The sequence below is a fragment of the Esox lucius genome, chromosome 17 (genome assembly GCF_011004845.1).
Source record: "Esox lucius isolate fEsoLuc1 chromosome 17, fEsoLuc1.pri, whole genome shotgun sequence".
NCBI classification, from domain to species: domain Eukaryota; kingdom Metazoa; phylum Chordata; class Actinopteri; order Esociformes; family Esocidae; genus Esox; species Esox lucius.
The window spans coordinates 14,775,634-14,877,880 of record NC_047585.1 but is presented as its reverse complement, the minus strand read 5'-3'; the positions used below and the strand labels follow the sequence as shown (position 1 = coordinate 14,877,880).

Genomic DNA, 102,247 nt, shown 5'->3' with positions numbered 1-102,247 from the left:
GCCAATAATTGTGGCACGCATGGTTTTGTTAAAAAATAATTATTTATTGATGACAGATTTGTTTTTCAGAATAAATGTACTCCGATTTAAGGTTGGATGTATCAAATATTTTTCAGCTTGACATTACGCTAATTCACCAAAAGGTGAATTTTTTATATCTCTTTTTTACTCATTTTTATTAGGGCACTGTACATGACTTCAATGTACATTTTAACACTTCTCTTTATGGTGAAACAACATGTATGTGACTGTGACTATGTGCAGTCGATCACTCTGGTAATTTCTATCAGCACCACACTAATTGAAATCCCTGTGCAATTTATAGTCACTCTGTAAAGAACACATTTTATGTATTATCTGTCTGACAAGTGCATCTGTAAGATGGTCATAGAAAATTCAACATGGAACATATTTACTTTTTTGGCTTAGGGATTAAAAACAGAGACATTTCAGTTGCTGGTGCAATGATGTTGCCCATCTGCTGTCCTGGCCAGCATGATCTTTTTTTCAGTAGATTATATAGTGCAAATATTTATATATACTGTATATTGTATCATTATTATTGCACAACACATACAGTAATGTGCAGAGGCATTGTGTCTATAGGGGGCATCTGCTCCCTCAGATTTCAACAGTTCGACACAGTTGGAACACTGTGTAAAATGTAAATAAAAATAGAATGCAATGATGTGCATCATTTAAACCCTATATTCAACAGAAAATAGTACAAAGAAAAAATATTAAATGTTGAAACTGAAAATGTTTATTGTTCCTTGAAAAATATATGCCCACTTTGTATTCGATGCCAGCAACATATTTCAAAAAAGCTGAGACAGGGGCAACAAGACTGTTGTGTAATGCTAAAAGAATCTGGTGGAACATCTCACAACTAATTAGGTTAATTGGCAACAGGTCAGTAACATGCTTAGGTATAAAAAGATCATCCAAGAGAGGATGAGTCTTTCTAAAGTAAAGATGGGGAGGGGTTCACCACTCTGTAAAGGACCGCACAGGCATATAGTGAAACAATTCAATAATAACGTTTCTCAACGTAAAATTGTAAAGAGTTTGGAGATCTCATCATCTATGTGCAACAATAGTGCAACAATTTAAAGATTATACCATAGGGTCTGTCCCTAATCTCTTTTTATTTAACTTGCACGAGTTTCTCTTCACATTTTGCTTGACTCGTGGGGTGGGTTGTTGGGGGGGGGGGGGCGTACTAATTTATTCAAAAATCATCATCATCAATTTCTCTCCAAACAAGTGGATGAATAATCTTAAGGCTTCCCTACATCTATATATAAAATGTTTTTATTTTACTTAATTTATTTAACTTAATTTTCGGAACAGAACATGGGGCATTTTATCCCATGTTACCCTCAATGTGGCAGCTGAACTCTGGTTATTTTGGTGTTTTACGCCCCTGATAGTCTGCATTGGAGGACTTGAGTGAAGTGTCCTGCTGCACAAAGACGCCCTCTACTTCTTCAACCACTCAGAAGTAAAAGGAAACGAACACTTGTCAACTACCTATATCATTTCAGCACGGTTTCAGTATGGAGTTTTTCTGAAGATCTTTAAAAGTCCACTGTTGTTAAGTCAATCGTTATACTGAGGACTCTAAGTTACATTCGTACGTTAAAGATTCATCTTGCGATCATGGTGCAGCCTTATAAAAACAAGGTAAGTGTTCAGCGGAATATAAAGGAGCGAATGCACTATAATAGAACTTCTTTGGCCATCAACCCAAGAACGTGGGTGCTAACATTACGTGGTGATTCCCTAAAGTTGATCCTGCCCTACGTTTCTTGGTTGTCATATTGTTGTTTTCTTTGCTTTCGTTGTTTGGCCTCAAGATCAAGAGCCAACAATGCATGATTGCGTGGTTTACATCTTGTGTCAAGGCGACATACGACGATTTAAAACTTGAAATTGACTGAATGCTTTTTAGACCCCCCCCTCACACTGCACGAGAAACGAACGTATCAGAAATTGTCACCGACCTTCACTAGGATTAAGGGCACGAGGGGAATAAACGTTGCGAAATATTGAAGTGTACAGTATGTCCAGCATAAAGAATGTTAACAGGTGTAGCAAGTTCAACAATCTGGCACTTTTTAAGCAGTAGATAATCTTTGTAATATTGTAAATTAAGTAAGTATGCTGTAAAAAACCCAATCATTTTGTATTTGTGAAATTCATATGCTCAATTTGAAGGAGTTTAATATAAAAGTGAATAAAAGGAGGGATCTAAATAAAAAAGTCACGGTCCACCTTTTTTGAATGTTGCAGTGATAGTACAGTAAGCAATTGCGTAATTTGAATCAGACTGGCTTCAGAACCACGCGCAGGCACTTTGCTATGATGTATTTGCTGGATAGGTCTGGTTACCATAGTAGAGTAGAGACTACCGTTGCAACTGTGATCTCTGGCTCTTGAAAGTTTGGTAACCTACAGTGGCTGATATTACCTCTAACTAATTACCTCCTGTAACGTATGAAATATGGTAAATATTTATCTTATTAGAGTGTTTTTCTAAAAGCGGTAAGGTGTAGTTACGGTAGATGTCCACTAGGCAATGTAGCTAGGCGAAATTTTCGCCTCTAATTTTCAATTGAGTCACAGGACCATGTGCACAGAGCAGTGTGGGATACCGAGTGGCGCGAAGCAAGCGTAGGAGGCGATGAAAAATAGAGCCACGGGGCAACAGCCCCGTTTCCTTTTACAATACTTTCTATCGTACAGTCTTTCCTATAGCAAAATGGACAAAATATTAATCGTTCGTATCATTGGATGGAAATACTACAAATAAGCGGGAAGACATTTAATTTGGTATTATATAAAGCTATGTCGTCAATACACAAACATTAGCTACAGCAGCTGCTATATCTCCTATATAGTTATTTTGATTTTCATTAACCTAATTATCGGATATCCTACATGTGTGGATTAACATACTATTACAACTACTACATAGCTGTACTAAATAGCTAGCTGCACAAGAGCTAGTCAACGTGAACTCTCTGCATTAACAAGAAACAATGTGTACACGCCCACAAGTGGCTAGCGATGAGCGAATCAAGCGATAAGCCAAGAAGCAGGTATACATCCCCCGTCAGGCTAATGTTATATATGAATGATAGTTGCGAAATATATTAGCTTGCTAGTTAGCAAACAGTCTACACTAGGTTCACCCAAGCGTGCCGCACAAGCCCTGAAAAGTGAAGCCAAAACGTCTCGATCGCCCCCTGGTGAGTGGTCCCAGTATAGGTCATAAATCCCGCCCTCCCCATGTTATTCAATGGGACGCGAGACCAACTAAAAAATTAAATTACCCTTCAAATATATTTTTTCCAAAGCTGGTTTCTGTCATTTACTGTAGTTTGTATCACGCTAATGTAAATTCAAGAGTTTGTTTTTAAAATAAGTTTGTTTTTAGTTAGTTATTTAATGCTCTAAAAACGGTGGTGTGACGTATTCACAGCTGTGATTGACAGCTATCTGAGCCGAGGAGCCACTGAATCTTCGGAGGACTGAGGAGATTGGAACTTTACATTTAATCTCTAAATTTCTATAATTGATATAATTTCACACGGACATAATGGGTTGTTCTGCAGTACATTGTGCTAACCGATCTGGCATTTCCAATCGATCTTTGAATTTTTTTCGGTAAGTTAAATTTATAAGCTATTTAATTAGTAAATAAATGTAATGGGCTAGCTAACGTTAGCTAAAAGACAACAAGCCTCGTTAATAGCCATGTTAATAGCAAGCAGGTGATCGTTAGCTAGAAGTTACCAATTATTTTTGTATTAGGCCTATTCTAAATTAAGGTTAAACATGATGTAAGTTAGGCTATAACATATCGTCTAGGTTTAACAAGCAAAGGTTGTACTCTACTTGGACTTGCGATTGATTACGGTATGCGCATTCTGCGAGGGAGAGTGAGGGCGGGGCACAGGGGTGGGGCCGTTGATTTCGCGGCTTTACGGCTTTACTTCCTTCTCGCTACTGCGCATAACTACTGCGCAGAACTGGTCCCAAGATCGCTATCTGCGCAGACGCAAGTCCAAGATGTCAGCGCCGTATCAGGACACTGGTGGCTTCATTTTTCACCAATGGAAAAGAGCGAAAGGGCGTCGTCCATTATTTATACAGTCTATGGGTTCACCTCACTCACAGCTACCACCATATGACATCAGCCAAGAAAATACTTTTTATGCAAAGTAGGAGTGGTACAGCTAGCTAGCTATGAAACATTAGAACAGGGGTGTCCAAATAAGTCCACTGGGAGACGTGTTTCTGCAGGTTTTCGGGTTTTCCTATAAATTGGTTCCCAGTTCACAACTATGTGAGGGTAGAAACTAACCAATTAGTAACGTAATTAGTCAATCAAGTAAAAGGAGAAAGCGAAAACCTGCAGACACACGGCCCTCCGTGGAATAGTTTGGACACCCTTGCATTAGAAGATCTAGCTAACTAACTAGCTTAATACTGTAGTTGATCTCTTGAAAAGTTGGCTAAAGTTGTAGTTCCCTACATAAGTATCTGCATTTTACATTTCAACCTTTATAGATCGAACATTGCCATTAGGTTATGCAGGCGTCAATGGAGATCAAGTTGTTGTCATGTCATAAGAACTGCATTTTGGCAGGATCAGATGGTGACCGTGAGAAGGTCCTTGTCATAGTAGAATCAGACCGCCAGGAAGAAAAGGTCAACCGTGGAGCTTTGGTGAAATGTTGTTTTTAAAGGTGGATTACTTAAATAAAGTTAGTTATGTTATGTGTAGCCCATATCTTGTATATTCATATTTATTAGCAGAACCAGAAGGATGTTGAGTCAACCAGTGAAGTCATGCAAGAGAGTGGTGGAGCTTGGGAGGTGAGGTTGTACAGTACTGGCTAAATGTAAATTACATATCAGGCACACATTGAAATACAGAGGTCTGTAGTAGCTCTTCACTAAGAGCACACATCATAGACAATATGTAAACCAAGTAATATTAAATGAAATGGCTGAAGGCTGTTTTTTGTGTGTTTCAATGAGATGTTGTGTCCATCAGTGCACATACAGGTTATGGCCCAGAAGTATGTGAACACCCGACGGTCACACCTATCTGAGCTTGATGACCATCCCATTCCAAAACATGGGCATTTGCAAAAACATATTTGTCCCCACTGGCGTAGCCATCCGGGGTGCGGTTGCACCAGGGCCCGCAGTGGGTGGGGGGCCGTGCTTGAACTCTATAATTTGTTTTTTTGTAATAACATTTTTTATTGTGTGTTTCTATGTGGTTATCACAGTCAGACTTGAGGATCGTCTTTCCATGTGTATATACTGTTTCGCAATTTTTCATCCCAGGGTGGTCCGTGTACATCTTGTACAACTTGCACCCCGGCCCGGCGTCACCACGCTACGCCTGTTTTTGTCCCGCTCTCATTTGAAATCAAACCTACGCCCCTGGCTGATCCTCTGACTCAATGCTAATGTGCCTTGGTCCAAATATGAGGCCATCCACCCACGCTATGCAGTGTTGTGACTGATGGTTCATGCTGTGGAAAAGTTAATGAAGTTGGTGTTTGTTACGCATGTTGGTTGAGAGGTACTTTGACATAAATCGTCTACGTGCCACAGTTACAACTACTACCCTAAGGTACACTACCATTCAAAAGTTTGGGATCACTTAGAAATATTGTTCCAAGGTGTTACGCTGCTATATTATTGTGCTGGGGGATATGAGGAATGCACTTCTAACTTTTCTCAGTCTCCTCCAGTTTTGGGGGCCCGTTGCTGTCCCTGTCCTTGTCCACCTGGTCATACTTTTGACCTAGTCTAGAGTCAAATAGACTCTGGATTTAGCCCAGAGAAATGTATTTGTTATTCTAATTGGACTCTTAATATCTCACCCGGCACAGCCAGAAGAGGACTGGTCACCCCTCTGAGCCTGGGTCTTCTCTAGGTTTCTTCCTAAAATTCGGCCTTCTTAGGGAGTTTTTCCTAGCCACTGAAATCCAAAACTACTGTTGTTTGCTCCTTGGGGATTAAGGACGGGTGTCTCTGTAAAGCACTTTGTGACAACTGCTGTTGTAAAAAGGGCTTTATAAATACATTTGATTGATTGATTGATCATTGTTTTCAAAAGAATGCAAATTCTTTGTCCATTAAAAAAACATTAAATTTACCAGAAATACATTGTAGACATTGTTAATGTTGTAAATGACTATTGTAGCAGGAAACGGCAGATTTTATATGGAATATCTACATAGGCAAACAGAGGCCCATTATCAACAACCATCAGTCCTATGTACCAATGGCATGTTGTATTTGCTAATCCAAGATAAGCAGAGATGTTGTGTTAGCTTATCATTTTAAAAGGCTATGTGATCATTAGGAAACCCTTTTGCAATTATTTTAGCCTAGCTGAAAACTGTTGTCCTGGTTAAAGAAGAAGTGAAACTGGCCTTCTTTCGGCTAGTTGAGTATCATTATCATGAGCAATTTTGGGTTCGATTACAGGCTCAAAATGTCCAGAAACAAAGAACTGTCTTTTGAAACTCATCAGTTCATTCTTGTTCTGAGACATTCCATGCGAGATTGCCAAGAAACTGAATATCTCAAGGTTGTATACTACTCCCTTCACAGAACAGCACAAACTGTAACCAGAATAGAAAGAGGAGTGGGAGGCCTTGTTGCACAACTGAGCAAGAGGACAAATACATTAGTGTCTAGTTTAAAAAAACAGACACCTCACAGGTCTTCATCTGGCATCTACATTAAATAGTACCCGCAAAACACCAGTTTCAGTGTCAACAGTGAAGAGGCAATTCCAGGATGCTGATTATCAATTTGATGTTATTTGAATGGACAACAATTGGATTTTCTTTCCAAACATTTGAATGGTAGTGTATAAACTAAGAGCATATGGTTGGGACAAAACGCTTGGGCCAAATCAAGTGTGTATTGCATATGTTTAGATGTTTTCAGGGCATGTACAATCTATTCATAATCACAGCATATGGGTCATTCTACGAAAATGGTGGCTTTCCTGTCCCTGCCTACCAGGAAAAACACTTAAGTGTCTGATAATATCACAAGATGTTTTTTGTTTTAATTGAAGTGTTTTATTCTTAATAGAACACATGTAAGACATTATATTGCAAGCAACGTTTTGTATATATTGTTAACATGGTTCAGTACCATGACAGTGACTGTTCCTTCATGTCCCTCTGGTTAGGCGTCATGATATAGTGACATATTTTAAGTTCAAAGATATTCTTGTCATAATACCAAGGAAAGAATTATAGTTATTTAATGGAATACTTAAAAAAAGTAAGCAAAAAGCATTCTATAGAAGTTAGAGATAAGTAATATCATACAAAGAGCTTAGGAAAAGTTTACAAAATAAGTCTTTGGATATCCCTCTTAGCACAGTTGGATCAGTGACCAGGAACTGCCAAGAAATGTCTGCCCCTTACAACTCAGTGCTCAAACATGGAGACTCATGAGAGAAGCCACAGAGGTCAATGATCGCTTTCAACAAAGTTCAATGACTGGGAGTGGACCAATAGGGAAATACTGCAAGAGAACAAGCTTCGGTTTATCTAACTTTCAGCAGGACAACGATACCAATACAATATTGAAGTGAAACCAGAACAAAATGAGAATGTCCTACATATGCCAAGGGTTGAGCTCAATCCCTGTGAGAATCTATTTGAAAGCTTGTGGTCCACAAGCATCAAGTATTTGATACATTGCTGATTTTGCAGGTTTTCCCACTTAAAAAGCATGTAGAAGTGTGTAATTTATATCACAGGTACTCTTCAACAGTGATGGAATCTAAAACAAAAATCCAGAAAATCACATTGTAAGATTTGTATGTAATTAATTAGCATTTTATTGCATGACATAAGTATTTGATTCATCAGAAAAGCAGAACTTAATATTTACAGAAACCTTTGTTTGCAATTACAGAGATCATACGTTTCCTGTAGTTCTTGACCAGGTTTGCACACACTGCAGCAGGAATTTAGTCCCACTCCTCCATACAGACCTTCTCCAGATCCTTCAGGTTTCGGGGCTGTCGCTGGGCAATACGGACTTTCAGCTCCCTCCAAAGATTTTCTATTGGGTTCAGTTCTGGAGACTGGCTAGGCCACTCCAGGACCTTGAGATGCTTCTTACGGAGCCACTCCTTAGTTGCCATGGCTGTGTGTTTCGGGTTGTTGTCATGCTGGAAGACCCAGCCACGACCCATCTTCAATGCTCTTACTGAGGGAAGGAGGTTGTTGGTCAAGATCTTGCGATACACGGCCCCATCCATCCTCCCCTCAATATGGTGCAGTCGTCCTGTCCCCTTTGCAGAAAAGCATCCCCAAAGAAAGATGTTTCCACCTCCATGCTTCATGGTTGGGATGGTGTTCTTGGGGTTGTACTCATTCTTCTTCCTCCTCTAATCACGGCAAGTGGAGTTTAGACCAAAAAGCTCTATTTTTGTCTCATCAGACCACATGACCTTCTCTTATTCCTCCTCTGGTCATTGGCAAACTTCAGATGGGCCTGGAAATGCGCTGGATTGAGCAGGGGGACCTTGTGGGCTGCAGGATTTTAATCCATGACGGCATAGTGTGTTACTAATGGCTCTCTTTGAGACTGTGGTCCCAGCTCTTTTCAGGTCATTGACCAGGTCCTGCTGTGTAGTTCTCACCTTCCTCATGATCATTGATGCCCCACAAGGTGAGATCTTGCATGGAGCCCCAGGCCGAGGGAGATTGAGCGTCATATTGAACTTCTTCCATTTTCTAATAATTGCGCCAATAGTTGTTGCTTTCTCACCAAGCTGCTTGCCTATTGTCTTGTAGCCCATCCCAGCCTTGTGCAGGTCTACAATTGTATCCCTGATGTCCTTACACAGCTCTCTGGTCTTGGCCATTGTGGAGAGTTTGGAGTCTGTTTGATGGAGTGTGTGGACAGGTGTCTTTTATACAGGTAACAAGTTCTAACATGTGCAGTTAATACAGGTAATGAGTGGAGAACAGGAGGGCTTCTTAAAGAAAAACTAACAGGTCAGTGAGAGCCAGAATTCTTACTGGTTGGTAGGTGATCAAATACTTATGTCATGCAATAAAATGCAAATTAATTATAAAGAAATCATACAATGGGATTTTCTGGATTTTTGTTTTAGATTCTGTCTCTCACAGTTGAAGTGTACCTATGATAAAAATTACAGACCACTACATGCTTTGTAAGTAGAAAAATCTGCAAAATCGGTAGTGTATCAAATACTTGTTCTCCCCACTGTATATTTGCACCAGAGGAAGCAGATTAAACCACTTTGGCAACACTAGGCCACAAAAAGACCTTTTCTTGTTATTGTAGACTTTTCATTCTGAAGTAGCGGTTAGAATAGTAAATCACTCCTAGGTTTGGGGTTGTTGGAAAAGCATTGTCCATTGGAAGGGAGAGTGTGCACTCCATGCACTCTTTGAGCCGTAGATCACTGTTTAAGCACTGTTTTGTTGAAAAACATTTTCAGAAAGTAAATTTTTCTTAGTTGCATCTAGACTCTTGGTCATTTTTGTTGTTTTTGTGTGTCTGTGCGTGAGTGAGAAAGAGGAAGAGAGAGTGTTGAGTAGTCCTGGATATATACAAAATCCTTGATAGAGAAACTAGTCTTATTATTTGAGCACCAGATTTGGCCTGGAATGAAGAAAATTCAAGATGCTTCAGAAGGCATTCACGCAAATGTATAATAAAATTTGGCAAAGAGGAGACAAATTTGGCATAGCATCAGATGCAATGAACTTTAATAGCTTGTCAACACCAAACTGTTGTAAGATATTACTGTACATGCAAATGATAGGCTATGTGTATAATTATTTTAGTGCTTTCACTTCCTCCAACATTGAAAGGAAATAAGTCTTGGTTAAAGGATGACCAAGGGTATCCTTTATACTCATCCTGTTGCAAAACTTTTCATGTGTTGCAGAAACTATTTACCAGAGGAAGTAGCCAAGTGAGAAATGTTCAGTGGGAGAATTTGGTTATCATAAAACTGAGTAGGCTACACCAAAATATGCCAACTAGAAAGCTTCAGGAGCAGGTGGACTACGTTACAGTTTGCTAAAAAGTGCCTTAAAATACCTGTAGAGTTCTGGAACGAAGTCTCATGGTAGATTAACTTGTGCTTGATAGAAAAAAAGTGTGTTTGAATAAGAGGAACTGCACATGACCCAAAGTATACTGTGGTGTTACAGCTTGGGCATAAATGTCAGGAACTGGAACATGTCTCCTTTGATGATATACCGTAATTGCTAAGGGGAGCATCACAATAAATTCTTGCTGGGTGTGGCTTAACATGGTTACTGGCAGTCACTCTAATGTAAATGTTAATTTCATTCATGTTTCGTTGTTTGACTTTAATGTTTTATATTGTTTTAGTAACCAAAACTTAAGTATTACTCAGATAAATTAGTGATACTCATGTATCACTCAGATTAATATGTTACCTGCTAAACAACACCAAGGCGGCCAAAGCACTGGAACTTCTCCAAATCTGGAACCAGTGTAGTTTTACTTTTCCAGTCTATTTGTGATATTATGACATGTTTGTTATCCGATTTTAAGCTAATAATAAAACAATACAATCTCTGGTAATGCAGTGTAATACAACTTCAAATAACATTGCTGCCAGAACATAACCTAATGTTGCAGACACTATGGAAGCCTGGATAAAACACAATTCATGTCTTTATTTGTCATCAAGGCTACATGTAGCTAGTTGCCATTGGTGAAGTTTTCTGTTTGATCTTTGCTTTTACTCAAGCAAGTGCGCTTGTGTTACAGCCATAAATACTAAAGCCAAATCACTAATCAAACCATGATTTACCGATAAGTTGGTATTCTTCAGATCATGAGAAGTTCCTTTTTTTAACTACAGTTTCCTCTTTCTATCATCCTGGAAGGTATACTTTCCAGCTATGTCAACCCTATCGCATGTTTGTTAAACCTCCTATTACTACAGCTGTAATCCCACAGAATTGGAAAGCTGCTGCTGTCATTCCTCTTTTCAAAGGGGATGGTAAGCTCAAACCTGACAGTTATCCTGCCCTGCCTACTTAAAGTTTTTAAATGCCAGGTCAACAAAAGTTAACCCGCCGTCGTGAGTTCCACAGCATTATCTCTGCGGCTCAGTTGACTCTCAGAGCGGGTGATGGGTCTGTCAGAGCGGGTGATGGGTCTGTCAACAGCGGGGGATGGGTCTGTCAAGAGCGGGGGATGGGTCTGTCAAGAGCGGGGGATGGGTCTGTCAAGAGCGGGTGATGGGTCTGTCAAGAGCGGGGGATGGGTCTGTCAAGAGCGGGGGATGGGTCTGTCAAGAGCGGGGGATGGGTCTGTCAAGAGCGGGGGATGGGTCTGTCAAGAGCGGGGGATGGGTCTGTCAAGAGCGGGGGATGGGTCTGTCAAGAGCGGGGGATGGGTCTGTCAAGAGCGGGGGATGGGTCTGTCAAGAGCGGGGGATGGGTCTGTCAAGAGCGGGGGATGGGTCTGTCAAGAGCGGGGGATGGGTCTGTCAAGAGCGGGGGATGGGTCTGTCCGAGCATGACAATAGACAATGTCTGTTAAGGAGTAAATATCAATACATCCAAATGTGTATAAAAAAGACAACTTTCCAGGGGGTGTACTTACTTTTTTTTAAATGACTATAACCATAGGATGCTCAGATTTATCCTCACGAATAGCCTATGTTCTGTATGATAGGGTTGCAGATTTAATATTTAGTTTTAGTTATAATGCATCATGGCTATCATTTGAAATAAAGATGAATTCCACAGAATACAGTGTATGTAATGAATTCTCAATTTCACCATAAATGGAAATACAGATGTTTTTCAAAGATCCATTTCAGACTTAACTTGCATATTCATCAAAAGCAAAAATGTATCAAACCAGAAAACTTCTGCATTAGACTGTATATTATTTGGGGTGGTTACTATTAAGGAAAAGGAAATGCCTGTTCTCTGTGTTACATCTACAAAGAGATGGAGAATGATAGTGTGAAATCCTGGCAGTGGTGCGTCTTTGTTGTTGAGGCTGCATAGTCTGTCCCTCGCAGCTTATCTGAAGTTTGCTCTTGTTTCGTTTGCTTGCACTTGCTATCTCTCATCTCCTGTTCATCTCCTACCACTTCCTGTCATACACGAGAAAACAGACAGGGGCTTTTTAATTGGTTTTACCGACCGAACATTGTACCTTTTCATGCGCGTGTCCTGGAAAACTTCAATATGTGACTTCACCACATATTTCCGTATTTGTTCTTCAAAGAGAATAGAACAGGTCTTGTTTTTTGCTGACACATTTCCCCCCAGCTCTTGGGTGGGTATTCCACCCATCACCGGTCTTCTTGATCTAATACACCTCACGTGTTCCTTCTCCCTACAGGTGTACACTCTGCCCTACAGGCCGGACACAGGCGAATTGTGCACCAATGGCACAACTGAATACTACTGCAAAAATGTCCATATGTGCTGCAGTCTGTGCAGTCCTGGTAAGGTTCACTCCTTCCTCCAGGACAATAATGTGCAGTCCTGGTAAGGTTCACTCCTTCCTCCAGGACAATAATGTGCAGTCCTGGTAAGGTTCACTCCTTCTTCCAAGACAATAATTAAACTTGGAATTCTTTACAATCTCTGTGCTAAATGTGACCGCTATTATGATATTTTAGGCTTATGTTTTTATTACTAAGACATATTACAATATTACTACTGCAACACTTGAAATACACAACCATTCAATAGTTATAGGTCACTTAGAAATGTCCTTGTTTTCAAAATAAGAGCAATTTTTTTGTCCATTAAAATAACTGCAAATTGATCTGAAATACAGTGTAGACATAGTTAATGTAGTAAATGACTACTGTAGCTGGAAACTGATTTTTGTTGTTGGAATATCTACATAGGCATACAGAGGCCCATTATCAGCAACCATTAGTCCGGTGTTCCAATGGCATGTTAGGTTTGCTAATCTAACTTTAACATATTAAAAGGCAAATGTATCATTATAAAACCCATTTGCGGTTATGTTAGTACAGCTGAAAACTGTTTAAAGAAGCAATAAAAATTGTCATCTTTAGACTAGACGAGTATCTGGAACATTAACTATAATGTGGGTTCGATTATATGCTCAAAATGTCCAGAAACAAAGAACTTTCTTCTGAAACTTGTCAGTTTATTCCTGTTCTGAGAAATGAAAACTACACTCAAAATGTACCTAATTTGGGTCGTTTCTGCCACCCAGTGCTGGGTTTCCATAGTGCATATCCAGCACTGGGTTATTTTGACCCAGTGGGGTTGGGTTATCTAAATGACCCAACATGTTGGGTTACTTGATTTAACCAGACATGGTTATTTTGACCCAGTGGTGTTGGGTTTTCTACTCTTTGGTTGGGTTATGGTTATTCATAGATTTTTCTACCCAGCTTTGGGTAATTTCTTAGTTGCTTGCTGGGTTAATGTTGTTTTAAATCCTAATTTTTATTTAACAAAATGCATTTTATCCTCCTAAGGCGTGAGCTTTGACAATGTATGGATTTTTTATTAATCTTAGCTGTTTGGGATTAGTAGGACCTTAATATCTAAGCCTTGTCTTTGAACAGGAAGTACTTTTTGGGAAAATAATTATGATGACATTGGGTTTATTTTACTACATAACACAATAAAGTCACCAACGTGTTGAAGTAGAAAACTGTTAATTTCAACTGTTTTTATCAAAACAGAACATGAACAAATTTGCAAACAGTGTGAGTGAGTATATGTATGTGAATGCGCACTAAGTGTGTGGGCATTTCAATGCCTGAACATGGCAACATATAAGGCTAATGACATATACAGTCAGTGTTTTATTTATATACTGTACATCATAATATATACTGCATTTGTCAGTACCAGAGGGGTATTCAAAGTTCAAGAAGTAATGTATGTTACATGCACCAACACAGGTGAATGGTGTAGGAACCCTAAAACATAGTGTCATAATAAGAGGACACACTGTCACAGGAGGTTAAAGACTATTGTCAATATTACGTATATGGTCAATCAATGAAGACAAATCGTCAGTAAATGAATAAGCATTTATTGATGTAATTCTTACACAAAATCACAATTACATTTAAAACATCCCTATCCCCTTAAAAGCACAATGAATAATTTCTAAATAAATATATGGATAATTCTATGCCAGTTCCAATGTTACTAACACTGGAAGTTGCCTCATCACTGTTGACTTTGAGACTGGTGTTTTGCGGGTACTATTTAATGAAGCTGCCAGTTGAGGACCTGTGAGGCATCTGTTTCTCAAACTAGACACTCAAATATATTTGTCCTCTTGCTAAGTTGTGCACCTCAGCCTCCCACTGCTCTCTCTATTCTGGTTAGAGCCAGTTTGTGTTGTTCTGTGAAGGGAGTAGTACATAGCGTTGTACGAAATCTTCAGTTTCTTGGCAATTTCTCATGTAATGGCCTTCATTTCTCAGAACAAGAATAGCCTGAAGAGTTTCAGAAAAAAGGTTATTTGTTTCTGGCCCTTTTGAGCTTGTAATCAAACCCACAAACACTAATACTGAAGATATTGAACCAGCCTAAAGAAGGCCAGTTTTATTGCTTATTTAAAAAAAAATAAAAGAGGGCTTTGTAATGCTCGATTGGCCTTTTAAAGTGATGAACTTGGATGAGCAAACGCAACGTGCCGTTGGAACACAGGAGTGATGGCTGCTGATAACGGACCTCTGTGTCCCTGTGTAGATGTTCCATAGAAAAGTCAGCTGTTTAATGGACTCGAAATGTGCCTTTCTTTCAAAAACAAGGACATTTCTAAGTGACCCCTTTTGAGCGGTGCTGTATGTACTGAGACATTTCTGTCATGACAGGGACTCGCAGAAAGGTTGAATGCAGCTCTACTTCAGACACTGTGTGTGAACCATGCCATGCAGGCCAGTATATTGCCAACTTTAATTACACTCCTAATTGCTTCAGATGTCCCAAGTGTTCAGAAGGTGGGTGGATTATATAATTTCAAGAGATGTGTAATTTCATAGTCGCAGATGGTTGACCTGTGTCGTCTTTCATGAGCTTTTGTTTCTCTTCCCATGCCAAGACAAAGGCCTGCAGTATGTTCAGCGGTGCACCAGCAGCACTAAGGCCATTTGTGAGTGTAAGTCTGGGATGTACTGCATACTGGGCAAAAGCCCCGACTGCATGGAGTGTGCCAGTTATTCATACTGCAAGCCCGGCGAAGGGGTCTCCACAAAAGGTAATACTGCTGGACACAACTTCCACGCGCTTATGTCCTTGTCAAATACAACCCTGTTTCCATAAATGTTGGGACGCTGTGTCAAATGTTAATTAAAACCGAATGCAATTATGTGCAAGTCATTTAAACCCTATATTCAATAGAAAATAGTACAAAGACAACATATCAAAAGTTGAAACTGAGAAATGTTAATGTTTCTTGAAAGATATATGCCCACTTTGAATTTGATGCCAGCAACACATTTCAAAAAAGCTGGGACAGGGGCAACAAAAGACTGGAAAAGTTATATATCTCACAACTAATTAGATTATTTGGCAACCGGTCAGTAACATGCTTAGGTATAAAAAGAGCATCCCAGAGAGGTTGAGTTTCCTCTGTAAAGGACTGCACAGGCATATATTGAAACAATTCAATAATAACATTTCTCACCATAAAACGTTTGGGGATCTGATCATCTTTGGTACATAATATCATTCAAAGATTCAGAAAATCCGGAGAAATCTCTATACGCATAGGACAAGGCCAAAAACCAATATTGGATGGCTGTGAACAATATGTTTTGGAGCAAGATATTGCTGCCATCCAGACAATGCCTTTTTCAGGGAAGGCCTTGGTTATTTCAGCAAGATAATGCTAAATCACATATGGCGCATATTACAACAGCATTGCTCTGTAAAATATCCATAAAAGGTGCTAAACTGGCCTGCCTGCAGCCCAGACCTGTCACCTATTGAAAACATTTGGCATGTTATGAAATGAAAAATACAACAAGCTGTTGAGCAGCTAAAATGCTATATCAAGCAATAATGGGAATACATTGCACTTCAAAAACAATCACTTCAGACAGAAAACCCCACGAATGAGTTTAACCATTTATTAGACAACTTGTGTACAGCCCTGTACTTGCAAGTCTTGGCATTAGGTTCTGCTCCTTTAGTGTACCTCATGGCCATTATGTGATCGTGTACACGATACCACCACAATAACATATCTTGTTATTATTTATACAATTCCCATGGCAATGAGCAAGGTGTGCAGTACCGATCCCCCCCACAAGGAACACAGAGACGAACAGGTGAGGCAGGGGTGGTGGGTGGGCGCGCCCCCGCATGCTGTACGAGCTCGACACCGACTGACTAAGTAACCTGATGTTTATATACAGGTATGTGATCTGACGTGGTGAGGGCGATTATGCATCAGTTGATGCATGCTCCCAATTACCACTCAGGTTTCCTGGCTGAACTGGCTATGCTAATATTTCTCAGTTTCAACATGTGATATGTTGTATTTCAATGAAATGAAGGGATAATAAAATGCTAATAAAAACATCATTGCCTTCTGTGTTAGCATCTTTCCATGTTAACATGTGTACTGTATTTTCATAACCAACAAGTAAAGCTTATATTATCGTGAAAAGGTGAATGTTACAATTGACTCTGAGAATTTACATGATGATGTCTTGTGGTGTTTCAGGGACAGCAGATTCAGATGTGAAATGTGAAACCTGCCCCAACGGAACCTTCTCAGACCAACACTCCTACACCCAGGCATGTCAGCCCTACACAGAGTGAGTCAATCACATTCGTGCAGACCCACACAAACACATACATTTCTCTTTCTATTGTATTGTGGACCTTCTCAGGGCCGATTTGTCAAGTTTTACTATCTTTGCGGGTACGTTTGGACCTCACCTTTACACATAAACCTGGATCTCTCTCTCAGACACACAAACACACACAGTTCTTGTTTTTTGTAACAATTAGACTGACACTGTCTCCACAGCTGCAAGTCTCAGGGAAGGCCCATACTGACTTACGGTAATGCCAGCTCAAATGTGATATGTGGACTGAAGATAAATGAATCACCGAAAACCACCACACCTTCACGGCCACAGTTGACAACGCTGCCGTCTGGTAGGGGGCACACCCAGCCAAGTCTGCAGAGCCTGTCTACTCTACCAACCAAACTAGTCCCAAAGCTGGCATCCACTGACTGGCTGGTCGTCGCTTCGACAGAAGGCAAATCACCAGGCTTTGACCCATGGATGGGTAAATCCAGAGAGCTACTAGATGTGGTCCATGAGTCACACTCCTGTTTTGAATGTTCCTCTGCTTCAGTCTCCCTACTAACATGTCTATGTTGTTGTCCCCCCACCAGTTGCTGGAGTAATGACAGGTTTTTTCTTGCTGGTCTTAGGCATGGTCCTTTGCAAGAAAGGTAAAGCTGTACGGATCAGATCTTGATTGTAAAAACCCAGATTTTATTGCAGATCTGGGCATGAATTGTTTATTGTTCTCTTATAGCCATCATCCAGTTCAGACGAGCTACAGAAGAGAATTCTGAGAAGGCAGTAATTAAAGTGAGTTATGTTTTGACATCTAAGAACAAGAACATTTTGATTCCTTGAACTTGAACAAATTATTTCTCTCTCTGTCTCTCTCGCTCTCTCTCAGTTTGATAGTGATGGGCCATTAGTTGTTTGCAACAGTTCAATCAAAACCATCTGTCAGGAAAAGACGTTTCTTCTGGGAGGCAGCAACGAGGCCAGTCAGCCAGAGACCCTGCAGGGCACTACAATGGGATCAGGGTGCTTCAACAGCCTGGAGGGCCTGTCAGTAGACCCCCTGTCTCCACTTCAACAGCCCAGCATCTTCCAGTCCACCCTCCAACAGCCTAGCACCCTCCAGTCCAGCCTCCAACAACCTAGCACCCTCCAGTCCACCTTCCAACAGCCTGGCACCCCGGTCAACACCCCCCAGCCTAGCACCCTCCAGTCCACCTTCCAACAGCCTGGCACTCTGGTCAACACCCCCCAGCCTAGCACCCTCCAGTCCACCTTCCAACAGCCTGGCACTCTGGTCAACACCCCCCAGCCTAGCACCCTCCAGTCCACCTTCCAACAGCCTGGCACCCTGGTCAGCACCCCCCAGCCTAGCACCCTCCAGTCCAGCCTCCAACAACCTAGCACCCTCCAGTCCACCTTCCAACAGCCTGGCACCCCGGTCAACACCCCCCAGCCTAGCACCCTCCAGTCCACCTTCCAACAGCCTGGCACCCCGGTCAACACCCCCCAGCCTAGCACCCTCCAGTCCAGCCTCCAACAACCTAGCACCCTCCAGTCCAGCCTCCAACAGCCTAGCACCCTCCAGTCCAGCCTCCAACAGCCCAGCACCCTGGTCAGCACCCCCCAGCCCAGCAACTGCCAATCAAACAGCTCCCTGCCATCCAGCCCCCTGGTTAATGTCAACATCACCGTTAACTATCCTGTGAACATTGGAAACGGGCTGTGCTCCACCCCTACGAGCAGCACCCCCACAGGTTCCTCACAGGCTGATTCTGAGGCTCCTCTTTCCAGGGAGGAGGAGTACGTGAACATGCCACTGCAAGAGGGTGGCAAGGAGGCACTTACAGCAACACAGGAAAGTGGGCATTATATATAAAGACTGGGGAATCAGATAATAGATTGGGTTTTAATGCTGTTTTATATACAGTAGTACAAGTATGTACAATGCCAACTCTAGCCTTTTGGGGGCCCATAGAAATGTTTTATTTTGGGCCCCTTCCCCTTACGTTTGGGGGCTCCCTAGCAGTTGGAGGACCCCTAGTGGTTGGGGGCCCTAAGTGACCGCTTCTGTCGCATATGTCTGGAGCCGACCCGAGTATTTACACAGTCAAGTGGATGTGTTCAAACTTTTGACTGGTACTGTGTATGTATAATATATGTATCATCACAGTATGATTGCTATTGAAGCACTGTTGCTGACTTTGAATATTGAAAGAAGATGGCACCAAATGACTTCTTATGCAGGGCCTTAGCTGAACACCGGAATACATTTTTAACAGTTGTTTAAAGAATTACGATTGAAGTGAATGATGTAAACTGTAAATGTGGCATAGCTCAAAGTATGTGTAATGATTTTAGCATAGGTAGGCAGTAACATTTTAGTATGTACCATCATATTTTTTTATTCACCATTATTCACTATGGCCTATATGAGATGTTGTATTCTTGTGAGATGAATACATTATTAAACTTTCCAGTGTAAGTTTTTGCTCTTTTGCGAAACTGCAATCGCATACTAAACAAACCTGCTTTGTTTATAGCCTTTCCCCTGTACATGTTGAAGAGTCTGCATATGTTTTGTAAATTTGAAGCAATTGACTAGTAACAAGTTAATGAGTCATTTCACACATTGCATAATGGTTTTAAAATCTTATATTGCAGTGTACAAAAACAAGACAAACTATATACATAGGGTATACACATTTAAACACAAAAATTATTTGAGGGTTTGCTTTGCATGACCATTCATAAGCCATTTGCAATTATGTTTACACTTATTACAATAAAGAGATTCATGCAGTATATGCTGTTCTGATTTTAAATAAAAGTAAAACATATCAAGCTGAACATCTTTGAAATGTCAGCTCATCTAGAACCCACAAATGAGGGATGATATGACATTTTTGTACACTGAACAAACCAATTTGTGCACAACATTTGAGGGATATTTTCTGTGTTATGGAATATTTCGTTATATTCTTTCTCAGCTTATAAATAATATGACCAAAAATATACGTGTTGCATTTAGATTTTTGTTCAGTATATATTTTGTGAATGGATTGGTCAAAGATTTGTATAACTCGCCATGGCTTTGCTTTTAAATTAAACTATGTATCACCACCTACTGGTGGAATCAAACATTATTAAACTGTGTAGGTCATAATGTATGTATGTATTATTTTCCTCAACGTTTTCGGTTCTAATAACCAGTAAGTATATTTTGTTAAACGGAATTATAATCGCCTGCAATAACATAAAAGGTTCATGGATACATAAAATATAAACTAGATATACGTAGATTGACGCACCAATCCAGCAGAATTCTCAGAATTAAATTCTTCCTCTGTCTATTTACGTTCTACCATCAATATTGTTTCCTGTTAAAATGGTCAAAGTCAAAGATTTTTATAAGACTATTACTGTGTTACAATAACATCACAATGTAGTCAGGTAGCTAACAGCATAGTAAAACAAACATTTTAAACGTCTACTTGGAATATCAATCTATGTTTATTGTTTTTCTACTCTTACAAAAACGATTTAATCGTTTGTATGTGTATACTTTTATTTTGAAAATAAGTTTCATGTTAGTGCTGCTGGTGCCACTGAACTTTGTCTCAACCCTATGGTCTTAACCATGTTCTCCGACGAACGTGAGAAAGTTGCGCGATTCCATTCGTTTACAGGGGGAAACATTTCTCTCTCCTAAATTAGCCTATATTTTTCCTTCGTCTATGTACTTTCACATATATGCTCACATGCACTTTCTAGACATAAATTGAAACTTAAATAAATATCAAGTGTATGTGAATAAGCAACCACATATTGAACGAATACTTTTGATGTGGCAGTATGACCCCCATAGTTCGCACAGGTGGAGGGTTGGTTTGTTCTATTTTAGTGTTCCATTCCTTCCTTCCTGGAAAAGACCGACTGACCAGCATTGGCAAGTGAGGAGCTGTACATGTCTGCTGCAGTGCTCTGAATGCGGGTGAGTGAGGTTTTTTGAAATTATTTATTTGATCTAGTCTTTTTAAAATATTTTTTGGTAAAGTCACTTGTTTAAACTAGTTAAATTAACATTAGCTGATTACGGTGACTTGCTAAGTGCCTCCCATTATCTTGTGTATAATGTGAGGAAGATGAGATGTTTACAAATCCATCTGGCAATCAAGGCAACTACTGTATTAACCGCTAACTTTAGCTAGCCAGCCAATTAAATTGCAAACACTAGCTGGCTAACGTTAATTGGACAGTTTGGTTACTGAAAATATGCCGACAAACGAAGCATATTATACACATATCCATGTGAACGTTGACTTCTTTAACCGGGTGTAATGGAAGTACAATAGCTACAATACCGTGGCTAGCTACAAAGCGAAGGACAGCTAGCTTGTTAGCTGATATGACATTCATTTGGCCAGTGTCGATGGGAGGACAGGTCAGAATACTCCAGTTGCTTTGCAAAGCGAAGCTCCGTCGTCGTATAATTAAGACGAGGCGGATGTTACCTGTTAACTTACTATGCATTGCGGTAGGGTTGAGAGTCAGTCACATTTTCTAAATTAACTTCACGGAACGTAAGTTCGAGCAATCAGCCAATCCTTTCTTACTATTTTGTATTGTTTTACAAGCGATGGAAGATGGCTAGTTTTCTCCAGTGACAACGTCAGGCCTACGCTTTATCAGATGCTCTTTTATGTTTACATTTGTGTTTATTGTCTGAAAGCGTGATATACAATTTACATGACTTTGTCCTGTACTAATTGCGTTGGTAACCGGTTCATTATAGCTTTAAGCTACCGTCGGGGGTGTGTGATTTATGCCCAATATACTATTGTCAAGGGTTTTATCCTGGCACTCAGCAACAGCCCTTAGCGGGGTAATTGACTGTATACTGCTTATGTCTGCTATTGTCTTATATGGACTGCTTGCTCGGTAGTGGTATCTGATAGATTTGACTGTATTTTTGACATGGCTGTCCCCCTTCCCCTCGCAGTAATTTCTAAGAAGAGTGCCCAAAATTCTGAAGTGGTTTTCAGTTAACTGCCAGCCAAGATCCAAAACCTGAAGATCTCTCTCTGGCCAGTCCTGTATTAAAAAGCTCCCAACCAGTGTGCAATTAAATGCAGTCCAACCTCTGTGTTTCCAAATGGCTTGCTGTCTGAAGGATGAGCTATTGTGTTCCATCTGCCTGAGCATCTACCAGGACCCTGTCAGTTTTGGCTGTGAGCACTATTTCTGCCGAAAGTGCATCACAGAGCACTGGAGCAGACAGGAGCCCCATGGCGCACGAGACTGTCCTGAGTGCAGGAGGACCTTCCCAGACCCTCTTCTCTCCCCGAGCCTCAAGCTGTCCAACATCGTTGAGCGCTACTCTGCCTTTCCGCTGGACGCAATCCTTAATGCCCAGAGGAGCTCCTATCCCTGCAAAGACCACGAGAAGGTCAAGCTGTTCTGCCTCAGCGACAAAAGCCTGGTGTGCTTCTTCTGTGATGAGCCGGCCTTACACGAGCAGCACCAGGTCACCACTATCGACGAGGCCTACGAGGAGATACAGGTCAGTTTGACTGGTTCTCCAGTAGGGACGCCGATGGGTTCAGAATTAAGTGGTTACAGCGTTAGTCCTACTCTGAGAGAGAGGTTGTGTTTACAACGAAATCAATTTTCACTGTGCAACGATCATAAAACACAACTATTGTAGAGCACATTTCTACCACTTGCAAGGTCCAATCAACCCATGGTTGTGTAACTAACGTATCTGTTTATACTCTGTTTTAATTTATACTCTGTTTTAACTCAGATAACTAATGTATCTGTTTTAATGCTTGATTATTTCACGCTTGTCAGTTAGAAAATGAAAGCCTTTTGGAATTTCCTGTGACTATAAATCAGTAATAAGGGGTACTTGTTGATTTATTGTTTTTAACTTCAATTGATAAAAAAGAACAGAGAAGAAAATCCAATGTCAGTAATTTTTTTGACAACTAATTGTTTTCTTCTAAAGAATAAAGGACCAGCGGTGGATTAGTGAATGAACACACAGCGCCTCTGCCTTTTGGTAAACAGATGGATAGAAATATGGCTATATGATATTTTCTTATTGAGGGATTTTCTATGTTGAATCGTACTCAATGAAATCCCACCAGGCACTTTACCACTGACCCAATTGCATGGCTTGCCAATGAATATGAATAAGATTCAGTTGTCCTGAATTTTTACTCATAATTTGGCTGATTCTTACATCTTGTAAGAATTGAGTGCCAAGAGACAGTAGTTGAATTTTTTTTTTTAACAAAAATAAAACTGGTAGATCACTTAAAACACATAAGAAGCAATGCTAAAAATATGTCTTAAAGTGATATTTTGGATTTTATTATGTAGAACTTCAGGCAGGTTCCAAAGTTTAAGACACAATGGCTGAAAGAGGCCTCACTAAACATTTTGGTTCTGAATATAAGGACAATTAAAAGGCTAGGGCCAGAAGATCTGAGTGACTGACCAGACACATCTAAAAAACTTATCAGACATTTGTAAGTAACTCGCAGCCAATGCAGGGACTTTCAAATACAGTGTATGGGTTCTGTCCTTTTGGTCTTTGTTACAACTTGTGCTGCTGCATTTTGAATTAATTGCAGTTTGCTGATGTTTTTTTTGGGTAAGACCAGACAGAAAGGAATTACAATAGTCAAGCCAACTAGTGATTAAAACACGAGTCTCTCAGTTTTGACCTGACTTGAGCAAACTACCATTTGCAATGTTTCTTAAATGATAAAAGGCAGACTTCATTGCATTTTTGATATTGACCTCAAAACTGAGGTCAGAGTCAAAGAATACACCCAGATTTGTAGCTTGGTGTGTTGATTCTAGGTCTAACCAGCATGGATTTGTGTTGTCAGTTTCTCTCTTAAGATCTTGGCACCCATAACCACAACCTAATTTTTGTTTAGTTCCAGTAGGGTTATAATCATCAGGGGATACAGAGATATACAGTTGTGCTCAAAAGTTTGCATACCCTTGGAGAATTGCTAATACATGTGCCATTTGTAAAGAAAACATTATTTTGCAATAGTTGTCTATGAGGCCCTGAATTCTTGCAGGTGGTATAGCTGCCCATTCATCTTGGCAAAATGCGTCCAGGTCATGCAAAGTCTTTGGTCGTCTTGCATGAACAGCACGTTTGAGATCTTCCCGGAGTGGCTCGATGATATTAAGGTCAGGAGTCTGTAATGGCCGCTCCAGAACCTTCGCCTTTTTTTTGCTGTAACCACTGGTGGGTCAACTTGTGCTTAGGGTCTTTGTTGTGCTGGAAAGTCCAAGGGTCCCATGCGCAGCTTTCGTACCGAAGAATGCAAATTGTCTGCCAGTCATTTCTCACAACATGCTGCGTTCATCTTGCCTTACATTTTCACAAGATTCCCTGTGCCTTTAGAGCTCATGCCCCCCCCCCAAAACATCAGTGAGCCGCCATCATGCTTCGCAGTGGGGATGGTATTCTGTTCCCTAGAGGCCTTGTTGTCCATTCTCCAAACAGCGCTTATGGTTGAGACCATAAATATCTATTTTGGTCACGTCACTCCAAATTAGTGTGCCAAAGGCTGTGAGGCGCGTCAGGGTGTTGTCGGGCTTTTTTGTCGCATTGGCGCAGTAAAGGCTTTTTTCTGGCAACCATGAAGCACATTTCTGTTCAAATATCGTCGTATTGTGCTCTTTGAAACAACCACACTGTCTTTTTCCAGAGCAGCCTGTATTTTTCTCCTGAGGTTACCTGTGGCTTTTTCTTTGTATTCTGACCAATTCTTCTGGCAGTTTTGTCTGAAAGCTTTCTTGGTCTACCTGACCTTGGCTTGGTATCAAGAAATCCCCAAATGTTCCACTTCTTAGTAAGTGATTGAACAGTTCTGACTGGCATTTTCAAGGCTTTGGATATCTTTTTATTCCATGAGCGTGTGTTATAACCGCCAATAATCCAGGTTAATTTAGTGAGAGAATTTGGTAGGTTGTGCATTAGTCTTATAGACAAACGTCAGCCAGTGTCTGGCCCTCCTGGAAGCTAAGAAGTCCCATCCAACCAAAGAGTACAGAATACAGTGATGCGTATGAAACTTTGCACCCGTTATAAAATGAAGAGCTGCATGAAAGACTGCATCCAAGGACCTCAACACTGAAACTGATGCATGCATGTAAAATAGATCACCATAATCAAGATGAGTAAAAGCCTGAGCATGGGATTTGCCAGTATCATATGTTATTGTCATCAGCATAGGAATGATATTTACAATTTCTCAGAGTGGTACAAATTTCATTTATATAGAGTGTAAACAACAGAGGTCCCAAAATCCAACCTTGAGGAACTCCCTTTTGAACAACCAGGACGTAACCTTATAGCATCTGTTACAATGGCCTGGGTTCTATCACTCAGTTACCAAGTCATGAGCGAGCATTCCTAACAAGACCAATGGAGGCCAGTTTCTTCAACAGGATGAATGATCGACTATCAAAGACCTTCGAAAGATCTAAACATAGCCACACAACATGAACCCCCGTCCTGTGTTTGAGCAATGTCATTTACAACTAGAGTAGAAGCTCTAATAGTACTATATCCAGGCCGAAAGCCGGACTGATATCTGAACATTCAATATTGAATCCATAAGAAGGCACGCAGCTGTTCAGTGCATCATCCATGTGAGAGCTAACAAACTCATTGACTGTTTATACACACTTATTGCAACAAGAACAAAAAAAGCCACAGGTGTGGGAAATTGACCATTTAATTGCCATTTTCACCTGTGTGTCACCTTGAGTGTCTGTAACAAGGCCAAACATTCAAGGGAATGTAAACTTTTTTGATCAGGGCCATTTGGGTGATTTCTGTTATCTTTATGATTTCAAAAGAAGCCAAAACAACTGTGATAATAAATGGCTTCATATGATCACTATCCTTAAATATAAGTTTTTTTTGCATGATCAGTCATTTTCATAATCAATGCCAAAATGTTGCAATTTCTGCCAGGGTATGCAAACATATGAGCACAACTATACAGTTTTGTAACATCTGCATAGCTTTGAAAGTGAATACCTTGCTTTCTAATGATGTTGATAAGCAGTTACCATATACAAATTCAACAGTATAGGCACCAAAATCTAACCTCTTTTTGACCCCAGATAAGATTTTCTTTTCTTTGAGGCATGGACACCCAGTAATACAAAAAGTTTTGGCCAGTCAGCTAAGTCCTGAACCAGTTCAATACTAAACCCTCAGACGCTAACCCCATTTAATAGCCTGTTAAGGAGAGTGTTATGATCGTTAGTATCAAAATCTGCTCTTATATCCAGTAGTAAAAGGATGGAGTGCTTTTCAGCGTGCAGCTTTACCCTGATGTTGTTTACATCCTTGATGAGTGCGGTCTCTCTGCAGGGCATGTAAACCAGACAAACTTTTTCAAAAGTGAAATTTCTTGACGATTGTACTTAACAGGATTTATAACTTGTTAATTCACATCAGACAAGCTGTTAGCTATACGTACGCCTTGCCATTATAGCTATGCGGAACACCCTTTTGTTTACCAACAAATACTATTATCTCTCAAGCGTAGTATAGTACCTAGGGGTGTGACGGTACACAGAGGTCACGGTTCGGTATGATTCCAGTGCACCGGAAAAAGACATGCAAAAAGAACCTTTATTTAAATTTATTGCAATATTATAAACTTTGCCCGTTGCCACTGTAGTTAAAGCAGGCACTAGGTTGGATTTTTTCAGTAAAGAAATTACAGCATTTTGCAATTACTCGCCGGTCCGAAAGCGGTTCCGCTCCAATGCCTGATATAGAATGAAGTCGCAAATAATATGAAAAATAGAATTACCTGTTCAATAAAACTCGAAGTTTGACATTATTCTTATCCTTGCTGATGTTAGTTTGCGGTCCCTGGTTGCTAGCTATAGAGCTTGTCTGACTGCTTTTGGGCCTTTCCCTTGGTTTACTCATCGCTAGGTGCCTGTGGGCATGTGCACTTGTGTTTCAGTCCCAGGAGTTGACGTTTAAACTTTCGCCCATTTTGCTATAGGAAAGATTGTAGGGTAGGAACAGTGGTACAGTGTGCCAGACATGCCTTTTATGATCGGCTGCTGCCCACCGCTGGCAAGCGAAGTTACATGTTCTAGGCTACTTAGTTACGGCTCCAAGATCCGTCTCCGGGGGAAACTTGTTTAGAATTTTTTGCACACAAAGAAATCGATGACACTGTTTCTCCACCCCCCCCCCCCCCCCCGCATGTAACCTTGGCGTCATTCTGGACTCTACACTCTCCTTTGATCAGTATGTCAAACAGACTGTAAAATCTCCATTATTCCATCTTCGCAACATCACCGAACTCAGACCTGCCCTCTCCCGTCCTGCTGCTGAAACCCTAATACATACATACATGCATTCATAACCTCTCGTCTTGACTACTGCATCTCCATACTTACCCGCATCATATCTACATCCCTCCATGAGTTCCAAATGGTTCAGAACTCTGCAGCCAGACTACTCACTCACACCAAGTCCCTGCAGCACATCACCCCCATCCTCTGAGTTAAACTGGCTTCCTATCTCCCAATGCATCAACTACAATATCCTCCTATTGACATATAAAGCCCTAAACACTGCCACTGCCTACCTCTCCTCTTCCATATCAACCAACACACAAACTCTGTTCCAGTACTGCAGGCCACCTCATAATCCCCAAGTCCAAGCTCAAAGGCTTTGGTGACCAATCATTCTCAAGGGTTGCTCCTCGTCTCTGGAATTCTCTCCCCAAAACCATCCGTGACTCTGAGACTATCCCCATCTTCCAGCAACGCATCAAGACTCATCTGTTCAAAATCGCCTACCCATAGCCACGCCAAATCCCACACTCTCAATCTTCGTTGTTTTCTCATAGTATTTATTTTGTTGTGCTTTGTTTTCTGTTCCATGTCACTATTATACATTGTCTTTGGGTCCCTGAAAAGCACTGTAAATATAATTTATTATTATTATTATTATTATTTATAACTTTTGTAAAGTTTTCCAGTCAACTATGCTCAATTAAAGCAGGTAAAGCAACACTTGATTTCACTATTCATCCCAAAGCAATATCCTACATATTTACTTGGCATAGCTTAGAGGATGTTGCATGGGAAATTCCTCTAATTCTTTTTCTTCTATGACACAATCTGTATATTGTATGTGATTACCAACACGCTTTTAATGTTGACATTGTCAGTTTATCACACACTAAGTAGGCTTTCGGTTATACCTAAATAAATTTCAGATGTAACAATGTGGGAAACTTATTTTATGGAAATGCATCTGTTTATTTTAGAAGTTGCACGCATAGACATGAGAGACTTTTAAATAGATATTTTATGTGGGATGTCTTCGTTGAAGATCACATCAGGTCTGTTCTCTTTGATTAACTCCCAGTAAGCACACAGTCAAATGTTACTGGTGTGTTGAATTCAAGTTGCCCACCTTAGAGTTCCAAATCTACAACTCTGGCATAATAGCCAATTCTCTTCTCTTCACTCTTTGTAATATCGCCTCGCATTTTACAATGCAGTTTGCCTAACAGAATGATTATGATCACCTTTGTTTTCTGTACTAAATCTGTTGACACTCACGGCAGCTCCAGAGACCCACTCTGTCCAGAGATTCTCAGACCAGAGCAGACTTGTTATGCTGCTGAATGGGAACCTTTTGTTCACACCGTGGCTGGTCAACACCTTACACAGGGCTGATAAGCACCAGACCTGAGTGCTCATGTTTAACATCACAAGCTGCTTTTTGTCAGATCTTCCTGTCCAGTCTATTGAATGGCTGTTAGGCTAGAAGCTAACTGACACGCTGGGCAAAAATATCCCTCTGGTGAGATGTCTTAATATAGCCTAAACTTGTCAATTTGTTGAACTGGCTTTGTATTTTTGTATTTATATGCCCTTGAAAATAATCCTCTCCATTCATCTCCTGTCTTCCAGGTGTTAGGCAAGGTTTATCTGTGGAATGGCTGCAGGCACCGAATGTTCATTTGGCTACTCCCTTATTGCATTTGCCATTCCCTTGTTGCAAGGCTATATCTCCTATGAGTCAGGAGGAGTGGGGACCTCTTTGGTATATATTAATGTTGAGTACCGGAGTCAAAGACTTAGTAGGCCATTTCACATGCCCTTTCTATCTAGTTCAACTTCGTCTGCTTGTTGCTGACAAGCCTCAACTGTATATCCAGTTATCTAGGCTGCCTCTAAGCTTGCTGGGCAGTATATTTTAACGTACACCTGTCTTGATGAACCGAACGGTTTGGGTTTTTGTTAATTTTGTAATATACATTTTATTACTTTTAAATAAAATGTAGTTAATATTTCATATAAGAGAAGATGATTATTAGCATAACATTGTTGTGACGCAGCACAACATTGTTGAAATTACTGATTGAGAGTCTGTGTATGCATTATACCAAAGGCTTGTCTATCTGAACCAAGCACACCCACAGTCGGTCTCTCCCAGTGGGAGGCTAGTGAAGTCAAGTGGGTAGAACCTAGGAAAGTTGATGATCAGTCAAGGACGAGCTAGCAAGATCCCATTGGGCAATGTGCCCTGCGCTCCAAAAAATGACAGTTGAGACATGCAAACAAGTAAAGGAACTTGGCTGACATTCAGAAATTTGACATCTCCCTCTATAGGCTTCTACAGGCTGGGCCTCCTTTGAAAGATGACCTGAATCTTTAAATGTATATCTCCAGTGAGTTAGGGAGGAAGATAGGGTTGTGTCACCAAGGAAAAATGGGAGGTTAGGAGAGACTTAGATTTTATCCCAAACTGCGTATTTGTCCCAAACTAGACATGTTCTACTAATCATGCAGCCCTATTTAGCATTGTGTGGAAATTATAACAGATGTTCAGAAAATGTATGATTGGTGGAAGTTTTATTGTTTTATGCAGTCAGAACAGGAAAGGGCTGATTGAAACCACTTATGTGCTGCCACCACAGGGTGGTGTAGAAATTTAGAAGGTTTGTTATGAAAATAAATCATATGACACCATCTCATACGGTCAAAAACGAGATGTAAAATTTGGCTGTATCATGCTGCCTAAAATGAAAAAAGGTCATGACCGTGTAATCCCAACGCGTAATGAATTATTCAAACATGGCTGCTCTGCTCAGGCCGCTTCAGCTTCTCTCCTCGGAGTATCTTCCGTGGGGGACTGTTGTGACATTTAGTAAGGCGGCAGGAGGTTGAGAAGCTGCCCAGATTCACAGCACTCTGAGCCCACACTCGGAAACAAACAGGCCCCTCCTGTGTCAAGTGTTCAAGTTGTGTTTTGTAAAAATTGTCTTCATTTCCTGGTGAGCTCTCTGAGGTGCCCAGGACAGGGAATTTGATCAGGACAGGAATCTCTTTCCATGCTTGTAGCTGACAATCACCACTTGAGCACAAGCCATGAATGCTGAAGGAACCGAAATATTATATATTCATAAAAATATTTACATGTTAGATGATTCTTTAGTATTTACTATAGCCATTTTTAGTCCTCAATTGTCATTTCCTGGCCTATACTCTGTGTGTCTGGTCATTTTCTTTTATCAGAATGTATTTGGAATTAATCTAAAACTGGTCAAAATTCTGTTCCTTCAATGCTGAGCTGAGAGTATCATGTTGTAACGAGCAAAGGTGTTTAAAAGCAATGTTCACCTTGGTAGGTGGTGTTCAGAAAGCACTTGAGGTGCCAAGTCGGAGGTCTCTTGAAATTGGATAGATTTTTAGGGGTTTGCCAGTTCGAATTGAGATGTTGCTGGGTAGGAGGGTATTTTGTACACACACACACACGCCTTGTTCTGTGTGTGGCTGTAATGACACTGTCTGACAGACAACCTCCTCAGGGAGATTCAGAGACTGAGAGCACTCCGCTGTACAACAGGCCACCAGGAGGAGGAGAAAATAGCACTACATGACTGACTGACTCACTCATCCACCCGCACGGCTGCCCCGGGTTAAAATGCTGCTCTTCAGTTCACTGAAGTTGGAGCAGTATGTTCTCCACTGCTGCATTTCGGGATCACCGTGCACTAACCGAATGGCTCATTCATTGGATGTAGGAACATTCAATTTGGTCACCTTGTAGTTTACGCAGCAACTCGCCACTTTATTTTTCTAAAGGGGGGTGGTTTTGCTGAGCTCCTTAAATTAGGATAACACGGTCTGTATGTGGAGCGGGATAAGTGATGTTGACTGTTTGCCTGGCCACGGATGACTCCAGCCAGGGTTTTGGTTGGCCTGTGGCGGTCGGGACATGGCGAGAGCTACTGCTCTGGGCCGAGAGAGGGTAATCTCCTTAGCTTGGCATGTAACTCCACTGCTGCGACCGCAGGCTGCCGGGCCAGCAGGCCAACACGGTGGTTGGTTGTTGCTGCCGATGTCACGGAGCTTTGCTCCTGCAGATTGTCATCCTTTCACCATGTGGAATCCATGCTGCAGTCAAATCTGTAATGGGCAGCTAGCGTGTTGTCCTCTTCAGCTCAGTGATGCGCACGCACACGTCTGTGCTTTTCAATGTTTGGATAGAGAAGGATTTGTTGGCAGGTCTGTAATTTGCTTCAGGGGTTGAAGTTTGTGAGTGAACTAATGCACTCTGCTTATCAGTGTGCCTATTCATGATAGCATCTAGCATTTCTCTGAGCAGCACTAAGCCTGTGGAAAGACAAGAAATGCCTTTTATCAATGGATAATTGGTTATTGATTTTTGGAAGGTTGGACATTGTGGCTCCTCGTCTTTGGAATTCCACATCAAGCTGAGTTGTCTCTAAATGACAATTTGATAGAATCACTGAGATCTGTGGCTAGGTCAGTTGTGTTGGTGCCACCTGAAACAAAATGAGAGATGGCTCGATGTGGGGCGGGGGGGGGGTTCTCAGCATCTCCTCCTGCATAGCTTATCTGGCCGGCAGACATCTGCTTAATTTCCGGCGTGTTTACCACTACTGTGTACAGACCAAGTGGAGTCACTAAGTCCACCTTTTAAATGTGTCATGACCTGTCGTGGCGTGCGCGGGCAGAATGGGGCTGGGATGGGAGAGTCTGCGTCCCGAGGGAGCTTCTGCCTGCTTTTCAATTGGCCCTCAGGGACCTGGACCTCTCTCCGCTCTGCTTGTCATTATAGTGGAAATGGTCCAGCCAGACTTGGCTGCATTTCACTAAAATAGTCTTTTTAGCAGATGCCGTTTGTTCAGAGTCATTTACAGGAGTGAGTGCAACCTGGGAGGACCTGATTCCAGTTGTCCGTCAGCGCCGACCCCCCCCCCCCCCCCGGTGACCCTTCATCCCTCCAGAACGTATATGTTAAGCACACCGCTGTAACACCGTGGTATTTGAAGTACGGGAACAGCATGAGCCGCGGGGGCCTGTGGTTACCAAGGGCGCTCTCTCTAACCTGCACGCTCCCCTTCAAACACAGGGCCATTGCTGCTGTTGTGAGTCAGGCCATTTCAAGGGCACCCATGGCTCTCACCTGTCCAGTGGCCTATCTCGGTCCTGTTTCCTCCTCCTCTCCACCCCCTCCTTAATCCCCTCCTCATTCCTGCATTATGGGCTTTATTAAATGTCAGGGCTCTAGCTACTTAACAGATTATTCTCAAGGTGGTAGCTTCCAGACCAGGGCAGGTTTGTTAGATGTATTTTTTTGCATGGCTCAAGCTCACTAAAAGTGAGTGTGAGCGGCTTTGCGGTCAGTCGGGTGGCGTAGCAGGGAGAGTGGGCAGTTGCGTTCACGCGGAAACGGAGCCATGGGGAAAGGCAGAGCGGTCATGTTCTATCAGCCGTGTACAGACAACATCCTCCAACCGGGAACGACACAGTGGCATATAGCCTACTTATTACTGCTGCCAGCTCCGAAGCCTCCTGGGGGCATTCTGAAGTAAGACTGGGAGGCATTTCTTTTTTAAAACCGTTTTTTGTAAACCTACCTAGAAAGTGCTCACGTTATTAAGACCTTGCTACACCATGGGCTATCGTCTGACAAATCTGAAAGGTGCTATATAGTCACCTTCCATCTGCCTGTGTTGTGTTAGCACTGTTTTGAATAGAGGGCTTTTTGTGTGTTTACTGTGGGCGGGTCGGATGCTGGCTCAGCTGCTGCGCATTAGGCTAGACTTCTCGGTTCCCATGGGAACATGACTACCTCGCCCATATCATCCCCCTCTTCCTTCCGCTGCGTGTTGGTCATGTTTTGTAACCCTGTGTGCAATGAGGAAGTGACTGGAGGTGGGGCCGGGACACTGGCTTGCAGCAGGTGGCCGGTAGGTGACTTGGTAGGGGATTAGCATGCGGGAGCCTGAATGAGGGGCGCTCACTGTTCAGATGTGGACTCTTGACCCCTGGCTGGCCTCTGATGTTTGTCAGTTGGTTGACAAACATCCAGTTTCACTGGCGGTTATTTGGTTGAATGTCTGTTTCATCGCAGCCCAACTCGCCCCCTGGAAAAGCTGGAAGATATCTAGAAGAAATAGGCCAACAAAATGTACTTTGCACATGCCCGTTTTGGCCATTTCATCTAGTTAATACTATGGCAGTAGAATGTGATATTAACATGCGTAATCAGCCAGGGGTTGATGATTTAACGTATATGCTTTACTGCTCTGACATTCACCTGATTATGTTTATGTACCAGACATAGTTGAGTGAGCCAGAAAATACTTTTTTTGTGGTTAAGTGAAATGCAGTTTTAAGCTCCCTTCTAGTTGTTACCTCAGGCCGTTTGCTTTAAGCCCTATGCTCTCATGTAGCAGTTAGCCATTTTTTGGTATTAGAGACTCAATGGAGCAAAATGTTAACTAACACTGGACTGCTGTTATATGTCAACTAGTGCGGGTTATTGAGATTCACTAGTTGAATTGTTTGCCATGTTCATGGTGACTTTCTGTTCTTCTTGCTAAGGTTTGACATGATTTGGTACTCTGTGAAATTTCTTCAGTACAGTCGATACTGCCAAATGTGTTGGTAATGGAAAACTGTTGGGGCCGAATCTTACTGAATTGGAATCAAGTTATAAAACAAAAAAAAGTGTGACATCCTTAGTCACTATGCTGTTGTCAATCCGTCCAATCCTGAGGGCTTTTTGGTCAGGCCTGCTGCCTAGGTAGGATCAGGAGGAGGATTTGCAGGTCATGTCTGCCAGGCTACAGAGGGGAAAGTGCTGTCTCCTATCTTCGACAGCTTAAGGTTCTGGAAGCTCTCTCTCTCTCTCAGCTCTGGGTCTAGACCAGTCAGTGTGCTTCAGATAAGCAGGGAAATTGCCACCTCTGTGGCTGTACAGATCCGGAACGAAATCCGTTTTTACATGAAGATTATTTTATCATTTGTGACAGCCACATAATCCCAGTACAAAGAGAAGATATTAAACGCCGGTCCTGTAGGGGAGAAGACTGAATTAGTGGTTTCACAGCCCTCCTTTAATTGTCTTACTGCAGCCTCAGACGGAAGCGTGTCCACAATGGTGTGTGTGTGCGCATGCACATGTGCGTACAGCCTTGGACCCCCTGACCAGACCTGAGGCTCCGAGCTGTTTGCTCCTGATTAGCTCGGGATTTAGCGACCCAGATTACGGGCCATTGTTTGTGGGCCAGGGCTAGTCCGGGCCATAATCTATTAACTCCCTGCGTCCGCGATTAGCTCCAGATGATTTAATTAGACATGCCGTTGATAGGAGTCCTCATTACTGCTCCACATCAGTAAGTCTCGCAGCCCGCTCTAATGGAGCTACAGGAGTGGGGGCAGGGGATGCTCCTACCTGCTCTCAACTATCTTCGATGTTTCCATGACCCTTTTGAGTGCAATACCTCTGTTTACTCAGTGACTCCAGTGTGTTTTACTGCCCCGGTCAAGGTGCACTGGGATGGGCGCCTTGTGTAGTCTTGTCTGTAGACCAGGGAAATCCATCACGTCCACCTAGTCCGACTAACGGGTTTGTTACACACTGTGTCAAGCGGTCTTTTAGTGGACTGCAGCTCCCTCAGTTCCCAACTGGGTTGTCAATGAACTGTAAAGGTAAATATTAAAGTGGTTCCCAGAAGCCGGCTGGAGGAAGTGGCGTGCCCGTGCCCAACCGGTCGTCTTAGAACTGGACCATGTTTCAACCATTTCTTTCCAGAGTGGGTTCCTGTTGTCCGTCCTGGACTTGGCCCTTTGTGGGACTAATCAACGTTGAGATTTCGCCCCTCTCGTTTTGTTGTTTTTTAATGTTCAGCGCTGATCTTTGTGCATGTCAAGATACATTTAAGGTTTCCTTTCTCCCTTTGCTGTGACCTTCGGCTGGGTTGAACAGCCTCGTTCGCATTTGTTCTTACTGACCCTATGTGAAGAGGATGGACTGGAAGCTAAAGTGTCTAGCCCGGACAAGTTCTAGTGCAAGTTCTTTTGTTTGCTTTTGTGTGGCTCTTGAGGTTTGGATGAGGTAGAAATGCTGGAAGCAGCGGCCGCTAGCCCCTGAGGGAGACGGCACCGTGCAGCGCACCGACGTGTCCAGGGGAAGGTGAACCCACGTTTAGCTCTGAAGTCTTTAGCAACGACAGGATTTTCTCTGGAGATCTCTCTTACACATACTGCATGTACATGGTTCGAGATGACCGGCATGTGGACTGTCAGAGTGTTCTACATAATCCTTAAAAGCTTAGTTTTTAAGGCGACATGGTATATATTTATTTTTTACCCTTACAGCTCTTACTGAAGACAGTGAAGAATCCTATCTCGTGTAGCAGTGGTGCTCTCTAGAAGACCCAAGCTTAGTCCTCTTCGTACATGAATGTGTCCGCCGTAATTGTTTTTGCTTGGGTGGGTGGAACATGACTAATCTTTGAGTCACTACTACCACCCCACCCACTCCCCCCAGGAAGAGAGGAGAAAAAGCAGATTTATGAGCACTGCTAATGCTTTTATGTAATGCCAAATGTATTTTGCAAATTTGCACTACGCTACATTTTCTGTTGCTTTCAGCCTTCATAAACAAGGCACAAATACTGCCCAGTTAGTCTAGAGCCTTACGTACATCTTGTTGCCTTACTATATGTCTAAAGGGGCAGTCAAAAAACAGTTTGTACCAGAATATACCTGATATACATGTTTCTTATTTATATTTTAAGTTCCGTCCCCTCTTCCATGACCCAGGAACTGATCATTGATTGAGATTTGTTGATTGACTAGTGGAAGGGTTTCCTCCACTTCAATAGCAGACGTTCATCAAGGATAATTGTCTATTGTACCAAGTACATGTTTTTGTTTATCATCAAATGTTGTTTTAGAGCACCTCACAAATCAGCTGACTGTTTAAAGATTGAAAAGGAAATCGTTACAGGCTATCACTTGCACAACAGTTCATTCCCATGAGAATGTTCTTGTAAAATGAGCAACAGTTTTCCATGAGTGTAAGGGAAGGAATGCTGTTTGGAATGCTGTTGGAATGCAGTCCTGTTGATGTGGGGGTAAACAGTTATACTACTAGCCAAATCCTTTAAAATATGATCTGTGTTTTATTCATGGTTTGTAAGTAGCTGTTAAAAGCGGTTAATCTGAGATCAACATACAATTTCGCATCGTAAAGAGTTGAGACGGAATCGGGTTGGTGATTAGAGCCTTCAGCAGCCTGGTACTAGCGGTTGCCAACAGCTTCTAGGTTGTCTGTTTGTTGCTTATGGACTCTGAGTCTCGAACTGCCTCAGGGGTAAGCAGTCAGGAGGAATGTAATTAAAACGACTCCATCTACAGAAATGCTGTGTCAGGCCGCAGCGTTTTTTGGAAGCCTCAAATGTGCCTCAAATCCCAGCCTCGGTTTCATTTTCCTCTGGCATCAGCAGAGCTCTGCAGCCTCTTCAGAGCAGTTCCTGCAGCGTGCATAGCGGAGCAGCAGCATTGTCATGCCTCCAGCTGACTGGGCAAACCGAGGCTAGTGCCACACGACCACGTTGGCCCCGGTCCGTCATTGTGCACGACCCTCTGAGCCGGACATTCCTTCTCCCCTGCCGGATCCATCCTCACACAGGAGTCCGAGGAGGTTGAGGTCCCAGGGGATGAGCCGTGACTGCTCACTCCCCCGGCTGACCGACAGTCGCTACTGGATTACATACCCTCTAACAAGATTAGCACCAGACAATGGGGTCTAACACAATTGGCTTGCTGAACAACACAGAGCGCGCTCACTCATCTGTCTCTCTCTCTCTCTCACACACACACACACACACACACACACACACACACACACACACACACACACACACACACACACACACGGCCAATTAAACCAAAGTGGTTCTCGCTCCTTGGAAATTTTGAAAGTTGTGGAGTGTAGAAAACAGCCATAAATGTCCAGAACCGGACCAAATCTGAACCAGCAATAAACCCCTACTGTATGTTTTGGTCCAGATTTAGTCTGTTGGAACACGTGTGAACTTCTCTTCAGTCATCAACAGGCCGGGGATGCAGTAATGAGGTATGTGCTAACCGTTTGTGAAGACTATACACCCAGTTATTTCATTTATATCAAGGGTTGACATGACAAGTCGGATGGGTTCTCACCTAGTAGGTGTGTGAAACGTTTGCTTCCTTGTTAATGTCTTTAGCACTGTATTTGGCACGTCGGTATGTAGCACTGCAGAGGGTGGGCAGGGGCGGACAACATTGTGACGTAGCGCCTTCTGTTTCTGTCTCATTCACCGTGAGTGAGAGTCCCATCACTGAAGCAGGGAGTTTCAGGCAGACTTATAATAATGCGCCTTTGTTTAGGTTGCGGTTACTGTTTGAATGTAGGGCAAGTCATGTACATGATGGATGTCGCGAGCCTGCTCCACTTCCTTGAGTGAGCTAAGCCAGAGGAGAACATGCACATGCTGCCTATCTGCTTCAATTACCAGAAACACACGAGGGTCACTTATAACTGCACCAGGAATTCAGAGATGTTCCTTCTCAGAAACAGTTGTTATTCATTAGAAATCTTGCGCCATTTCATTTCAAGTGTCCAAATGGAAAACAAACAAATGTAATATAAAAAACATTTTTTTATGGAATTAGCATGTCCACTCCTTTTGAATAACAAAAATAGTAGTGATAACAATGTATTGATATTATACCAACAAAACAATCACCTATAACTTATAAAAACAGCTGTTATTTACAAATATCTATTAAAGATGCTCTCTGTATGATTGAAGTTTGATCCCCTGTAAACGTGTGGTTTAAGCGGATGAGGCCTTCTGAGTTGTTTAGCAACACACAAATTTCAATGCCAATGGAATGTCCATTTATAATTTTTGGGGCGTAACACCACTTTCCAGCCAATTCCTTTCCAGCAATCACGTTCCAGCTAATCGCCGTATGTTAGACGGGTCTCCCAGCCAATCGCCTTCTGTGAGGCGGGCCTTTCTCCTTTGTTTATTTTGGGAAAGAGCCTTTTACCTGGATGATATATAATATAGCATAAGTATGCAATAGGGAGCGAAGTTCGCTTACTGTAAGAAATGATAATGGCAGCTAGAGACCAGGACGACAAACTGCCAGTTCCTTCCTTGTCTATTACAGCGCATACTACAAAGAAATGAAATAACTTAGACTGGTCCTCAATAGCTAGCAACCAGGAACCCTAAGCTGACGTTAGATCTTACTCCAACCGGAAAATCTGCCCTTGACTTATGTACATGTTGCTGTTATGGAAAGGAGTAGTGTGAGTGTTAATACACTTAAATGTTTTTCTTACCAATGCAATTATCTTGTTTGGGAGTGACAGTACATTTTAGTGACTTATTCATTGTACATTGATGTAGAATGTAAATATAATACACAATGAATCTGCACATTCACTCTTTCTGCTGTCCTTGTTTACCTTAGAATTTCCTACGAAAGGAGGCCAGAGTTAGGGAGAAGATGAGTGCATTGTTTGAGAAAAACCCTCACAGAGCAGCTGACTGAAAGATTGAGGAAATCATTACAGGCTATCACTTTCACAACAAGTCATTCCTTTGAGGCCGTTCTTGTGAAATGAGCACCATGTTTCCATGACTGTAAGGGGAGGGATGCTTTTTGGTGTTCTTCTATCCTGACTCATTATTCCTAGCCACCGCAAAAGAGGCTTGCTGCGAAGCTGCCGTTGAATGAAGATTGTAATCTAATTTTCCAACGTAACTCTGTGCGTGTGTTTTGATCGATGAGATCACCATAGTCTAGGAAACAGACATTTAGTCACTATGGTTTTTAAAACTGTAAAAAATGTCCCGTGACCCTGTTACACTCGCTTATAGTTAAGTGTTGTCCTGGTGTAATCAGTATGCTTTCCATAGGTGAATTCATAATCTATTCCCCAACCCCACAGAGCCACATATTCGTGGTCTGTGGAATGGCATGACCATGTAGGGCAAGGCATGGGTGCGGGCCTGGAGCAAATATCTGAGCTGTTGGCACATGTCGCTCATGGATGAATGAGGTGGTTGAGCTAGGGAAGGGGTAACGGCGCTCACGGGTGAATGAGGTGGTCGAGCTAGGGAAGGGGTAACGGCGCTCACGGGTGAATGAGGTGGTCGAGCTAGGGAAGGGGTAACGGCGCTCACGGGTGAATGAGGTGGTCGAGCTACGGAAGGGGTAACGGCGCTCACGGGTGAATGAGGTGGTCGAGCTAGGGAAGGGGTAACGGCGCTCACGGGTGAATGAGGTGGTCGAGCTACGGAAGGGGTAACGGCGCTCACGGGTGAATGAGGTGGTCGAGCTAGGGAAGGGGTAACGGCGCTCACGGGTGAATGAGGTGGTCGAGCTAGGGAAGGGGTAACGGCGCTCACGGGTGAATGAGGTGGTCGAGCTACGGAAGGGGTAACGGCGCTCACGGGTGAATGAGGTGGTCGAGCTAGGGAAGGGGTAACGGCGCTCACGGGTGAATGAGGTGGTCGAGCTAGGGAAGGGGTAACGGCGCTCACGGGTGAATGAGGTGGTCGAGCTAGGGAAGGGGTAACGGCGCTCACGGGTGAATGAGGTGGTCGAGCTAGGGAAGGGGTAACGGCGCTCACGGGTGAATGAGGTGGTCGAGCTAGGGAAGGGGTAACGGCGCTCACGGGTGAATGAGGTGGTCGAGCTAGGGAAGGGGTGATGTTACTTGAGAATTAATCCCCGTGAGGTCACCTCCAATTACATCTGGCCTCCTTGGAGCTCTGGAAACGTGCCTATAAAAAATATTTCTATTGGATGTTTGTTTTCAAATAAACCTCAACTCACAGGCTTGTTGAAGGAGGGCTTTGCATGGTTTCACTATTTCCTCTAACTGGATAGAAGTTTTTTGTTCCTACTTTGGTTGCAACGTGTCAGAAACGAAGCTCCTCTGATTTCTATAATCGAGGATCAGATTTGTGTCCTGAATTCAAAAGAATTCGCAGCATCATACGCAAGTCAAAATGAGACTGAGGATGTAGAATGAGCCTTTTCCCCTCACAAAAGCGCTAATTCTCGTAGCCCTGTTAGTGCCGGCAAGTCAGGGTTGCGATCCTGCAACCACACGTCTACAAAACCTGATGTTGTTCTGTTGCTTAGAGACGGGTGTGTTAAAGAGAGCGAGACACACCAGACTGATTCTCTGCTCCATTCGCTGTCTCAGTTATGGATTCCAGAATCCTCTTCCTGAGTGTGGGAGAGGTGACGAAATCAATACTTTTTAGTCTGCCGTGAACAAACCCTCCCTCATGATGAAGGCAGCCATGAAGACGAACTACTGTGTTTTTCTTTCCTTCCACTTGAACATCCCGGCTGATAACCCATGAGTCATCAGTATGAAATGAAGTGTCCTTTTCAACACGTACACCAGAGGTCTATAAAAGCTTTCAGCGTGCGTGCGTGTGCGTGACAGGTTAGTGTTCCTCTTCACACTAATTTACACAGCAGGGTTCATAAAGCAGATAGCGGTGCTAGATACTGTGAGCTTCCCTCTCAGAGCTCTGGGTTAAACCCCTGCTGTCTGACAGAGTTATGGCCCAGGCTGGAGCACAGTGACTGTAAAGACTGTCATGTCTTGTATAACGCTACTTTGAGGGGGTTTTGTAACCATTAGTAGGTCAAATGGATTGGCTAAGCTATGCGGATAGGATTCAGTACAGTTGGACATAGTTGTTTATCATCTAGCTAGATCAAAATGTTTTGGGTAATTGTCAGTTCTAGATCTTTATTGAATATAATGAGATCAAGCATGTGTGATTGTTTGTTTCTGTATGTATCTGTTCAGCTCCAATGGCCTGTGAGCACCTCGTCATTCACTTTGAGACTTTGTTTTTCGTCAGCGCAGGCAGCCTGTTTTAGAAGCCAATAAACCCTCTCTAGCTTCTGCGCAGGCTGGTGTGTTAAATAAGGTGCGCAGCGGTCAGGAACGTTGGGGAAATACACAAAGCCCCTATGCGTGTTTCGAAATGTGTGGCAGTGATCTAATCTGTTTAGATGTAGCCTGGAGCCACCGACGTTAGAGAGAGAGAGAGAGAGAGCATTTTAAGTTCCTAATCGGCCAACCAGCCGTGACCCCGTTCTCTGCCGCTGCATCCCTGGGGGAGTGTCCCATTAGATTTCGGTCTGCCTGCTGAGATGGACGTTTAGGGTGATGGCCTCCGTAAGACCGACCGACAGACTGCACTTTGAAATGGCACCGTCTTGCCTTTGTTTTAGTATCTTGGATCAAGATGATTCAGAGTTTTTCAATGCCTCAGGCCTTACCGCAGTTATCCGCTCACAGCCTCATACAAATTCCTGTTCCCATTACCATTCGCAAGGTTAAAGCCTTGGGTCTGCAGTCAAACCACGGTGCCAGGGCGGAAGTGGGAGAGGTCTGTGTAAATACGATTGGTCCTCAGCCCGTGTGAGGAGAGTGCCCTCTGGCCCACTCCAGACTTGACATGGCCCTGAGAGAAACAGAAACCGCTGATCCTAGCGCAGTCATTAAAATGGAAAGCCACGTTCCATCTCCACACAGAGGGGTGGGTTGTTTTTCTTAGTCCGTGTCCCTGAAAAGGCTCTGTTGGAAACTCTAGAAACGACCCACATGTTGCCCGTTTCACATTTTTTTGCTTATTGTGGCGCAGGAACACTGCCTCTCTGCATCCGTACATAAAGCAAGCACATGGAATGGCCTGTTTTGCTGCCAATAAGCAGAAAACTGGATTTTGTTGGCTTGGCTGCTTGATACTGAACAGGGAGTAATTTTTCAGTGCCACATTGATATTCCTGAGTGCTTTCTGGAGTAGAAGCAGCAGCTGAATGACAGACAGCAGTATTTTAATAACCACGTCTGTCCTGCTTTACCGACAACGTGTGTTATCCCTCCGACCTATTGAGATGGGATCGGAGCTTAGCCATGACCTTCTGACAGCCTGACATTGGAAAAGTTGTTCAGCCCCTTTGCCTGAATTGCTCCCACTCATCTGTTGCCCAGAGCGTTTACTTGTGTTGCCCAGAGCATTTACTTGTGTTGCCCAGAGCATGTACTTGTGTTGCCCAGAGCATGTACTTGTGTTGCCCAGAGCATGTACTTGTGTTGCCCAGAGCATGTACTTGTGTTGCCCAGAGCATGTACTTGTGTTGCCCAGAGCATGTACTTGTGTTGCCCAGAGCATGTACTTGTGTTGCCCAGAGCATGTACTTGTGTTGCCCAGAGCATGTACTTGTGTTGCCCAGAGCATGTACTTGTGTTGCCCAGAGCATGTACTTGTGTTGCCCAGAGCATGTACTTGTGTTGCCCAGAGCATGTACTTGTGTTGCCCAGAGCATGTACTTGTGTTGCCCAGAGCATGTACTTGTGTTGCCCAGAGCATGTACTTGTGTTGCCCAGAGCATGTACTTGTGTTGGGGCTCTTTTGCTTTTTATAAAGTCACTGTGCGTCTGCCGTGGGCTGGGCTCTGGGGACGTCTGAATAGCCGTGTGCTGCCTGGTTCTGCCAGTACTCACTCTGGGGACCTCCGTTCCTCAGGCCCAGTACAAATTTAATCTCTCTCTCTCTACTCCGGTTCCTCTTCTCAGTTTGGCCTGCCCTCTGACTAGACCTGTTGTCCAGGACTGGTGTTTTCCACTCAGGCAGGACCCCTGCAGGCTCTTATAGCTCTAATATAGCCTTGGTTAATCAGTTTAGGAATGCCTTAGGAAGTGAAACCTTGACTCTGAGGTGAAACACAAGCAGTAAGACCCCAGAAAATCCCTTTTTTTTGTGTGTGGGGGGGTTGATTCTGTTTTTGATCACACCTCCCCTCCATATAAACACCCTAGACAGTAGGGGCATAAGGGTCTGCTGTTTTGGGGTAGGATATTATTTTTTTAACCCATGCCAGTAATTTCAAATAAGCCACCTGCAACCACCATACCGACCCTACACTTGTGAATCCAGAAACATCCTAGGGTAACACTGTGTGTGTGTGTGTGTGTGTGTGTGTGTGTGTGTGTGTGTGTGTGTGTGTGTGTGTGTGTGTGTGTGTGTGTGTGTGTGTGTGTGTGTGTGTGTGTGTGTGTGTGTGTGTGTGTGTGTGTGTGTGTGTGTGTGTGTGTGTGTGTGTGTGTGTGTGTGTGTGTGTGTGTGTGTGTGTGTGTGTGTGTGTGTGTGTGTGTGTGTGTGTGTGTGTGTGTGTGTGTGTGTGTGTGTGTGTGTGTGTGTGTGTGTGTGTGTGTGTGTGTGTGTGTGTGTGTGTGTGTGTGTGTGTGTGTGTGTGTGTGTGTGTGTGTGTGTGTGTGTGTGTGTGTGTGTGTGTGTGTGTGTGTGTGTGTGTGTGTGTGTGTGTGTGTGTGTGTGTGTGTGTGTGTGTGTGTGTATTAATTTAGTCCATCGCCACCAGACGCCATGATTACACACCGGCCAAATGAGTAAATCAAATGTTAATCATACATGAAACGTTCCGACATTGCGTTGACTTCCTGGTGCTGGCACGGTTGACGTACTGTTCTACCCGGAACGTGTGTTTCTTGTTTTGTTCCGGCTGTTTGTAGAACGTTGACTCCGGAGTCAGTCAAAATCATGTTTCCCTACTCCAATTAATCCACGGATAAATATAATCCCTCTCCATTCATCTTTCAGTGACCCCCGTGGTCCAGAAGGTTTCTGTCAACCCGTGATAGTGGGCTTTGCAGCGCCTTGAGCATCTCATAGAACCAGGTTCCGTTTGGGCGCGGCAACTTGCAAGCACTTTGAGACAATTGTTGAATGTATGTTGCTATTTTATTTTGCAACATTGGCACACGCAGAGCGGCCTGTCTAGTCTGCATGTTGGAACACTTTGGGCATAGACTTAAACTGGATGGACGTGTCAACATTCTTCATGCCAGTAACGTGTGTGTTTGTCAGTGTCAGTGGTTTATGATGTTGTCAGTGGTTTGATGTGTGGATGTGTGTGTTTGCAGAGGGAGATGAAGGAGCAGCTGGCCACCCTGCAGGACAGCGAGAAGGGACATACTGAGGCCCTGAGGCTACTGCAGAGACAACTCACTGAGACCAAGGTAACACACACACACACACACACACACACACTTAGCTATTTAAATAGGGACGCCAAAGTTGACTGTCCTTAAAATAATCCTACTTTTACTTAAACCTGAAACCTAACCTCAATGTATGCCTAAACTTAAGCTAGCTCTAATCATTAAACCTAACTGGTAATGCCTAACTCTAATTCTAACTCTACCCCCAATTATAGATGTTGCCCTATATTATTCTATTGCTCCTCTTTACCTCAGTCTCTCCCACAATGGACAGTAACAGTGCCTTCTGGCTCTCATTCTATTGCTCCTCTTTACCTCAGTCTCTCCCACAATGGACAGTAACAGTGCCTTCTGGCTCTCATTCTATTGCTCCTCTTTACCTCAGTCTCTCCCACGACAGACAGCGAGAATCCTAACAACAAATTGATGTGTTGCGCTTTAATCTCCGCACCTTGTTGTAATCAGTGGAGCGAGAGCATCAAGTCAATATACAACAATTTCCCCCCTGCTTTTCTTTCCGTGTCCTCTCTCCCCCTTTACAGACTTCCACCTATTAGAAAGGGGAGGGCTTTCGGATAGTCATGGTTTGTGCTGTCAGCAGTATATGTCATTAGGGATGCTTGGTTATTCCTGCTGTTTACCAAGGCCAGCAAGGCCCTCCCCTGTTTTCCTGTCTGCTTCAGCTCTGCAGTGTTTCATTCCCTGGCCAAGGCCCAGGGCGCCAGATCTGCTTCCACTGCCATCCCGCCTCCAGCAACTGGCCAGCTGACTTGAAGCTCGTCTAGGACTCTCCATTATAAAACAGCCCTTCTCATTACGTGTGCGTCCATTTGTCCGAAATGACGTCCGTTGCCTGGGAGAGGGCCATATTGGAACCAAATCGATCCCTGTGCCTCTGATTCATTTTGGTTGAGGACTGTAAAATATTGTTGTCCTGGTTTACCTTCTTACAAAGGGATTGATTTGTTGGCTTAAACACCAATAGGGCTCTGCTTTAACGAACCAACGACAATGAGATGTTTTTGGGCACACGGTAGCGCAGTAGGTTTGAGGATGTTTCGATGCTCACTGGCCAATCAGAACATGCTCTCTTGTACTCACTTGGCTTATCTTCAATAGCTGCCAAGGGAATGGCAGCTCAATGATCGTCCTCTCAAACTTAATCTTTTAATAAAGCTTTGATGGCTAAGATTTGTTTCCACGCAGTCTCAAGGGGCCAAGCCTTTTGTCCACGATGTTGTCTGTAGGATTTATGGCAGTTGAATAGGCTGGATAAAAAACTGCCTTCAATATCTTTGAATGACTTCACTGCCATTGACAAAGATGTTCATGTTGAATTTTCTGTAACCATCTACACTTTGTGTTGGCTGATGGATACATTTCAGGGTGAAGAAACGTCTTATATCAAGATGGCCAAAGAAGGTCTAACTTTGTTTGTCGTTAAGGCTGCCTAAATGTGTTAGTGCTTTTTTAATATTAATTAATGACTCCCTCTTTGAAATGGACAGCAGGGCTCTGCGTTTTAATTGGCTCTAGTGCTGACAATTAACCACAACAACTGCGGACAATGATAGAGCTGGAAACGGTTTTTCTGTTGCGGTTGTCTCCGGTCTTTACTGGAATGAGAGCTACTTTAAAAAACTTGGGAGCAAGACGCTTATTTTCCTCTCCCCTGCTCACCCTAACCCAACTTTTCCCTAGGTCTTTATTGTACAAGAGAAAGTACTGCTCTACATGTTCAATATACCCCGTCAAAGATGACAATTACTCTATAGAGGGGCTTAAAACAAAATGGGAGTCCATGTCAGTGTTTCAATCACTGCTGAATAAATTAATGTAGGTCTGGGAAATAAATATATTCATTGTAAATGTCCGTTAATGGGGAACTGGGTGCTTTTAATGGGCTTCTAGAAAATGAGGAGTTTGTCTTTGGAAAAATGACGCCTACTGCTGCTGCTTTATACAAATAACAAATAGGAATAAATGATGATACTGTTGCAGGTAGTAGGTACTGTACAGTTGCTGCTTTGAGATACCAGTGTGTAATCCGTATGTTAAGTCTGGTAGCTCCTATCAGTTAATGACCTAAAGACAGGCAAAGCATTAGAAACATTAGATAGTGCCTGAACAGGTTGGATGATTTCAGTGATGGGTTGAGTAGAAAGTACTGTAGCTAGATGCCTGCAGTGTCTGATATGTGTGATAATTGACATTTCTGGCGGAACACGTGAACTACATGAGCCTCAGAGTGTCAATGACACAGTGCTTAGTTTCCAGAGGCACGCTTCATTTCAGTTGCATAGGGTAATCTGAAACAGCAGCTAACTTTTTGTGTAGAAATCTGCAAATATGCACATGCGCAAATGCACACAGGACCAATCAAAGGTTTTGACACTTACCGATTCACCTCAGGTGCCACATGTTGGGGACGTGCCCCCTAGGTTGGGAACCCCTGCACTTGTTTATTTCCATCCCTATGTGCATGTGTTTTGGAGTGTCCCTGTATGAAGAGCAGACTTTGTCTAATTCCCTGGCCCCTGGGGACTTGTGTCAAGCACATGCTGCTGCTCTGAGACCCAGTATACTCTCCCTAAAGGTATACAATGGGCTTTAAATATCCATCCTGCCATAGCCAGAACACCTTGCTGCAATTGGCTAGTCGATGTTTCACTGCAGGCTTCATCAATCCTGTCATCTGCTTTCTGTGAACTAAAGCCCATCTTAACGCACATCTGCCCTGCTCTGTCCTGGAGATGAACAGTCTTAATAGGCTGAAGGCTCCCGGCAGCGCAGAGATAATATCTGGCTGCTTCTGGGTTCCTACAGGAGGAACAGGCACTGCCTTGGGGAGACTGACTGACTGATGGCTGGCCGTCTTAATAAACCCCGGATTAGGATGCTTCTGCCTCCGCTCCGTGAGGGGGGACAGACTACCGGAGCGGTGTGTTGGGCAGAGAATGTTTCCTTTGTACACAACAGGCAGCATCCCTGAGTGAATGAGAAGCGGCCTCCCCCTCCGCCGGGCTGAGCCTCTTTAGATCTGCTCTTTGTCTGGTGCCTCTGCTGCTGTCGGTATCGGAGATGATTCACTTCCTTCAAGTTGTGCTCCCTGCTCTGGTATCCCCGCGATTCCGTCACGTCGGTGGAGCCAACTCTCTCTGCGCCTCGGCCTCCGCTCCTTACCCCACTTCAACAACCGCCTCAGTCAGCATCTGCCTACCCACCGCCTTCACAACCCGTCTAGACTGTTGCCAGTGAGCCCTGCAGCAGCAGTCTTCTCGCAGGGCTTCTCCATGCCATGAGCAGCGCCGCGCTTAAAACGCAGCGCTGTCTGATTTGACTCCTACGGGGCTTCCTCCCTCTGTCCCACGCCTCCACTAAGCTTTGCCTTATTGTACCAGTAATACAGTCTGCAGAGGCTTTCCTCATGATGGAACGTTTTGTATTGATTTAATGAGTGTTGGATGATCTACGGCAGCAGATTGGAATGTGTTTTCCTCTGAAACCCTGACTGCATTTTGTATTCATAAATGACTTTGCGTTTACGTAATAGTTGGGGGATTCAAAAAATAATAATCAGCCCTAAAAAGGAAGACTTGTGAAGTCCATAGTCTCACAAGATTGGTGTAGTGTATTGCTGGACAGTCCTGTCCTGGAGAACAGGATGGTAGCTTTCATGGAACAGTGTTGAGCAGTGTCATCTTCTGGCAGCACAAAATTCAGGGTTTTCTTCCCTTTCCTGATATTTGGCAAACTAGCATGTGGACCAACTTTCATCAGAATGTGTCCTACCTGGTCTGAAAATGCTTTACTCACACCGCTGCAATCAGCATGTGGGGGAGGATTCTCAAGATGGAACAGCCAATGAAAATATAGCTGCGGTTTTCCAGAGGGCCAAACACTCAGTGCCTGACAAAAAAAATGTCAGGCATTCCAAGAGAGCCTTGACAATGAGGTGACTTGAGCTGTATGCCTGTATAAGTCTATTAATGACTGTGTCTAACCGAGTGCAGAGCCAGACTTCAGAGGCATTTCATTGGACAGATGTTTTTTCATTGATGCGTTTAATGCTCGGAGCACAACGTGCGCTTTCATCCTAAATAAACAGCCCCTCTGTTTCTCTTTCATCTCTCTCATGCTTCTCACCCTCATCTGTCTCTCTCCATCTCTGTTCTAGTCGTCGGCCAAGGGCCTTCGTGCCACCATCGGCGAGGCATTCGAGCGCCTGCAGCGGTTCTTGCGGGAACGCCAGAAGGCCATGCTGGAAGAGCTGGAGACAGACACAGCGCGCACACTCACCGATATCGAGCACAAGATCCAGCGTTTCAGCCAGCAGCTGCGTGACGTCAAGGAGGGCATCTGCATCCTGCAGGAGCGCCTCAACGAGACCGGACGTCATGACTTCCTGGAGGGCGTGGCCCTCACCTCCGAGAGGTGCTCTGCTTACTGTCTGACTGACCTTGGATCAGCTCTTCTTCCAAACAGCCGCAGTCCTAAACTTTTGTAAGATAGTTCGCTGTCTGAGGTTGTTATGTGACCCTCCCGACATTAGACCATCCCCTGAATGTCATGAATGTAACCCATTCTGCTCATCATAGGGACTCTCATAGGGACTCTCATAGGGACTCTCATAGGGACTCTCATAGGGACTCTCATATAGTGAGACTCGTAGTGAGACTCGTAGTGAGACTCGTAGTGAGACTCGTAGTGAGACTCGTAGTGAGACTCGTAGTGACACTCTTGATAGCAATACTACTTGTAATGAAACTGATTCCTTTGAGAGTTAGAGCAACAAGGCCTTTTACCTCTTATTAGAACAGATGTTCAGGGCTCATTTGGAATCTGGGAGGAGGTTGGGGTTAAGATTTTAAGTTAATTTATTCAACCAAGAAGATCGGGGTTCAATCCTTGTCACAACCTTTCCCACTTTCTTCCTGTTCTGTCTTCCCACCTATTTCATGTCTGAATGAAGAAAAAAATAAAATGTTGTAGATCTTTGGGTTGATAAGGTGCACAAAAAAAGTAGTTCCATCGAAGTGCATTGGGACAGCCGGCCTACGGGGCATTCACAGGAATTACTGAGGAATTAGTTGAAATACAGGTTGTCCTTTTTGAAAAGTTACTAAGAAGCCTTTGCTCAATTGTACACTCAGAAATCCATGGAAAATGTGACAACAGGGTTGACAAGAAAGGGTGTCCATTGGACAAGATTTTACTATCCAGATATTGTTATTGTTCGAATAGTGTTTGGTTAACTGAAATACATGTTTCTTTAAAGTACCTATACTACATGAGCACAACTAAATTACGTGCGAATGAGTGGGTGTCGTTCTCATTTATGGTCGTTCATGTGAGATAAGGGCCAGTGGGCATATGGAGGCAGCTGGGTGGTTGACACACACAGCTACAGAACGAGACAATATCAACACATAATAACATTGAGTTTATTGGATAGAGGAGTCTGGAGAAATAAGTGTGCTAAGCTAGCCAGCTATATGCACTCTCAACCCCCGTTAGATTCCAGAGCCGAACTTTACGTAGTGTTTTGTGGCCCAATGTTTTGTAGGTAATATTCATTCAATAAAGATATCCCATCTTCCCTTGAATTAGTTAACTTTCGTCCACTTGCTAACAGTAGGCTATGCTGTATATATTGCGTCATTCTGACTGACTGGGCCTCACCACACTACTACGGCTGTGATTGACGATTGTAAACAGCAATAACGTGTGAAAGAACGATTGTTATTAAAAAACTACTTAAAACATACTCTTTTTCAATTACTGGCATATCGTTATATTTATGAGACATGATTTTTAATAGTATTTTGAAAACTAATATTCATGTCTATTTATTTAAACCCAAAAAATGTATGTAAAAACACTTGGGGGCAAAATTGAAAACACAAGTACTGGAATACTAAATTAATTCTGGGTATTCGAATACTATCCGTTCCCATCCCTATTGACAAGCTTATGGTTTCTTAACAAACTAAATCGCGGACTCCACATTTAAATGGGTATGTTGATTGTCTGAAATGTCTTCTTGTTTTTATGTTTTACGGTTCTTCAGGTTTTCATTGTTTAGCTGTGTGTCCCTATAGCTCCGAAGCAGGGTTGAGAACAGATCTACTGTGGTTAAAAAAAACATCATCTCATGCTTTAACCGAAGGCGGTGTGGCGGTGACTAGAATGACTAATGTGGGGGTTGATATTGTAATAGAATCACTCCCTCCTTCCCTCACCCATATCAATCTACTGCTGGAGAATATTAAGCCTGTGGGCTCCCGGAGTCCAACAGATACTTTTATCATCAGCAAACAGGAAATGGAGCAATTACTAGAAATATCTCACAGCAAGCCACTGGAGAAGTGAATGTGAAAGCATATTGATAATTGACAATGACATTGACTGTGATCGTCCTTCTGCCCCCACAGGATTAAAGGAAAGATTCATGAGACCAGTCTAACGTATGAAGATTTCCCGACGTCCAAGTACATGGGGCCACTGCAGTACACAATATGGAAGTCTCTGTTTCAGGACATTTCCCCAGGTATGCACCACCTGTCACGGCTAGCCCTGACATAATTAAACTGTGTAAAACAACACCAGGAGCCTCTTATTGATGCTTACATCCATCCACAATGGATGGAATTTTCAAGTATTCAGTCCCCTTTTGGAGTACTGTTCTTGGTTCTTTACAATGTGGGATTGAAATAGATATACGGTAGGAAGGTATTCAGACCCCTTCACTTTTCCACATTTTGATATGGTAAAGACTTATTCGGAAATTGATTTTGTTTTGCCAGTTCACGTAAGTGTAGTGGTTAGAGATGCCGGCTGCTCACAGGGAGGGATAAACTTCCGTTCCCTTCTTAGGCCTGCTGGCCAGAAAATAAATTCACTAAACACCTAGCTGGTGGGTGTAACTGATATTCTCCCCTAAAAAACATCAAAACAAAATCAGATTTTTAACTGGGAAAGCTGGCCTGAAACAAAGGTAGCTGATGATGGACGGAAAGTATGTTCTCCCCAACAACAAAAAATAACATTTCAAAACATTGTCTTTTTTGTTTTGATAGCTAATTTGTTGTTCATTGTTTGGAAACCAGTCCATTAAAGCATAGGCTATATTTTGGAAAGAGAGCTTCTCAGTGTTTTTTTCTTTTCTTTGTTCAATCGAAAGCATTAATGGGCATTAGCAGATTTCTTTTCTTTCACATTCCGATGTTGCAATGCTATCATTGGTGGAAAACCACTCTCATGCACAGTTCTTTCCAAAGATACCTCTGACTGTTCTCTAATTGACTGTGTTCGCTATGGCTACTCTCCCGGTACAAATTACTGGTAGAAAAATACTATGAACATCAAGACATAAGAACTAGCATCATCCCAGTATATACGTACAGGTAAAAACTGTGGTGTGGTTCCTGGATAAGTGGTTATACTGATTTGTCAACTATCGAAATGTTTTTTTTAATCTTTTGTATACACCTCATTTCTTACATTTCAATCTGACATTTCCATCCTTGTTAATTAAACTGCTTGAACGATAATGTGTGTTTCCTACTTAATATTAGCATTTTGGAAATTTCACGCATATCTATATTGTACACATGCATAATATTGTACACTTCAACACCCCGGTATCTCAATCCTCACATTCCAATGCTAGGATGAACCAGTCTGTGTGAGAATCATTGCATCAATGTCTTACTTGGCTCTTTCCAAGGGGACATTTATGCCATGTCTGTACATGCATTTTATATTCATCCTTAATGAATTACAGTTACCATAACTGTTTACTGTACCACCCCGGTATCTCAATCCTCGTGCTCCAGTGCTTGGATAAACTCCTTTGTCCTTTTGTGAGAAATCCGCAGATTGTGACATTTACACAGAGGTTATTCCTCTGACAGTACCAGAACTTGCATTATGATTGGTAAAAGATAGCAAAATATACACTGAACCAAATTATAAACACTTTAGTTTTTGCCCCCATTTCTCATGAGCTGAACTGAAAGATCTAAGACGGGTGTCTAAACTATTCCACGGAGGGCCGTGTGTCTGCAGGTTTTCGCTCTCTCCTTGTACTTGATTGACTAATTAGGTTACTAATTGGTTAGTTTCTACCCTCACCTGGTTGTGTAGGTGTGAACTGGGAACCAATTTATAGGAAAAACCAAAAACTTGCAGACACACGGCCCTCCATGGAATGGTTTGGACACCCCTGATCTAAGACTTTCTCTATGTACACAAAAGGCCTAATTCTCTCAAATATTGTTCACAAATCTGTCTAAATCTGTGTTTACTGAGCACTTTTTCTTTGCCGAAATAATCCATCCACCTCACAGGTGTGGCATATCAAGATGCTGATTAGGCAGCATGATTATTGCACAGGTGTGCCTTAGGCTGGCCACAATAATAGGCCACTCTAAAATGTGCAGTTTCACTGTATTGGGGGGTCCAAAAACCAGTCAGTATCTGGTGTGACTACCATTTGCCTCACGTACTGCAAAACACATCTCCTTCGCATAGTTGATCAGGTTGTTGATAGTGGCCTGTGGAATGTTTGTCCACTCCTCTTAAATGGCTGTGTGAAGATGCAGGATATTGGCAGGACCTGAAACATGCTGTCGTATACGCCCATCCAGAGCATCCCAAACATGCTCAGTGGGTGACATGTCCAGTGAGTATGCTGGCCGTGCGAGAACTGCGATGTTTTCAGCTTCCAGGAATTGTGTACAGATCCTTGATACATGGGGCCGTGCATTATCATGCTGCAACATGAGGTGATGGTCGTGGATGAATGGCATAACAATGGGCCTCAGGATCTCGTCAAGGTGTCTCTCTGCATCAATAAAATGCCCCTATGTTGTTGTCCATAACACACGAACACCTCTCCAAAGTGCCAAACGTCCTCGAATGTGAGCATTTGCCCACTCAAGTCGGTTACGACGACGAACTGCAGTAAGGTCGAGACCCTGATCAGGACGACGAACATGCATATGAGCTTCCCTGAGATGGTTTCTGACAGTTTGTGCAGAAATTCTTTGGTTATGCAAACCGATTGTTGCAGCAGCTGTCCGGGTGGCTGTTGTGGAGCTCCTGGGCTGGTTTGGTTACACGTGGTCTGCGGTTGTGAGGCCTGTTGGAAGTACTGCCAAATTCTCTGAAACGCTTTTGGAGACGGCTTATGGTAGAGAAATTAACATTGAATTCATGGGCAACAGCTCTGGTGGACGTTCCTGCTGGCAGCATGCAAATTGCACGCTCCCTCAAAACTTGAAACATCTGTGGCATTGTGCTGTGTGATGGAACTGCACATTTTACAGTGGCCTTTTATTGTGGCCAGCCTAAGGCACACCTGTGCAATAATTATGCTGTCCAATCCACGTCTTGATATGCCACATCTGTGAGGTGGATGGATTATCTCGGCAAAGAAGTGCTCAGTAAACACAGATTTAGACAGATTTGTGAACAATATTTGAGAGAAATGGGCCTTTTGTTTTCCATAGAGAAAGTCTTAGATCTTTGAGTTCAGCTTATGATAAATGGGGGCAAAAACAAATGTTTATAATTTTAAGTTTACATTTAATAACAAAATAAAATCAAAGAGAAATATAAAATATAGCATAATAAAACATAGAATAAGAAAATAGAAATAGAATAAAACAATAAAACTTGATAAAAACATAGGAAGCTATAAAAGCTGTAAGACTAAACAGTGCAGTTAAGTTTAAACGATAAAAACATAGGAAGCTATAAGGCTAAACAGTGTGAGCTCAGTGATAGGCATGTGAAAATAAGTGTTTTTAAACTGGATATAAAAATTAATACGTTTGGGGCTAAGATCTTCTGGTAGTTTATTCCAGTTGTGTACAGCATAACTGCTAAACGCAGCTTCTTTATGTTTAGTTTTGACACTGGGCTCTACTAGCTGACATGGATCTGTTCATGGATCTAAGAGCCCTGCTCGGTTTATATTCTTCAAAACATATCAAATGTATTTGGGTCCTAAACCATTCAGAGATTTATAAACTAAAAGCACCACTTTAAAATCTATTCTATAACTGACTGGATTTAAGAACGGGAATTATGTGCTCGGTTCTCTTTGCATCCATTTTTGCCCTTTATTTGTTGCAGATTGTGTTCTTCCACTCATTTGAGAATAGAATCATCCAATAATGTTAATGCAGAAAAATGTGTTGATGGAACAAGACTTTGTGTACTTGGAAGTCAGAGATATGTATAACTAGGCCTTTAGGTAAATGAGGCAATACACTGACAAAAGCTAGCTAACTGGGATTAGCTTCTCCACCTTTTTTCTCAGCGGTGCCAGATCTAATGTATTTTGCAAATAACATTTAAGTAATCAAATGGCTGCTCTTCAAGCCTCCTCCATGCCTCACCACAGTCTCTTCTACTCTCGGCCCACTGAACTACCTAGTTTTTCTCATCAATCGACCGACAATTCCCTGTAATGACCAAGCAGTCTAAAGAATATCCATTTTACAAAATAATGTGCCGGGGGTGTTGGTGAGGTTTTAAATGCTGTAGCGGGCGTATTGGTTACATGTTGCCTTATTCAACTGATCTGGGCATTTCCTGTTCTAGATAGAAATTTTTTTTTTTTTTTTTTTTTTGGGTAATAAAGCAGTTCTATCAAACCTTAGTTAATTCTGTCATATTAACCTGCTTTCACATGCCCAGCACCCCGTCTGCAGAATTTACATTTCTTCTTGTTATATTTATAAAGGTCTCTGGTAATGTACATTTAAATTCCGCCCCATCCTGTCCTCTGTTAATAGCTCTGTCAAGCAGGATGCTATTAGCCTGATGTTGGATGACTTGAGGTTGCAAAAATGTAAGCTTTATGCATATGGGCATCCTGAGTCTCCTGAAACTTTTGCTTATCTAAACCCGATGTTTTGGCCAAGGTCACATTCCAAGTCAGAAGATTTCATTCATGGTTATTTAATCAGTGAGGATAATCTGCAATGCTCTGTCATTTTATTTTATTAAATTTGTGCCCAAAGTTATTACTGCTGCTTGTGGCAGTCCAGCTCTCAAGAATCCTTTCTCTAAATGTCGCTGTCTGTTATAGACCTCCCACTGCTCCTATCTGTGCCCAGACAACTTTAAGTTGCTCTTTATCGGTCTTCTGAGTTTCTGTTCTTAAGTGATCTCTTCTGGGACATGCTCAATCCCCCACATTCTGTACAACTTCAAAGTTCTTAATGAACAAGTTCCTTTCAAGAAAATCTGTATGAACAACCTGGTTTAGTTCTGGACTGTCTGAGCTGGTCTGCCGTACACACCAACTTTGACGCATTACTTTGGCCTTAAAGAACACTGTAGAATACTGTAAAATCCAAATACTGTAAAATCCTAATACTATAAAAAAAAAATCCTCTCCCCTACATACCACTATACTACAGGTGGTTTATAATACCGTAGCGGGGTGTTGGGGAGGTTTATGATACCGTAGCGGGGTGTTGGGGAGGTTTATGATACCGTAGCGGGGTGTTGGGGAGGTTTATGATACCGTAGCGGGGTGTTGGGGAGGTTTATGATACCGTAGCGGGGTGTTGGGGAGGTTTATGATACCGTAGCGGGGTGTTGGGGAGGTTTATGATACCGTAGCGGGGTGTTGGGGAGGTTTATGATACCGTAGCGGGGTGTTGGGGAGGTTTATGATACCGTAGCGGGGTGTTGGGGAGGTTTATGATACCGTAGCGGGGTGTTGGGGAGGTTTATGATACCGTAGCGGGGTGTTGGGGAGGTTTATGATACCGTTGCGGGGTGTTGGGGAGGTTTATGATACCGTTGGGGAGGTTTATGATACCGTTGCGGGGTGCAGAGGAGGTTTATGATACCGTTGGGGAGGTTTATGATACCGTTGCGGGGTGCAGAGGAGGTTTATAATACCCTTGTGGGGTGCAGAGGAGGTTTATAATACCCTTGTGTGGTGCAGAGGAGGTTCAATAATACCGTTGTGTGGTGCAGAGGAGGTTTATAATATTGTAGTGGGGTGTTGGGTGGTTTGAGGTGATGGTGGCTGGAAGGATGCGATGCCATTCTCTACTAAAAAGGCTCCCTCACATTATTCTTCGTCTTGAGCCTGCAGATATCACTCACCCTCAAAGTTATTTAACAGAATGCACCAATGATTCAACTGTCTCATGTCGGCCCCTGTGGCTGGGGACAGAGTAAGGTTGTTGTTTTTTGTCCTCCTTTGACCGTGTGCCAGATGGAACAATTGGTTCAGATCCATCACCCCTGGCTGTCACAGTGACAACACAAAGACATCTCGTCCCATTACCCCCCTCTCTCTACAGATGAGAGTTTAGGGAATTAATAGTTTACCTCTCTTCAATGCAGTGCCCTTTTTCATTTACACTCACCTAAAGGATTATTAGGAACACCATACTAATACTGTGTTTGACCCCCTTTCGCCTTCAGAACTGCCTTAATTCTATGTGGCATTGATTCAACAAGGTGCTGAAATCATTCTTTAGAAATGTTGGCCCATATTGATAGGAAAGCATCTTGCAGTTGATGGAGATTTGTGGGATGCACATCCAGGGCACGAAGCTCCCGTTCCATCACATCCCAAAGATGCTCTATTGGTTTGAGATCTGGTGACTGTGGGTGCCATTTCAGTACAGTGAACTCATTGTCATTTTCAAGAAACCAATTTGAAATGATTTGAGCTTTGTGACATGGTGCATTATCCTGCTGGAAGTAGCCATCAGAGGATGGGTACATGGTGGTCATAAAGGGATGGACATGGTCAGAAACAATGCTCAGGTAGGCCGTGGCATTTAAACCAATTGGCACTAAGGGGCCTAAAGTGTGCCAAGAAATCATCCCCCACACCATTACACCACCACCACCACCAGCCTGCACAGTGGTAACAAGGCATGATGGATCCATGTTCTCATTCTGTTTACGCCAAATTCTGATTCTACCATCTGAATGTCTCAACAGAAATCGAGACTCATCAGACCAGGCAACATTCTTCCAGTGTTCAACTGTGCAATTTTGGTGAGCTTGTGCAAATTGTAGCCTCTTTTTCCTATTTGTAGTGGAGATGAGTGGTACCCGGCGGGGTCTTCTGCTGTTGTAGCCCATCCGCCTCAAGGTTGTGCGTGTTGTGGCTTCACAAATGCTTTGCTGCATACCTTGGTTGTAACAAGTGGTTATTTCAGTCAAAGTTCCTCTTCTATCAGCTTGAATCAGTCTGCCCATTCTCCTCTGACCTCTAGCATCAACAAGGCATTTTCGCCCACAGGACTGCCGCATACTGGATGTTTCCCTTTTCACACCATTGTTTGTAAACCCTAGAAATGGTTGTGCGTGAAAATCCCAGTAACTGAGCAGATTGTGAAATACTCAGACCGGCCCGTCTGGCACCAACAACCATGCCACGCTCAAAATTGCTTAAATCACCTTTCTTTCCCCTTCTGACATTCAGTTTGGAGTTCAGGAGATTGTCTTGACCAGGACCACACCCCTAAATGCATTGAAGCAACTGCCATGCGATTGGTTGATTAGATAATTGCATTAATGAGAAATCGAACAGGTGTTCCTAATAATCCTTTAGGTGAGTGTATATTCACAACTACAAAATGGCAGGTTTTTGCATTTGCGTAAAAGATTGTATGTCTATGTCAGTGTGCAACAGTAAATTACTTTTTAAAGGATTCATTGATACACTGATTGCTGGCAATGTCATTGTGTGGTAAAGACATTGTTTTGCCTGCTGGGCAAGGGACAAGCCTCCTGTGTATACTGTGTGATATCAATTCTGAGGTATGAGCCGGAGATTTGGCAGTTTTCTTTTTCGGTCCTGTTCCTATTCTTAACTAGCGATATTCTCTGAATGGTTGTGAGTGTTCTGTTCTGTTTCAAGAGTCTCCTGGTTCCTGTATTCCATAATAAGCCAGAAAGAGACGGAACCCTCTCTGTGTTGTTTCGGGGTGGACAGGCAGTGGTGTGGTGTCACAACACCTCCCTAACCCACAGAGCGCCATTATTGCATGCAGCTAACCACCCTCTAGTTTATGCCTGGCCAACGCCAGGCTACATAGACCCCTCTCCTCCCAGAACGTCTGCTCCACAGACGTAGCTGCGTTTGCATAGCTTTGCATCCCGTTGTAGCCGAGTAGAATATTTAATATTCGGAAGCTGAGGTGCTTTGAATGTACACTACATTTGTGGCTTAGTCTTTTTTGCACGCTGTCAAAGTGGATTTATCGAGAGTGCTAAACATGGCTTTTTAAAATATTTTGGTCGTTTCCAGAACTATGATACAAGTAGGCAGGGCCGTAGCCAGCACGGGGTGAGTATGATTTGTGACGGCCCTGATGTTAGTGTACAGTCTGGCAAAGGCCTATAGTATTAGGCTCATGGAATTAGAACTAATCTAATAGGATCTCTTTGATGGGTCTCTCCGTCAGTTGTCCTAACGCCACAACACTGCTCCATTGTCTCCTGATGGGCACCTTCAGCAGCGTCAGGTCTTATAGAGTAGAACTAGAAAGCCTCTAGTCTGTAAACTGACAGGCCACCGAATGCACTGTCAGTAACTCCACCTACCCCTCCCTCCAAACACTCTTTGGTCCTCTCCAAGTCATCTGATGGAAGATCACCTTTGGAAATCAATTTGTATGCACTTAAAATCAAGTCCCCTGGCTAAAATAGGATGCCTGGATGTTTTCACTGCCTCAACATAAAACCCCAGACTGTACAGCAATGGAGTGCACCAAATGACACAGCAGTTCTGATGCCAGTGTCATTCTGAGGAAGGGAGCGTCCTCATTGCATAGTTATCTCTCTCGCTCTCGAGACAGTAGCTGTGCCTTCAGAAAGCATTCTACCAGTTTTACGCCTCCCGCCGTTGTTATAGCCTATAAAAATGAATTACGCTGGGAATGCGTGTCACTAATTGGCATATACACGTCCCCACATCAGGCTTCAGAAAATGTTCACAATTAATAAATGAAATAATTAGCATTCCGCCCCTCTGTTATGGAAAGCCTGAATCAAAACCAATTCCACAAATTGCATGGTGTATTTTGTGGGCAGGTTCTGTAGTCCAGGGTCCAACCCTGCCATACGTTGTCATCTTTACATACTCAGCGGTGACCAACAGGTCGCCCAGGAGGCTGTAGGGATAACCCATAACAGCATCCCATCACTCCGAATATAGCAGCGCTAGGTTTCACCTTCAGGTCGTTGATGGGTTTCATGGGTCACAGATCAGCACGTTTTCGTGCTATGGCTGTTAACATGATTGTAGAATAGCACGCCTCAGGCCCCTTAACAGTCCACTAGGGGGGACACAGACCATGGAGATTTTCAAACGCTGGGGCGAAGACGCTCCGGAACGCTGTATCAAAACCCCTGTCTCTACATCTTCAGGTTAGCCCTGTGTCGTCGTGCTAAGCGTGTCCCTTTTCTCTCTCTCTCTCTCTCTCTCTCTCCGTAGTGCCGGCGGCTTTGACCTTAGACCCCATCACTGCTCACCAGAGGCTAATCCTGTCTGACGACTGCACCATCGTTGCCTACGGCAACTTGCACCCACAACCGCTGCAGGACTCGCCGCGGCGCTTCGACGTGGAGGTGTCTGTGCTGGGCGCCGAGGGCTTCGGCTCGGGCGTCCACTACTGGGAGGTGATGGTGTCCGAGAAGACCCAGTGGATGATCGGCGTGGCCAACGAGACGGTCAGCCGCAAGGGAAGCATCCAGATCCAGCCGAGCCGTGGCTTCTACTGCATCGTCATGCACGACGGCAACCAGTACAGCGCCTGCACCGAGCCCTGGACCCGGCTCAATGTCAAGAGCAAGCTGGAGAAGGTGGGCGTGTACCTGGACTACCCCAAGGGCCTGCTAGTGTTCTACAACGCCGACGACATGTCCTGGCTGTACACATACCGGGAGAAGGCATTCCCGGCCAAGCTCTACCCCTACTTCAGCCCCGGGCAGAGCCACGCCAATGGCAAGAACGTCCAGCCGCTGAGGATCAACACCGTGCGCCTATAGGAGGCCAGTGACTCTATGGATCAGTCATGTCAACCTTGGCGCGGGGGATTGGGTTATAAAGATAAAGATATAGCTGCAGTCCTAAAGACTACTAGTTTTGCGGTGAATACGAGAACAACAAAAAAAAGAGAAAAAAGAAAATAAATGCATGGCATCTGACCATGAACTGTTCTTTGTTTCTGCCCGGTATTGAGGCAGTTTACGTATCGCTGTCGTTCCCGCCTGTCGGTGTGACTCCTCCACTCTTTTCACCTGGTAGAAACACTTGGGACGATGCATTGTGGTTTTGACTGAAACCCTGTTTCTTTTCCTCTACTGGTGTAATGCAACCCCCACCCCAGACTATTCCGGACTCTATCCATTCTGTTCGGATCAGTTGTTCAGCCACCTTCGTATCGTAGTGGGGTTCCTGTGTGTCGTGACTCTACCGGGGCCCGCCTTGCACTGACCAAAGGGCTCTGTTCTGAGGCTCAAGCCCGACGGAACCGTCTCAGCCATTTGTCACTGGTCACCATCACTTCCTTTGTGCAGTTGGCCTAGCTGTGTTTTGTAGGATGTGTGATGTCCGCTCCTTTCTTTATTCTGCGCCATTGGCAAATGTGAGCCTGTGAGTAAATGCCTCATCCGTGCTCTTTCTGGGAACCTGTACCATTTACTGAAAAACACGCTGTGTGTGTGTGTGTGTCCTGAGAATGTCCCACTATGTTAGTGGGAGAATGTGGCGTGTTTGTATGCATCACAGACTTCCACCCTGACCTGTCTCCTGCCCCTTCCTGGGTTCTGCCGGTTCGTACCTCATGCTGCCATACCTCAGCTGTCTACCCAGGCTTACTGATCCACTTTATTACATACATTCCTGTCTCCATCTCCCCGCCCCCTGCTTCCCATCGTAGGTGTCGGTGGTCAATCAGAATAAATGAATCTTGACACGCCAAATTCCAGTTGGCCTACTGGGCAGAGACCGTTTCCAAGGGAAGCAGCATGACGCTGCAATTAATGAGCTCTGGAATGGTTTGAATCAATCGTTCTTTTTTTTCTTCTTCAGATACGTTAGACGTGAAACACTATGGACACCTACCCATAGTTTCCCAGTCACAGATTAAGCCTTGTACTGGACAAAAAAATTCAAGCTTCATGGAAAATCTCCATGGGAATTTCATTTAAGTCCTTAATCTGTGTATGGGAAACCGCCCCAAAATGTTCTTTGTTTGAATAATAGCAGACAATTTAAATAGTTGAACAACTACATCATACTGCAGTGTGAGCCTTATTACAGTATATTATTACACCCCAACCTGGACCTGCTCTTGGTGTGTTGTTGGCAATGTTGTATTTAGTTCTGTATGGCTGTATCCACTGTCGCAGTGTGAAGGTGAACACTGATATGCAGCATTCCCGAGGCTCCTTTGCTTCCTACTCCTCAAGAGCTCTTGTGAGCCCACTGGTTCTGTAGATTCTGTAATAGGAATCTCTTGTCCCCATCAGCCAAGTCCAGCTTGCCTAGGGTGAGTGGGTGGCTGTCTGTCTGTGTGTAAAGGACAGTTGGAAATGTTATGCCGGGGATGGTTAAACTTGACGTATCGTTTAAAAGAATCTTGCACCACCCTCTTCAAAATTCCGTGGTATGATACACCCAGTTGTACTGGATAATGTACACAGCCAAATGAACATTAAAATAACCAAGTCCCAAAATGATCATGACTGTAGTAACATTGTGTTTGTGGATGTGGATTTTGACGTTAACACTTCAGCATAGTGTTGTGGTATTGTCAATGCCACTCTGGGCCGAAAGGATAAGGGTTCACCGACTACCACAGACAGGGCCGGCTCCAGGCATGAGCGACATAAGCGGTCGCTTAGGGCCCCTGACTGCTAGGGGAGAGGGGCCCCCAAATGAAATTTTGCTTAGTGCCCCCAAAAGGCTAGAGCCAGCACTGACCATGGATGAGCCACCGCTTATCTCATTACTCTACGATCCGCGCTCGCTGCGGGAAATCATGAAGTTACATAGTGTAAATTGTTATTGTACAGTATATTAATGATGTAAAATACATGCAACATATTTTCAGGTCTTTGTGCCAATACTGCGTTACTGCAACATGTAACTGCATATCAATAACCGTGCTTCAAAATGTTTACGTTTTTACCACCAGTCACGAGTGTACAAACCGAGAACGCATCCACGCTTGAGAATAGCTTTTTCTCACATCCCCGATTCATCCCAAACAGATGAGCTGTCTCAGCCTGACTTGTTTGACAAATATAATATTGAGCGTTCTTGTTGTTGACATACAGTACTAAATGCACAGTTCCTTCCAATCAAGTGGCCAGAGCAAGTAAAGAATGGCACACGTCGTCCACCTAACAGCATTTGGAATTGATTTTAACCAAAAAGTGAATGTTATAAAAAAATTTAATAAAAATCGATGTGAGGCAAAATCTGCACATTGTTAAAAACAAAGAATTTGGGGAAAGAAATATATTAAATTATTTTAACATTTCCCCATATGCTATTAACAAGCATTTTGTTCTTAGGTTCTGTTGTTGAAAACATTTGTTTCACAAAAGAACAATCCCAGGAATATTAATAACCCTGGCTAGATTCTGTTCTTTTTGCCCTTCTTTCAAAATTTCTAACTGATTTTAATCTGTGGTCACATAAAATCCCTTATGTTTCTTGTGCGCTTTGCCAATGGTGTTTTCTCAATGGATGCATCTGGAAACATGCCCATGTTGGAATTGCTCTGCTTATAATCTAAAGAACTAGTTAATCAGCCACATGTTTCTGCCCTGGCAATTTTGTGATGTGAGAATTGTGATTATGAGCTTGCCCCATTGCAATAAATTGACTACAGTTGTCGGATGTACATCTTCAATCCTTTCTGCTTCTTATTGCACTGTTTGCTTAACTAGCAATTATTCACTGGCACACATGCACTAGTGGGGACCACATTTTCTGGTCAATAACCGAAATTTTACTCACAGGCCCTGCCACAAGAAGTCAGTAGAGTTTTATTAGTAAAGATAGCCCTGAATCCTACCACTCTACCTCAAAAGGCAAAATTGTCAAAAATGGGAAAGAACTATTTCCCTCCACTTTCCCCGGTAAATTTCCAACAGTCCCTTTGTAAGTGTGCATGTTGAGGGTCACGTATGTTCTGGCATCTTGTCTGTGAGGGTGAATTTCAATCCCTCCTACATCCCTGGTGTGTGTGTGTTCACTTCAGAAATAACCGGGCCACCGCTCTGCTTTGTCTGTTGGGGTGTTCTGATGAGTGTGCAGTATAATGGACCCCTGTGGGGTTTGTATGATAAAGGCTGTCCGTTCCGTGTTCTGGATGGGAACTACAAAGCAGAAGGTTGTTATTGGGAGGCGGCGGCAGAGAACTGGTGGTGGTGATTATAATAACGGTGAGGACTATAATGACTATGATTAAGGACACCACTTTCAGCGGTGATTACAATGACGATTGTGTCTTTGGATGATGGCGGCTGTGCACCCATCACCGTGCGAACACACTGGTGTGCTTCTGCTGCTAGAGATTCATGGGAAATGTTTCAATGTACAATTAAAGACTGGTAAAAACCCAACATGCCTGTTTCACCTGTTTTTTTTTTTTGTCGTCAGCCCATCGGTACATTTTAGGAATCTGTTGGGGTACATGGGGAAGAAGGAGGCTTACAGGGAATGCAACTGAATCATCAGAATTGTTCAGTATGAGATCTGCCAGAGCAAGCCAAAGCTTGTTAGCTACACATTGTGTGGCAAGGTGCATATTTCAGCCGTGATGTGCCAACTCCCAGCCATGTGAAAGCCTCCCCGGCAGACAGGAGATCTTCTTGCTTTGTTCTTTGTTCTTCCTGTTTTCATGCTGAGGCGTTTCTCAACTACAGTAGATGAGTAAAAAGCTGAGTGTAACCCTTTGATGGATCACTGTCTGAACGCGGACAACCTGACTGCAGGGAGGCCCCCACAGTGGGGATCCCAGTTCCCCGGCTCTTTGGGCCCACTTTATCTGGTGAGAATGACTGGAGATGGGAGAATACTCACCAGATAAAAAAAGAGCGAATTGATTCATCATTCATTTTTAATGAAAGCATTGAGGTCTGAAGCAAGAAGTTGTCTTTAGCCGGATATTTGATACTAAGGATGTTGTCGGTGGAAAGATTATGATGAGCTGCTTTCAGCGGGGTGTTGCCTCAAGCTTCATTATTCATGCTAATTCAGGGCTGATTGATTCCGGTTGCATCATTATTACAGGAAAACTGTGGACCTGGCAACGGAGAGCAGGCAGAACCAACAGAGAGAGCCTTTGTTCATGTCAGTCAGTCACCCAGGACAGGATCTCAGTACCTCTTCATTCTTATAGTTTTCACTAAGTCTGTTCCATAACTTTTCTAATCCACCTTAAGAGATGTATTCTATTGAAATGTAAGGAATATCGGGGCTGTTCTCACAGGTACCACAATTGTGTGTTGGAGTCGGTTTTTACTCAATTAAAACAAAACATACCACTGACATTAGTTGTTCAGTCAGATACAATGGGTGTTTATGGCTATAGTTTAGACATTAGGGAGTAAATTAATACAAATAAACAGTGGCATTGAGAAAAATGGGAAAACAGGAGCTGGTCACAAGGATTTTGTCTTAATCTATATGCTCTCATAGTAAGCACAGGCTGAACAAAACCAGACTTTACAATAAATGTAGCCTCTGAGAAGTGTGTTCAGTTCCTCTATACATCCATATTGGCTATTTGATGGTTTGCATGGGGATAATTTGAGAAGGTAGTCACAGAGTATTGAACCAACCAACCGGAGAAAGTCTGCATGTATGGCAGTTTTTGCATTAGCACATTCGCATCATGTTTAAGAGTTCCATACTGCAGAATCAAACACCTGCGACACCTGGAACACTGTACTTGATGCTGGGGACTCATTCCTTATATAGCTTTTTGATGTGTCCATTGATGTGTGTATGACTTATCAGTGTTTATTTTCTTTTCAGCTAGCTGGGAAATAGTATTACTGAATTCTTGATTGAATCAAACTGCCCTCTGGCAGTAGCAGCATCCAATCCGTTTCCTTATAATTTCATCAGCTCCTCTGTATTTCACACTGTCAGTAAAACACAAAAAAAATAATATCTTTGTAGTGTCCAGAAAACCATTTATTCTAACCTAAACCTCAATAACCTATCCTATATGCCTAAACCTAACCTGTCCCTAACACTTTACTCAACGTGTAAAACGCACACAAACATGTTTTTTCTATCTTTGTAGTGTCCAGAAAACCAAGTATCCCTAATTCTGTTAGACCTGAATCATACACCACCCACTTTCTCATTGTGTCTATGTACTTAATACACACATTGCTGTACCTACAATAGTCAGACAGTTTAGACAGTGAGCTCCTCCTCATCGCGGTATGTTCTGGGCTCCTGTCTGAATCACCGTTCTGCAGTGTATCTGTCTGTACAGGTTGGAGGGGAAGACCTAGCCAGGCTGTTGACTCAGCGTTTGTCCTGAAGCTTTTTAAAGGGACCAAAGCAACCCAAACCTTACTCCCCTCTGTGTTTAGTCTCCGTGTGTAGGACACGTGTTACAGGGCGGCAGCTTCAGAAGTCTCGACGGTGCTCTGCACGGTGCAGCTGCTGGGTGCTGACTGCCCTCTGGTGCCCTCCTGGTCAATGCCACCTCTTCCGTTGCATTCCGGAGACATTCGAGCCGGTTGTCAGGAGGTATGCGGCATATGTCCGCATCGTAAGTTGAATAGGCGGGGTCTACCGGTACTTGTATGAACGTGGCGGTTTATGTTTGTCTCAACACCTGGGATTACTCAGATGTTCTAGTCTGCTTTTTGCTGTGCCTACGATGGAGTGGAATCGAAGTTCTTGTTGTTGCTTTGCACACGGTCCTGTGGAACTTGAGTGTTTAAAGCCACTTGTCAAGTGTACATTATAATCCGCTGCCTTTTGCTGAGGTAAGGTGAAGTCAGATAATCCTCAATCACACTAATCTTAATCCCACTCCAGAATACTGAACCCCCATGGACCATCATTATTCCAACATAGTTTAGGTAAATCATTATGAGGTTTCGTGACCAAAGACGAGCAAGCCTAAACCCACTTATTTTATCTGAAGTTGTGGGCAGCTTTCCAGGCAGTCACAGTCAAAAGAGGAAGTGTTTACCATATCATTGGCAGGTACGCCAGCTGTCCCTGTACATGCAATATTTATCTGATGCCATCCCCGGATAACGCTGTACAAATCCCTCGGAACATGATTCCATTCCGAAGCTACACCTCCGCATCAAATGCTACACCGGTCCAGGCTTATTGTCCGGCCCGCTGGCTTTGTGTCGGTGTCCATTTCTGTCTGTTGATCCTTTAGATATCGGCAGTAAGAGCTTCAAAGTCCATTCCAGTGTGGCCTCTATTTTCCTGATGAGCAGGATGCTCATGCTGAGGTTTAGAGGTAAAACACACACTGTGAGCAGACATGCTAACCCTGTCATTACTTCCAGGCAGGGAAAGCCCCATTCTCCCAGCCAACACTGAGTAACGTATGGGTGGGTGGAGCATGTCTGTTGCTCCCCAATTTCTCTTTGTGTCTCATTGTCTCCCTCTAATCTCATTGCTGACAAACACTCCACTGATAAGAGGACAGAGTCTCCGTGGTGACGAGGTAGCAGCTGTCTGTTGTTTCCGGAACGCGGGCTGTGTACAGAGCATCTGGACGTTGCTGTCGCTGGGATTGTTTCAGAAAGCACATCAGGGTCTGTCTCTTTGTGGACCAGGAGTGGTCTCAGAAGGCCCCATCCGACCATCAGCACCAGCAGGAGGGCCAAGGTCAGGGCAGCCAGGCCCCAGCGGGGCTCACCCAGAGCCAGCAGGACATTGTTGGGAAGGCTGGGGAGGCACAGAGGGAGGAAGCTGTACCTCTTGAGGCAGTCCTTCACCGACAGGTCCACCAGTCTTAAGCCTTGACCTCCGTAGATGCCAGAGAGAGCCCAAACCAGCAGACAGCATAGGAAGTAGGTGTGGGACAGACACCTTCCCTTTTCCTGACCCTCTCTCCCTGCTGCCTGGATCCTCTCTGGGTCTGTGTCCCGGCTCTGCCCGGTCTCCACTTTCACGCCACTGTGTGGTACAAGAGCCATAGAGCCATCCACTGTTCCATCTCCACCATCATGGCTCTCTGACGATTGCAACCTCATGGCTGTCTCCACAGCAATCAGAGGTGTGGTCATAAGTAGCACCGACCAGTAGGTGTGGCTTAGGAAAAGCAGGAAGCGCAGGGTGATGACTTCAGTGGGCGTGGAAAACGGAGGTAGCCTGGGCCCTACAAACCAGAGGACAACCAGAAAAGCTGCAGGAGAAATGAGACCAATTAATTAGAGAAATGTGGAGAACGGGGGTAGCGTTGTGTGAACTGGGTCACTGAAATAGGCTTATTTGAGTGTAAAAGGTAAACGTAGGCTGACATCATTGATGAACACTGTTTAATATTCTTCCTTTTAGTGTTTCTGACACTCGGCATGGGTGTTTTTATGGTCACTACATGTGATACCAAATTGATTAAATTTTTCACCAATTTCTTGACAGTGGTTGATGCCAGACTGGATGTACAAAATCCAATGACACACTGATTTTTCATTGTAGTAGCCGGCTAAAGCCACTGCCTTTTGTTTTGACATCCTACAAAAGAGCCTGTCAATAAGTGGCCTTCTGTACCCAGTGGGGGCGGGGCCATAGATGGACACTTACTTGTAACCATGATGTCTGTGAAGAGCAGCAGGCAGCTGCAGCAGAAGCTGAAGGCACTGAGTGAGGCACTGACCAGTGGCAGGAATAAAAGACTGAAGGCCAGTTTACTGAGACACACCAGAGCTGCCCCCTCCAACACACCATCCATGGCTGTGAAAAAACAACAGACACATGACCATGTTACAAGCCTTTGCTGTATTGTGACTGGATTAATAATCACACTCATCCCATTAGAGCATACAGTACACTGATCACAATCTATAAAAAAATATAATTGTCATTTAGCAGATGCTCTAATCCAGAGCGATTTACAGTAAGTGCATACAAGATCTAGCTGAAACAACCACACAGTTTAGTAGTAACTGCATTCTACTCAATAAGTTATCGGCTCAGGTGATTGCTGTAAAGAAGCCTATACAAATAAACATGTTAACAAAAGACAACAGACGGGTGGTGGCAGTGGAACTACCAACTCTGAAAAGGTGAGTTTCAGATGTTTTTTTGAAGATTAGCAGAGACTGTTATCCTAGCCTCCAATGGAAGCTGGTGCCATGACAGAGAAGGGGCGGGAGGGCCAAGAGCCCAGAGGTGGCTTAACGATGAGTAGGGATGAACGGTTTAAGCATTGAAAAGCAGATTGGCCACTGCATTCTGAATGAGTTGCAGGGATCTTGGGAGCCCTACTCAAAGTTGTAGTAATCCAGACGTGAGAAGACAAGTGCCTGCATAAGAACCTGCACTGCTTCCTGCAGGACCATGTCACTGCCTTGTTGTTAGCAGAGAACAACAGCATGTCATCTAGGGTCACACCAAGGTTCTTTGCACTCTGGGAGGAGGACATTGTTCAGTTGTCAACTATGATGGACATGGAGTGGACAGGCCTTCTCTTGTCAAGGGTAAGCTTGACGTGATTGGCCGACATCCAAACAGAGATGTTGACTAGGTCTCGGAAGGGGGAAAAGAGAGAAAAAGAAGTGTCATCAAAATAGCAGTGATAGAGAGGATATGAGAGGATATGACATGAATGCAAGAGTGAGCCAAACCTGAGATGCCCAAATTAGAGAGGGTGGAGAGTAGGATGCTAAGGTTCACACCTTAAGCTCGGTCGTAGTGATTTTTTTAGGACTATTAAAACAATACCTAATTCCTTAATTTTGTTAAAATGGTTAAACTAACAATTCCCTAATCCTGAGATGCCAAACTAGAGAGAGTGGATAGTAGGTCTGTGTTTCAGTGTCAAAGGCAGTGGCTAGACCAAGGAAGATGAGAAAAGAGGAGAGAGTTTACTTAGGCAGTTCAAAGAGCTTGGTCTCGGTGGAGGGGCCTGTTCTGGATCCAAACGGGTTAGGGTCGAGGACATTGTTCTGTGAGAGGTAAGAAGAGGGTTGGTTGGAGACAGCGTGCTCCAGTGTCTTGGAAGGAAAAGATAGGAGAGATGCCGGCCTTTAGTTTTTGACATCAGATATGTCAAGTGTGTTTTTCTATAACGGGAGCTACTGTGGGCAGCTTAAGTCCACTGGGACACCGCCTGGTTCTTTCACCCAGGCCCATTAGCTACTATCAGGGAATATGACTGAACATTTTCTGGGCAATTGAGTTCATCAGCAATTCTTCAATATTATAGTAAACATTTGAATATTATTGCACTTGGCAGAAATACCAGCAGGTAAAACTATGATTTTCAAAATGTTAAGAGACTTATTTTATCTTGAGGGTTGGGGTTAATTCTGGTCAATTTAGAAAGTAAAGAGAAATGGCAAATTTCTTCAATGCTTTTGTTTGGTTATCATCCAAACTATATTGATCAGCTACACCACATCGATATCTCTGTGCACATAAGCATTGAACCATGGACTTCTCCGCACCTACAGTGGATATAAAAAGTCTACACACCCCTGTGAAAATGCCAGGTTGTTATGATGTGAAAGAATGAGAGAAATCATGTCAGAACTTTTTTTCCACTTTTAATGTGACCTGTAATATGAACAATTCAATTGAAAAACAAACTGAAATATTCGAGGAGGAAAAATGAAAAATAAAAACCTTACAATAACCTGGTTGCATAAGTGTGCACACCCTCTTATAACTGGGGATCTGGCTGTGTTCAGAATTAACCAATCACATTCAAACTCATGTTAAATAGAAGACATTACACACCTGTCATCATTTAAAGTGACTGATTAATCACAAATAAGGTTCAGCAGTTGTAGTAGGACTTTCCTGACATTTTCTGAGTTGCATCTCAGAGTAAAAGCCATGGTCCGCAGAGAGCTTCCAAAACATCAGAGGGATCTCATTGATGAAAGATATCAGTCAGGAGAAAGGTACAAAGGAATTTCCAAAGCATTAGATATACCACAGTTAAGTGATGGAACACAGTGGAGACAGTCATCATCAAGTGGAGAAAATATGGCACCACAGAGACATTACCAAGAACTGGATGTCCCTCCAAAATTGATGAAAAGATGAGAAGAAAACTGGTCAGGGAGGCTTCCAAGAGGCCTAGAGCAACATTAAAGGAACTGCAGGAATTTCTGGCACGTACTGGCTGTGTGCTACGTGACAACAATCTCCCATATTCTTCATATGAATGGGCTATGGGGTAGGGTGGCAAGATTGAAGCTTTTTCGTACAAAGAAAAACATCCAAGCCCGGCTGCAGTTTGCAAAAACAAAAATCAAGTCTCCCAAAACCATGTGAGAAGATGTGTTATAGTCTGATGAAACCAAGGTTGAACTTTTTGGCCATAATTCCAAAAGGTATGTTTGGCGTACAAACAACACTGCACAACACTGCACATCACCCAAAGAACACCATACCCACAGTTAAACATGGTCGTGGCAGCATCATGTTTTGGGGCTGTTTTTCTTCAGCTGGGCCTTAGTCAGAGTGGAGGGAATTATGAATAGTTCTAAATATCAGGCAATTATGGCACAAAACCTTTAGGCGTCCATTAGAGAGTTGAAGATGAAGTTCACCTTTCAGCACAACAACGACCCAAAGCACACATCCAAATCCACAAAAGCATGGCTTTACCAGAAGAAAATTAACATTTTGAAATGGCCCAGCCAGAGCCCAAACCTGAATCCAATTGAAGATCTGTAGGGTGATCTGAAGAGGGCTATGCACAGGAGATGTCCTCGCAATCTGACAGATTTGGAGCACTTTTGCAAAGAAGAGTGGACAAATATTGCCACGTCGAGATGTGCCATGCTATTAGACTCCTACCCAAAAAGAGTACTGTAATAAAATAAAAAGGTGCTTCAACATAGTATTCGTTTAAGGGTGTGCACACTTATGCAACTAGGTTATTGTACGGTTTTATTTTGTATTTTCCCCCCTCAAAGATTTCAGTTTTTTTTTCAATTGAAATGTTCATATTATAGGTCACATTAAAAGTGGAAAAGTTCTGACATGATATATGTCAGTCTTTTACATCACAAAAACCTGGCATTTTCATAGGGGTGTGTAGACTTTTTATATCCACTGTATTACTGGTTTTGGTCAATGTCATTGGACAGCAGTTACATCACAATATGAGTACTTAGGTAGATTGTTGGAATTTAAACTTTTTAAATGTACATAAACTTTGTACATAATGTGCAAATGTCATGAGAACTCATGGAAATAAATACCTGTATGACTTGCTTTCCGCTGTGAGTTTAGCAGCCAGTTTCTCTCTAAATGAACACTATTACTCGAGTGCATCTCCAACACCTTAAGTTCAAACAGCGATACAACCGAACTAGTCAAAATAATTTCATAGTGGTGGTGAGGCCAAAGACAGAAAACACTAGTGAAATGTTAGTGTCTTACCTGTGTAACCAGTAGCTTCCAGCAACACAGCGTGTCAGTGTGAGCCTAATAGCGCTCATCCTTTCTGTTGCCCTTCCCTATGCCCCTCCTCACACCCCTCCCCCGTATGGGAAGGGATAAGCCACGAGCCCCTCCCCTCACCTGGTCTGGGGGAAAATGGGATCACATGTGCATTAGGGTGTGGTAGTGTTTGCATAGAACACAAAAGAACCCGTCTGACAGCTTCTGTAAGGAGTTATTGTGTTTGTCTGTATTTGTGTATGTCCTAATCTCAGTCTGTCTGTCTCACCATCTGTCTCAGTGTCTGTCTGTCTGTCTCACCATCTGTCTCAGTGTCTGCCTGTCTCAGTGTCTGTCTCAATATATGTCTGTCTCTCCATCTGTCTGTCTCAGTGTCTGTCTCAATATATGTCTGTCTCTCCATCTGTCTCAGTGTCTGCCTGTCTCAGTGTCTGTCTCAATATATGTCTGTCTCTCCATCCGTCTCAATATATGTCTGTCTCTCCATACGTCTCAGTGTCTGTCTGTCTGTCTCTCCATACGTCTCAGTGTCTGTCTGTCTCTCCATCTGTCTCAGTGTCTGTCTGTCTCTCCATCTGTCTCATCTGTTGTCCGTATGTTTCTCCATCTGTGTTAATGTCTGTCTCAGTGTTTGTCTGTTTGTTTGCCTGTTTGTTTCTCCATCTGATTTAATATCTGTCTTTCCATCTGTCTCAGGACCTGTCTCTATCTGTCTTTCCATCTGTCTCAGGACCTGTCTCTATCTGTCTTTCCATCTGTCTCAGGACCTGTCTCCATCTCTCTGTTTGTCCATTGGTCTCTGTCTATTGTTGACTGGCACCTCTGCAGTGTGAATTAATGAATAGTAAATGTCTTCTATTTATCAAATGCACCAAATAATATAGCATCATTCTGAAAAGTGAAGTTCTTGTGACATGGCACACGACATCTACGCAGTAACAATTCCAAAGAATGTAGAATGAGATAGATATGAAATGTTCATGTGATCAATATGTCCATTGATCAGTGTTGCTGGTTGGCCTGGGGCAAAAAACTGTGAGTCTGGAAGTATGTGCCCTGATGCTCATATAGCATCTACCAGATGGCAGCAATCAATCAATCAAATTAATTTATAAAGCCCTTTTTACATCAGCAGTTGTCACAAAGTGCTTTTATAAAACACCACAGCCTGAAACCCCAAGGAGCAAGCAACAACAATGTTGAAGCACAGTGGCTAGGAAAAGCTTCCTAACAGGGGTCGAAATTTAGGAAGAAACCTAGAGAAGAACCAGGCTTGGAGGGGTGACCAGTCCTCTTCTGGCTGTACCGGGTGAACCTTTTAGGTAAAAGAGCGACATAAGTTTTTTATTTCTAAAAAGGTTGCACACTTTTTGCAAACCTGGAATTACTTTTGTAGTTGGAAAAACGTTTTGCAAACTTGAAAACTATATTTGCAAACCTGTAATTACTTAAAATTGCATACTTGTATCTAACTTGATATTTGGAATCATGCAACTCATTAATAACACTTGCCAATGTAAAATACAGATGCTCATAGTTTTGTCACTAATATTTTGCAAGAGTATTATTTTTATTTGTAAATCACAGTCTGCACTTGAAGGTTTCACAGCATTTGCAAGTGGAAATACCCATGAGGACTCTAATTGGCACGGCATAGCTTTTATGACCAATGAACTGAGTCTGTCACATTTTCACCTTTTAACCAATTTGAGTAGATTCTGGAAAAACAGTGTTTAAACTCAATAGTGATGCATTGCAGATGAAGAAAAAAAGGGTCTCAGACCTGGTCAGCTTCTTCTACCTGCTCGTCAGGGACGCTGACAGGAATGACAGGGCCCGGGACAGAATTTAACATTTAGGACCCAAACCACGGGCCAAAAAATGTATTAATAGTAATTATATTCTACAGATCATGAACGTTTTATTGTTTGATATTTTATTTCGTAACTAGGCCACGTTCAAATCCATTTTTTTTCAACACAGGTAATTAATTACTCAGTCCCACTCAGCCATTACTTAACTGCTACACATTTAGACGTTCTCTTTAAGATTTGTCCTTCCGTTTCTGTGCTCCTAGTTTTGGTTGCATGGTGGCAATGTTTTAGCCAGATAGCTACAGTATTGTAGTTAGACAAATGTATTGGTAAATTATTTTATTTTTTAAGCTGCACTATGCATGATTTTTTCAGTAAAAAAAAAACAATTAATGCATTTTGCAATTACTCACCCATCAGAAAGCGGTTCCCTGGCAAAACCCTTGTTGACAACCACAGAGGTCAGACGTTTCTTGTAGTTGGCCACCAGGTATGCACACATCTCAGGATCTCACTCCTCTTTGCAGATCTTCAACAAGTCATTAAGGTTTCGAGGCTGATATTTACCAACTGGAACCTTCAGCTCCCTCCACAGATTTTCTATGGGATTAAGGTCTGGAGACTGGCTAGGCCACTGGGTCATTATCATGCTGGAATACTCATCCACGACCGATTTTCAATTCCAAAAAGGGATGTCATCTAATGATGAACATTTTGAAAGTGTTGTTTGTGTATTCACTGTGTGGAGACAAGTGTGCTGCATTTGTTTAGAAAATCCGGTCCTATTTCTGGCTGTAATATAATATTGATTTCAGACAAAAACCAAATTATTTTGTCTGAAATCTATCCTGCCAGGCCCAATATCCACTAAAACCTGAGGCCTGTAAGGGAAAACCCTTGTGTTTAGCTGTAAAAAAAGATCTTGGTATCAGTTTGTGTTCTTTGTTGAAAAAGCAGTAAAATGTTCAGGTCTGCTGTGAAGTGAAAAAGTATAACAAGTCTTACATGAATGTCATTTTGGACTGTGAAAATCAGTTGTTCAGAAATACATTTGGACAAAAAGTAAGTTAAATACTTGTTCATACCAGAAATGTATTTTGAAATGTTTTTATATATTCGACATACATTCATTTTGCATTGGACATTTTTTTCTGTATGGGCATCACTACGAGTTCAAACCGACTGAAATACTGGCGCTGTGTGTTCCAGGAGACAAGACAATTTAGAGAGTGCATTCCTTAGGTTTACAAGGATTTATGAGGAATGCATTTTCAGAATTTTCCCAGTCTCTTCCCGTTTTAAACTTTAGGACGACATGAGGTCCTGGTCCACACCTGCAGAGCACCTGGTTTGGGGGGCCCGTTGCTGTCCCTGTCCTTGTCCATCTGGTCATACTTCTGACCTAATCTAAATTTAAATAGACTCTGGATTTAGCCCACATATATTTATTAATTATTGGACTCTTAATATCTCACCCAGCACAGCCAGAAGAGGACTGGTCACCCCTCTGAGCCTGGGTCCTCTCTAGGTTTCTTCCTAAAATTCGTCCTTCTTAGGGAGTTTTTCCTAGCCACTGAAATTCAACACCACTGTTGTTTGCTCCTTGGGGTTTAAGGCCGGGTGTCTCTGTAAAGCACTTTGTGACAACTGCTGTTGTAAAAAGGGCTTTATAAATACATTTGATTTCATTTGATTGATTGATTTACAACGGAGAACTGACCCTACGCCCCCCGGCACATTAATATACAGGTGCTGGTCATAAAATTAGTTGATTTATTTTAGTAATTCCATTCCAAAAGTGAAACTTGTATATTATATTCATTCATTCCACACAGACGCATATATTTCAAATGTTTATTTCTTTTAATTGTTATGATTATAACTGACAACTAATGAAAATCCCAAATTCAGTATCTCAGAAAATTTGAAACACCTGCAAATGGCTTTAAATGGTCTCTCAGTCCAGTTCTGTAGGCTACACAATCATGGGGAAGACTGCTGACTTGATAGCAGTCCAAAAGATGACCATTGACACCTTGCACAAGGAGGGCAAGACACAAAAGGTCATTGCTAAAGAGGCTGGCTGTTCACAGAGCTCTGTGTCCAAGCACTTTAATAGAGAGGCGAAGGGAAGGAAAAGATGTGGTAGAAAAAAGTGTACCAGCAATCAGGATAACCGCACCCTGGAGAGGATTGTAAAACAAAACCCATTCAAAAATGTGGGGGAGATTCACAAAGAGTGGACTTCAGCTGGAGTCAGTGCTTCAAGAACCACCACGCACAGACGTATGCATGACATGGGTTTCAGCTGTCGCATTCCTTGTGTCAAGCCACTCTTGAACAAGACACAGCGTCAGAAGCGTCTCGACTGGGCTAAAGACAAAAAGGACTGGACTGCTGCTGAGTTATGTTCAATGCTGAAAGTAAATTTTGCATTTCCTTTGGAAATCAAGGTCCCAGAGTCTGAAGGAAGAGAGGAGAGGCACATAATCCACATTGCTTGAAGTCCAGTGTAAAGTTTCCACAGTCAGTGATGGTTTGGGGTGCCATGTCATCTGCTGGTGTTGGTCCACTGTGTTTTCTGAGGTCCAAGGTCAACGCAGCCGTCTACCAGGAAGTTTTTGAGCACTTCATGCTTCCTGCTGCTGACCAACTTTATGGAGATGCAGATTTTATTTTCCAACAGGACTTGGCACACAGTGCCAAAGCTACCAGTACCTGGTTTAAGGACCATGGTTTCCCTGTTCTTAATTGGCCAGCAAACTCGCCTGACCTTAACCCTATAGAAAATCTATGGGGTATTGTGAAGAGGAAGATGCGATATGCCAGACCCAACAATGCAGAAGAGCTGAAGGCCACTATCAGAGCAACCTGGGCTCTCATAACACCTGAGCAGTGCCACAGACTGATTGACTCCATGCCACGCCGCATTGCTGCAGTACTTCAGGCAAAAGGAGCCCCAACTAAGTATTGAGTGCTGTACATGCTCATACTTTTCATGTTCATACTTTTCAGTTGGCCAACATTTCTAAAAATATTTTTTTTTGTATTGGTCTTAAGTAATATTCAAATTTTCTGAGATACTGAATTTGGGATTTTAATTAGTTGTCAGTTAAAATCATAGCAATTAGAAGAAATAAACACTTGAAATATATCAGTCTGTGCGGAATGAATGTATACATTATACAAGTTTCACTTTTTGAATGAAATTACTGAAATAAATCAATTTTATGATGATATTACAATTTTATTACCAGCACCTGTATAGTGAAAACAATAATGGGCCCAAAACCGAGCATTGAGGAACATCAAAAAATACCTTTGAATTGTCAGAGGACATGCCATCCACACATACTACATGTCCATGTTGCCCAACATGGGTTTCCAGTCTTTCTAAGAAAAGGGAGTGATCATAGTATCAAAGGCAGCACTAATATCAAGATGCAGCAAAACGGATGTGGAACCTTTGTCTGAAGCCATTAGAAGGTCATTTGAAACCTTCACGAGTGCAGTCTCCATGCTATGATGGGATCTGAAACCGGACTGGAGTATTTCATATACAGTATCTCACAGAAGTGAGGACACCCCTCACATTTATGTAAATATTTGATTATATCTTTTCATGTGACAACACTGAAGAAATGACACTTTGCTACAATGTAAAGTAGTGAGTGTACAGCTTGTATAACAGTGTAAATTTGCTGTCCCCTCAAAATAACACAACACACAGCCATTAATGTCTAAACCGCTGGCAACAAAAGACAGGAAGTCAATGCACCCAGACTCCCAAGCATCAACCATAGGGACACCAACCAACCGCAAACACCCTGAAATGAGGGCAGAGTATTGCCAGCAGAGATCACCCCAATTGCACAATGGGTGCAATGGAGAGACAACAACAAGCCAGTGACTCTGCCCCCAAATGGCATGAATACACCCCTAGGTTAAAATGTCCAAATTGGGCCAAATTAGGTGTGAAATGTGTGAGTAAAATGCTCGGTAATGGCGGATTGCAGTATCCCGTCCGAGATCTACATAGGATACCGGCACGTTTGCCTCTCTTTCCTCACCATCGGCATATTGGTAAACAAATCAGAGGCAGGACAAAGGAATCACAGCAAACACTCCACTTCAAGAATGAACAAACTTCCAAAAGTGATAGCTGATCATACTGTATGAATGACAGTGCAGCATGAACAAAAATAAAAACAATATAAACAGTAATAAGCAAAAAACTACTCAGTGAATTAGGAGCCATTGTCAGTGTGACCTTTCTCTAAGGCACACAGAGAGCAACATGTGTGCTGTAGGAATAGAAAGGCCATGTGGTCATTTTGTATTAAACTAAATTTAAATGTAAATATCTTTGCCATTTATAAAGTCATGCCCAACCTTCTTTTCAACCTTTTCTAAATGAATCTATATAAAAAAAATGCCTGTAGAATTACACTGAGCAAAATTATAAACGCAACACTTGTTTTTGCCCCCATTTATCATGAGCTGAACTCAAAGATCTAAGACTTTCTCTATGTACACAAAAGGCCTATTTCTCTCAAATATTGTTCACATATCTGTCTAAATCTGTGTTAGTAAGCACTTCTCCTTTGCTAACACAATCCATCCACCTCACAGATGCTGATTAAACAGCATGATTATTGCACAGGTGTGCCTTAGGCTGACCACAATAAAAGGCCACTCTAAAATGTGCAGTTCCATCACACAGCACAATGCCACAGATGTCACAGGTTTTGTGGGGGAGCGTGCAATTGGCATGCTGACTGCAGGAATGTCAACCAGAGCTGTTGCCTGTGAATTCAATGTTAATTTCTCTACCATAAGCCATCTCCAAAAGCGTTTCAGAGAATTAGGCAGTACATCCAACCAGCCTCACAACTGCAGACCATGTGTAACCACACCAGCCCAGGACCTCCACATCCAGCATCTTCACCTCCAAGATCATCTGAGAGCAGCCACCCCGACAGCTGCTGCAACAATCGGTTTGCATAACCAAAGAATTTCTGCACAAACTGTCAGAAACCATCTCAGGGAAGCTTATCTGCATGCTCATCGTCCTGATCAGGGTCTCAACCTTATGCAGTTCGTCGTCGTAACTGAATTGAGTGGGCAAATGCTCACATTCGATGGCGTCTGGCACTTTGGAGAGGTGTTCTCTTCACAGATGAATCCCGGTTTTCACTGTACAGGGCAGATGCCAGACTGCGTGTATGGCGTCGTGTGGGTGAGCGGTTTGCTGATTTCAACATTGTGGATCAAGTGGTCCATGGTGGTGGTGGGGTTATGGTATGGGCAGGCGTGTGTAATGGACAATGAACGCAGGTGCATTTTATTGATGGCATTTTGAATGCACAGAGATACCGTGACGAGATCCTGAGGTCCATTGTTGTGCCATTCATCCACGACCATCACCTCATGTTGCAGCATGATAATGCACGGCCCCATGTAGCAAGGATCTGTACACAATTCCTGGAAACTGAAAACATCCCAGTTCTTGCATGGCCAGCATACTAACCGGACATGTCACCCACTGAGCATGTTTGGGATGCTCTGGATCGGCGTATACGACAGCGTGTTCCAGGTCCTGCCAATATCCATACACTTTGCACAGCCATTGAAGAGGAGTGGACCAACATTCCACAGGCCACAATCAACAACCGGATCAACTCTATGGGAAGAACATGTGTTGCAGTATCAAGATACTGTTCAATCAGCATCTTGATATGCCACACCTGTGAGGGGGATGGATTATCTCGGCAAAGGAGAAGTGCTCACTAACACAGATTTAGACAGATTTGTGAACAATATTTGAGAGAAATAGACCTTTTGTCTACATAGAGAAAGTCTTAGATCTTTGAGTTCAGCTCATGATAAATAGGGGCAAAAACAATAGTGTTGTGTTTGTAATTTTGTTCAGTGTACATTTAACAAAGAGGGTATATGTTATAAGCAGTATTAAGAGGACATGTCATCTTTGCACTGAGGCAACAAAAAGTGACTTTTTTTTAAATACTTCTTATCGAGGCCCATGCAGGTAATGTTTTAACGTTTATGAAGTTTCCAAGATACTTGCCAAATAACACATAATTGTAGAGACTAGTTGTCTGGCCTGGCGCTAGAACAAACGTGTTGGACGGGCACGGTTGTCCTACTTCCCAATGTAGAATAGTAACTTCAGCACTATTCGGGACGGAGAGCAAATAATTTTAGCATGCATGGCTTACTGAGGCTATATAATAGCAAAATACACAGCTGTCAATCAAATTCAAAGGCTTTTAGTAACTGCAGTAGTTTAGCTTAGTGATCACATCAGTTCATCTAGCACGTCTTCCATCCGGTTTTGCAGATGACGACAAGAGAGCTACATTCCCACCTAGTAAAGTATAAGAATGTTTCCTAAAAGCACAGAGTAAAATATATCCTACAGTGAAATAAATAAATTAAAATGCTTTTGTGCCTTGTGAAATGTATATTACATTCTTTAATTGTAAAGATACCCAAAACTTTTATTAACATACACTATATGGCCAAAAGTATGTGGACACATACTAATCATTGAGTCCAGGTGTTTCAGTCACACCCATTGCTCACAGATGGATAAAATCCAGCACATTGCCATGAAATGTCCATAGACAAAAACTGGCAGTGAAATGGGTCGTACTGAAGAGCTCAGTGACTTTAAACGTGGCACTGTCGTAGGATGCCACTTTTGCCACAAGTCAGTTTGTGACATTTTTGCCCTACTAGATCTGCCCTGGTCAACCTTAAGTGCTATAATTGTGTACGCCTAAAACAAAACTGTGAAGTGGAAGCATCAAGGAGCAACAACAGCCTAGCTATGTCCTAGACCAAGGCCCCCGAGTGCTAAATCACGTAACACGTTCAAATCGGCCATCATCTGTTGCATTGCTCACCACAGAGTTCCAAACTGCCTCGGGAAGCAACATCAGCGCAATAACTATTTGTCGGGAGCTTCACAAAATGGGTTTCCATGGCCAAGAAGCTGTACGCAAGCCTCACATCAACATGTGCAATGCCAAGCGCCAGCTGGAGTGGTGTAAAGCCCACATCCACTGGAGCAGTGAAAACGTGTCCTCTGGAATGATGAATCATGCTTCACTGTCATGTAGTCCGATGGATGATTCTAAATGTGGAGGATGCCTGGAAAATGTTACCTGTCGGAATGCATAGGGCCTACTGTAAAGTTTAGTGGAAAAAGGATACCTGGTAATGGCCTGGGGCTGTGTTTCAAGGTTTGGGCTCAGCCCCTTAGTTCCAGTGTAAGGTCACCTCAATGCTACAGGATACAAAGACATTTTAGACAACTGGGTGCTTCCAACTTTGTGGCCACAGTTTGGGGAATGTCCTTTCCTGTTCAAGTATGACTGTGCCCCTGTGCACAAAGCAGGGTCCATAAAGACATGGATCAACCAGGTTGGTGTGGAGGAGCTCAAGTGGCCTGCACGGAGCCCTGACTTCAACCCCATTGAACACCTTTGGGATGAATTGGAACGGTGATTGTGAGTCAGGCCTTCTCGTCCAAATTCCCACAGACACTCCAAAATCATATGGAAAGGCTTCCCAGGAAAGTGGCAAATGGTTTTGGAATGGGATGTCCAACAACTCAAGTAGGTGTGATGGTCAAGTGTCCACAAACCTTTGGACATATAATGTAGTTTATGGTATATTAAATATAATTAATATACTGTTAAAATTTGAGAATCAAAATTACTCTTATTTTGGTAAGGAGGGGGATCCAAAAAGCCCTCACCTTTCTATTGTTAACAGGTCGTTGTTGGGCATATATGTCTGTTTCAAGAATTTACAGCCATATACAGAGACATCACTCATATACAAATTATGATACAATGCTGCCATCTCCTGCTGAATCATGCACAGACCAGTCTGTTTACTATGCACCTCTGCAGCCCTCAGTGTTTAAAATATGGAGCGTGAATGTGTGGAGCGTGAATGTGAGAAGCATGAATGTCTCTTAATGAGTGAGTGTGTAAATGAGTGAGCGAGTGAGCGTTGTTAAATAGTGTAGTGGTTAGAGGCGCGGACTGCCATGTAGGCGACCGGTGTTCGATCCTTGACATGAACAAAACGAATGGTGAATTTGGATTTGTTCAGAATAGACAAAAACTTTGCTGGCTACAAGCTTCAGCAGTTATGTTATAGTAAGCCTAAAATAAAACTGTTTACAGTTATGACTATTTCTGGTGTTTTTTTGAAGTACGTGTCCGTGCATGCTTTTTGGGGTAATATAGACCACAACCCCTTGAGCAGTAAGAGGATGGGTTTCCATGATTTACATTATATTTTCACTTGACAAAAAAGTCAGTTAACGCTGCCTACAAGCTGCAGTAGCTACGTTACAGTAAGCCTATTGTAAAACGTTATGGATCTATACTATTTATGGTTATATTGCGATGGACGAACTGCACTGGCAACAAACACATTCCTCTCGATTGCGTTTTACAAAGCGTAGTTCACATAGCGTAGTGGAACCAGCCATGGAGTGACTGGAGTCATTGTTTTCATTACTGTATATCTAGTCATCTACAGTAATCTCTTTCTAATTTAACGCGTTGAATGTAGTGTAACAACCCTGTAATACCTGTTGTTGGTTTGGATGTGAGCTAATGTAGCAAACTAGTTTTGAGGACCGTGGAGTTTTGTCTAAAGCAGAAGTATACCGACGCGGCACACACATAGTGGGGTCGTGGTTAAAGACACAGCCTGTCCCATAGGACCCCGGTTTGAATCCAGTGAGGACAACATTCATCCTTTCTAATCGCTGGCTGGCCAAACTAGGCTTGCTTGGTTCATTTTGTTTTTTGAGTTAGGCTAACATATACTGTATATTCCAAGGAAGAAAAAGGAAGAGAGGAAATGTACAGTATGCAGGGTTGGGTAGGTTATTTTCCGTTACAGTTACAAGTTACCTGTCCACGTTTGTAATCAGTAATGTCACTTTTTGATTACTCAAACTCATTAAGGTAATCTGATTACTTTGAATTACTTATTGATTACTTTGATACTGAGAGGCATTGGAAAACAAATAGGAATAGCCTATAACTAACTGAACACCTTTTGCAGGATCAATCAATGGCCAAAAACGGAATTCGGATTTTACCTTTTGGGTTGTGTAGGCTACAGTGCCTTTGGGGCTACGTTTCTACATTACACGCAAAAGGTGTGTCAGATATTCAGTCTTTCCAAATAATCCAATAAACCTTGATCTACCCGAATCTGACTTTTTATCTCAACATAACCCAAAATCTAATGATGCTTAAGCCAGTTGTTATTTGTGTTTTAATCATGTTTTTAATTGCTTCAAAACATTGTTGAAAAATAAATGCAATTACTCAAAAGGTATTAACATTGTATATAAAAATTAAGATATCCGTAGCTTTTCGCGCATAAAGTAAATCTACAGTAGTCTGATGATTTGCTCAACAACCAACATTGTCAAAATAATTGTAGAAACCCCTTGCACGTGAAAGTACGTTTACGATCGTGAACACCTGCACAGAAATAAGATTTACCCGGGCGGACGTAACCTGCGATTATTATGGCCACCGGTGATGGATTTTCAAAACGCAAATGAAAGAAATAAACTTTGATTATAAACCTGCAATCTTAGCTTAAAGTAACTGATGTCAGCGGCCAATGATAACCATGAACACAATTTTCAGAGTTGCAAAGCAAGCAGATTCGCATAGCCTACCTGTATGGACGGAGTTAATGTGGTCGCGTCAAATGCAAATAATCATCCTTGGGCAGAGTGTGCTTCCCAAATGTCCTCAAATGTCGTGGTAAATTCTATATAACGTTTTATCTTGAAGGCAGCGCCATTCAAGCATCGAGGACATAACTAAATAACATTTTATATGACTCCGCTAAACTTTACTATATTGGTAAAAATACCAATTAGTCGAAACTTCTCCCACACACACACAGTGTGCCCCCGCTGGTGTGGCTGGGAAAGGACACTGTTTGGATTGTCTGCCTCACAACCCACAAGTTAGACTGTGCCAAGCCCTGCACCTGAAGCCATACAGTCTGAAGCCATACAGTCTGGGCTGTAGGACATTAAGAAGCTTCAGTTCAGCAAGACGACGAACCCTGGATTCATTGATGACACAAGTTTATGTCCTTTATGTCCTGTGTGTCTTGATTTTACCGTTTTTATTCTGATAATCTTTTCTGGTTGATCTTTTGTTTAAGCAGAGCCTCTGTGTGTTTAAACTCTGCTAATGCTCCTTGCTGCTATCCTATCAACCACGCCTATTGGTTGTTACTTTATATACTGCAACCACATTGTAACGAATGTCTAAGGAGCTGGAATAGATCAGCTGAAAAATAGGTATCCTAAGATTTGCTTTAAAAGACCTCTGACGAGCCTTGCAACTCGTCCTGGCTGTGCTGTTATGTGCATTTGACAAATAAACTTTGAAACTAGAAAAAGATATAACACCAGGTAGGCCTATTGCCTATCATTGTTCTGAGAATTATGCGTCGATTAGATAACTAAATAACATTTTACATGACTCGGCTAATATTATCGAAGATATACTCTGTTTTTACCAGCCATCCAACCAACCAAAACCAGAGAAATTTAAACTAGCGCTTCCTGCGTCACTAAACTGGTTATGCGCGTCCACCTTTGCGCGCATGATGATCACACACACAATGGAGGTGCGCAAGTTTTTATAACATTAAATAATAAACTCAAAAATACAATGTCTCATAATTCTTGCACGCACCTATTCCTTTTCCATTAAAAGTAATCATAAATGTTTTCAAAAGTATCTTTAATCCAATTACAATATTTCTGTTGGTAACATAACAGATTATAGTGACCGTTTTTTTGCAATTGTATTCCATTACTCCCAAACTCTGACAGTATGATCAGCATTACTGCATTTATTGTATGTAATACAAAACTAACAATATGTTTGAGTCATTAAGAGCTCACCTGATGTTCCCAATGCCATAAAAACATTTTCCCCATCTCAAAACATAGAACAGTTAACTTAAATAAGTATCTATGTAACAGATGTGAAATCCTTAATCAGGTAATCAGAAAATTGATTCTCCATGTTCCGTGTACTCTAATCCTCACCCAGCTAAAAACCCTGCGGGAACTGATTTCTCAGGTTTTACTCAGTGCAGTTTTCTAGGGTAGGTCACCTCAGCTGTAATATGTTGTATGACAATTCTGATAATTTCAGGTTTTATATTCTATGTAAGACCTGTACTGTTCATTCTATGTAAGACCTGTACTGTTCATTCTATGTAAGACCTGCACTGTTCATTCTATGTAAGACCTGTACTGTTCCCTTCTATGTAAGACCATTACTGTTCATTCTATGTAAGACCTGTACTGTTCATTCTATGTAAGACCTGTACTGTTCATTCTATGTAAGACCTGTACTGTTCCTTCTATGTAAGACCTGTACTGTTCATTCTATGTAAGACCTGTACTGTTCCCTTCTATGTAAGACCTGCACTGTTCCTTCTATGTAAGACCTGTACTGTTCCTTCTATGTAAGACCTGTACTGTTCATTCTATGTAAGACCTGTACTGTTCCCTTCTATGTAAGACCTGCACTGTTCCTTCTATGTAAGACCTGTACTGTTCCCTTCTATGTAAGACCTGCACTGTTCCTTCTATGTAAGACCTGTACTGTTCATTCTATGTAAGACCTGTACTGTTCATTCTATGTAAGACCTGCACTGTTCATTCTATGTAAGACCTGCACTGTTCATTCTATGTAAGACCTGCACTGTTCATTCTATGTAAGACCTGTACTGTTCATTCTATGTAAGACCTGTACTGTTCCCTTCTATGTAAGACCTGTACTGTTCCCTTCTATGTAAGACCTGTACTGTTCCTTCTATGTAAGACCTGTACTGTTCATTCTATGTAAGACCTGTACTGTTCATTCTATGTAAGACCTGCACTGTTCCTTCTATGTAAGACCTGTACTGTTCATTCTATGTAAGACCTGTACTGTTCATTCTATGTAAGACCTGTACTGTTCATTCTATGTAAGACCTGTACTGTTCCCTTCTATGTAAGACCTGTACTGTTCATTCTATGTAAGACCTGTACTGTTCCCTTCTATGTAAGACCTGTACTGTTCATTCTATGTAAGACCTGTACTGTTCATTCTATGTAAGACCTGTACTGTTGATTTCTGTAATCAGGTTTTTTTCAACCAAGTAGGTTTATAAACATTTTACCATTAAAATCTGCATCCTGATAATTTCTACATCAACTGACAGAAACGACCTCCAGATCATTTCAGGTTATTGTTAGACTTGGATCACACACACACACACACACACACACACACACACACACACACACACACACACACACACACACACACACACACACACAAACACAAACACACACGTTTTTGCCTTTCTACCCCTGTGAGACCTAACCCAAATCCAATTTCTTAATTCCTTGGCCCTAAACCTAACCCGTACCCTAACCGGCAATACCTAAACCTAAAATTAACCCAATTTTAACACTCTGCTCAATTCTGACATTTTCCCTAAAACTAACCCCTAGAGGGTACCTGTCAAAAGACATGTGGGTACCGCAATTTCAGATTTTACTATATTGGTAAAAATACCAATTAGTCGAAACTTCGCCAACACACACACACACACACACAGAGTGTGCCCCCACTGGTGTGGCTGGTAAAGGACACTGTTTGAATTGTCTGCCTCACAACCCACAAGTTAGACTGTGCCAAGCCCTGCACCTGAAGCCATACAGTCTGAAGCCATACAGTCTGAAGCCATACAGTCTGGGCTGTAGGACATTAAGAAGCTTCAGTTCAGCAAGACGAAGAGCCCTGGATTCATTGACGACATACGTTTATGTCTTTTATGTCCTGTGTGTCGGCATGTCTTGATTTTACTGTTTTTATTCTGATAATCTTTTCTGGTCAATCTTTTGTTATTAATATGCCAGCTTGGCTTGTTTTAAGCAGAGCCTCTGTGTGTTTAAACTCTGCTAATGCTCCTTGCTGCTATCCTATCAACCACGCCTAGTTGGTTGTTACTTTATATACTGCAACCACATTGTAACGAATGTCTAGGAGCTGGAATAGGTCAGCAGAAAAAGAGGTATCCTAAGATCTGCTTTAAAAGACCTCTGACGAGCCTTGGACATCACCATTGAGGGTTTCCTTTTTTTTAATGTAGTCAACTGGGTGGGACTTTGTACTTTTTTGTCTAATCCTTCCTGATGACATGGTTTAAAATGACTAACTGGGTCATCAGGAAGGATCAGGCAATGAAGTCCCACCCAGCTGATTACATTAAACTAGTGGATGTCTTCAACGGTGGTATCCATGCTAAAATTAAACCATTGTGGATGCTACAGGCCATTGTCCATATCTCTGGTTATAAACCTTGATCATATTTAGGTGAACAAATTTTTACCACAGTTCATACAATTTATTCTCCATTATAATGGTCTTTTGTGACTTTAATGTAAAATGACACAAAGACAACAGCTTATATGTAACACAGAAAACTGGACAGTTAGTTTGCAAGTGATGCATTTACATTCCCAAATGTTTAAAATCTAGTGGCTAACAGTCCGACTGTGCAATTGTGTAATATTATATAGTAAAACGTACTTTCATTTAAGCTTATAGAATTGAAAAACGTCTTATGGTTTGTCAGGAAAAGGTTTTAATGCACACTAGTGGTAATAACATATTAGTAAGTTATATTTAGGCCTTAAATAATACACTATAACATCACTTGTTTGCTGTAGGATAATTATTATTGTTTCAAGGTTACAATAAAAGTAGTACAACATTAAGTTGAGAAGTAGTGCTGACGACTGGCGAGACAATGCTGCTTTCAATGAGCGCACGGGAGCCGCTCCTGTACACGTTACAATGTATCTGTATAATTAAAGGCCGCATGTAACTGAAAATTGTTATAGAATTAGTTAAGAATTGTTTCATTGTATCAGATATTGTTTCAATATGTCAATTTGAATATCTGTATTTACTTTCGATACTTCCCCAATCTGCTTCAGTGAAGAAATGCCTTGCCTGCAGCACCCAGAAGTGAACAGTAGGCGACCCGGAAGGTCTGAACTCCGACTGAAGGCAAGCAAAAAGAACATCTTATTATTTTATAAATATTTTAAAATCTATCATCGGTGTAAGGTGTGTATGCATTTTTTACTATCTTTTCAGTGTGTCATTTTAAAAACGTCCAGCTGCCAATGTGATTTTCAAAGCTGTTTTGCTACCATTTGAGTCGTCAAAAAGTTCAAATAAAAAAAATACTAGCCTAGTGCCTATATAGTGCATTTTTGAAAAATACAACATTGTAGTCCTTTTGTGCAGAGCACATGAACTGCTGCAGCTGAAATGTAGGTATGCCAACTTACTTCTTCGCGAATCAAATTGTGAATTTGGATAGGGACAGTTGCCATAACGCATTGCATTTTGCAAGGCATGATTGTTGTAGGAAGTGTCTAGTTTTTTTTCTTCCTTGAGCCGGGCTATTCAAACCTGCAAATCTAAGTAAACAATCATTCGAACACTTACGCAAATGCAAATAAATGAATGACTAATGAGCATGCATTGAGACTCGTCTAGATTTATAGGCGAATTATGACTGTACATTTGGGATCTGCAGAATATGGCGTCCTGTCCTTATAAAAATAAGACGGGCTGCCATTTTTGTTTTCCTTTTGTCTGAATTTTTTAATAAAACTGTCTGAGAATGTGGGATAGGCTCTGGATCGAGGCACTAGGGGGATCGGAGTTGATCTGCATTCAAAATACTCCGGATAAGATGTTTTATGATTTTTTTACATTTCAAGTTTTAAAGGTATTTTTCTTGAAACCTGGAAATGAACGCAGACATCCCGATAGAATAAAGGAAAAGTTAAGTAACTTTTATTTAGTTCTCAGGACAGGCTTAAGAGATTTGCTATCACTTGTAATATAGCCTTATAATTGACCCCTTCTTATTTTAATATCCGTTTTTGAGAAAAAAAAATATAGCGCAAATAATATACTATATTCATTTAGCAAATGTGACAGGCCTACGAGCTAACGTTGCACGGTTGACATCATATTCTAATTAGCTGCAAATTCTAATTAGCTGCAAAATCAAGATTGTCTTGATTTGTTATTCACTTAGCGAGAGTGCAATACGTTTCTATCTAGGCGCAACATTACTTTTAATTTTCATAAATCTGACTAAAGCAATAGACTCCATTTTGTTCGAAAAATAGCAGTATTACTGCGGTGGTATAATAACACAGAACAATAAAATTACTAACATATATTCACATTAATCTGGGGTGCAGACACTGTTCAGAAAGAGGTTTTCAAGAAATATGTTTTTTATTTTTCTCCTATGGCTCATAGTTTATAAGGTGGTCCAGTGGGGCGATTTTTAGATTAACTACAGCACAATATATTTTTTTTTATTGAAGACATTTATTCCTTAATACAACTTTAATGGTCCAATATTGCATTGGCTATACTGTCATATATATATATATAAAATATGTATGTATGTATTTAAAATATGTATGTATATATGTGTGTGTATGTGTTTATGTATGTATGTATGTGTGTGTGTGTGTGTGTGTGTGTGTGTGCGCGCGCGGTGTGTGTGTGTGCGTGCGGTGTGTGTGTGTGTGTGTGTGTGCGCGTTTATATATATAAATATACACAGCTCTGGAAAAAATTAAGAGACCTTTCCAAAAAAGTTGAAAAATAAAGTTTTGAGTGTGAAACAGAAGCGTTCAATATGCAGCGGTCTCTTAATTTGAAACCTTCTGTTCCTCACTCAAAACCTTCCTTTTCGACTTTTTTGGAAAGGAAAGAAAAATGTGTCTCTTAATTTTTTCCAGAGCTGTATATATACATATATATGTATGTATGTATGTATGTATGTATGTGTATGTATGAATATATGTGTGTGTATATATATATATATTAAACCAAAGTCCATGATTGAAAAAGTAATTATGTCCATAAAAGTAATTAAATAGCACTTATATAGTCCTACATCATAGACTTGTATGTGAAAAGATGGTATTCCTTTCTCCATCGCTAGACTTTTTGTTGGCAGTTGACTGCTTGATTGTAACCACATCTTCCAGAGAGTGGCTTAAATCAGAATTATTTGTTAGGGAATATCAAGTGGCTCAGTCAGAAAAAGTGAGTGAAGTGTGTTCATTTTCCAACATTGATCCTGTGGTCCAACAGTGTATTGTCTATTGTCAATGTACCCAAGATGAGTATCAACAAAAACAGTATCAGATTTGCAAACATTTAGGCCAAATCACATATCCTCTCTGTATATTTATTTGCATGCAATGGATAACATTTTGTCTATAAATTGTCTTGCTAATCTGTAGTTTATAGATTGTATTGCTAATCTGTAGGCCAGCTAACTTGATTAAATAAATGTGAAATAAATCAGAATAAATAATCAGAAATAATGGGAGTAGTTGGTTTAGACTGAAAGCTGTTTACACAGTGGGTCCTCAGAACATTTCGGGGGCTTCCTATTTTCGATAATAATAATAATTATGCATTATATTTATATAGTGCTTTTCAAGGACCCAAATATGCTTTACAAAATGAACATGGAACAGAAACAAACTAAAAAAAATACTGTACCATGAGAAAACAAAGAAAATTGAGAGAATGGGATAGGGCATGGCTTGGGGTAGGGGTAGGCGATTCTGAACAAATGAGTCTTGATGCGTTGATGGAAGATGGGGATAGTCTCAGAGTCACGGATGGTTTTGGGGAGAGAATTCCACAGCCTAGGAGCAACCCTTGAGAATGCCCTGTCAGCAAAGTCTTTGAACTTGGACTTGGGGATTATGAGGTAGCCCGCAGTACTGGAGTGTGTGTGTAGGTTGACATGGAATAAGAAGGTCGGAGAAGTAGGCAGTGGCGATATTGTTTAGGGCTTTAAGTCAGGAGGAGGATCTTGAGGTTAATGTGTTGGGAGATAGGAATCCAGTGCAACTCACAGAGGATAGAGGTGATATACTGCCGGGACTTGGTGTGTGTGTGTGTGTGTGAGTGGTCTGTCTGCAGAGTTTTGAACCATTTGGAGCTTATGGAGGGAAGTAGATTTGATGCGGTTGAGTTGGGAGTTGCAGTAGTCAAGACGAGAGGCTATGAATGCAGGCATGTATTAGGGTTTCAGCAGCAGGACGCAAGAGGGAAGGTCTGAGTTTGGCCATGTTGTGGAGATGGAAGAATAAAGATTTTTACAGTCTGTTTACTTCTACTCTTAAAATGTTCCCCCGACACAGCCAGAAAAGGACTGGTCATCCATCCGAGCCTGGTTCCTCTCTAGGATTCTTCCTTAATTTCGGACCCTCTTTGGGAGTTTTTCCTAGCCGCTGTGCTCCAACACTATTGTTGCTTGCTCCTTGGTGTTTCAGGCTGGGTTTTGTGTAAAAGCTCTTTGTGACAACTGCTGATGTAACAAGGGCTTTATAAATACATTTAATTGATTGATTTAATGTGCTGATCAAAGAAGAGGGTACAGTCCAGAATGACGCCAAGGTTACATGCGTGGGGGGATGGAGAAACAACAGTGTCATCGATGCTGAGAGTGAAAGTGCCAGTTTTAATGAGGGTGGATTTTGTTCCAATGTGTATGAGTTCTGTTTTGTCACTGTTTAGTCTATAGATCTGAAGCCTGGCCTGACCACGAAATCGATTGTGCCCCCTGTCCTGGTTAGCGTCCAACAATATTTGACCAAACACTAACTAGCCTACACAAGAAAGACCAATCTAGACAAATAAAAGTTATAACATATACAGTAATGTCGTGTATGTTAATATGGTTATTGAATATCATGGTCAAACTAAAATCTTGGTAGAGTGGTAGCTATGGAACAGAGTGATTGGTTATTATGGCAGTAATGCTTGTTGTGGCCAGATGTCAACTGAGCCAGCGGTTTACAACAGCTATAAGGTCTGTATGCTCCACACTTTGTAATTCAGTGTAGTTTGGTGTTACTCTCTTTTGCTGCAGAATCACACTGTTTATTTATATAATAAACATCAAATAAAGCATATAAAGAAAAATAACAAGATATTATATGGTGGAAATAATGATATTTCAGTGCATTTTCAGCTGAAGCCTAGGTTACTCAGAGACCCTTAAGGAAGTGAAATAGACACACATCGGCATCATTAGGGAAATATTTTCAGGGTTTAGGTTCATACGCCTGGACATATCATTTTTGTTTCTTTTGGCTCATGCAAATGGACTATGCTACGCTGCTGCTAAGTCAAACAGACTTCAGAATGGTGAACTTTGCCAAAGCACGCAACGCAAAATGTCACAAAGAAATTCATAATTCTCAAAAAGAGAGGCGATGGAAAGAAGGATCTCTATACATCTCAGTCAGCCATGAGCAAGCTTTACCGTGGGATACAGAGACGCAAGGCCTCTTTCCCTAAAAATCTCTGAATTCTACTTTCGCATATATAGAGAGACTGGAGTGAAAAGTGAATCAATGACATCCCCCACTCTAAATGGATTAAATGGAACAACAGGGAGATGGGATGTGGGTTATTCAGTTCCCTATAAAAATGGGTGAGGCATTTTTCTATAGCTTTATTCACATGCCTTAACCATCAGCAAACCTTTATATTTATCTTAGGTGACTGTCAGAAGACACCCAATATAGTTTTTAAAGTATCACATATAATAGTTTTATTTATGCTCAAAGACTGTAGGATAATATTTTGCAATATCTGTGTCAGTCTATACCAGTGGTTCCCAAACCTCTCCTGGGGGCCCCCCAGCCATTCCATCTATTAGATGTATCCCAGAGCTAGTTCACCTGATTCAACAGGTAAGGGCTTGTTAATTAGTTAATAACTTGATTCAGGTGAGCTAGCTCTGGGATACATCTAATAGATGGAATTGCTCGGGGGGCCCCATGAGAGGTTGGGGTCCACTGGTGTAGACTAGAGCCATTCATAAGCTGGCTGTCATTTTATTGGCTATCATCTTTTGAAGGGAAGTCTTTACAATTACAAATCTGGATATTATTTAGCATGATATCCTATAATTCGTCCAATAATAGCGTATTGAGCAGCAGTAAATATGAGAATGGCAGTACAAATCAGATTTGCATCTCAGTACGATTGTTGTTGTAGTACCATTATAATGTTGTAATTTCTAGGGCCAATTTGAGATATAATTAATGTCCTGTTCATGATGTTTCCAATGAAACTAGCAGATGACCCGAGGTTGGGTGGAGATTGAGGACGATGGGCAGTAGGCATTCAGCTCTGTGTTTAAACAGTCATGTGGTTGTTAAAGATCCTGCTGAGAGAGAGAGGGAGAGAGGGGGAGAGAGAGAGAGAGAGGGAGAGAGGGAGAGGGAGAGAGAGAGAGAGAGAGAGAGAGAGAGAATAAACAAGACTTCATGGGAATTTCCTTTCCCTTGGAGAGCATATCTTGGATCAAAACTGGGGTGCTGCAAACATTTGCATTGGTTGTGTGATGTTGAATAAGCAGTGCAGTTATTGTTATTCATGAATACTGACAGGTGTGAAAAATCAAATTTTTACATCTGCTTTATCACAGGATGGCAGAGCCTCGTTTTAATAATGCCTACTTCTGGCCTCCACCCCCCACCATGCCAGGCCAGGTGAGTACTAACTAACTACCCTCTCACTTTCAACAACAGGCGGGTTAGTGTAGAGTATACGGAGGAAAACATTCTGGTGGCGGGCATCAGTTTGTGAGCATTTCAGTTATTTTTTGCACTGAAACATTGTGACCCACGACGCAATGAGAGGTAATGTTCCTCCTTGACAGTCATGGAAATGTCAGGAACACGCATTTATTTCCAGATCACTTGAAGAGAGGACAGTGCCTTCAAATGCTTAGAGTTGTCGAGTTACACCCAGGTTGTTACACCCAGTTGTGGAGTTAGCACTAATGAATGTTAACCTGAGCCTGTTCTTCTGCGCGTTTGGCAGTTGGACAACCTGGTGTTGATCAACAAGATCAAGGAACAGCTCATGGCCGAGAAGATTCGGCCGCCCCACCTGGCGCCCTCCGCGGTACCGTCCCAACAGCAGCTGCTGGGGAGTCCTCCACAGGGGGAAGGTGGCCAGCACGCTCCTATGTCGGTTCAGAAACTGCAGCAGATGCAACAGGGACTCCATGCTCACAGCCCGTCGCAGCCAGATGTCGCCCTGCATGCCCGGCCGGCCTCCAGCTCAGTCGCAGGTAACCCGACCGGCCTCGACCTCCTCTGTTGTTGACCAACACTCACACGCTTAGTGATGTGCAAGAAATTCACCCATTCACCGTTCTCAGTGTGGGTTGACGTCACAGTGTGTTTCAACACCTGTCATGCGATCACTCCCCTTTGCCCCCCTTGCCCACCCTCAGTTATGTCAAGTGATTGGCACACGTCCCCTCACTTTCAGCTGTCTGTAATCTCTGTAATACTTGTATTCTCGGTCCATGATGGATGGATGGATGGATGGATGGGGAACCATTTCTTTGAGCCAATGCATTCCATTCCTGTTAATGTTCAATGTTAAATGTGTTTCTGGTAAATTACCTGAATTTTGTGCACATCTCTAACAGGACGTATTCTTGGGGATGTAAACTTGAATATGGATGATAAGACAGCTATAAAAGCTAGAGGATTGTGGGAAGACTGGCATTTGCGTCAAATCATAGACCAACCCTCTAGAACAAACCATCTGTCAGGTAATCACGAGATGTTTTGACACCGTAATGTCCACCTGGCACCAAGAGAGGCAGTCCTGCGCAGCCCATTCGGGGAAAAAACTGTACTGTCGGCCTGCAGTCTAATCTGACTTCTGGCATAGCGATGTGATTTCAAACTGCCTGCGGTCTTGATCTTGCAGGTTTTCTGTTAAGAGATTTCTGAAGATACATACTTTGGCAGCCATTGTCTCGTTCCTCAGTGATGTTCAACTCTTGACTTGCCAGGTTTGGCGCTTTCCTCTCGAACGGGCAACCACACCACCACAGAGGGCGTCACCCTGACCACACCCACCTCCAGCCAGAGCCGGCTAGGCGGCGTGCCCTCGCCTCATCACGTCCTCTCGGGCTTGGCCAGCGGCCCCGGGATTGACCAACTCAAAAGCAACGGGGGCCTTGCCGGACTGCTGGGCCCCCCTCCCAAGACGGAGGGGCGAGGGCGTAAGAAGATCAAAGCGGAGAACGGTGGTGGCCCTCTGTTGGTGGTACCTTACCCCATCCTGGCCTCAGGCAATGACCAGTCCTCCCACACCATCACTCCCAAAGAGGGGAAATGCTACAGGCATGAGCGCCTATGAACCTTTTACAGACTGCTCCGTGTTGATTACCCTCTGAATGCCTTTCTGTCTTATTGACCGTATGGTTTCTCCCATCTTTCCTTTTGTTTCACCCAGGTGTAAATCATGCCCGCTGACGTTCTTCTCCAAGTCGGACATGCAGATCCACTCCAAGTCTCACACGGAGACCAAGCCTCACAAGTGTCCCCATTGTTCCAAGTCCTTTGCCAACGCGTCCTACCTCGCCCAGCACCTCCGCATACATCTGGGCGTCAAACCGTATCACTGCTCCTACTGCGAGAAATCCTTCCGCCAGCTCTCTCACCTGCAGCAGCACACCAGGTGAAATCTATGGATTCATTTGATAACAGGATTTCGACTGTTTCGATATACCTGATTATTCATTCACTGCCGGGGGACAGGGGAACTGGGTCTTATGGTGTAGTGTTGATGTAGCCCATCTTTCTTTGAAAAGAAAAGCCTTTTCTTTTAATATAAACAACTTTAAGTGTTTTGTTAATGAAGCCAAAGCCTTTCTAGTGGCTTCATAGGGAAATGTTTTCAATTTGAGATCAAATGTTTCATTAGTTGGTGGTATAGAAGGTCACCTTTTTAGTTTTTTAAAAATGTTTTTTATCTGTTTTACTGTTTAGAAATTAAAGCTCTTGTATCTTTGGTCTCATTTTGTTTAAAACAGCCAACTGTTTTCGGGTATCTATTAAATATGACCTATTTACAATTTAAATTAAATGATTTTCCTTAATAATGGTATTAAAGAACAAGTGTGTGTATATACCTGTCATTAGAATGTGAGTTGGCAAGTGATTGGCCCCCTTAAAACGGTTTGATTTGTGAAATAATTTAATTAATATATATACACACCGTATATCATATCCTACCTGGTTATGGTTCATGGTGAGAGGTTAGCAGGTTTAGGAAGTCTAATGTTTAGGTTCACTGTCCAAACAAATACCTGGGGGAGTGTTAATGTATTGTTAAGGTATTTTCAGACTTTATTACACCGATAAAGTGGGGCTAATAGTAGTGAAAGATACTAAAGGCCAAAACCTTAGACAATATGGCCAGATGCTGAAAAATAATTGTTCCTGTTATATCTTTAATAGAATTCACACCGGAGATCGGCCCTATAAATGTGCCCATCCAGGTTGTGCAAAATCCTTCACTCAGCTCTCCAACCTGCAGGTAAGAACTGGAAGGGTTTTTCTGTTTACTTCACTGTTGATCTTTGAACCACAACTATTTCCACAAACCCCCATGCATTTCGTGACCTTGACCTTAATAAATGTGAGAAATCTCATCAAACAAATACTTTGTCCTAGTTTTGAGGTGTTGAAGCAGAGTTTCTAATGGCTTTTTAAAGGCTTTTACTAACATTCTACTGTACTTTCCTGATATTTTCTTGCATCCTCATGACATTCTATTATACAGTGCCCATAGAAAGTCTACATTACAATACTATTTTTCAGCTTTGTTTATTTTTTTCTTGACCCATGACAAATTCTCAAATTTTACTGAATTACAAATGGCGCATTGACATTTTGTTATGTTTGACATTTTCTTTTAAAACAATGACCAATTATTGAAAGGGGATGTTGTTTTTATGTTGGAAAATATTAAATAAAATACTGAAATATGCATGAATAAGTATGAATTGGACTGTCAGTGTTTTAAAAATTCGAGCAGAACAAAATGTCAATGTACCATTCACTATTCAGTAATGAGAGATAATCAGGCAGGGGTTTTAATACTTTTGCAAGGCACTGTAATAACATATTCCAATAATAAAAATGTATGTAGGTGCAGTAAGTTGGAGAACTATTCCCCATTTAGGCACTGACATGACCAAAGATTTGAAATGTATACTTTCTATAGGCACTGTTCTGACATAGTATTCAGACAACCTTTGTCAAGAATTGAAGATTTCGTTTAAAAATGTCATCGAAATTAACCATCTGTTACTTCTGAGAGAACCAGGCAGTAGTATGCCTTTCCGGAGTGAGCTACATTTCAGCAGCCAGGACACGCCTCACTGTCATTCAGTGTTAAGCACTTGATCTAAAAACAACGCTACTCCCTCCCCTAAATTCCCCAAACAGATAACGCTTGGTTCTTTACATATCACTCACATATCTCAAGGCATAGCAAACTCTTTCTCTCTAGCCCCAAAACATAATTTCAGATCTATTGTTTCCGGTTCTTCTGTCAGACAACGTGGGCTAAGGATATTTAAGTAGCTTTTTCTGAGGAAATGTTTCTTTTCGTCTTTATCATCGTTTATGCTCAGACTTTGGAATCGCATGCGGCTGAGGGGGAAAAACAGCTGTCCCCCGCATCACTAACAGGAAGTGCATTTCCTGCCAAGTAACAGTTTGCCCTGAAATTCTAAATTACTACTCCTGCAAATCACTGTGTTAATGCAGTCACTGTGACCTTCTGTTTCCCTCAGTCTCACCAGAGACAGCACAACAAAGACAAGCCCTACAAGTGTCCGAATTGCTACCGGGCCTATTCAGACTCGGCCTCGCTGCAGATACACTTGTCTGCACATGCCATTAAAAACGCCAAGGCCTACTGCTGCAGCATGTGTGGTAGAGCCTACACTTCAGTGAGTATACTAAGGAACAGCATGAGCTGATGTCCACTGGGGATGGGCAGTTGGATATTCAAATGAACGTTAGTATTCAACCGCCTGTGTGAGTATATATTTTCGGGGAAAACAAATGGAAGTCTCCTTTTTTAAATGGCTTTCCAAATAGCTCTTTTTTAAATGGCTTTCCAAATAGCTATATGTTCTGGCAATTGTGGCATTGCCAGAACATATAATTAGATTCAGAATAATTTTATCTGGGAGAAAAAGAAAAACAAATGTATTCTTATTTACTGCAACAACCTGGGAGAAATTAGGGTTAACTAATTTGTTCAGGTGAATTTTTTTGCTTTTTTGCTTTGTCGCCATGGGAGTTAGTACCAGCAACCTTTTGTGTACAGGCACAATGCTCTTGACCACTCATCTTTCTTTAAATACGTGGACACAGCCGTGTAACATGATCCCCCAAATATGCTAGATACTTCAAGTCCACCAGCTAAAGATTAAGTACAAAACACAGAATTAAATGATTTTTAAGTTTTCATCTTATCAAAGATTTGATGTTCTGTTCACAAGTTAAATCAGGTGTTCTAGATTTTGGATAATTACAAATACATGGAATGACCAAGGCACCTCGAGGAAAGACTTAACCCCTTGCTTATGCTATTAGCCCCACTTCAATTAACAAATGCATGCCATTGGTGACACTGATCAATATAATCCACTTATTAGAAAAGATATTGGAAACAATAGGTAGCCGATCCACTGTTGTGGTATGGTTGCACTCCACAAACCATGAGAAGTTTCTTGGGAGGTATTTGTTTGGAGAAAATGTTGGATATCTGAATTATCTTATTATTTTAAAATGACGTTTTTTCCCAAGATTTGGGAGAATGTAAAAGCTGTTAGCCAACGATGTCTTAGTTGTATTTCTGCACTCTCAGTAAATAAATACATTGAATTGGTACTGTAGATTATCACCTAAGACTATGGCCCAGGCTGCTCCAGGGGTCTATGATGCAACCTCTGGTGGACATGTACCACTGAAGCATGGGTTCAATTACAGCCTAATGCTATTTCAGCACACTCCATCTTCCTTACTTTCCCCATATCAATAAAGCATCAAATGTGTCAAATATTGTTTTCTACAAAATCACATTTGGGAAACATACCTAGTTGTGTTGCTTGGTGTTAACGGGAGCTTCTTTTATGCACATCCTCAGGAGACCTACCTTATGAAGCACATGTCTAAACACACTGTGGTGGAACACCTGGTGAGTCATCAATCCCCACAGAGGACCGAGTCTCCCAGTATCCCCATACGGATCTCCCTTATCTGAGCCCTGACAACCAGCCTCAGGCCCCTATAGAGGAACACCCTGTGATGTCACTCTCCACTCACGCGTAATCAATCCCAGATAATGTTTTTTTTTTATTTGTTTGTTGTCCGAATGTCCCCGTTTGTTTGTGTGCTTTCCAAAAATGTGCCAGACTATTGTACCTTACCAAGAAGTACTTTTTTACACCTCCTTTCATCTATAAGGTGTGGCTGGGGAATGTTTGGGACATCCAAAGATGATTTTACAGCACTTTCAGGCCTAATAGTATTGGCCAAAAAGGTTTTTAGTCTACTAAGACAATAAAAGGCATTGCTCCAGGCAGCTAAAACGTTAACCATAGGTATTATAACGCATTAAAGGACCACTTACTTGCATTTTGTAGTGTTCTCTCTTTACTCTTGCAAAGGTATATTTGCATTGGAAACTTTGTCTTCCTTATGGTTAGGTCAACTGACCAATTGCCAATAAGATGAATGCCTAAATCATGTATACAAGCTTTTTTGTGCCACTCCTAATGTCAGTGTTTGCCTCATTTTGTTACTTCAAAAGATAACGTTTTCATCTAGGCTTCATCAAATTTAAGTATATCTTAGACCACAATGCACACAAGACTTTCCAGTTGGAGGGTCGATATCTTTTACGGTTGTTTTTGTATTTTTCATCTCGTTGTTGTTATTGTCCGTGGTATTAAAAAAAGGACACCGCTCAAGGCAATTCTGAAGAGCACCAAAATATATTTTGAATCTGATGTTGATATTTGTAGAAACCTAGTGTGTAAGAGTCGAACTGTTTTGTTTCACAGAACTGATAAGCACTGCCATGTATTTAATAAATCAAGTGTAAAAATGGTCCATTATGGAACTGTCATTTGGAATTTGATATTTGTTGGTCGTTCCAGTATGCCTAACACCTCGATCACACCTACAGCGTTGATCCACAGACTTGTATGCATCTGTGCGTTATCTGGGTATATGTGCATAAGAAGAAGCTGCTTCCGCATACATCCTGATGTAAATCCTGGATATGATGGATAAATCCGAGCCATGCACCGCATAGGACGCTCTGCAACTGCCTCCCCAGGGCAAAGCTGCAAGGCGAGTGCTGCATTCTGCTGGAAATTAAATAACTTTTGTACCAAAGCTAATTGACACTGTAGCTGTGATCGAATTGTTGCTGACAGAACTTAATGGAAGCAGACAAACACATTTCAATACAAATCTTCACAAACACATTCCAGTCTACATTTCAGTGTGACATGGCACAATGACCTTCTGCCGTTTGTCATGCTGTGATGAAGTATTGTACGTGCCAGAGTTCTGCCTTTATGCCACAGTGATTTGTTTACTGACATGGATGAGGAAAGGGGTCTCTGTATTTTATTCAATTTTATCTTGCCTATGAAATACCCAAATATGAGAGTTACTATGTGTGCTACCAAATGAATGTAATCCTTAACCGTTTGAATTGGGATATTTATTCTACAGCTAGGCCCATGTTGTGTAGGATATTTATTCTACAGCAAGGACAATGTCCTCTAGGGTATTTGTTCTAGAACTAGGCCCATGTCCTCTAGGTTATTTATTCTACAACTAGGCCCATGTTGTTTGAGACATTTATTCTACAGCTAGGCCCATGTTGTGTAGGACATTTGTTCTACAGCAAGGACCATGTCCTCTAGGGTATTTATTCTACAACTAGGCCCATGTTCTCTGGGATATGTATTCCACAACTAGGACCATGTTGTCTGGGATATTTATTCTACAACTAGGGTCATGTTGTCTGGGATATTTATTCTACAACTAGGACCATTTCCTCTATGGTATTTATTCTACAACTAGGCCCATGTTGTCTAGGATATTTATTCTACAACTAGGGCCTTGTTGTCTGGGATATTCTACAACTAGGACCATTTCCTCTATGGTATTTATTCTACAAATAGGCCCATGTTGTCTGGGATATTTATTCTACGACTAGGACCATGTTGTCTGGGATTTTTATTCTACAACTAGGACCATATCCTCTAGGGTATTTTTGCCCTTTTATGTTCAACAGTGATATTAAGTAAATTCATTTTTTTTGCATCCCATGAAATGTATATAGATATCTTTATGTACAAAAAAGGTCTCCTCATGTCTTGTAATCCTTCTGCTCTCATGCCTAAATATTAATAATGACATTTTGTTATTTTTATACGCATTCAAGCCTTAACTTTATTGTAATTGTATTATCACATTTTATTTGTCCCACATGGATGCATCTCTGTACCCAGCGCTTTATGCATTTTTATTTCATAGCATGGAATATACTGTAAATAAACTATATTAACTGTTAACCTTTTCTTTGGCAAATTATCATAGGTAATTATTATTGGCATTATTGGCATTTCTGTATTCAATACCTTTGAATAGTTCACCAAGGATAATGGCAGTGAACTTTGAGAGCACATTAGGTGGGACTATGACAAAATATTGCCCAATCCTTGATACCTCAAGTCTGCGTAAAGAGACTGCACCCTTCAATTCAAACCACAGGTTTCTACTGGGGCCCCAGTCTGGAGAATGATATTTTTTGTCAATTCAGAGGTTGCACCACTGGCCCCAGAAATAATAATCTGGTGCTTTTAGTTTTAAGGTATTATGTGATGCACCTCTTGCAAAAGGGTTAAATATGGCTTATGATGATACTAGATACGTTTTCTAATCAGGTAGCATAGAGCCCCCCTATTATCAGTATATCAAACAGCATTTTTGAAATGCTTCTTTATTTACTGAGTATTTACTTGATCAGTTCAGTGTTTTGTGGTTAATAGTGACATAAAAATGTTAGCTAGCGTGTCATCAAATTGCATATCTGAAATTTCAGTGGAAATACTGTTATTTTCAGTTAGTTGCTTAGTGACATAGCTAAAAAATAAGACCCGGCCTTCTCCACATTTATCACAGTGCCCTATTTAATTAGCAACAGCAACTTAATTTTTCTTCTTTTGGCTATACTACTAGCTTGACCTTTATCCCACAAATATTTGGTATTATTGATTAAAGAATAACTATGAGGTTATATTATACATTCTTATTTTTATTTGAGGGTATTTATCGAAATTAC

The 102,247-nt window shown here is 42.3% G+C and overlaps 4 protein-coding genes and 1 long non-coding RNA gene across 14 annotated transcripts; 3 read left to right on the top strand and 2 right to left on the bottom strand.

The window, feature by feature from the left end:
* The first annotated feature begins 1,427 nt into the window (after nt 1-1,427).
* tnfrsf1b (tumor necrosis factor receptor superfamily, member 1B) lies at nt 1,428-20,033 on the top strand. Of its 3 annotated transcripts, XM_034287510.1 has the most exons (10): nt 1,428-1,686; nt 12,445-12,550; nt 14,927-15,052; nt 15,154-15,309; nt 16,783-16,876; nt 17,092-17,357; nt 17,467-17,526; nt 17,613-17,668; nt 17,763-18,053; nt 18,111-20,033. In XM_034287510.1, exons 1-10 carry the CDS (start codon nt 1,663-1,665, stop codon nt 18,747-18,749), a joined length of 1,818 nt encoding a protein of 605 aa, XP_034143401.1. In that variant the 5' UTR covers nt 1,428-1,662; the 3' UTR covers nt 18,750-20,033. The 3 variants fall into 3 exon arrangements, with proteins under 3 accessions (XP_034143401.1, XP_012993846.3, XP_012993848.3); XM_013138392.4 differs by having other exon boundaries at nt 1,431-1,686; nt 17,763-20,033; XM_013138394.4 differs by lacking the exon at nt 1,428-1,686 and having other exon boundaries at nt 12,458-12,636; nt 17,763-20,033.
* A 727-nt stretch (nt 20,034-20,760) lies between these two features.
* Nucleotides 20,761-63,271, top strand: trim62.1 (tripartite motif containing 62, tandem duplicate 1). Of its 2 annotated transcripts, none has more exons than XM_029113925.2 (6): nt 20,761-20,864; nt 21,873-22,433; nt 44,271-44,366; nt 48,526-48,782; nt 50,783-50,898; nt 59,842-63,271. In XM_029113925.2, the coding sequence occupies exons 2-6, from the start codon at nt 22,026-22,028 to the stop codon at nt 60,393-60,395; spliced, it is 1,431 nt and encodes a 476-aa protein (XP_028969758.2). In that variant the 5' UTR covers nt 20,761-20,864; nt 21,873-22,025; the 3' UTR covers nt 60,396-63,271. The 2 variants fall into 2 exon arrangements, with proteins under 2 accessions (XP_028969758.2, XP_028969757.2); XM_029113924.2 differs by having other exon boundaries at nt 48,526-48,851.
* Nucleotides 63,272-66,608: 3,337 nt separating this feature from the next.
* On the bottom strand, nt 66,609-72,117 carry LOC105017405. 2 transcript variants are annotated; one of them, XM_020055707.3, is made up of 3 exons: nt 71,980-72,117; nt 68,164-68,313; nt 66,609-67,765 (listed from the first exon to the last, which is right to left on the bottom strand). In XM_020055707.3, the coding sequence occupies exons 2-3, from the start codon at nt 68,309-68,311 to the stop codon at nt 66,714-66,716; spliced, it is 1,200 nt and encodes a 399-aa protein (XP_019911266.2). In that variant the 5' UTR covers nt 68,312-68,313; nt 71,980-72,117; the 3' UTR covers nt 66,609-66,713. The 2 variants fall into 2 exon arrangements, with proteins under 2 accessions (XP_019911266.2, XP_019911265.2); XM_020055706.3 differs by lacking the exon at nt 71,980-72,117 and adding an exon at nt 69,451-69,524.
* Nucleotides 72,118-87,705: 15,588 nt separating this feature from the next.
* On the bottom strand, nt 87,706-88,352 carry LOC117592943. The gene is made up of 3 exons (XR_004574682.1): nt 88,273-88,352; nt 87,886-87,979; nt 87,706-87,775 (listed from the first exon to the last, which is right to left on the bottom strand). It is a non-coding gene; the product is annotated as an uncharacterized LOC117592943 (long non-coding RNA).
* Nucleotides 87,917-101,477, top strand: znf362a (zinc finger protein 362a). 6 transcript variants are annotated; one of them, XM_020055914.3, is made up of 9 exons: nt 87,917-87,985; nt 93,480-93,543; nt 93,878-94,130; nt 94,497-94,622; nt 94,869-95,202; nt 95,315-95,539; nt 96,322-96,400; nt 97,665-97,823; nt 99,029-101,477. In XM_020055914.3, the coding sequence occupies exons 2-9, from the start codon at nt 93,481-93,483 to the stop codon at nt 99,143-99,145; spliced, it is 1,356 nt and encodes a 451-aa protein (XP_019911473.1). In that variant the 5' UTR covers nt 87,917-87,985; nt 93,480; the 3' UTR covers nt 99,146-101,477. The 6 variants fall into 6 exon arrangements, with proteins under 6 accessions (XP_019911473.1, XP_010880277.1, XP_019911471.1 ...); XM_010881975.4 differs by having other exon boundaries at nt 87,959-88,045; XM_020055912.3 differs by lacking the exon at nt 87,917-87,985 and adding an exon at nt 88,236-88,254.
* The last annotated feature ends 770 nt before the right edge of the window (nt 101,478-102,247 follow it).

Coding starts and splice junctions, on each gene's coding strand:
- tnfrsf1b (XM_013138392.4), top strand. CDS start 1,663: ATGGTGCAGCCTTATAAAAACAAG. Junction 16,877..17,091: donor GCATGTCAGCCCTACACAGA/GTGAGTCAATCA, acceptor CTGTCTCCACAG/CTGCAAGTCTCAGGGAAGGC. Junction 17,358..17,466: donor AGGCTTTGACCCATGGATGG/GTAAATCCAGAG, acceptor TCCCCCCACCAG/TTGCTGGAGTAATGACAGGT.
- trim62.1 (XM_029113924.2), top strand. CDS start 22,026: ATGGCTTGCTGTCTGAAGGATGAGCTATTGTGTTCCATCTGCCTGAGC. Junction 44,367..48,525: donor GACAACTCACTGAGACCAAG/GTAACACACACA, acceptor TCTCTGTTCTAG/TCGTCGGCCAAGGGCCTTCG. Junction 48,852..50,782: donor AGCCGCAGTCCTAAACTTTT/GTAAGATAGTTC, acceptor CTGCCCCCACAG/GATTAAAGGAAAGATTCATG.
- LOC105017405 (XM_020055706.3), bottom strand. CDS start 69,523: ATGTCCTCGACCCTAACCCGTTTGGATCCAGAACAGGCCCCTCCACCG. Junction 68,314..69,450: donor AAGCTCTTTGAACTGCCTAA/GTAAACTCTCTC, acceptor GTTTTTTCACAG/CCATGGATGGTGTGTTGGAG. Junction 67,766..68,163: donor CACAGACATCATGGTTACAA/GTAAGTGTCCAT, acceptor TTTCTCCTGCAG/CTTTTCTGGTTGTCCTCTGG.
- znf362a (XM_010881973.4), top strand. CDS start 88,611: ATGTGGGATAGGCTCTGGATCGAGGCACTAGGGGGATCGGAGTTGATC. Junction 95,203..95,314: donor AAAGAGGGGAAATGCTACAG/GCATGAGCGCCT, acceptor TGTTTCACCCAG/GTGTAAATCATGCCCGCTGA. Junction 96,401..97,664: donor CTCAGCTCTCCAACCTGCAG/GTAAGAACTGGA, acceptor TGTTTCCCTCAG/TCTCACCAGAGACAGCACAA.